The sequence below is a fragment of the Monodelphis domestica genome, chromosome 2, assembly GCF_027887165.1.
Source record: "Monodelphis domestica isolate mMonDom1 chromosome 2, mMonDom1.pri, whole genome shotgun sequence".
NCBI classification, from domain to species: Eukaryota; Metazoa; Chordata; class Mammalia; order Didelphimorphia; family Didelphidae; genus Monodelphis; species Monodelphis domestica.
Window position 1 is genome coordinate 344,295,734 of NC_077228.1, and position 144,179 is coordinate 344,439,912.

At 35.7% G+C, this 144,179-nt stretch overlaps 1 protein-coding gene across 4 annotated transcripts; it reads left to right on the top strand.

The window, feature by feature from the left end:
• Positions 1-30,232: 30,232 nt before the first annotated feature.
• SPACA1 (sperm acrosome associated 1) lies at positions 30,233-95,611 on the top strand. 4 transcript variants are annotated; one of them, XR_008916613.1, is made up of 8 exons: positions 30,233-30,480; positions 30,759-30,839; positions 35,738-35,794; positions 68,942-69,043; positions 71,228-71,334; positions 71,725-71,860; positions 86,631-86,751; positions 88,869-88,937. XR_008916613.1 is itself a non-coding variant. In XM_007484308.3 (8 exons), exons 1-8 carry the CDS (start codon positions 30,384-30,386, stop codon positions 95,533-95,535), a joined length of 858 nt encoding a protein of 285 aa, XP_007484370.1. In that variant the 5' UTR covers positions 30,259-30,383; the 3' UTR covers positions 95,536-95,611. The 4 variants fall into 4 exon arrangements, 3 of the variants coding, with proteins under 3 accessions (XP_016286668.1, XP_056674556.1, XP_007484370.1); XM_007484308.3 differs by lacking the exon at positions 86,631-86,751 and adding an exon at positions 95,379-95,611 and having other exon boundaries at positions 30,259-30,480; positions 88,869-88,989; XM_016431182.2 differs by lacking the exons at positions 86,631-86,751; positions 88,869-88,937 and adding an exon at positions 95,379-95,611 and having other exon boundaries at positions 30,236-30,480.
• The last annotated feature ends 48,568 nt before the right edge of the window (positions 95,612-144,179 follow it).

A 144,179-nucleotide genomic window follows, 5' to 3' on the forward strand; every position in this document is an offset into this window, starting at 1 on the left:
TCAGTGCTTTAAAACAATGTTGGCATTCCGTGTTGATAAGAAAGCTTCAGATGGAAGAAATATGATTCTTTGTAGCAAAGGTACATAAAAAATATCATACTATCGCCACAGCCCTTCCCCTGTAGAGAATTATATTGCTCTCTCTCAAACGCAAAGGGGCAAAATCAGTAATAAAATTATTATTGTTTTTATTCTTAACTATGTGCTAGTACAATCGCTACTTTGATCAGATCCTCATCACTTCTTGGGAGACTGTTGCAAGAATTTCCTAAATGGTCTCTGCTTCTAGTCTCCTCTCTTTCTAACCCACTTCCAGACATCTGCCAAAGTGAACTAAGGTCTAACCAAGCCACTCTTCTGTTTAGAAAAACCTTTAGTCACTCTCTGCTCCTGTAAGATAAAGTACAAAACCCTTCACAATCTGCCTCCAGCCTACCTTTCTAGGCATATTTTTTATTACTTCTCAACCCTATGTTCTAATCAAACTGGCTTGGTTGAGGCAGTGGGAATTGCAGGTGTTTTGCATAGACTTCATTGCTTCCTTTAATGGGGTAAGGAGGCTGACCTTGAGATTCATTTGGCCTGCTTGGAGAGCTAGGACTTGAGCCACTGGTGTGACTTCCTTTTCCCCTGAGTCATAAAAACCCAGCCAAAGAGGAAGTGATGTTTTTTTTTTAAATATATTTTATTTGATCATTTCCAAGCATTATTCGTTAAAGACATAGATCATTTTCTTTTCCTCCCCCTACCCCCCATAGCCGACACGTAAGTCCACTGGGCATTAGATGTTTTCTTGATTTGAACCCATTGCCTTGTTGATAGTATTTGCATTAGAGTGTTCATTTAGAGTCTATCCTCTGTCATGTCCCCTCAACCGCTGTATTCAGGCAGTTGCTTTTCCTCAGTGTTTCAACTCCCATAGTTTATCCTTTGCTTATGAATGGTGTTTTTTTCTCCTGGATCCCTGCAAGTTGTTCAGGGACATTACACCGCCATTAATGGAGATGTCCATTACGTTCGATTATACCACAGTGTATTAGTCTCTGTGTACAATGTTCTCCTGGTTCTGCTCCTCTCGCTCTGCATCACTTCCTGGAGGTTGTTCCAGTCTCCATGGAACTTCTCCACTTTATTATTCCTTTTAGCACAATAGTATTCCAGAAGTGATGTTTTCTGAGGCTTGGTGGTCTTCATACTGCCTATGGGTCATAATTCTGACCTAGTGTTTTTGGTGATGATTATAGAGGTGAAGGGGCATGGGCACTCATTTCCTTTTGTAATTGTATCCCATTTAATCTCTTATTGTAATTTGCCCATGGAAGTTCTGGAGGGTTGTCATTCCAACTCCCATTCTTACAAACAAATCGTGGGGCTCAGAGTAGGGGACTACAACCTTGGGATTTAGAGTACCACCGAAAATTTAAATGAGTTCTCTAATACCAACAACTTGAGCTTACTCTAGTAGTGTATTTGTTTCCCCACTAACGTTGAGAATCATTTTAGCCAGCCAGTCTGAAGTAGCAACTAGGTGGTATAGTGAATAGAGTGTCCAGCTGGAGCAAGGAAGAACCAAATCTGGCCTCAGACACTTATTAACTGTGTGACCCTGGGCAAGTCATGTAACCTTGTTTGTTTCAGTTTCTTCACCTGAAAATGAGCTGGGGAAGGAAATAGCAAATCATCCTAGTATCTTTACTAAGAAAACCCAAAAAAGGGAGTCAGGGAGTCAGATATGACTAAAAACAACCAAACAACAATAAAAGCAGTAGTTTCTAGAAAGGAGCATTTATTAAAGTCAGACACAAAGAACAGTTGGTTCAAAATATTCCCCTACATGTCTGTGACACACTTTTCTATAAGTATATAGAGAATGTGGGGAAATAGATCACATGTGACAAAGGGGTAACTCACAACTCCTTGTTGCTAGAAGACCTGGTTTGTTTGTTTGTTTGTTTGTTTGTTTTCCACTTGTGAAGTATTTCAGAAGCTCCCATTAGGCATAAGTTCCTTAGGTAGCCATGAATCTAAATCCTGTCTGACTTTGGTTTCCAATGCAGACAATTTCTTTAGCTGACCTAGGGATGCTGCTGAGACACCCATAAAAGAGAAGCCACAGACTAAATGCCTTGTCCAGAACATTTATGGTTTTCCAAACTTGTTGTTCAAGTTCTGTCGTCTAAGGCTTAATCAGAAGCTGGCTCTTATGCTTAAAATGTATCTTTTTTTTCACTCTGCCTCTTAGAATTCCAAGGTTGAATCATGGCTTAACTGAGGAAATCTTTACTGAAACGCCCATTGCATTTCCATCTCCATGGACTCATTTATCTGTATTTACTTTTTTCTTGTATTTACTAATACTAATTTCTTATATTTACTAATAATTTACTAATAAACACTGTATTCCTGTAGTAGAGGACAGAGATGGATTTTTATTTTTCCTTTTCTAGGGACTAATATAGTCCTGGCACATAACATAGATAATAAAAGCTTGTTGATTTGAAAGTCTTAAAATATGCATAGCTCTTTGGAATTGTCAAAATACTTTTACACTCATTATCCTATTTTTTATCCTCATAGCTACCCTGTGAGATAAAATGGGCAAGCATTATTATTCCCATTTTGTAGATGAGTTAACTAAATTGCAGAGTAGTTGGATGACTTGCTAAGGGACATAAATCTAAAAAGGTGGAACCAGAACTCAAACCCAGGTTTTTTGCCTTCTTATTCTGAGTTCATAGAATTGTATAAGGCACTTTGTTTTTTTTCTCTCTACATTTTTAAAAAATAATTTATTTAGTCAATTTAGAACATTATTCCTTGGTTACAAGAATCACATTATTTCCCTCTCTCCCCTCCCCCCACCCTTCCCACAGGTGACGCACAATTTCATTGGGTATTATATGTGTCCTTGATCAGAACCTATTTCCATGTTGTTGGCATTTGCCTTAGGATGTTCATTTAGATTCTTCATCTCCAGCCATATCCCCTGGACCCATATAGTCAAGCAGTCATTTTTCTTTGGTATTTTTACTCACACAGTGTTTCCGCTGAATGTGGATAATGTTTTTTCTTATAGATTCCTCCAAGTTGTTCAGGATCGCTGCATTGCCACTAATGGAGAAGTCCATTACATTCTATTGTACCCCAGTGGATCAGTCTCTGTGTACAATGTTCTCCTGGTTCTGCTCCTTCAGCTCTGCATCACTTCCTGGAGGTGGTTCCAGTCTCCATGGAATTCCTCTACTTTATTATTCCTTTTAGCACAATAGTATTCCATCACCAACAGATACCACAATGTGTTCAGCCATTCCCCAATTGAAGGGCATCCCCTCATTTTCCAATTTTTTGCCACCACAAAGAGCGCAGCTATGAATATTCTTGTATAAGGCACTTTAGATGCCAAACCAATCATTTTTTTCCTAGATTGTACCAGATTAAGTATGTGTAACAAAAGGCAATGGAGAAAACCTCTATGGCTAAGAAAAGGATTTGGATAGAAACTTTTTTAAAAAAGCTAAATCTGAGTTTATGTACTGCTTTAAGGTTTTAGAAGTGCTTTAAGTACTTTTCTCCTTATTACCTTACAAGGTAGATACAACAAATTTTATCTTCCTATTATAGACAAACACAGGAAATCTCAGGAAAAGGAAAGACTTGTGTAGAGTCATATAGCTAGTAAATGGGAGAAACAGCATTTGAACACAAATCCTCTGCCTGCCCATACATTGACTTCTTTTCCCCAATACATTCCCCTTCCAGCTCAAAAAGGGATCTGAGGAATTTAGATGCATTAAAAGTATAGTGAGTTTTCAATGATCCTTGCCTGTGGCACAGGGCCACAGTGCTTTTGCTAATCAGGAATTGACTGTAAACACTGTAAACTGCATGTCACATGCTGTTTCAGTGAGGATGTATCATTTTCAAGGCCATTGCTTGGACATTTTTTAATAAAGTGGCTGGAATTGCTGTAGCAACCATCCAACTGAAAGTTGGTTTATATGGAAACTCTTCATGTATTTTTAAAAGGCAAATTCTTATTCGGTACCTCAGTGAGACAGCCTCAATTAAATTTACAATGGAAGAATAATACAAGGATGATAGTGGGCCAATGGTAACTCCATGGATTCAGAGTCAGACATGGAGAGAATAGGTCCTAGGAGCAAATCAGGCCTCACATACTTCCTAGCTCTGTGACCCTGGGCAAGTCACTTAACCATAATTACCTAGTCGTTACTGCTCTTTTGTCTTGGAATCAATATGAAGTATTGATTCTAAGATGGAAGGTAAAGATTTGATAATAAAAATAATAATACAAGATGATGAATTGAGACCAGTGCTGAGGGGGGCCAAGGAAGATTCTAATTCTCTAAATACACATGGATTCTGAGGAAATGGGACATCTTAAATAATCACTTGGCAAACACTGATCATTTTTTGATTGTCAATAACAAAACTTTTTTGAAGGGGGAAACATTTTTCAAATGGCAAATATTCTCTGTGGAGTTAAACGAAGAAGAATGAATAATGGAAGCAATAAGGTTAAAAAAAAGTGTTGGACTTGGAGTCACAGGACTTCAATTTGAATCAGATTCTGATATTTGTTATGTGAGTGACCTTGGATAAGTTACATAATAACCCTGCATCTCTTTCCTCATCTTAAAAAGGTTGGGATGTTGATAAACAAGATGATGTCAGAAAAAAGCTGGAAAGATCTATAGGAACTGATACAGGGTGAAATAAGCAGAACTGGGAGAGCATTACACACAATAACAGCAATATTGGACAATGATTATTTGTAAAAACTTGGCTACTCTCAGCAATGCAGTGAACTGGGGCAATCCTGAAAGACTTGATCAGTATCCACCTGCAGAGAAAGAACTATTGGAGTCATCTTTCACATCAGTGTATTTATGGCTTTGTTTTGGGGGGTTGGTTATATATGAGTTTGCTCTTACAACAGTGACCAACATGGAAGTGTGTTTTGCATGAAAATAAAAATAAAATTAAAAGAAAAAAAAACAAAAAAGGTTGGGGAAGGAAGGAACTGAACAAATGACTTTTAAGGTCTATTCTAGTTCTAGATCCTATCAAAGTAGGAAGTCAGGCAATTCCCTTAACTTTCTTAGGCTTCACTTTCCTTATCTTTATTCAACCTGGGCTTGTCTACCCAGACTACCAAACATGGTGGTTCCCTGAGGGGCCTTTGGAGCATTCTAACATGGAGATCTCTGCATTTTGTATCACATGAATAGGTGTAATTTCTTTTGATTGACTTCATAACTGGAACAAATAATTTTTAAAACTGCACAGAATGAGCCAGTTGTGTTTTATTTTTGTCCTTTTGTTCCTATTCATCAAGGAGATGAAGAACCCATTTCACATGGGATTCATGTGCCATGACCTGAACCCATGACAGAAGAACTTCTTTCACTAAACATGGAGGTAATTGAAAAGGTCTTTAAAAGATGTCTACACAAGCCTGGGATAATCTAAAATCAGGGGATTGGGCTCCATAGTATCTAAAAGTCCTTTTAGTATTAGAGCCTGGATCTATATTATTCATATAACATATATGACTAAGGAACTCTGGATTGAAATTTATTTTATTTAACCTACTGGATTTATTTACTAACAATTCTCTCTATGGGTGGCTACTATAGCCTGGGCTGAATGGATAATGAATATACAAACTAAATGAAAGATCAAGGAAGAATTAAGAGGCTCTTTTCTTTATCTCTTCTGGTAGGAGCCAGATTGTAGAGGGTCTTAAATACCAGGTTGAGAGCTTAGTATTTTATCCTAGAGATAATAGATAGTCACTGCAGATTTTTAGGAGCAGGTTGATTCAGTCAAATTTATGTATTGCTGTTTCCTTTTTTTCTCTGCTTAGGAGCTCATGAGAGGTTGGTGTTGACAGCTATTCTAGCCAATGATAGTATCCCTTTCTTCTGGTTAGTGAGTCTATCAATCACAGAGCAGCTTTTCTTGGGCATTTGTCTCCCCTTGGCTATTTTAGCTGCTGCTTATATTTCCCTATGGTGCAATGAAAAGATCATTGAACTTAGTATCAGAAAACCTGGGTCTTAGATCTGGTTTTGTCACTTACTAGTTATGTCTTTGGGCCAAGTTTTTTATAAAATGTCTCCAGAAATCCATTTAATTATCTGTAAACTAAGGTTGTTTGGCCTAGTTAATCTATATGGTACCTCTCACTCCTAATATTCTGTGATTTTTATTCTTCCTTATTTAGAATTATAGCAGTTTAGAATGAGAAAAGGTTTTAGAGATGATCTAATCCCAAATCACCATTTTATAGATGAAGAAAGAAAGAGAAGCCTGGGTAGAGGAAATGACTTGCCTGGGGTCCAGATAACTTGGTTAAAGTTAGCCGAACTAGCAATCAGAACATTCTGCAGAGGACTTAATCCCATATACTATGTTTATGGGGCAGCCAGGACTGTAAAACCTATGATGTAAGATTGAGAATGAAATTGTTTGAGATCACGAATACCAATGGGTGTAATTGAATAAGGTGAAGTTCAGGCTTAATTTAAAGGAAAAAAATTGGCTTATCCACAGGTGAACTGGGATGCCTCAGGAAGGGAAGGTGTGGACTACTGCTTGTTGAAGGTCTTCAAGTAATAGAAGATGAAGATTTATTCGGTTTGCTTTAGTGAGGATTCTTATTTTGGAACAAATTGGACTATATGGTCTTTGAGATCCCTTTCAACTGTGAGATTTTTTGATTCTCTGAGATTTTTATGCCTCAAAACAGTGCCAAGGGAAAATCATCTTGTATCATAAAAATGGCACCTGAAGATAATACTTGCACTGCCATTTGAGATTTACAAAGAACTCATTATTTTCATTATTTTTTTCTGAGCCTAAATACCATTTTATGACACAGATATTACAATTATTATCTAATTTTGCAGAAGAAATGAGGCTTATAGAAGTTCTATGACTTCTCCTTTTTCTTCAGCTGTTCTATCTGTCCGGGATGCCATCCACTCATCTCTATCCACTGAAGTCCAACCATCATGTAAGGTCCAACTCATATGCCCTTTCTTCCATGGAAACTTTCACTCATCACATTACTTGGGACAGACCTCCTATAATAAAGTCCTATAGCAAATTCATGGCAGTTTCCACATGCTAATTGCTGTTTACATGTCCCTTTTTTGGGTGGTAGTGATGGTGGTGGGGACAGAGACAAGACCTGTGATTCCTTTAGTATAAGGGATTCCCAATAAATACATACTGTTTACCAAGACAGGTCATCACCTACTCTAAACGCAGTTGTCTAGGGTCCTATGAGCACATAACATCAATCAGAGGCAGGACTTAAATCAAGGACTTCTTGATTCTCAGGCCTGCTTTCAATGATCCACTATATCATGCTGTCTTTTTCTTTACACCTTATTAAATTATAACTTCCTTGATGGCAGGTATAGGGAATGAATCCGTGAATTCATTGATAGGAAGGACTCTCAGATGAGGATATTAACTCAATAAATGTGGGTTGGCACCTTTCTTGGAACTTAGAGTATTAAAGAAGTACCTAGCTCACTGAGGTTAATTTACTTACCCAAGACCATATAGCTAATGAGACAGCAGAAGGGACTTGAATCCAGATCTTAGCTTTTGGACCATCCTCCCAATCCATTGTGCTTTGTTTCAGGGACCATATTATGTGTATCTTTATTTTTTCAATTGATAAATATTGCTATTCTCTTCCTCTCCGGCTCATTCTAACTTGCAAAAACAGAAGAAAAAAGTAAACAGGAAAATTATTTTAATAAATAAATGTAGTCAAGAAAAACCCATATTGTTCATGTCTTATTCTATATATTTGTATTCTGTATATTATATATTTATTCTGTATATAGGGAGATATAGATATAGTGTCTTATTCTGTATATTTATTCCATGTATCTTTCTTAGTGTCTAGCTCAGTTCTTTGAACTCAGTGGGAGGCCAGTCTGAACTGACTGAAAGAGAAGATTGAATTATTTTGAAGATTCCCATGCCATACTATTTGAAGATCTTGTTCTCTGTCAGAATAAAGGTACACATCTCGATGCTCTGATACTGCTTTTGTACACTCACCTTACATCTGAGGTTGAAAGGAAGAATTCAGGCACATAATTTCTTTTTTTCTACCCTCAGGTCTCAGTTCTGAACTCCAAGTCCATAACCAGATAATTTGCAGTATGAACAGTCTTTGTGTACTCTTCTAATCTTTTTGGTAGCTTTCACTTGTTAGATTTAGATAAGCACTTTATAATAACTTTTGTGTAGTTAGACAAAGATGTCTAATAGTGTGGCCAGAGATGGTAAGAGGATGACAGAAAGGAATATTTAGGCATATAATTTTTTATAGGGGCAACTTTAAAATCTACCAAGGCAATATAGAGGCTGGGGCATTTTTAATTAAACTAATTAAAACTCTTACCTTCTGTCTTGGAATCAATACTGTGTATTGGTTCCAAGGCAGAAAAGTGGTAAGGGCTAGGCAATGGGGGCTAAGTGACTTGCCCAGAGTCACACAGCTGGGAAGTGTCTGAGGCCAGATTTGAACCCAGGACCTCTCATCTCTAGGCCTAACTCTCAATCCACTGAGCCACCCAGTGGGGCATTTTTTAGAGAGAACCCATCAAGATTTTTTTCTTCTTGCTGGCAGTGCCATCCAGATTGTGAAGTTGAACTTTCCCTCAAGGCTCCCTTATCCTTTACTCCTAGGAAGTATAATCCTGAATGCATAGCTTCAACTGATTGATTTTTCATATCATAGATCTGTGCAGTATGGGGGTGGGAATGTGTGTTGAAACCTTTCATTCCACAGTTGAATGAGTGTAGAGTGAAGGCTTGGCGTAGGTTCACAGACTGGATGGAATACCTGAGATACCTTTTATTGCTCTAATATTGATCTAGGAGAATGCTTAAATCATCACCATGGCAACAATGCCTAGTCAGTGGGGGGAAAGTTAGGTATTATCTATGCAAAGGAGAGAAGTGAGGAAAAATGATCTTTTTTAATGCTGCCTTTCTCCACTCTCTAGATGTGCCCTGATCTCTTCCCAGCAGTTTTCACTTAGGGAACTTTCAGGAGAATATATTTTATTGAGAGAGTTTCACTGACTCTTGAAAGACTCTCTCAACTTGAGCACTATACCATAAAAAGCCTTTTGTTGATTTTAGATTTTCCACAAAGATGAATTCTTTCTTCCAGTTGGAAGCTCATCAGAAAACTATGAACCATGATAATATTTTCAGGCAGAATCCTGCCAATGGTTGCATAGGTTCCATTACACAACAATGGCTTTGGGTATTACGTATCTCTCATAGTCTCAAATTTTTCTCTATTGTAATCGACCTATGATTTCCTTTATGAGGAATGTCTCTCTAATCATACTGATCACTGCCCATTCATGACTACCTGTCCTGTACCCACTCTTGTTCATGCCCTCTTTTTTAAAAAAATTCAAAATTTTTTCCAGGTTATATTTTGATAGATTTTTCAATAATTGTTTTCTGATATTTTGCACCATGTCCTCTTTAAGGGGTTCACTCACCTACTGGGGGAAAACCTCACTTTTTCTTGACAGTGTGAAGATACCAGTGGAGCACCTAGGGTATCCAGTAGTTTTCCCTGGCACTTATCACATGACTAATCTAATAAAAATAATAAGTAGCAAAGTGCTTGAAGATTTGCAAGGCTCTTTTACAAATATGATCTTATTTGATTTGGACAACAACTTTGTGAGTTAAGTGCTATTGTAATCCCCATTTTACAGAAGAGTAAACTGAGGCATATAGTAGCTTAATCACTTGCCTAGGGTCACAGAACTAGTAATAAGCTTAGGTAGCTCTCTAGCTACCACACCACCTCACTGCTTCATTGTTCTTATGTTTCTTTGATAATTTCCTTTTCCATGTTTTTTCTTTGTAATTACTCATTGATTAGATTGATTTGATTATAGCTTGCTTAAGCTTTCCATATGCCTCTCCATTCTCTCTGATATTCAATTCCAATTCTTCACAGACTATAATATTTCATGATTCTCATATATATTTATAGATATCTGTCTCATACTACCTATGTGATAACCTTGGGCAAACCATTCTCCTTTTCTTGGCCTTTGTTTCTTCAGTTGTAAAATGAGAAGATTGGATTATATTGACTCTGAGAGCCCTTATACCTCTTGGTCTATGATCCTATGAGTTCCTGCTATAATTTGTTATTGTTTAATCATGTCAAACTCTTCATGACCCTAAGGGCCATAGCTATCCATGGGATTTTCTTGGCAAGGATACTGAAGTGGTTTGGCATTCCTTTTCCATTAGGTCCAGTGGAAGCTACTAAATGCAAAGATATTACAATGCTTGGCTCTATTCCCATTAGTAGCAGTAGCTATTCCTAATTATGAATGCCTTTTAAAACATTTATAAAAATATTTTATATTCATTGATTTAATAATCCTGTTAAACATGTTCTGTATGAATTTAAATTCATGCATTTGCCCAAGACCCTTGATAAGTTACAAATTCTGTAAGCCCTCTTAAAAAACTACAAAACAGATGTGCTTTACATACTAACAAAGAAGAGTGGGAATTTGGTCATCTTTTAGTTATTTTGGTCATTGGAGATGGCCAAATGACAGTTCAGACTGAAAAGATCTTTACTGGGAGTGGGATTACCTAGGTTCTTGGGCTGAATAATTCTTTTAAGGGTATGACAGGAGACACAGTGTAATGTAGTTATACCTATAGTTCAGAGAATAGGGTTAATATTCTTCCTCTGACTCTCACTTGCTGTGCAGTCATGGGTAAGTTATCTAAATTGCTTATTGTGCCATGGAAGAATTGTCAGCATGTTGGATTTGGAAGCAGAAGCCCTAAACTTAATTCTCTGCCTTGTCCCTTACCATTTGTGTGACTATGGACAAGTAATTGGAGATTTCTGGGCCTCAGATTTCTTTTCTGTAAAAAGAACAGGCTCTACATGACTTCCAAAGTCCTTTCCAGCTATGATCCTATGAACCTTTTCTCAGCCTCAGTTGAACCAACTCTGTGTTAAGGATAGGAATAATTGCAACACTTTCACACATGGTTGTTAAGAAGAAAGTATTTAGTCAGCACTATATAAATGTTGGGCTTTATTTTAGATTTAGGTTAAATTACCAAAGAATTGAAATGACCAAATGAAATGACCCAAAATTGAAAATGGCCAAAGAACTGAAGTACTTATCCAAGTCAGAAAAACTGCTTCAATTTCTTGTTTGGACAAAAGTGACTTTTAGGGAATGAAGTAGGGGAAATTTGGAATTATCTGGACAAAAACTTTTTTCTACCACTCTTTGCCACTATAGACAAAGCTATAGTAATATCATGAAGGTTTTAGCCCAATTTTTAAGGCCTTTTAAGATGTCAAAGTTCTTTTCAGAGAACCCTTTTCTTTTTAGTGGAAGGGATATATTTAAATATAAAAATATATTTAAAGTTCATTTGGTACTAGATGAAAGAACCAGGACAAGCAAAGTGTAGTATATGGTCTTGTCATTGGTCATTACTAATGCTACTAAGTCCACATGCATAATATTAAGAAAGTTTTATATATCTTTTACACTATCATTGGTTCTTTTCCACATGAGGATTAAAGCATCTTTTCCCTTGAGCTGGACCTCCTATGGATACTTGTGAGTTACTGCACATGGAGAGATATTGCTCAGGAGTTGGTAGGTGGCTGATTGGCATATTTCACTGGAACTGTATTTCCCTTAGAGTGGAAACAAAACTTTTCTCCTTGGGGGGCTGATTAAAGGAGGGAAGGAGGAAGGGAAGGAGAGAGTAAGGAAGAAGTTTTGTCTCTTACAATAGGAGGTCTTTTCCATTTTTAAATTTATTGAAAAATAATTATATGCTCTTGATGAGAGGCAATGTGGTGCTCTGACTTGAAAACTGGTGTATCTGGGTTCAAATACCAACTCTTCCTGTGTGACTTTGGACAAATTATTTAACACTTATATCTTAATATTCTCTTTGTAAAACAAAGGGGCCAGATTAGATAATTTCTGAGTTGAAAAACATGTCAGGAGGTAGAGGTGAGAAGGGAGAACTTTCTCGAGGTCGGTAATAGTCAATGAAAAAGTATAGAGTCTGGAGATGAAGTTTCATATACAAGAAACTGTGAGAACATGAGTACTGCTGGAATGTAGAAACTGCAGAAAGCAATGAAGTGTACGAAGATTGGAAACATAGGAACCAGATAGTAAATGTTTTAAAAACTAAGTCAAGGACTTTCTTTTTGATCCTGGAGATTATAATATATCACTGGAGTTTATCGAATAGGGGATGGGGCAGAGGAAAGGAAAGGGTGAGGCATAGTAAATGGGCTTTAGGAAGATAACTTTGTCAGGTGAGTGGAGGATGGAGCTATTATCTGGCACTCTATTCACAATGCCATATTGCTTTTAAAATGTTCAACGTTTAGAAAAATATCCTTAATTTGTCATCATGTAGTTTTTCTCTTTTGGTAAGAAGGTTTGGGGATCAATGAGAGCAAAGTCTCTCAAGAAATAAGTGTGAAATGAAGCTGCTGGGATTGGCTCCATATATAATCTGGTTGTGGTCAGGCTCTAGAAATGAGTATTAAAAGGAAAAGCCTTTGGGAAGTTGACTCATCTCTGATGTGAATAATCCCTGGGAGAATATTTTAGTGCTAAGGCTACTCTTTGAGTTTATTTCCCTTCTAAAGCAAACCAATAACAACCCATACCTAAGTCCATTAATTTATTTGGTCCTCCAAGTACTCATACTTAAAGGAAATAGTTTTCTCAGGAAAACGAACCTGAACTAGAACTCCAAATAACTTTACTAACCATTTTTATATTGGATATGAATAAGACTAACCTACAGTCTTAGTCCAGAACCACAGAATTTAGCCTTCTGTTGGATGCTGGGCATTAATTCATTAACAAATATCTATTAAATGTTTATTATTTGCAAGGCACTAAGGATACAATGATAGGATACAAGAAGTGGAAGATGACAATATACAAATAACTATGATATGTGGAAGAGTACAACAAGTTCAAGACAGATTGTGATAAGCAAAAAAGGAAATGTATAAGAAAAAAAGCACAGGCTCTGGGACATGAGAATATAAGTTCAAATCTTTCCTCTGATGCTTTCTATCTTTTAGACTTTGAATAAGTCATTTATCTTCCCTAGACCTCAGTTTATTTATACACAAAATGAAAGGAGTGGATTGAATGGCTTCTGAAATTATCTCTAGCTCTCGATTTGTGATCCTATGAGAAAGCTAGGAAATATGTTATGAAAATTATGAGGAATGAGGGATCATTTCACCTCTAGGAGTGGGGAAATAAAGGAAGACTTCATAAAGGAGGTTTTATCTTGAGACCTTGAAGTATGGAAGAGACTTCAAAAGATTGAAGGGTCCTAAAAATTAAGGGAGAAATTAATAAAATCAAAAGTGATAGAACTATTGATTTAATAAATAAGACAAGAAGCTGGTACTTTGAAAAAACAAACAAAATAGACAAAGTATTGGTCAATCTAATTAAAAAAAGGAAGGAAGAAAAGCAAATTAACAGCATTAAAGATGAAAAGGGGGACAGCACCTCTGATGAAGAGGAAATTAAGGCAATCATTAGAAATTACTTTGCCCAATTATATGGCAATAAATACACCAATTTAGGAGAAATGGATGAATATATACAAAAATACAAACTGCCTAGACTAACAGAAGAGGAAATAGAATTCTTAAATAATCCCATATCAGAAAATGAAATCCACCAAGCCATCAAAGAACTTCCTAAGAAAAAATCCCCAGGGCCTGATGGATTCACCAGTGAATTCTATCAAACATTCAGAGAACAGTTAATCCCAATACTATACAAACTATTTGACATAATAAGCAAAGAGGGAGTTCTACCAAACTCCTTTTACGACACAAACATGGTACTGATTCCAAAACCAGGCAGGTCAAAAACAGAGAAAGAAAACTATAGACCAATCTCCCTAATGAATATAGATGCAAAAATCTTAAATAGGATACTAGCAAAAAGACTCCAGCAAGTGATCAGAAGGATCATTCACCATGATCAAGTAGGATTTATACCAGGGATGCAGGGCTGGTTCAACATTAGGAAAACCATCCACATAATTGACCACATCAACAAGCAAACCAGCAAGAACCACATGATTATCTCAATAGACGCAGAAAAAGCATTTGATAAAATACAACACCCATTCCTATTAAAAACACTAGAAAGCATAGGAATAGAAGGGTCATTCCTAAAAATAATAAACAGTATATATCTAAAACCATCAGCTAATATCATCTGCAATGGGGATAAACTAGATGCATTCCCAATAAGATCAGGAGTGAAACAAGGATGCCCATTATCACCTCTACTATTTGACATTGTACTAGAAACACTAGCAGTAGCAATTAGAGAAGAAAAAGAAATTGAAGGCATCAAAATAGGCAAGGAGGAGACCAAGTTATCGCTCTTTGCAGATGACATGATGGTCTACTTAAAGAATCCTAGAGATTCAACCAAAAAGCTAATTGAAATAATCAACAACTTTAGCAAAGTTGCAGGATACAAAATAAACCCACATAAATCATCAGCTTTTCTATATATCTCCAACACAGCTCAGCAGCAAGAACTAAAAAGAGAAATCCCATTCAAAATCACCTTAGACAAAATAAAATACCTAGGAATCTATCTTCCAAGACAAACACAGGAACTATATGAACACAACTACAAAACACTCTCCACACAACTAAAACTAGACTTGAGCAATTGGAAAAACATTAACTGCTCATGGATAGGACGAGCCAATATAATAAAAATGACCATCCTACCCAAACTTATTTATCTATTTAGTGCCATGGACCCATTGAACTCCCAAAATACTTCTTCACTGATTTGAAAAAAAACCATAACAAAGTTCATTTGGAAGAACAAAAGATCAAGGATATCCAGGGAAATAATGAAAAAAAAAACATATATGATGGGGGCCTTGCAGTCCCTGACATTAAACTATATTACAAAGCAGCAGTCATCAAAACAATTTGGTACTGGCTAAGAAACAGAAAGGAAGATCAGTGGAATAGACTGGGGGAAAGAGACCTCAGCAAGACAGTATACGATAAACCCAAAGATCCCAGCTTTTGGGACAAAAATCCACTATTCGATAAAAACTGCTGGGAAAATTGGAAGACAGTGTGGGAGAGACTAGGAATAGATCAACACCTCACACCCTACACCAAGATAAATTCAAAATGGGTGGGTGACTTAAACATAAAGAAGGAAACCATAAGTAAATTGGGTAAACACAGAATAGTATACATGTCAGACCTTTGGGAGGGGAAAGGCTTTAAAACCAAGCAAGATATAGAAAGAATCACAAAATGTAAAATAAATAATTTTGACTACATTAAACTAAAAAGCTTTTGTATAAACAAAACCAATGTAACTAAAATCAGAAGGAAAACAACAAATTGGGAAAAAATTTTCATAGAAACCTCTGACAAAGGTTTAATTACCCATATTTATAAAGAGCTAAATCAATTGTAGAAAAAATCAAGCCATTCTCCAATTGATAAATGGGCAAGGGAAATGGATAGGCAGTTCTCAGATAAAGAAATCAAAACTATTAATAAGCACATGAAGAAGTGTTCTAAATCTCTTATAATCAGAGAGATGCAAATCAAAACAACTCTGAGGTATCACCTCACACCTAGCAGATTGGCTCACATGACAGCAAAGGAAAGTAATGAATGCTGGAGGGGATGTGGCAAAATAGGGACACTAATTCATTGCTGGTGGAGTTGTGAACTGATCCAACCATTCTGGAGGGCAATTTGGAACTATGCCCAAAGGGTGACAAAAGAATATCTACCCTTTGACCCAGCCATAGCACTGCTGGGTCTGTACCCCAAAGAGATAATGGACAAAAAGACTTGTACAAAAATATTCATAGCTGCGCTCTTTGTGGTAGCCAAAAACTGGAAAACGAGGGGGTGCCCATCAATTGGGGAATGGCTGAGCAAATTATGGTATATGTTGATGATGGAATACTATTGTGCTAAAAGGAATAATAAAGTGGAGGAGTTCCATGGAGACTGGAACAACCTCCAGGAAGTGATGCAGAGCGAGAGGAGCAGAACCAGGAGAACATTGTACACAGAGACTAATACACTGTGGTATAATTGAACGCAATGGACTTCTCCATTAGTGGCGGTGTAATGTCCCTAAACAATTTGCAGGGATCTAGGAGAAAAAAACACTATTCATAAGCAAAGGATAAACTATGGGAGTTGAAACACTGAGGAAAAGCAACTGCCTGAATACAGCGGTTGAGGGGACATGACAGAGGAGAGACTCTAAATGAACACTCTAATGCAAATATTATCAACATGGCAATGGGTTCAAATCAAGAAAACATGTAATGCCCAGTGGATTTGCACATCGGCTATGGGGGCTGGGGGGGGTAATGGGGAGGAAAAGAAAATGATCTATGTCTTTAATGAATAATGCTTGGAAATGATCAAATAAAATATAACTTAAAAAAAAAGATTGAAGGGGACAGAATCCATCTCCCATATGGGGAATCATTGAACAAGCAAATCCCCCAGGTCAGGAGATGTTAGGGCAAGAACAGGAACAAGAAATGAAGAAGAGTGTCATCTGAATGAAAGGTAGAGAATGGGAAAAACTCTATTAGGGGAAAAGGATGGATAGACAGTTAAGTGGGGCCTTGGACCATTTAAAAAATTTTAAATTTAAAAAAAAATTTAAATTTTTAAAAATTTTAAATTTTCCCAGTTTACATGTTAATTAATTACATTACAGTTTTTAATATATGTTTTCTGACATTTTTCAATTTGTGTTTTCTTCCTCCTTCCCATTCTTCTTCTATCATCAAGGAGGTAGGTAATATGACAGAGGTAGTACATATATTATCATGTAATACAGATTTCCCTTTAAACAAATTTCTTTTTTTTTTTTGTAAACAATGTCAAACTGCTGAAAGTTTTGGGGTAGAGAGATAGTATTAACCAAGTGGTAAATTAAGAAGCTAACTGAAACAAGGATGAATTGGAGAAGGATTAGATTTAGAACTGAAAAGGATCTCAGATGCCATCTAATGCAAGCTGCTTATTTTACAAATGAGAAAAATGAGGCCATAAGGGGTTAAATGATTTGACTATGGTTATAGAGGTGATATATCAAAAGAGAGTTTTGAATCTGAAGAGAACTTGAAAGGAGGAATTGAACTCCAGAGCCAATATTCTTAACACTTTCTCACAAGAAGGAAGTCGAGAGAGGAAGTTATTACAAGAAGAGATAAGGGGCTGAATGAGGCTGGTTATTGTGAGAGTTTAGAGGAGAGGATAAATGTGTGATATTGTGAAAGAAGAATAAACAGGATCTGGCAGTTCCTTGAACATGGGGGAAAGAGGAGAGAGAGAGAGAGAGAGAGAGAGAGAGAGAGAGAGAGAGAGAGAGAGAGAGAGAGAGAGAGAGAGAGAGAGAGAGAGAGAGAGAGAGAGAGAGAGAGAGAGAGAGAGAGAGAGAGAGAGAGAGAGAGAGAAGGGAGAGTAAAAAATGACCCCAGGTTACAACCCTGAGTGAAGAGAATAGAATAAATTTGCTTGAGGGTGAATAGAATACATAAGAAAGGGGAAGAGAAAGATAAATCTTACTATTCAACAAGATTGTAGTTGATTATGGTGGCCACATAGTAAATAGTAGGCTGGTCTCAGAGTCAGGAAAACCTAGGTTCAAGTCCTGCTTTTGACATATAATAGCTGTGTGGTTTTGGGCTACTCTCTTAAACTCTGTGTTCCAGATACTTCTCTAAGACCTTAAGTTAAATAACAGATATCAAGTTGCCTCAATGGAGCAAGTTTCTAAGTAAGGAATTCTCCATACCAGTAAAATCAAAAGTCTGAATGGAAAGGAACTAAGATGATTATAGATCTCTTGATTTTACAGAGGATAACCATAAGCTTCCTCTTCCCCATTCCCTACTTCCTTGATTCCACATTTTCTCTTCCCATTCAGTAATTTACAAGGGCATCTCCTAGTGACTATTTCCAGTCCACTCCTCAAGAAACCAGTGGCACTTAGAAGAAAGTTTCTCCATCTATCTGTTCAAAGAGCAGGTGATGGTCCAGGGGATAAAACACAACCCTGGAATCAGGAAGATGAATATTAAAATCTGACCTCAAATACTAATTAGCTTCATTAGGTTCAAAAAGAGGAAAAAAATATTCCCAAGGTAGTTCAAGAGTTGTGTGTCTAGGAGAGGATGGGGTATTATGTGGTGTGAATCATTTTTCAGGGCTGCTCATCCACCTTTAGTGTTTACTTTTCAACCAAATCTCACTTGTGACTTCAAGAAACTGTATGTAGCATGCTCAGAGGTCACTCCCTGGTAAAATCTTATGGGATGAGAGACTAAACCAGATTGAAAATAACCAACAAGCTTCGAACCCATTGGTGAGTTAGAGGGCCTTTTATCCCAAGCATTAGAAGATTTTCCCCTGGGGGAATGGATGAGTGTGAACAATTGGTTCCAATGGTCAAGAAGGTGGTTAAAGTAGGTAGTGTGGAGCCCTTAAAGCTTGGTCAAACATGAAAGATGCCAAGGTCATCCACTGCATCCTGGGCCATCACCAATCATCCTGACTTTTGTCTTATTACTGGACTTCCATGACTAGAAGAGAGAGTAAAACTGATAACCTTGTGCAACTCTACCTCAATTAAATCCAATTTATTCAGACACAAATCAAGATATCATCAGGTGATATCATTGGTCTTAGAAAATGAAGGGGAGCAACAGCTGCCTAGGAAAGGGGAAGGATATTGTGTAGAAATTTTACATAGAGAATCTAAAGAAAAAGGCAAGTTGGAGTTTATTACATCATAGATTTAGGCCCCAAAGGCTTCATGGCGATCATTTAGTAAAACTCTACCCCCTCATCTTTCAAGTGAAGAAACTGAGAACCAAGAAAGTCAATTGAATTGTTCTTCTTTGTAAAGGTATTAAAGGGCAGTACTGAAATCTGAATCCAGACCTTTGGATCCCAAATCAATTGCTCTTTCCACTATACTTCACTGAGGTGGTTTTAAAGAATGTACTTTTGCCTTGGAACTTAAAGGATGGATTAAAAATTCATACAGCAACTTTACTCTCTCAGGGAATTAAAAGTTTTGGCAACAAAACTGGGATGGGGTGAAGGAGTAAGGTTTAACTATGAAAAGAAACAGGGAATAATTTTAAAAGCCTTTCTTTTATATGAGTACTGGCCAACCAATTAAGGATAACTCACATTCTTATGGTAAGGTTTTAAAAAGCATACATTTTAATTCATTTAATTAGGTGATAATCAATGGTCAAGGGAGAGAATATTTATTAAGCACTTAGCAGAGTGTCTGGAAGATACATAGTAGGTGTTTAATAAATACTTGTTTCCTTTCCCCTTCCCTTTATAAGAAAGATACAGTGTGATACAGGCAATTTTTGGAGACAATTGACCTGGGTTCAGATTTCAACTTTTCTCCTAACTACCTGTGTATGCTTGGGCAAGTCACATAAACTCTCTAGACCTGAGTTTCCTTATCTGTAAAATAAAGAGGAAGTCATGACAAAAAAAAAGTTATCCACTACTCCAGGGGGAATTGATAGTCTAAATGCTGATTGAAGCATACCACTTTTCACCTTATCTCCTTCATGAGTTTTTTTCTTTTCTTGTATAAGTGAAATGTGACTCCTTTCACAACATGATGAACATTGAAATATGTATTATGTGATAGAACATGTATAATTGGTATTTTATTTCCTGACATTTTAGGGACTAAGAAAGAGGAGGGAGGAAGAGAAGATGAAACACAAAATGTCAGAAAACAGTTATTAAAATTGTATCTACATGTTAAAAAGTTAAATTTTAAATGCTAAAAATGAAGGAGTAAATGATCCCTAAGATTTTTTCCTTCTCTATAATCTATAATCCTCACAGTGTGAAGTAGTGCTATTAATGACCCCCCCCTTTTTTTTTAACAATCAGAGAGATTAAGTGACTTGCTCAGTCTCACATTTAGTGATTCTGTGAAATAGGATTTGGTCCCAGTCCAGGTCTTCCTGATTCCATGACATGAAATCTATTCACTAGGACACATTGCATCTTGAAGCCATGCTCTTGTGACCAAGCTAACTTTAATATACAAAGTGCCTGCACCCTTTGGAAAGGATATGTCCTCATTATAAGCCTCATGATTCCCAGAAATGAAGAAGTCCTTCAAAACTGTGCTACACTCATAAAAATACTTATTCACAATATAGGATTTGTTCTTAACACACACAAAAAAAATGATTAGAGTATTTCTCTAAAACTCTTCTTTTTAAAATGCTTTTTTCATTTCTCTGGCCATATCAGGGAGAAACGTTTTCTTTGCTGATAATTTCTCTTTGGTACTTTTTGGTTTCTCTTTGTTCTCAATCAAGAAAAACTACTATTCTCTATTTTGATGGAGAGCCTATCCTAGACAGCAGAGGGGTAGAGGTGGGGGTTGGAATTGAAGCTTGGACCAGGAAGCAACTGACTCCATGATACATTGATAAGGTAGATGGTGAATATTTGAATCCCAAAATCCAAATCTCTGTCAAGATTTCCTTACACTGGAGCAAAGAAGTGTATCTGTGGCAGCAAGCAAGGGGTTCATGATGATTGTCTAAGGGTTCTGCCAAAGAGTACCTAGAAGCAACTTTTTGTTGTTAAGTCATTTTTTAGTATCTGACTTATCCCCATTTGGGGTTTTCTTGGCAAAGATACTAGAGTGGTTTGCCATTTTCTCCCCCAGCTCATTTTACAGATTAAGAGACTGAGTCAAACAGAGATAAGTCACTTGCCCAGGGCCACACAGCTAATAAATACCTGAGGCCAAATTTGAGTTCAAAAGATGTCTTTCTGACTCCAGTTCCAGCTCTAGCTCCACTGTAGGTGGATAACACACTGGTTCTGGAGTCAGGAAATACTAAGTTCAAAAGTAGCCCCAGATACTTTCTAGCTGTTATAAATCACTTAATCTTTGTTTGCTTCAGTTTTCTCACCTGTAATATAGGGATAATAATAGCATCTATTTCCAGGGTTTTTGTGATGATGAAATGAGATAATATTTGTAAAGTACATCGTTTAGTGACTGACAAAGTAGGAATTTAATAAATGTATGTTTCCTTCCCCCTCTTAAAGAATAAATACATATAAAGAATATTATGGATAGTATATTAGAGTACCCTGGGGGTTCAAAACATATTTTGTTGTTGCTGTTTCATTGATTCATGGAACGAAAAAAAAAATAAAAGTGTTGGGAACCATTAATCTAAAGGAGCACTATTTTCAGGTTTTACCAGGATTTCAGTCCTCTAATGACATTCTTGTGGACAAGATGGGAGAAGGGTGTCAGACTACAGCACTGTTAAGTGAATTTGGGAATGGATGAACTGCTAGACTCAAAGAAATATGATTAGTTCTCTAGTGTCAATCCAGAGGCATTTCTCCCTCAGAATGCCACCTGCCTCCTAGGATTGATGTATCAAAAGGGATAATATTTGTAAAAACACTTTTTGAACCTTAGAGTACTATATAAATGCTAGCTTAATTATTATTATTATTTTTTTTTATGGAGTACAGATCCAACTATATCATATCCCTACTCAGTATAATGCCAATGACTCCCTATTACTTCCAGAATCAAAATACAAAATGCTCTGTTTGTCATCTAAAGCCTTTTACAACCTGGAACTTTCCTACATTCCAGTCTTCTAATGCTATATAATCCATGCTATATCCCTGACAATCCAGTGGTATTGGCCTATGGTTTTTCATCACCTAAGTCCTTGAATTTTAACTGGCTGTTCCCCAAGCTCATGTAACAGTGATATACTGACCTCTTATATGGGGACAGGTCCATTATATAAATATCTTGCTCCTCCCCACCCAAACCCACAGGATTCTCCAATACCCTTGAGGTAGGGGTTGTAGGAGTCTCACTTTTCTGCCATGGTGTTCCCCAGATTTAGGAGCTCTTATTGCCTCTAAATACACTAATCAGATTAGTTTTTCCCAAATAATATTTACTTCAAAGACATTGCAAGAACATTAAAAATTTTTCTCTAGTATCTGGAATATAATAATTATTATCTCAGGCTCTGGGGAGGGGAAAGGAATTATGGTTACAGGTTAATTTAGTTTTATATAGAATTAATCTTACTTAAATTCAAGCCTAAAGGGGATCCCTATCTCCACACTCACTTGAAAAAGCATCCTAGGACCCTCTTTTTTCAGTACTTCTGCTGTGCTGATTGTAACATCTAGTCTGTAATCCTAGACTCAAAGATTTCCTGTGGTTCAGGGTCCTGGGTTCAGGATTCTACTCCTTATTCTGAGAATTAAAAAAAGGCAGACCAGACCAAAATATCAGACCTCTTTGTCATGTCAGGGCTGCATGGCTTAGAGTGAGGGAAGTATGCTGGGAAGTGGGAGTGGGGGGAATTGTCCTTCTGTTTAAATTCCCTTTCCATATAGTGTCACATGCTGTGAGTGAAAGAGTCGACTGGTAGCCTTGAGTTCCATAGTGTTTAGTCAGGCAGAATTAAAGATCCAGACTGTTCTGGCTTTGCAGTTAATAGAAAAAGGCTGCTCCTAGCCAATATACACATGATCCAATCTTCTTTCCCAGGAGAAAATCTCAGGTGTCTCCTATGTGAGTATTACCACTTTAAGTGACATGGGAATGTGTCACACTCCCATTATACAAGGAATGTGCTCCCTCCTAATCTTTGTTTCTTGGCTTCCATTATTATCTATGAGACTTAGTCTAAATTCTTTCTACAGAAGTTTCTTTTATTCTCTTTCCCATTGCCTTCTAACTGAAATTACCACCTATTTGCACTGCATATATCTTATTTATACAGTTATTTGCCTGTTGTCTCTCCCATTAGACTGTAAGCTCCATGAGGGCAGGAACCATGTTTTTGCCTTTATATCTCCAGCATTTCACACAATACATGGCACATTAATAAGTGCTAGTTGACTGAGTGCTCTAAACATAGTAGGCACTCAATAAATTCTTCTTTGACTTGATGCTTCTTTGCTAGACATTTTTATCTTATTTCAGATATGTCTTGTAGTTTGTCTTTGAGATTCTTAATTTCCATTTTGATTCCCACTAGATCGTGTTAATTTATTAGGTCAAAAATGTTTCTCTAAGCTAAATTAAACATATTAGAGTTTGTATGACTAAAGTTTTTCTGTCAGAGGAAAGTAATATCTTCAACAAGATATGAAAGTGTTCTAAATTGACATTTGAGTTCAACAACTGTACCCATGACAATATAACAACTATTTATTTGAATATTGTATTTGAAGGTGCAGGTGGTCACTTTAGTTATTTCTTTGCAATTTTTTAATACTACTGGCATGAGTTTTTTCTGGTCTATTATCCATGTTCTTGGCACAAAGGACTTCCCTTGTTCATGAAATAATGAAATATCTATAAATTTTGGGAATCTGAATTGAGCCATGATAATTTTAATTCAAAGATATTTTATTTTCCCAACTACATGTAACAACATTTTTCAACTTATATTTTCCAAAATTATAAGATCCAAATTTTCTCCTATCTCCCTTCCCTCTTCTTCCCAGAGAGAGTAAGCAATTTGATCTTGGTTATAAATGTATTATTGTGCAGAATATACTTCCATATTGGTCATTGTTATAAGAGAATTCTCATATAAAACCAACCCCCTAAATAAAATCATAAATAAACTAATGTGAAAAATCACATGCTTTGATATGTATCCAACTCCAACAATTCTTCCTCTGGAAGCAGATAGCATTTGCAACAATTCATGTAGATCGTTCATCTTTTTCTGAAATCGTACTGCTCATCATTTCTCTTTCTTTCTTTAGTGACTTGCTTAGGACTTTTAACTCAAGTATACTTGACTCCAATATCATTTGCTAGCCATTATGACATGCTGTCTCTTGCCTTTTAAAATATTTATTTAATGAAAGATTGAAAATTGTTGTTCAGTCATTGCAATTGTTTCCAACTCTGCGGCTCCATTTGAGCTTTTCTTTGTTCCTTCTCCATTTTAAAGATAAGGTAACTGAGACAAACAAGGTTAAGTAACTTGCCCAGTATCTGAGGTCAAATATGAACTCAAGAAGATAAATCTGACTCCAGGCCCTGATGCTCAGTCATGGCAAGGGTCAGGCAATTGGGGCTAAGGGACTTGCCCAGGGTCACACAGCTATAGTTGGGAAGTATCTGAGGCCAGATTTCAACCTAAGACTTTCTATCTTAGATCTGAGTCTCTATGCACTGAGTCATCTAGCTCTTTCTAGTATACTGCTTAATTGAATTACCCTAGGGAATTTAACTTCTTTGTGTTTTAAATCATTCCCTAGGAATTATCTTTTTTGTTATAATTTTTATACATAATATAATATCATATGTTACATAATAATATAATGCACGACTTGTTTATATATGTAATTATGATACACATATAGGTAATTATGACACATGCTTAGACAAGAGAAACAAATTCTCACTTAGATATATCCAAAAATATGTCTTATTCCTCCCCCCTTCCTTCCCTCCTAATGGTAGATAATATGATATAGGTTGTACATATATTATCATACAATACATGTTTCCTTGTATTATAATAATTGTAATATATGTAATATATTATATATTATATTTGTATAATAATTGTAATATAAGAAACATATTGCTTGCAGTAGAGAAAAACTTACAAAGGAAAGAAAATGAAGATTTTTTTTAATTCTGTATTTCTTTTGTTTCTTTTATGGCAGTGGATATCCTTTTTCTTCAGGAGTCCCTTATACTACAGTTTGTTCAGCCATTCTCTAATTGATGGATATCCCTTCAGTTTCCAGTTCTTTCCCACTACAAAAAGTGTTGCTACAAATATTTCAGAATATATAGTTTCTTTTCCTTTTTCCTTGACTGAGTCAAAAGGTATATACAATTTTATACATCCAGATTGCTCTCCAAAATGGTTGGATAAATTCACAATTCCACTGATAATGTATCAGTGACCCTATTTGTCCACATTCTCTCCAACATTTGTCACTTTGCCAATCTGATAGGTGTGAGATATCTCAGAGTTGTTTTGATTTGCATTTCTCTAATCAAGAATGATTTAGAGCATTATTTCACATAGTTATATGTAACTTTGATGTCCTTATCCAAGAACTGTCTATTCATATCTTAATGATTTTTCATTTGGGAAATGGTTCGTATTCTTTTATATTGGAAAAAGTTCTTCATATATTTTATGTATGAGACACCTCCATCCAAGAAACTGCCTATTAAAGTTTCCCTAACTTATTACTTTTCTTCTAATCTTGGCTATATTAGTTTTATTTGTAAAAAAAAAAACTTTTCAGTTTAATGTATTAATAATTATCCATTTTATATTTCACAATATGCTTTCTCTGTCTTGTTTATCCACAAATTCTTCTCCTATTCACAAATCTGATAGATAACATGTTCTCTGTTCTTCTAATTTGTTTATAGTATCTACCTCTATGCTTTCATGTGTCTATATTGTTCATATCTTGGAAAATGATGTAAGATATTGGTCCATATCTAGTTTCTGCCAAACTGCTTTCTAGTTTTCTCCAATATTTTACCAAATAGTGAATTCTTATTCCAAAAACTTAGAATTTTACCTTTGTTGAAAACAAAGTTACTATAATTTTTTATGACTTTGTTGTATTTCTACTGTTCTACTGATCTACTCTTCTATTTCTTAACCAGTACCATATAGTTTTGATAATTACTGTTTCTAATGTAGTTTGAAATCTGGTATTGCCAGACCTCCTTCCTTACCCTTTTTTTTCAGTATATCCTTTGATATTCTTGACCTTTTGTTTTTTCAAATAAATTTATTTCATCTAGTTCTAGAAAATAATCAGTAATTATTTTATTATCTTATGGGGCAATGGTAGAGTGGATAGAGCACTGGGTATGGAGACAGGAAGACATCTTTTAAATTTGGCCTCAGACACTAGTTATGTGACTCCACACAAGTCACTTAACCCTATATGCCTCAGTTTCTTCATATGCAAAATGAATTAGAGAATGAAATGGCAAAACACACAAGTATCTTTGCAAAGAAAATCTCTAATGTGATCATCAAGAGAAAGTCAAAACTGAAACTACTGAACAACAAGCTATTTTCTTAGAGGCAACTTGGTATAGTAGAAAGTCAAAGAACCAGAGTTCAGATCCCAGTTTTGCTATTTAAAAATTTTATTTGAATTAACTTTTCCTTAGTTTTCTCACCCTTAAAAAAGGCTGCTGAACTAGAATGCTTCAAAGGTTCCTCCTAGTACTTAACTTATGATTCTGTAAACAACTAAATTATTTGCAATCTTTTGATGGAGGGAATTAGCTCCTTTGTGAAGTAAAACTGCTATACAATTAAAATGCTAATGATGAAAAATAGCCAGCTTCACCAAAGGAAGATGGAATAATTCAACCCTAATATACTTTTCAGAGCCTGAACTTTTTGTTTCTCAACAGTAAACCTTTATTTTACCCATAAATTTCCATTACAATCACTATACACTATACAAATACTATACAAATATGTTTTACATTTTTTACAGATGTTACAAAACCTGTTTTCTAATATTTCCTTAGGCACTCCACTTTAAACTTTTTAGCCTCATTTTCAACCTTTGCAAAATAAGAGAGCTCAATTAGATGACCTCAAAGGTCCCTTCTAGCTTTACTAACATCCTACAATTGTCTCTGAAAAAAAAAAAGGTAGATGCTTTGACCTATCACATACCTCAAAGAGATTAGAAAGAAGGAGAAATAGGTACAAAATATTTATAGTAACTCATTTTGTTATAGTAAAAACCTGGAAATAAAGGAGATGTACAATAATTGGGTAATCGCTGAAAAAACTTTGGTATATAAAAGTGACAGAATGTCATTGTGTTATAAGAAACGACCAAAAGGAAGATTTCTGAGAAATGTAGGAATATTTACATTATCTAATGAAACGAAGTGAACCTAACTTGGAAAACAATATATGAAGCAACAATAATTAATAAAGACAAATAGCTTAAGAACTTTGATCAATGCAATGATCCACCATGATTCCAAATGATGAAAGATGATGTATTCTACCCAGATCCAAACACATAGGTTAAATGGTACCTGGAAGAAAAATAAGACATGCTTTTGGATGGGTCAAAGTGGGAATTTGTTTTATGTATATTCTTTAAAAGGGTTCTCTGTATCTAAACAAATATTAGCAAGTTCAAGTAATGACTAGAAACAATTAAGATTAAATCTAAGAGATGTCAGTGTAAAATTCTGCAATTAAAAAAAATTTAACAAGTAAATTACATGAAATAAACAAGAACTGTCTTGATAGCTTTTGTTGTTGACATGAACTACATAAACTCAGATAAAATAAGTTGGAACCATCTTTGGATGAATTCATAGAAGAATACTAACCAGTTAATAATCAGGAGTCATATGATCTACAAGCAAGAAGGGACTTCTGAGGTCAACTAATCCAATCTGTAGCCACATAATGCTTTCTATAACCTGTATGACAAGTGGCAAGCTAGGCTCTATTTGAAACCTTTAGTGAGAAGAAACCCACTGCTTCTTAGATAGTCTAATCGCCTTTTGATAATTCCAGCTCTTGGTCTTTCATAATTCCAAGACTAGATTTTCCTGTCTGTGACTTTTGCCCATTATTATTCCTGATTTTGTCCTGTTGGTACAAACAGAACAAATTTAATCCTTCCATATGACATCCTTGAGAACTACTAAAACTGGCATTTATATATAACACTTTAATGTTTGCAAAGGGATTTATAAGTAACATCTCATTTGATCCTCACAACAACCCTGAAAAGTATGTGTTATTATCATAATTTTACAAATGAGGAAACTGAGACAGACAAGGGGGAAATGAATTTCCCAGGGCTACATAGTAATTATCCAATGTTGGATTTGAACTCAAAGTCCAGAGCTCTATCCATTATGCCACATCTTAGGGAGTGAGTGGGAAGGGGTAGAATAAGATGACTATCTTCACTATTTTCAAGAATTGCTATTTGGGGGAGAGCATACATTTATCTTAGTTGCTCTAGGATCTTTGATTTTTAGAAAATATTTTGAAAGCTAATTTTAAGTAATTGACTTTCTTTTTTAATCCTTTGTGTTTTATTCACTTAAAAATATTCTTAGGAGTTCATAATTTTTATCAGGCTGCCAAAAGGCTCTGTGACATTAACAAAAGATGAAGAAGCTCCAAATTTAGAAGGAAAATCCATGGTTGGACATGATATGGTGCAATAGAAAGAGGACTAGATTTAAAGTTGGAAGACGGGTTTAAATATCATATCTTCCACTTAATTCCTATGAGCAGCTTCATGGGCTTGTTTCCTCATCTGAAAAATGAAGGGGTTGGACAAGATTAACTCCCAGGTCCAGTCCCGCCCCCCCTCTCTGTCTCTCTCTCTCTCTCTCCAAAGATTTTGACTATCCAAAAGGAAGAGATTTATGACAACTTAAAAGAAAAAAAAATATCAATTCATTTAAACATTTTTTCCATTTGTTATAGTTTTACCAACTCTTTGTGGTGAATCAAAGTGTTTTCATAGTAGAATCAGAATTTTAGAACTGGCTTCTTCTTGAAGATCATCACTCCCCACCCCCCTAGATGAACCATTGAATACAAGGGGAGTATATAAGTTATCTTTCATCACTTACCTAGTGTTTGTTCTCTGGAGTAACACAACCTAAGGACCTTCTGACTTTTATTTGCATCTGATCTGATTCACTTTGGATAGAATAAAGGCAACTTTGATGACAGAATTTGGTTTTGAGAGAGGAAGGCGCCCAATGTGTAGTGGTAATTCTTAGATTTGAATATAGGTTCTGCTACTTAAAATATATATTACTTTAAGACATTTTGACCTCTGAAAATCTGTTTCTTCATCTGTAGCAAAATGAATTTGATTATGTCTATAGTATCTTATATTCCTAACTCTTCTGAAGAATCCTTTAAAGAATTATTTTTTGGTAAGGTGTGTGTCTATGTTGGGGAAGGTGAGAGAAGTTAAGCAATTCCTTCTAGTACAAGAGATATTCTTATGCCTTTTAAATATGCACATATGAGGGAGACAGGAGTTCTTTATTTGTTAACCATTTAATCCTTTTTTTGGTTTATGATACACAGGGTATTGGAAGATAGAGGGGACAAGGTTATAAAAGTCTGGGTAAGAGGTGTGGAAAGGGAGGGCGTTTATTGAATTTATATTACCTCTACTTTTATTTATCACCAATTCTTTTTAATCAATTTTTACATGACAAGTTCTCTCCTCTCACCATTCTGTTTTTCTTCTTGTGGACACACTCGAGCTTTTCAGTCTTGAAGAATGCTGTGCTGGTCAAAAAACAACTGGAATATTGTTTCCAAATATTATGCAGTATACGTGGCACAATAGAAAGACCTTTATGTACAAATAGCCATTTCCCCACTTACTACCTGTGTGACAAGTAAGTCATTTAGCCTCCACTGACTCAGTTTCTTCTTCTATTAAAAGATCCCTTTCAGTTCTAAATCTATGATCTGTGATGCAAGCTATAGAGGGAAGCAGAGCTGAAGGTGTTTCAGATGTGAAAATACTAAATGAGAAGGGGCAGCTGGGTAAACTCAGTGGATTGAGAGGCAAGTCTAGAGATGGGAAGTTCTGGGTTCAAATATGATCTCAGACACTTCCAACTATATGACGTTGGGCAAGTCACTTAACCCCCATTGCCTAGCCCTTACCACTCTTCTGCCTGTGATACCAATACATAGTATTGATTCGAAGGCAGAAGATAAGGGTTTAAAAAGAAAAGAAAATATTTAAAGGAAAAGTAAAGGAGTCCAAGGGCTGGAAAATGAAATGAAATTTAAGCCCTGAATAGGGCTTGTACCTCAGGCAAGCTCCCTAGCACCATGGACAGAGCAGGATTCTGCTAAGTCAATTCTATTTTCTCTTTCCTGCCACCCCCACGCTCTCTAGACCTCCAGTGCATGAGGGAGAAGGGCTGCTGGGCTGCACCGGAACACCGAGTAACCGGGCAATAGTGAAAGCTCAGTGACGGTTCAATGGTTGCCTCGGGGACTGGGGGCCTTCTGGGCTCCACGGGTGCAGCAGTCTTCAGTGAGCCCGCATTCCGGAGAATACCGCGCTCTAGGCTTGGAGGCTGTCAGGGGCCATGGACTCCAGCTCTAGCTTCTCCGCGAGGCTGGAGTTGCTGCTAGGGGCGTTGCTCCTGCTGCTGGAGGGCAGAGAGCTGGTGGGGGGAAATAATGGTACTGAGCCCTAGACCCCTGTTTCAGTTGTTTCGGAGGGCGGTGAGAAGCTGCAGCTGGGGCTAGACGTGGGCGGGAGTGAGGAAGGTAGAAAGAAGGCCAGAAATTGCAGGCTAGGGCTGCAGAGATAGAGGGAGGGAACTTGCTCAGAGCCAGGCTGAGGCCCCCTTGTTCGACTTCCCGCGCTTAGGTGGGAGGTGGGGATATAAAGGGGGAGGGGCGGGGTGGCAGCCCTGGGAAGAAGGCCTGGGGAAGTGCGAGTTCCCTTCCCTCCCCAGGCCTTCCCCGAGAAGCTAATTTCCTGGATTTCTCGCCTGTCAATCGTCAGTCCTCACGCTCCAATTCTTCCCCAAATGAAGGTGAGCTGGTTGATGAAGTTTTTGTATGTGCTAAGTGTGTTTATATGGAATCTGTCAGCATGAAGTGAGGAGACCTGGAGGTATTACGTTATTACTGTGACGTCACAAGCGCACTGGTCTCAGGTGCCCACTGGGATCTCCCCTGAAAAAAAAAGGGCAAGAACCAGTTTTACCTCCTTGGCTTACAGCGAAAAGAAACAAGAAAAAAAAAATCACTGTCAGGAATGGTGACACCGTCTTTTCTAAGGAAAATATGTGACAGAAACACAACTTGACAATTTTCCTTATATTTCTTAATCCCCTCAAAGATCCCCCCCTTTCTTTGATTTTGAGTCAGCTTCCTCAGTTCTATCGTGTACTACCTTTTCTTAGTCCTGACTTTTAAGAATTTTGTTTATGATACCACTTCCCAGACACTGCCACTCCACTCTCCCCTATAGAAAGCATGATTTTTAGCATTGCTAAGCAATGTAAGGGTCCCTAGATTGTGATACATATATATATGTGTGTATATATATATATATATATATATATATATATATATATATATATATCTGTGTTTGACTCTAAACACAGCATCCCAAAAGTCTTAGTGCAATGTTCTACTTAAAGTTAATATTAAATATTAATATTTAATATTAAATATCTTAAAACTGTACTCATACTTTTGGAAAAGTAGGTATATGGATATTGATTGATATGAATATATGTGTAAAGACATATACTCACTTGATTATATCTTTAAATCCATATTTTTGGAATAGCAGACATATAGAAATAGAAATACAGGTATACATATGTCCATATTTATATTTATATATATATATCTTCATCTCTCTATGTTGTTACAAAAGTTTTAATGTAGTTTTTTTTTTTGAGCCCTTACTTTTGGCTTTAGAATCAATACTGTATATTGGTTCCAAGGCAGAAGAGTGGTAAGGGTTAGGCAATGGAGATTGAGTGACTTGCCCAGGGTCACATAGTAAAGCAGTATCTGAAATCAGATTTGAACCTAGGACCTCCCATCTAATCCTAGCTCTCAATCTCCTGAGCCACTTAACTACCTTAATGTGGTTTTAAGCCATTGAAACCTAAAACTAAGACTTTTGGAATACTGTGTTTATATTCATACATATATGTATATATTCACATATATATGTATACACATGTACGTGTCACTTTGGTTCTTTGAATAAACCACACAATTGTGCCAGGTTAACACCAGACAAGGGATTTGACTTGTGACTCTCAAATAAATCCAAAGAAGCCATTGTAATTTCCTGGTACATAAGTTTGTTATATTTTGCTGGCTTATTAAACAGTAAACCTTGACAAGATGTTACTTGTGGTATATTGATCAAGTTGCTTACATGCTTTTGAGCAAAAGCTTATATACAGGCTTTTTTAAAAGCTCTTATTAGCTGAATGATTTCCCTTTGTCTATGACTGATCATGAGATTACCTTGTATCTAGGTGGTAATCTCATGATTTTCAGATGATCCATTATCTATCTCCATCTATCCATCTTTCTGTCTACCTGGAGGAATTTGATTAATAGCCTTTTTCTATTTCCTTGATGATAGTGTTCCTTAGTAGCAGAAAAAAAAAACCCAACTGAGGTTTGTAGCTCCATATATAGCATGATATTACAGAATGATAGAAAGATATTTGTCTGTGGAGGTATAGAAAAAAGTGATTTAGTAATTCTAAACTGAGGTCTAAGGAGCTAGGTTCAAAACCTGACTCTGCTACTTTCTCTCTATCAGCCCTTTGACAAGTCATCTTCCCTTTCCAGGCCTCCAGTGTTCTAATGTTCAAAATGTAAGGATTGAATTAGAAGAACCCTAAGGGTCCTTCCAAATGCAAGACACCTACTAAACCAGAAAATTCTGCCAAAATGAAAGACCCCCATTTACTGAAGAAAGCTCCTCCTCAGCCTATTTTGTCATCCCTTCCTGAAACCACTGCCAAAACTCTTGTAAGAGATTTATATTCGATTTGGAAAAATAATTAAAAAGGGGAAGAATGAACATTCCAGTAGAAAGCATGAGTTTACACATTGAATTTGAATTCACATTTATTTTAAAAGTAAACTGGCCATGAGTTACAGCAGATTCTGATTAATATCTCAGAGATTTAAAAAATGTTTTACCTGTTACTTTTCATTATTGAGAACTTATTTTGAAGCTGATTGATGACATTTCAAACCCAAGGCTAGATGGTATTTGACTTGAGAATCCTAGCATTTTTGGATAAGAATTGCACTTATTAAAAAAAACATTCTCTTTTATCTTATGAGGTGGAAGATTTGTATATAAAGATTTCCCTCTATGAAATATATATATATACATATATAATTTATATAAGAAGCATATAGATAAACTATTCACAAATTTTGCTTTATTGAACTTTCTTGATTTAAAATATTGACTTAGTATCTGAAAGTATTAAAGGATCAAATGTCTGAAAATGCCTTTTAAAGTGAGTCCTGGCCATCAATTTCTTATTGCTTTGCTACTTAAATTGTGGGAGAGGCAGGTCTTATATGATGTTGGAACAGTAATTTTGGAAAGAAAAAATGTTCCTACTAATACAAATCTCATCCTTAAAAAATCATTCTGGGAACTAGATTTTCTTTGAATGTAGAATGGAAAATCCCACATACTTCATTCATGGTAACAAGTTGGAGGAGTGACAGACTTCATATATTTTCACATGACCACTATTTCTAGCATAATGAAGGAGAAATGGTAACAAATCAATAAATATTTGCTGATTGGTTTAAATTTATTTTTGTAAAAAACGGTTCATAAAGAAATGATAGTTGTGTACAGAGGTTGAATTTTAATTTGTTTCTAGCTGTAGCAGTGCAAAATATCCACCATAATCTCAGTAATGAAATATCTGCTTTTAGTGGGAAAAGTACTACCTTAAGAATTAAAAAAAAAAAAACTAGATTCAAAACCAACTTAGCACCCTAACGAGGTGATCTTGTAAACTCAGTCTACCTTTCTAGGCCTCCATTTCCTCACCTGGAAAAGATTGCATTTACCTTTTTATCATTCCTTCTGATCTAAAAATCTATGATCCATTCAATGATTCTACTTGTTATTGACCCTAAGAATAGTCAAATCTCTTACAAATATTTTCAGAGTTTGTAAAAGTACAATAGTTCTAGTCTAAGCAAGAATATACATGAAACTTGCCTTCCTTAATATATTCAATTATTATATTAATCAAAAAAGGAGAAAATTTTGTATAGTTTTGATAGGCATTGGTTAATAGAGCATGATGATTTTTGTCTTGGAAAACTGTACTATGATATTATTAACAGATGTTAGTAGGCTGATAATACATACATCCTCTTTTTCGGTTTTAATTAGTTGAGATTTGACTCCCAGTTGGAGATATGAAGTTCATAGTTACTCTCTCAGTCTTTTCCCCCGAACTTCAACTTCAACTGAAGAAGAGCTTGAAATTTAGAGATATTCAATTACAGAGTCAGCATGGTATAGTGGAAAAGTGCTGGTCAGAGGACCTGATTTTTAATCCTGTCTCTGCCACTGACTTAAATTGAGTGACCTTTTGGAAAGTCACAACCTTTGTGGACCTCAGACTTCTTGTCTGTAAAATGAAGGGATTGGACTTGATGACATCCTGCTATAAATATTTGATTTTATATTTTAAAAGAATATTTGTTATCTTAACTCAAATATTTTCTTTTCTTTTTTTTAAACACTTATCTTCTGTCCTAGTATTAATACTGCATGTTGATTCCAGGCAGAAGAATAAGAAGGGCTAGGCAATAGCAGATTAAGTGATTTGCCTAGGGTCCCACAGCTAGGAAGTATTTGAGATGAGTTGAACTCAGAACCTCCCATCTCTATGCCTGATTTTTTATCCACTGAGTGACCTAGCTGCCCCTTCAAATGTTTTTATGCAACAGAGAAGAATCTGTTCCATCTGATACCAAGACCAACATCTAGAATTGACATAGAGATCTAAAAATGTATAGAAGGGATCTATAGTTTTTATAATTTTAATAAATCATCTGGCTGGAAAATAAACTGCTCAGAGCCTTGTACTGTAAATAGGCAGATTTTCCCTCTGATCACTAGTATCATATACCCGATATTAGTTTAACATTGGACTAAGTGGTAAAGAAAACACATTGTTTCAAAAAAGTTATATGGTCTTTGGAATAACAGCCCTGTATATGGTTTCTCACCTTAAATATTCAATTTATTTTTGTTAAAAAAGTTATCTTTAACATTCAGTTTGAAATAATTTTTGTTCCAATTTTTCTTCTTACCTCTTACTCTTCCACCTATTGAGAAGGCAAGCAAAATAACAATTTTACATGTGAAGCCATGTAAAACATATTTCCATATTAGCCATGATGCCAAAAAAAGAAAGGGAGCAAGAAACATGAAGAAAATTAAAAAAAATCAATCTGTATTCAGTTTATTTGTTTTTTCTCTGGAGATGGATAGCACTTTTTATCATGGGTCACTTGGAATTGTCTTGCATCATTGTCTTAATCAGAGTAGCTATGTTTCACAGTTGATCATTGTTACAATATTCCTTGTTCTGTTTACATTTTCCTGGTTGTGTGCACTTTACTTTGCATTGATTCATGTAAGTCTTTTTATGTTTTTCTGAATCTATCCTCCTATTCATTTCTTATAACACAATAGGAATACTTGTTTTTTTTTTTAGTACTTGGGTTCTGTTTGTATAATTAGCAATAGAACAGTTTCATTTTTTATTCCTGTACCACATACAAAATTAAGAAACATATTTACCAATAATAAGATGTTTCTTTGTCTCTTTTTTCTACTATGGCTCTACTTAGGGAAAATTTAATTGTAAAACATGTCTTTATGCTTTATGTTTAGATGAAAAATACACAGTAGTCAAGAAGGTAGAATATGGAATGTGCACAGTTACATGTGGTAAGTAGTTGAGTAGATGAAAATGTACCATCACTTTTTTTAGGGGGTATTGTGGGGGAGGAAATGCTAATTGTAGTAATTTGGCACTTACAGCCATTTCCTTTTACTCACCTCCTATTAATTTCAATTTCCAATGGCTATAATTAAGGAAAGGAATTGAACTGATTGTCCTAAAAAGTTTGGAACAGGTCCTTTTCATTTTTTAAAAAGATTAGTTTTAATGCAGCTTTCTTTATTAATTGGAACAGGAACTCCCTTCGCCTAAGTAACAATTTTCTTCATTTATGAACATCTGTGAGGTATTGAGAAAATAAAGAAATCTTCCAATGCAAATAAAGAATGTCTCCCCACATGCAATACTGGCAAATCGATTCTCTCACCCAATAGGCAGATCTGTAGCAGTGTCTCCTTCATCCTTCATTTTTGCAAGCTGTAAGCCATGTATCATATATTAGAGAAAAGAGTTATGGACTGAGGGAAAGATAATGTTTCAGGCCTATGACTGACTCTGAACATTTGTCCTTTTTCCAAATAGCTATCGGCCTTATTGTAGAGATAAAATCTCTGGCTTAGGGCTAGGAATAAGGCCTCAGATGGTATGGATCACAATGCTTTGAAAGTACTGTATATTCACAAATAAAATTAACTGTATTCTGAATAGAATCTGCCCTCCTGAGAGCAGGTTAATTGCTGTGGATTTGGCAGCAGATAAAAGATACAGAAAAAAGCTGATAGGAGAGAAAAAGGGGAGGGGTGGCACTGAGCAATGTCATAAGAAAATATGAAGAATGCCTGCTGAGCTGGTATCAAGTGAGAATTTTAGGTCACATATTTAGGGTCATCAGAATTCCTAAACTCATAAAAGGCAATTATAACAATTGATTTCTATCCTTTCGTGTGTATAGTTAACTTTTCAGAATCTAGATTTTTTTAATCAGAGAGTTTCTGAGAGCCAGTTTTTTCACCCTTTCTTGATAGGAATCAAAAAGCAAGAGGCATCCCTGTAGTAAACCTGTAAATCTCCAACTGCAATTTGTTTCTTGCTGCCTCCTTAAGATATTCACAGCAGGTGGAGGAAGATTTCCAATTTGTGGCAATATCATTACATGTTTGATGTTTGTCACTTGAGAACTCATTTGATGAGCTGTATGTCATTTCTGAAAAATATAAATGCTTATATGATATGCACATATTATATGATGTTATCCTGGTTCTACTCACTTTATTTTATATATGTTCATGTACATATTTTGGACCAAACCTGTAATTTCATTGGTCTTTAGAATACCTGGACAAGAACCCCCGCCCCCAATGAATATTAGCAACTCTTTGATATCTTTGAGCCTTAAATAGTTAGCTGGGACACTGAGAACTTAGTTTACTTGCAGACAGTGACACAACCCATATATATCAAAGACAGGATTAGAACCTAGGTTTTCTTGACTAAGAGGCTGACTCTCTACCCATTATACCTCATTGGCTCTCATGATGTATATTTAGAGAAAAGTAATTGCTTCCAGTGCAAATCATTCTTTCTTGGGCCATTCATTCTATTTTTGTTCATAAAACCAGATTCAGATCCCAGTTTTGCTAGTGACAACTGGTGAAACCTTGAATACGTCAATTTATATCTCTGGACCTCAATTTCTTTATCTTATGGGTTTTGATGATTTTTCATCTACCTTCTCACTTCTAAAACTCATGAACTTTTATGAGCTTCATGACTTGGTTTTCAGTGGTTTTAATTCTTCCTGGCATTCTATTCTTCCTTGGTTCCCCTACCAGAATATTGACCTTTGGGATATCTTGACACCAACTTGTGCCAAAAATTCATCCAGTGACCCATCACCTGTGTCCCTGGTGCTAGTCATAAAAATAAGTTATAAGCTTTGATAAAGTTATGATACAGAATGCTGAATTAGATCACCATCTAGGACCTACACTTTTAACCAAAGATCCATGATGTACTGGATTATTTGTGATACACCAACATTTTTTTTTTGGTCCAAACTGGACCTCCATGTTGCCTATATCTTGGGTTTTATATGGTAGAGGAATGAATGGAAAGCTACATTCCATATGTAGGATGTATAGTTTAAGTATAACATGGGGCCATTTGACCTTCAGAAATGTTCTAACCATCTTTCAACATTCCATGAATTCTATTGCTACATCTATAACCCTATAAACTAGGGCTTTTTGTGTGTGTGCATAATGGGCTCATTTGGAAGCCTGTTAAAGCTTATGGGTCTCATTTTTTTTTAAATTTTAAACATTATTTTATTTGGTCATTTCCAAACATTATTCACTGGAAACAAAGATCATTTTCTTTTCCTCCCGGCCCCCCCTCCCACCACCTTTCCCTCTCCCATAGCCGACGCACGATTCCACTGGTTATTACATGTGTTCTTGACTCGAACCCATTTCCCTGTTGTTGGATTTGCATTCGAGTTTTCATTTAGAGTCTCTCCTCAGTCATATCCCCTCAACCCCTGTAGTCAAGCAGTTGCTTTTCATTGGTGTTTTTACTCCCATAGTTTATCCTCTGCTTGTGGAGAGTATTTTTTAGATCCCTGCAGATTGTTCAGGGACATTGCATTGACACTAATGGAGAAGTCCATTACCTTCGATTGTACCACAGTGCATCAGTCTCTGTGTACAATGTTTTCCTGGTTCTGCTCCTTTTGCTCTGCATCACTTCCTGGAGGTTGTTCCAGTCTCCATGGAATTCCTCTACTTTATTATTCCTTTTAGCACAATAGTATTCCATCACCAACATATACCACAATTTGTTCAGCCATTCCCCAATTGATGGGCATCTCCTCGTTTTCCAATTTTTGGCCACTACAAAGAGTGCAGCTATGAATATTCTTGTACAAGTCTTTTTCCTTATTATCTCTTTGGGGTACAGACCCAGCAGTGCTATGGCTGGATCAAAGGGCAGACGGTCTTCTATCACCCTTTGGGCATAGTTCCAAATTGCCCTCCAGAATGGCTGGATCAATTTACAACTCCACCAGTAATGAATTAGTGTCCCCACTTTGCCACATCCCCTCCAGCGTTCATTACTTTCCATAGCTGTCATGTTAGCCAATCTGCTAGGTGTGAGGTGATACCTCAGAGTTGTTTTGATTTGCATCTCTCTGATTAAAAAAGATGTAGAGCACTTTTTCATGTGCTTATTAATAGTTTTGATTTCTTTGGCTGAGAACTGCCTGTTCATGTCCCTTGCCCATTTATCAATTGGAGAATGGCTTGATTTTTTGTACAATTGATTTAGTTCTTTGTAAATTTGAGTAACTAAACCTTTGTCAGAGGTTTTTATGAAGATTGTTTCTCAATTTGTTGCTACTCTTCTGATTTTGGTTACATGGGTTTTGTTTGTACAAAACCTTTTTAATTTGAGGTATTCCAGATTATTTATTTTGCATTTTGTAACTCTTTCTAAGTCTTGCTTGGTTTTGAAGTCTTTCCCTTCCCAAAGGTCTGACATGTATGCTATTCTGTGTTCACCTAATTTTCTTATAGTTTCCTTCTTTATGTTCAAGTCATTCGCCCATTTTGAATTTATCTTGGTGTAGGGTGTGAGGTGTTGATCTAAACCTAATCTTTCCCACACTGTCCTCCAATTTTCCCAGCAGTTTTTTATCAAATAGTGGATTTTTGTCCCAAAAGCTGGGATCTTTGGGTTTGTCATATACTGTCTTGCTGAGGTCGCTTGCCCCCAGTCTATTCCACTGATCCTCCTTTCTATCTCTTAGCCAGTACCAGATTGTTTTGGTGACCACTGCTTTATAATATAGTCTGAGATCTGGGACTGCAAGGCCCCATTCCTTTGTATTTATTTTTCATTATTTCCCTGGATATCCTTGATCTTTTGTTCTTCCAAATGAACTTTGTTATGGTTTTTTCTAAATCAGTAAAAAAATTTTTTTGGAAGTTCCATGGATATGGCACTAAATAGATAGATGAGTTTGGGTAAGATGGTCATTTTTATTATATTGGCTTGTCCTACCCATGAGCAGTTAATGTTCTTCCAATTGTTCAAGTCTAGTTTTAGTTGTGTGGAAAGTGTTTTGTAGTTGTGTTCATATAGTTCCTCTGTTTGTCTCGCGAGATAGATTCCTAAGTATTTTATTTTGTCTAAGGTAATTTTGAATGGGGTTTCTCTTTCTAGTTCTTGCTGCTGAGCTGTGTTGGAGATATATCGAAAAGCTGATGATTTATGTGGGTTTATTTTGTATCCTGCAACTTTGCTAAAGTTGTTGATTATTTCAATTAGCTTTTTGGTTGAATCTCTAGGATTCTTTAAGTAGACCATCATGTCATCTGCAAAGAGCTATAATTTGGTCTCCTCCTTGCCTATTTTAATGCCTTCAATTAATTTCTTTTTCTTCTCTAATCGCTACTGCTAGTGTTTCTAATACAGTGTCAAATAGTAGAGGTGATAATGGGCATCCTTGTTTCACTCCTGATCTTAATGGGAATGGATTTAGTTTATCCCCATTGCAGATAATATTAGTTGATGGTTTTAGATATATGCTGTTTATTATTTTTAGGAAAGACCCTTATTATGCTTATTATGTCAAATAGTTTGTATAGTATTGGAGTTAGCTGTTCTTTGAATGTTTGATAGAATTCACTGGTGAATCCATCAGGCCCTGAGGATTTTTTCTTAGGAAGTTCTTTGATGGCCTGTTGGATTTCTTTTTCTGATATGGGATTATTTAAGAAATCTATTTCTTCTTCTGTTAGTCTAGGCAATTTATATTTTTGTAAATATTCATCCATATCACCTAGGTTGGTATATTTATTGCCATATAGTTGGGCAAAGTAGTTTTTAATGATTGCCTTAATTTCCTCTTCATTGGAGGTGAGATCGCCCTTTTCATCCTTGATGCTGTTATTTGTCTTTCTTCTTTCCTTTTTTAAATTAGATTGACCAGTACTTTGTCTAGTTTGTCTGTTTTTTCAAAGTACCAACTTCTAGTCTTGTTTATTAGCTCAATAGTTCTGTCACTTTTGATTTTATTAATTTCTCCCTTAATTTTTAGGATCTCTAGTTTGGTTTTCTTCTGGAGGTTTTTAATTTGTTTGTTCTTAAGTTTTTTGATTTGCATTTCCAATTCCTTGATCTCTGTCCTCCCTAATTTGTTAATATATGCACTCAGGGATATGAATTTTCCTCTAAGTACTGCCTTGGCTGCATCCCATAAGGTTTGAAAGGATGTCTTGCCATTGTCATTTTCCTCAATGAAATTATTAATTGTTTCTATGATTTCTTCTCTAACTAACTGATTTTGGAGTATCATATTATTTAATTTCCAATTAATTTTTGATTTGGCTCTCCATGTACCCTTACTGATCAATATTTTTATTGCCTTGTGATCTGAAAAGGCTGCATTTATTATTTCTGCTTTTCTGCATTTGAGTGCCATGTTTCTGTGACCTAGTGTATGATCTATTTTTGTGAATGTGCCATGTGGTGCTGAAAAGAAGGTGTATTCCTTTTTGTCCCTATTTATTTTTCTCCATATGCCTATTAACTCTAATTTTTCTAAGATTTCATTCACCTCTTTTACCTCTTTCTTGTTTATTTTTTGGTTTGATTTATCTAAATTTGATAGTGGTTGGTTCAAGTCTCCCACTAATATGGTTTTACTGTCTATTTCCTCCTTCAATTCTCCTAGTTTCTCTATTAAAAATTTGGATGCTATACCATTTGGTGCATACATGTTGATTAGTGATATTTCCTCATTGTCTATACTCCCTTTTAACAGAATATATTTACCTTTCCTATCCCTTTTGATCAGGTCTATTTTTGCTTTGGCTTTATCAGATATCATGATTGCAACTCCTGCCTTCTTTCTATCAGTTGAGGCCCAAAAGGTCTTACTCCAACCTTTAATTCTAACCTTGTGAGTGTCAACCTGCCTCATATGTGTTTCTTGAAGACAACAAATGGTAGGGTTTTGGGTTCTAATCCAATCTGCTATTTGTCTACGTTTTATGGGTGAGTTCATCCCATTCACGTTCAAAGTTATGATTGTCATTTGTGGATTTGCTGGCATTTTGATATCTTCCTTCTTTAGCTATCTCCTTTTGAACCAGTGATTTACTTTGGGTCAGTCCCCCTAGTCCCCTCCCTTGATATGCTTCCCTTTCTAGCCCCTCCCTTTTTATGCTCCCTTCCCTTCCCCCCTCTCCTTCCCTCCCTTTTTATACTCCCTCTCCCCTCCCCCTACTTAATTTTCCTTTCTTTCTTGCCCTATTGGCTAAGATAGAATTCAGGATCCCACTGGATCTAGATGTTCTTCCCTCTCAGATTTGATTTCACTGAGAATAAGGATTAAGTAATTCCACTTCACGCTCTCTTCCTCTCCTTCTCATATGAGAGTTCTTCCCCTCCCCTTCCCATGTGTATCTTTATATGGGAAAGATTATTCTATTAAGTCCCCCCCTATTTCCTGAAGTAAATCTTAGTGTTATAGATGGTTCCCCCCTCCCTTTTCCTTTCTTTGCCCCCACTTTCCCCAAATCTTCTTAATGCCCCAATCTTTCCCTATGCATGTTTCTTCTAACTACTCTCATGATGCATACAATTTTTGAGAGTTACAGAAAACATTTTCCCCACATATTAATATATATAATTTGATATAAATGTAGTCCTTATAGAAGAGAGTTTGACTTAAAGAAAAAGATAAGATTTATCTCCTTTTCCCTTTCTTTCATATTTATGTTTTCATGTTTCTCTTGCTTTCTGTGCTTGGATATCAAATTTTCCACTAAGTTCTGGTCTTTTCTTAGCAAATGCTTGGAGATCTTCTATTTTGTTGAATGCCCATACTTTCCCCTGGAAGTATATAGTCAGTTTTGCTGGGTAGTTGATTCTTGGTTGGAGACCCAGCTCTCTTGCCTTTCTAAATATCGTGTTCCATGCTTTGCAGTCTCTTAGTGTGTTAGCCTCTAAGTCATGTGTGATCCTTATGGGAGCCCCCTTATATCTGAAGCTCCTCTTCTTGGCTTCTTGTAGGATTTTCTCCTTTTCTTGGAAGCTCTTGAATTTGGCAATTACATTCCTAGGGGTTGTTTTTTGGGGATTTAGCATAGAGGGTGTTCTATGAACCCTTTCTATTTCTATTTTGCCCCCTTGCTCCAAAACGTGTGGGCAATTTTCTTTTATAATCTCTTGTAGAATAACATCGAGTTTATTGTTTATCTCTGGTTTTTCTGGGAGACCAATAATTCGGAGGTTGTCTCTTCTTCCTCTGTTTTCCAAGTCTGTGACCTTTTCAGTGTGCTATTTTATGTTTTCTTCTAATTCATTAATTTTTTGGCTTTGCTTTATTGATTCTTGCTGTTTTATGATCTCACTTTCTTCGAGTTGCTTAATTTTGGTCGTTAGGGACTGGTTTTGCTTTTCAGCTTTGTCTACCCTTCTATTGGATGCTTCCAGCTCTTTTTCCAATTGAGCAGTCTTATCTGTCAGACTGCTGATCTCTTTCTCCCATTTTTCTTTCCAGGTTTCCATCTTTTGGGTAAGTTCCAGTTTGAGATCTTCCAGAGCTTGTTGATAGTTTCCATTTTGGGAGGCATGTTCTGATTTTTTTCGGATTTCATCCTCATTCTCTTCTTTTCCTTGGGTACTTCCACCATAAAAGTTTTCAATAGTCACCTTTTTCCCTTTCTTCCTGGAGGCTTGATTTTGGGCCATGTGAGCCATCCATTTGGTGGTTTTATTCCCCTTTCCTTTTTGGTCTGGGGTCTGGGTGATATGGGTGGGTTTTCTGTGAATTTAGGTTGCCTCAGACTAGTTCTTCCCAGCCTCCGAGGTTTCTTAGAGCGCAGGGCCCCTGATCATTAGCCCAGGTGTTCAACTCCGCCCAGATAATCAGCGCGTGGTCTGCCCCTAGTGTTTAGCTCTGCCCAGATGCTCAGTGCAACCGCCCTGAGTACGGCTCCCTGGGCCCCCTGTGCTCAGCGCAGGATTCTCCCGTGAAACCACCCTGAGACGTTTTTTTCCTGGCAGTCCCCAGAACCGAAGGACCCTGGAGTGCCCCCCCAGACAGAGATGTTCCCCTCTCACTCGTTGTCCCAGTGAGCTCTCCGGTAGCTCACTCTGGTTTGGTGGGGGAGGTGTGGGGTGGGGGAAGGGTGGCTCAGTTCACGTTTCTGTGCAAGCTTTTCCTTCTTATTATTATAGTGTGGAAATGTTCAAACCCCATGTACCTTCACCTCTGTGGGGTACTGGGGAGTACTGGTGAGTCCTTCTGTTCCTCCAAAGGTGATTTTTATGCTCCTTTGATGTAGTCTATTTCGTTCGGTGCTGGGGAGAGGAAGCGTGTGGCATCTAGATTGCAGCCATGATTACCTGGAAGTCCTTATTGGTCTCATTTTAAATGTCTCTAATTGCATTAAAAATACATAGGATTACAGAGGAAACCAAATATATTGAGAAGGTAATCAAAATATTTTTCAAAGTAAGTTCACAGACTCCAGATAAAGAACTTTTCCCCAGACAGATGTTTGGCACTATATTATCTCTTTCCAAGGATCTAACTGGTGCTTACAGATTGTTGGAAATCTCTGAGATCTTGCAAAGCTAAGAAAGGTCATTTTTTTTAAACCTTTACCTTCCGCCTTAGAATCAATGCTATGTAGGTTCCAAGGTAGAAGACTTGTTAGGGCTATGCAATGGGAGGTTAAGTGACTTGCCCAGGGTCACACAGTAGGAAAGGTCTGAGGCCAGATTTGAAACTTGGACCTCCATTCTCTAGATCTGGCTATCAATGCATTGAGCTACCCAGCTGTCCCCAGGAAAAGGTCATTTTGATGGAGGAGATAGAATCCATGTTGATATATGTAATAAAGGTCAGAAAGGGATGCAGATGGATCCAGGGAAATTTAGTATCCTATGAACTCAAGGGATTGGGAGTCGGAGAACATTTATTCTGCTTTCTTCAATTTCTTGATAGCACATATCACAAATTTTATCAACATTGTGTACTTTCTTTAGTTTTCAGTGACTGGCAAGTTAGCACCCATTTCAAAAGTCAATTCATTTCCATTTCCATTCTGATTTACTCCAAACTCCAAATAAATTCAGGTATGTAAGGGGCAGAAATAATGAGAACAGTAACAACAACAACAGCAAACATTTAGTGCTTTAATGTTTGCAATGTCCTATATCCACATTACCTCATTTTATCTTTATAAAAATCCTTGGAATTAAGTTCTTTTATTTCAGATGAGAAAATGGAGGTAGACAGAGGTTATATGATATGTGATTCAGGGTCCCTCAGATATTAAGTATTTGAGGCTAGATTTGAACAACATTCTTATCCACTGGGTTACCTATTTTCCATAAGGTGGTAGAGGACATACACATTTCCTTCACCTGGAATGCCATGTCTCTTCTTCCTAACTTATTGAATATCTTACATTTTTAGGGCTCAAATTAAATGCCACTTATTCCATGAAATCAGGTAAACCTTCCTTAAAAATCTCCAATTGAAGTGATCTCTTACTCTTCATTCATTCATAGAACTTCATTTGTATTTCCTATGGCCAGGATCACTTTCTCTTTTATAGTATTATGGTATCATGTACTTGCAGAAATAGCTTATTTGCTCTCTGATGTTAAAAGCTACTTGAGCACTGGAACCATAGATTTTCCATCTTGAAATTATCCTAGCATCAGGGCCTTTTATGGGGAGGCATTCAACAAATGCTTGTGCTTCTATTGAGCAGGATATTCAAAATATACAATGTTGCAATGAAGATTAAAAACAAATCAAACCTGTACCAGGGTCACATAGATAGGCAGTGTCTGAGGCCACATTTGAACCCAGCACCTCCTACCTCTAGGTCTGATTCTCTATCTACTGGGCCATGCAGCTGTCTCTACCCTCAAAATTTATATTCTACTGAGGGGTCACAATATATACATATATAAATAAATATATGTAATAGATAATATATGTTAAATAAAAAAATCTACATGATAAAATATATGATAGATAAAAATATTTGATATATATATATGTATATATATAATTTCTGCTGGAATTAAAGACTAATGACTGGGAGAACAGAAAAAGCAACCTGGAGGAGAGATGATGCCTGAACTGTGATTGGAAAGAAAATAAGGATAAAGTAAGCTAAGCTAAGGCTGAGGTAAAGAGATAGAATATTTGGGACATGGGGTAACAAGCCATCAAAGGCATAGAGGTTAGAATGTCATATTGACCAGAAGGAGCAGCCAATAGCACAGTATGGAACTGGAATTGGAACATACTATATAGGATGAACAAAGGATAGTAATGTGAAATAGGGAAATAGAGGTTGGAGCCAAATTTTAAAGGGCTCTGAGTGTCAGGCAAAGGGAGTCATACTTTATTTTACAGGCTACAGGGAGCCACTGAAACTTCTTGAAAAGAGGAAAGGCAAGGTGAGACTTGTGATTTGAGAATACCAATTTGGGGCAGCTGGGTAGCCCAATAAATAAGAGTGTCAGACCTGGAGACAGGAGATTCTGGGTTCAAACTTGGCCTCATACACTTTCTAGCTGCATGACCCCAGGAAAGTCACAAACCCAAATGTCTAGCCTTTACCACTCAGCCCTTTGTAATACATCTATCTTTGCTTCAATGAGGGAATCCACATGATCCTAAGACAGAAGATTAGCATTTCCTAAGGGAAAAAAAAGAATACAAATACAAAAAGAGCTATATATGGTGGGTAGGTTGTGCCTGAAGTCAGGAAGACTCCTTTGCCCAGGTTCAAATCTGACCTTAGATACTAACCAGCTGTGTGACTCTGGGCAAGTCACTTAACCCTTTTCCCTTTATTTTCATCATCTGTGAAATAAGCTAGAGAAGGAAATGACAAACCATTCCAGTGTGTTAGTTAAGAAAACCTTAAATGAGGTCACAGAGAATGAGTCATGACTGAAATAATTGAATAAACACAAAACTATATGGAATATAAGATTGTAGAAATTAAGAGACAGATGGAAGTGAGGTCATTTACAAGGCTATTTCAGTGGTCCAGGTAAGAGATGAGGAAGCCCTGGCCTAGGTTGGTGGTCTTGGGGATGGAGATAAGGGTAGAGATATAAATGGTGTCATGGATATAGAAATGATCAGTACAATATTTGAGGCAGGACAGTACCTCGCTGGAAGAGGGCTGGTTTTTAATCCAGAACACCTGGGTTTAAATCTGATCTCTGTCATTTATTATCTATCAGCTCTTCAGGACTTAATTTCCCTACATGTAAAATGAGGAATTTGGGTTAGATGACTTCAAAGGATCATTCCATCTTTCAATTTATAATTCTATATTGTCTGTACAAATCTGTCCCTAGCTCTACTCCTCCTATGCCAAACACTTTGCTCCATGACAGTTTGAATGACTTGTTGTTGAATTAAAGATATGATTTCAATTTTTATTTGTGTTTGAAAACACACTAAGGTAAACAGTAGAAATTGTGGGCTGGTGTCATGTCTGAAGAAGTATCTTCTGATGATGAAAAATTTGCAGATCTTTTTAGGAGGGCCTATCTAAGTGCAAGACTCCTGGCCTAAGACTTGCAGGCTTGGGTTTGGGGTGCCGCTCTACCACAAACCTTAGACAAGTCACATTACTCCCTGAGCCTCATTTTCTTTATTTTTAAAATTAAAGTGTTAAATTAGATGGTTTCTGAGGTTTCCTTCAGCTTCAACTCAATGATGCTATTATCTCCCATAGCTTGTAATTTTGAAGAGTTTGAACTAAGTGATCCATAAGGCCCCTTCAAATTCTAACATTTATGTTTCTATGGTTCTGTCTCATAGGGTCATAGATCTAGAGCTGCCATGGACCTTAGAAGTCATCTAATTCAACCCCTTCATTTTAAAGATGAGGAAACTGAGACTCAGGGTGTTTGAGACTTGAGAATTGCCCAAGATCATACAGGTAGTAAGCTTTGGACTTGGAATCTCATAGTAGGGATGCTTTGCATTTGTTACACTTTATTCTTTCTGTATGGATGTGACTTACTGAAGATGATGTCCATTGAACTTAATTGTAATCTAAGAGCAAAAGACTCCTTCCTTGCTATTTGGGTAGTAGTTTAGATAGAATGATCAGAGGAATCATTCATAGTGGAACTGACAATGAAACCCAGAGCATTTCAGGACCTCTGGGTCACTGAATAAATGCAGGGTCTAATGGGTCTTATTTTAGGTCCAATTGTCAGAATGTGAATCATAGAGCATTGGAATCAACAGGTCAGTGTATTCTTAATAAACTGGTAATATCTGCCAATGCTTACCTTCCAAACTGTAGGCAAAGAACATTATAGCAGACCAATCATCGCTTGATGTGGTCACTCATTTATCTTCCATCAGATGTGGGAGCTCTGTGTTCAGGCTCAGTTGACTGCCAATTGTGGTTGGTCTAGCCTTACTCCAAAGGGGGAATCGACATCAAAGGTGCTGCCCTCTCTATGCTGCTAACTCAATGCCCTTTCCATTAAAATCCAAGCTAAGATGTTATGCAAATTCAATGCCCTTCACCCAGACTACATGGCACATGGTTGGAACTTTTGGTATTCACACAATCAAAAAGGAACAGAAATCAAATATACATAGATTGGGGAACCATTGTCTCTATGGGTAAGTCCCTGGGCCTAAGAGCATTTGCTGCCCTGTTCACAGATAGCAGTTCCAATTCCAAAAGTACGAAGTTATAATAGAAAGATAGAAGCCCAGAGTTGAAAAGCTTAGAGGTAATTTAGAGTAACAACCCATGTCCAAAGGAGAAATCTAATATTCCAAGCCCTGCTTAAGTACCTCCATGAGAGAAACTCATTGCCCTCTTGAAAACCTCTTATACTTTTGGAGAGCTATAATTTTTAAGGAAATGTTTTCTTTATGTGTAACTGAAATTTACCTTTCCAAACTTCCACATGATAACACTTCAGATATTTGGAGATAATTACCATGGACTCATTGAATTTTCTCCTGTCTAAGTCTCTTCTATTGATCCTTAGATGGCATGGTATTGAGTCCCCTGACCATACCAGTTGGTCTCTTCTGCACTCACTGCTGTCCCTTTCTAACATATTATTTATGCCTCCTCATGTTGACATTTTTAAATTTTATAAGAGTAAAATAGTAATAGAGAGGAAGTTAAGTGGCTCAGTGGATATAGATTCAGGCCTGGAGATAGGAAGTCTTAGGTTCAAATTTGACCTTAGGTTCATTTTAGCTGTATGACCCTGGGCAAGTCACTTAACCCTAATTGCCTAGCCCTAACCACTCTTCTGCCTTGGAACTGATACTTAGTATTGACTCTATGACAATAGGTAAGGACACATCTAGTATTCCACCTCCTGCCCAAGTACTTCCAGGGAGAGAACATTCATTTTCTATATTTCTATTTTTCTATTAAAAATAGTAATAGAACAAGACCCATAGAGTTTATTTTGAATTTGTTATCTAATTATAATTGGTCTCTCAGTAACACTCAGGGATCCTTTTATTTTTTTTCAGACTCCTTATGACACACTGCACAATGACGACTCAATACTTTTTCTTCTCTTCTCTAGATTTCTCCATCACCCCCTTCCCTCTCGCTATGAACAGAAGAGCTTGCTTCTACTTTACTAAGAAAATAGAGAATTATCTTTTGTGATCTTTAAGTTATTATTGTTATTCTCAATAACTTGCACATTAGTATCTTCCTTTCTCTTTCATTTTGTTTCAGCCTCAGATACAGAGATGATATTTCTCTTTGACAAGATCATGTCTATTTTCCACTTGATCTCTTCTAAAAACTTGCTTCATTGATTATTCTCTTACTCTCTCTGACTCTCTCTCTGTCTTTGTCTGTCTGTCTGTCTGTCTCTTTCTCTCTTCATTCGCTGACTCCTTCTCTCCACCCTCTGCCTCCCCCAAACCACACAAACATGTCACCATCTCCCCTGTTCTTAAAAAAATTTTAAACAGATCCTGACATCCCCTTAAGATATCATCCTATATCCCCTTTCTTTCATAGCCAAATTCCTAGAAAGGGTCATTCTACTGTATCTTTATTGCCCCTTATTTTCAAATCTCTCACTTTTCAATACAAAAACCTAATTTCCAACCCCACCTCTTAGGAAAAACCGTTCTCTCCAAAGTAACCAACAATCACTTAACTACAAAATCCAATAGCCTTTTCTCAAACCATATTCTACTTTACTCTGTTTTTAGCTCTTAATACCTTTAGTTCTTTTATCTTTCTGGATACTTTTGATGTAGACATGGTGAAATTAGGGTCTCATTCAAAGAATTTGAGAGCTCAGACTGACTCCATGTTGAAGGGACAAACTTTATTATAAGATAATATAGCAATAGTGAAAAGATAGCTTGTGAGATAAAAGGAAAGAAGGTAGGTAGGTAAATAAAGGTGGTAAGGGTTTTCAGGAATGCCTTTTATCTTGATTAATTACTAAGGAAAGGATCATTTGTTTGGGTGATTGTTGCTGTCCTTTCCAAGGAACTGATGTCATTTGATCCATGGTCCACTTTGGTCTGTGTGGTTTTACCCATGGTTAACTGATTGCCCACTGAGGGAGAGCAAACCACAAGGGAAGTGGCATGCTATTGATAAAAACTCTATGGTAACTTGGTCAATTTTGCTCTTTCTATAAGGACTCAAAAGAAGGCAATGATTGTGAAAATTGAGCATTGTTTGAACCTGTTCCTGTGTGACTGGGAAACTGACTGACTGCTCAAAGACCCCCAACTAGGGACTTATGTTCTCTCTAATGATTGATGTGAGTAGTTTCTCATAATTGCAAATCTAAGCAATGACTTATCTGAAACGTGGACCTATACTAATCAACTAGTTATTGTTTCTGTGTTCTTTTGATTGTATACAGATACTTGGCAGGGTTTAATGGGACACTTCAGTCCTCATCAATTTCTTCTTTCTTAGATTCCATGACACTGCTCCCTTTTATTTCTCTTCTTGATTCTCCTCTTACCACTCCGAGAATACCCCTTTAGACTTCTTTGCTAGATCATCATCTTCTGCTTGTTAAATACAAACATGTGCTGAGGATCTGTCCTAGACTCTCTTTTTTTCTCTTCATCATCATATTGATGATATTACTTGCTCCATAGGCTGAATTGTGATCTCTATTTAGATGACTCCTAAATTTGTATATTTAGCCATTCCTGAAGTCCAGTACTATATAATCACTCTCTGTTTAACATCTATATTGGATATTCCATTAAGATCCAAAATTTAACATGCTCCACATATTTCACCTCAACACTATCCTTCTTCCAAATCTCTGCTTCTTCTGAGAACACCAACATCCTTTTGGTAGCTCAGATTCATAATCTTCAAAAATTTTCTCTCTCTTGACTCCTCTCATATTCAGTTGCTGAATATTGCTGAATCTATCTCCACATTATCTCGCATCAATTTCTTTTTCTCCAGTTACTCTTCTCCTTGTAGAACTTTAAGGTTTTCAAAAACAATTTACACATATTATCTTTTTCTTAACATCAACCCTGTCAAGTGAGTACTATTATCATCCCCATTTACTGATGAGAAAATTGGGATTGAGACAGAACTGGGTGAGTATTATCACTTCTAACCTAGTTGATTGCAATATTTTCCCAATTTGGTCTCCTTGCTTCTAGAATCTTTCCCTCTCTAAAGCATGATCTGAACAGCTGCTAAATTGATATTCCTAAAATACAGAAGGGACTATGTCATTCACATGCTTAAAATGCTAGTGTCTTTATTATTTCTAGCATATAATACAAAATGCTCTCCCTAGTTTTAAAAATTCTCTATTACTTGGCTCCAATGTATTAAAATTATTTTTCCCTAATTACATGTAAAAACAGTTTCCAACATTTAAAAAAGAATTTAGGGTTCTAATTCTTTCCTTCCCCCCACTACCATGCTGAGATGGTAAGCAATCTGATACAGATTTTACATGTGCAATCATGTAAAACATCTTTCCAAGTTAATTCTTTTGTGCAAGGAAACTCAAACAGAAAAATTTAGAAAGTGAAAAAAGTATGTTTTGGTCTGAATTTAGACTTCATCAGTTATTTCTCTGGAAGGAAATGATATTTTTTAAAACCCTCACCTTCCATCTTGGAATCAATACTGTGTATTGGTTCCAAGGCAGAAGAGAGTGGTAAGGGCTAGGGAAAGGGGGTTAAGTGACTTGCCCAGGGTCACAAAACTGGGAAGTGACTGAGGCCAGATTTGAATCTAGGACCTCCCATCTCTAGGTCTGGCTCTTAAACCACTGAACTACCCAGCTGCCCCAGAAATGGTATTTTTTCATCATAAGTCTTTGAGATTGTTTTGGATTATTGTTTTGCTGAGAATAGCTATTTTTTCCCCTCACAATTGTTCATTGTAGAGTATTCCTATCACTGTGTATACAATGTTTTCCTGGTTCTGCTTATTTCACTCTGCTTCAGTTTGTGTCTTTCCAGGTTTTTCTGACATCCTCTTGCCTGTCCTTTATTATATATAGCACAGTATTATTTCATTACCATCACATACTATAACTTACTCAGTCATTCCTCAACTGATGGGCATCTTTTCACTTTCCAATTCTTTGACTCCAAGAAGAACTACTTTAAACAATTTTTTTTTTACATATTGGTCTTCCCCCAACGCCTTTTTTTAAAAAAATCTCTTCAGGGTACAAATCTAGTAATGTTATTGCTCTGTCAAAGGGTATGTACTGTTTGATAGCCCTTTAGGAATTGATCCAATTTGCTCTCCAGAATAGTTGAATCAGTTCACAACCCCTCCAGCAGAGCATCAGTGTCTCAATTTTCCCACATTTCCTCCAAGTTTTACCATTTTCCTTTTATGCCATATTAGCCAATCTGAGAGGTATGGGCTGGTACTTCAAAGTTGTTTTAATTTGCAGTTCTTTAATAATAGTGATATAGAACCTTTTGCATGATAATAGAGAGCTTTAATTACTTTGTCTAAGAATTGCCTGTTCATATCCTTTGACCATTTATCAATTGGACAATGACCTGTATTCTCATACATTTGACTTATTTCTCTATGTATTTCAGAAAAGAGGCCTTTATTAGAGAAACTTGTTCTAAAAATGTTTGTATCATCATGATTACTGTTTGTTACTCTCCATCCTATTTATCCCTTTTTAGTTTCTGTCCATCACATCCTCCAATTTACCCCTTTTCTATCAGTCAATCTGCATCAATTCCTGGAGGTCATTCCAGTTCACTTGGAATTCCTCCACTTGATTATTCCTTTGAACACAATAGTATTCCATCACTAACATATACCACAATTTGTTCATCTATTCTCCAATTGAAGGGTATCCCCTCATTTTCCAATTTTTTGCCACCACAAAGAGAGTGGCTATTAATATTATTGTACAAGTCTTTTTCGTTATTATCTCTATGGGGTATAACCCCAGCAGTGCTATGACTGGATCAGAGGGCAGACAAATTTTTAGCACCCTTTGGGCATAGTTCCAAATTGTCCTCCAGAATGGCTGGATCAATTCACAACTCCACCAGCAATGCATTAATGTTCTAATTTTGCCACATTCATCCTCCCTCACCCCTCGCCAACATTCATTACTTTCCTTTGCTGTCATGTTAGTCAATCTGCTAGGTGTGAGGTAGCACTTCAGAGTTCTTTTGGTGTACATTTCTCTGATCATAAGAGATTTAGATGACTTTTTCATGTGCTTATTAATAGTTTTGATTTATCTGAAAATTGCCTATTCATGTCCCTTGCCCATTTATCAACTGGGGAATGGCTTGATTTTTTGTTCAATTGATTTAGCTCTATAAATTTGAGTAATTAGACTTTTGTGAAAGGTTTTGTTATGAAGATTTTCCCCTAATTTGTTATTTCCCTTCTTATTTTGATTGCATTGGTTTTGTTTGTACAAAATTTTTTAAATTTAATGTAATCAAAATTATTTATTTTACCTTTTATAATTTTTTCTAACTCTTGCTTGGTCTTAAAATCTTTACTTTCCCAAAGATCTAACAACTATACTATTCTTTGTTCACCTAATTTACTTATAGTTTCCTTCTTTATATTCAAGTCATTCACCCATGCTGAGTTTATCTTGGTGTAGGGTGTGAGATGTTGATCCAAAGCCAATCTCTCCCATATTGTCTTCCAATTTTCCCAGCAATTTTTGTCAAATAGTGGATTTTTGTCCCCAAAGCTGGGATCTTTGGGTTTATCATAGACAGTCTTGCTGAGGTCACTTACCCCAAGTCTATCCCACTGATTCTCCTTTCTGTCTCTTAGCCAGTACCATATTGTTTTGATGACCCCTGCTTTATAGTATAGTTTGAGATGTGGGACTGAAAGGCTACCTTCCTTCACATTTTTTTTCATTATTTCCCTAGATATTCTTGACCTTTTGTTCTTCCAAATGAACTTTTTATGTTTTTTTCTAATTCAGTAAAAAAGTTTCTTGGTAGTTCAATAGGTACGGCACTATAAATAATTTTGGGTAGGATTGTAATTTTTATTATGTTAGCTTATCCTATCCATGAGCAATTAATGTTTTTCCAATTTAGATCTAGTTTTAATTGTGTGGAGAGTGTTTTGTAGTATATTCATATAGTTCCTGTGTCTGTCTTGGCAGATAGATTCCTAAGTATGTTATATTGTTTAGGGTGATTTTAAATGGAATTTCTCCCTCTAATTCTTGTTGTTGAGATATGTTGGAAATATAAAGAAATGCTGATGACTTATGTGGGTTTGTTTTTTCCACTAGCTTTTTAGTTGATTCTCTAGGATTCTTTAAGTAGACCATCATATCATCCACAAAGAGTGATAACTTAGGCTCTTCGTTGCCTATTTTAATACCTTCAATTTCTTTTTCTTCTCTAATTGCTATTGCTAGTGTTTCTAGTACAATGTTAAATAATAGAGGTGAGAATTGGCATCCTTGTTTCACTCCTGATCTTATGAGGAATTCTTCTCATTTATCCCCATTGCAAACGATGTTTCCTGATGGTTTTAGATATATGCTGTTTATTTTTTTTAATGAAAGGCCCTTCTATTCTAATACTTTCTAGTGTTTTCAATAGGAATGAGTATTGTATTTTGTCAAAAGCTTTTTCTGCATCTATTGAGATAATCATGTGATTTTTGTTGGTTTGCTTGTTGATGTGGTCAATTATGTGGATGGTTTTCCTAATATTGGACCATCCTTGCATTCCTGATATAAATCCAACCTGATCATAATGAATAACCCTCGTGATCACTTGATGGAGTCTTTTGACTAAAATTCTATTTAACATTTTTGCATCTTTTATCATTACGGAGTTTGGTCTATAATTTTCTTTCTCTGTTTTTGATCTGCCTAGCTTTCAAATCAGTACCATATTTATGTCATAAAATGAATTTGGTAGAACTCCTTCTTTGCTTATTCTGTCAAATACTTTGTATAATATTGGGATTAGTTGTTCTTTGAATGTTTGATAGAATTCATTTGTGAATCCATCAGGCCCTGGGGATTTTTTCTTAGGGAGTTCTTTGATGTTTTGTTCAATTTCTTTTTCTGATATGGGATTATTTAAGTATTCTATTTCTTCTATTAATTTAGGCAATTTATATTTTCATAAATATTCATCCATATCACTTAGACTGCCATATTTATTGCCATATAATTGGGCAAAATAATTTTTAATGATTGCCTTAATTTCCTCTTCATTAGAGGTGAAAGCTCCCTTTTCATCTCTGATACTATTAATTTGGTTTTCTTCTTTCCTTTTTTTAATAGATTGACCAGTAATTTGTCTATTTTATTTGTTTTTTTGAAATACCAACTTCTAGTCTTATTTATTAATTCAATAGTTCTTTCACTTTTGATTTTATTAATTTCTCCTTTAATTTTTAGGATCCCTAATTTATTTTTCATCTGAGGACTTTTAATTTGTTCACTTTCTAGTTTTTTAATTTGCATGTCCAATTCGTTGACTTCTGCCCTCCCTAATTTGTTAATATATGAAGTCAAGGATATAAATTTCTCTCCAAGTACTGCTTTGGCTGCATCCCATAGATTTTGAAAGGATGTCTCATCATTGTCATTTTCTTCAATGAAATTATTGTTTCTATGATTTGTTCTTGAACCAATTTTGGAGAATCATATTATTAATTTCCTATTAATTTTTGATTTGGCTCTCCATGTGCTCTTCCTAATTATTATTTTATTGCATGATTATCTGAAAGGTTGCATTTATTATTTTTGCTTTTTTGCAGCAGTTTGCCATGTTTTTATGCCCTAGTACATGGTCAATCTTTGTGAATGTACCATGTGCTGCTGAAAAGAGAGTGTATTCCTTTTTGTCCCTATTTATTTTTCTCCATATAGCTATTAACTCTAATTTTTCTAAGATTTCATTCACATCTCTTACCCATTTCTTATTTATTTTTTTGATTTAGTTTAACTAGATTTGATAGAAGAAAGTTCAGGTTTCCCACTAATATAGTTTTACTATCTATTTCCTCCTTCAACTCCACTAGTTTCTCCTCTAGAAATGTGGATGCTATGCCATTTGGTGCATACATGTTGAGTACTGATATTTCCTCATTGTCTATAATGCCTTTTATCAGGCTGTAATTACATTCCCAATCTCTTTTAATCAGATCTATTTTTACTTTGGCTTTGTCAGATATCATCATTGATACTCTTGCCTTCTTTTTCTCAGTTGAGGCCCAATAGATTTTGCTCCAACTTTTAATTCTAACCCTGTGAGTGGCTACTCATCTCATGTGTGTTTCTTGTAGACAACATATGGTAGGCTTTTGGTTTCTAATCCACTCTTCTATTTGCTTTCGTTTTATGGGTGAGTTCATCCCATTCATGTTCAAAGTTATGATTGCCACTTGTGTATTTCCCAACATTTTGATATACTCTCCTAGTTCTGCCCTTTCTTCTTTCACTATATTTTTTAAGCCAGTGGTTTGCTTTTTATCAGTCCTCCTAATCCTCACCCTTATTATGCTTCCCATTCTACCCCATCCCTGTTTGTTCCCTTCTTATGTTTTTAAGGTCTGTTAAGTTCCCTTCCCCCTCTCTTTCCCTCCATTTTTTTATTCCCCACCCCACTCCCCACCTTGGTTTTCCCTTCTCACTTTCCCTGTAGGGTAAAATAGAATTTGATACCCCAATGGATTTAGATGCTCTTCCATCTCAGAATTGATTTCATTGAGAGTAATGTTTATGTATTACCTATTAGCACTCTCTTCCTCTCTTTCTTATAATACTATTCTTCCCCTCCCCTTCCCATGTGCCTCTTTGTGTGATATAGATGATCCTATTTATCTTATTCCTTCAAGTTTCTCTTGGTGCCATCTTCTATTCCCCACTCCCTTTTTCTTTTTTTGTATATAATCTTATACCACTTATTACCCCATCTCTACCTGTGAATTATTCTTCTAACTACTACAATAGTGAATATATTTTTAAGAGTTACAAATAACATTTTTCCATCTATTAATATAAACAATTTGATCTTATTGAAGCCCTTAAAGAAGAAAATTAAAATAAAAAACATTTTTTCCATTTCCCCCTCGCTTTATTATTTACCTTTTATGTTTCTCTTGAATTTTGTGTTTGGATATCAAACTTTCCACTTAGTCCTGGTATTTTTTTTACAAATACTTGGAAATCTTCTATTATTTTTAATTTACTGAATGCCCATACTTTCGAAGTATATAGTCATTTTTTATGGGTAGGTGACCCGTGGTTGAAGACCCAATTCTTTTGCCTTTCTGAATATTATATTCCAAACCTTGTGGTCCTTTAGTGTGGAAGCTGCCAGATCTTGTGTAATCCTGATTGGTGCTCCTTGATATCGAAATTGTCTCTTTCTGGCTTCTTGTAAAATTTTCCCCTTTGCTTGGAAGCTCTTGAATTTGGCAATTACATTCCTGGGGGTTGTCTTTTGAGGATTTAAAATAGAGGGTGTTCTATGAACTCTTTCAATATCAATTTTCCCCCTTGTTGAAGAACATCAGGACAATTTTATTGCATAATTTCTTGTAGTATGGTGTCAAGATTTGCTTATTTCTGGGTTTTCAGGTAGACCAATAATTCTCAGATTATCTCTTTGAGACTGGTTTTCCTGATCTTTCCTCTTGTCAGTGAGATATTTTAAGTTTTCTTCTATGTTGTCAGTCTTTTGACTTTGCTTTATTAATTCTTGCTTTTTTGAGAGATCATTGACTTCTAATTGTCCAATTCTGGTCTTTAAAGATAGATTTTTCCACTATTATCTTTTGATGTTCCCTTTTGATTTGGTCTAGCCTGCTTTTAATGGGTCCCAGCTGTCTAATTTTGGTCTCTAATTTATTTATCATTTCACTTGATTTCTGGGCTTCTTTCTCCAGTTGGGAGTTCCTGTCTTTTAAACTGTTATATCCTTTTTGAACTATTTCCCACTTTTCTTGCCAATATTCTTCCATCTTTTTCATAAAGCTCTGATTTAAATTCTTCAAGAGCTTGTGGCTACTTTCCATTTTTTTGGGAAGGTTTTGATGCATTTATTTGCTCATCCTCTTCTGCTATTTCCTCTGTAGTTTGGATTTTTCCTCCATAAAAATTACATAGGATCACAGCCTTCTTTTTCTTCTTGGTATTGGGAAGTTGTTTTACCTAGGCATTTTTGCCATCTCTATGGTGGTTTTTCCTTCCCCTTCTAGTCAGAAGTCTTAGTGAGGAAGGCACACTCTCTGTATATGGAACTAAGGAGTGAGGTTTTTGCCTGAGGCCACCTCTCCAGTCTCTGGAACTTCTACTGTTTGCAGCCCTTTTCTATGCTATCTCCTTGCCCAAGGTCTGCACTCTTCAGCCTGTTGGGGTCTCAAGTCTAGCTCCTCTCAGGGGTAGATCTTTGGTGGTCTTAGTCAGCTGCCAAGGACCTAGAGGTGCCCCTCGCTCCTTCACTGATTCTAGAGCCTGCTGGCTCTGCATTTAGTGCTCTGGCTCCTTAGGTGGGGGGGGAGAGGGTAGATCAGCTCACATTTTGGTGGAAGCTATTTCACCCTCTTATTGTGTAGACATGCCCAAATACCACATACCTTCAATGCTGCGCCCTACTATGGAGTCCCTTTGTTCATATGAATTTGGGTTATTTTGGCTTTTAAGGTAGTCTATATCAGTAGGTGATGAGGAGAGGTAGATTCCTGTGTCTAAAATGCAGCCATATTTACCCAGAAGTCCTCTTGATAATTTCTTGAAAGATGATGTTTCAACTTGTTTTTTGATCACGGCTTTCAGGTAGTCCAACAATTCTTAGATTTATTAAATAAATCTTCTGTATTTGTTTTCTAGGTCAATTGTTTTTCTAATGAGATATTTCACATTTTATTCTATTTTTCATTCTTTTGATTTTGTTTGATTGTTCCTTGATGTTTTATGGAGTTATAAGCTTCCACTTACCTAATTTTCATTTTTAAGGCATGATTTTTTTCTTTTTTTAAAAGTGTCTTTATTTAAAAAATTTTTTCCCCTCATTTTATTTGGAATATTTTTCCATGTTACATGATTCATGATCTCCCCCTCCATTCTTTCCTCCCCCCTCCTGAATTTGACAAGCAGTTCCACTGGGTTATACATGTATCATTGCTCAAAACCCATTTCCGTGTTATTCATATCTGTAGTTGCGTGATCCTTTAACATCAAAATCCCAATCATATCCCTATCACATTATGTGATAGATCACATATTTTTTCTAATGCATTTCCATTTCTTTCTCTGGACAGCATTCTTTTTCACAAGTTCCTCTGAATTGTCCTCAATTGTTGTATTTGCTGCTAGTAGAAAAAGTCCATTACATTTGATTGTGCCATAATGTATCAGTCTCTATCTATAATGTTCTCCTGGTTCTGCTCCTTTAACTCTTCATCAATTCCTGGAGATGATTTCAGTTTATATAGAATTCCTCCAGCTCATCATTCCTTTGAGCACAATAGTATTCCATCACCAATAGGTACCACAATTTGTTCAGCCATTCCCCAATCAAGGGATACCCCCTCATTTTCCAATGTTTTGCTACCACAAAGAGTGTGGCTATAAATATTTTTGCTCAAGTTTTTTTCCTTATTATCTCTTTGGGGTACAAACTCAGCAGTGGTATGGCTGGGTCAAAGGGTAGACATTCTTTTGAAGCTCTTTGCCCATATTTCCAAATTGCTCTTCTGAATGATTAGACCAATTCACAACTCCACCAACAGGGTATCAGTGTCCCAATTTTTCCACATCCTCTCCTACATTTGTCATTTTCTTTTTCTGCCATATTGCCCAATCTGCCATGTGTTAGGTGGTACCTCAGAGTTTTTTTTTTTTTTTGAGATTTGCATTTCTCTAATAAGGAGGGATTCAGTACACTTTGGATTCTAATCCACTCTGCTATATGCTTGCGTTTTATGGGTGAGTTCATTCCATTCACATTCAGAGTTATGATTACTAGCTGTGTATTTCCCAGCATATTGATTTCTGCTCCTGTTCCTGCCTTTTCTTTCACTATTTCCTTCTACACCAATGTTTGCTTTTAAACAGTCCCCCTTGTTCCCACCCTTATTTTACTTCCCTTTCTACCCACCTCCCTTCTTATCCCCCACCTTGTTTTCCCTGTAGTCTTTCTAAAATTAACCCCCCGCCCCCTCCCTCTCTTGTACTACTTCCCTCCCCACCAGACCGTTTGTTACCCTTCTACTCCCCTATTGGGCACAAATCTATTCTCTGCCCCCAATGGATTGGATTGTTTTTCCCTCTTTGAGTCAATTTCAAAGCACTTAAAAGTTGAGTATTTCCTGTCTCCGACCAGCATATTGATGTTCTCCCCCCTCCCACCATGAGCTTCTTTATGACGTATAAATTTACCCCCATTTCTTTCTTTTCCCATTTCTTTTAATATTAACCTATTTTTAAGTTCTAGTTATATATATATATATATATATATATATATATGTGTGTGTGTGTGTGTGTGTGTGTGTATGCATGCTCATGTGTATGTACTTTTGATGCATATATCTATATACCTATTTATGTCATGTCCTTTCATCCTATACAGTTTGTCACTATTCCCTCTAAGTGTACTTCTTTTTGCTGCCCAGGTAATAACAACAGTTTTTAAGAGTTACCAATGACCTCTTTTCTTATAGGGATGCATATCTTTTTAACTTATTGAGTCTCTTAAAATTTTTTTGTTTTGTTTTTCTTTCTTCCCCTCTTTTTTAATTACCTTTTGATGATTCTCTTGAGTTCTGTGCTTGTACATCAAATTTTCTGTTCAGGTCTGGTCTTTTCTTTACGAATTCTTGAAATTCTTCTATTTTGTTGAATGACCATACTTTCCCCTGTAAGAGTATAGTCAATTTTGCTGGGTAGTTGATTCTTGGTTGTAGACCTAGTTCCCTTGCTTTCTGGAATATCCTATTCCATGCCTTTCTTTTTTTCAGTGTGGATGCAGCCAGATCCTGAGTTATCCTCACTGTGGTTCCTTGGTATCTGAATGACTTCTTCTTGGCAGCTTGTAATATCTTTTCTTTGGTCTGATAGTTCTTGAATTTGGCTATAACATTCCTGGGTGTTGTCAGTTGGGGATTAAGTACAGGAGGTGATCTGTGGATTCTATCAATCTCCACTTTTCCCTCTTGTTCTAGGATATCAGGGCAGTTTTCTTTAATAATTTCCTGTAAAATAATGTCCAGGCTTTTTCTTTTGTCATGGTCTTCTGGTAGGCCAATGATTCTTAAATTGTCTCTCCTTGAATGATTTTCTAAATTCTCTGTTTTGTGAATGAGATACTTCATATTTTACTCAATTTTTTCATTCTTTTGGTTTTGTTTTATAGTGTCCTGCTGCCTTGTGAGGTCACTTGATTCTAGTTGTTGTATTCTGGTTCTTAAAGACTGGATTTCATCCTTAGTTTTTTGGCATCCTTTTCCTTTTGGTCTGATTTTCTTTGGAGGTCATCTTTCATCTTCTTTACCTCATCTTTCATCTGCTTTGCCTCATCTTTCATCTCCTTTGCCTAATTTTCCAGCTGGTTGATTTTGGCTTTCAGGACACTATTTTCTTGTTTTAGTTCAAGTGCCTCTGTTTCCAGATGACTTATCTTAGTTTTTAAGTTCTTTTCCCAATTGTCTTCAGCCTCTCTTAATTGTGTTTTGAATTGCATTTTGAGTTCTTCCAAAGCCTGTATCCAATTCGCTGGGATTTCTGATTTTTCCTTTGCTGATCCCTCCCCCTGTTTCATTTGCTCTTTGCTCATTACCTGTGCAGAATGTGTCTATTGTAATTTCTTTCTTCTTTTTCTGTTGTTTGCTCGGGTGTACCCCTTTTTTGCTCCCCATATTTGTCTGTGCTCTTGCTCCTCTCATTTTTTTTTGTTTTGTTTTGGGGCTGTCAGTCTCCCCTCTTGGAGCTTTGTCAGATCTCTTGGTACAGTCTCTAGGGGAGGAATGTTAGCTTCCCTGTCCTCTGGAGGCTTTTGATCAATTAAGTTCAACTGGGTTGGGCTGTATGTGCTCTGAGATGGAAGACTCCTGGAAGGCTTGGCCGCCCAGGCTCTCTTCAGTTCTCTCCAGCTGCTTCTCCTCTGTCTGCAAGGTTCCCCAGTGCCTTTGCCTGCCTCCTTGAGCTCTGAGGAGTCCTGATGGGATTATGTTCAACTGGATTGGTCTGGATATGCCCCGAGGCAATGGTGAGACTGGAGTCTGATGGAGGGACCCAGCCACAGCCCCGGCCTATCCCTGGCTACCTCCCCTCTGTCCATGCTGGACCCTCGGTGCCCAGCGCCCCACTGCTCAAAGGTAGGCCCTCCAAACCAGCATCTTTGCCTGCTCACAGTTCCCGCTGTACTGGGGGCTGAGCCTTCTGGGTTGGGGGGGAGCGGTCCTGGGATCTTCCCTCTGCCTTCCTCTTAGACCCAAGTATTCTCAGGTTCCGGCTTTTGGGGGGCATACCTTTTGATTTGAGTCCAGAAGGAGGGTTCCCCACCTCTGTCCTGTTGCTCAGCTTGAATTTCGGTGTCCTAGGAGCATTCAGTCTGTAATCGGTAAGAAAGGGTCTTCCAAAGTCTGAACTTTTGTGGCTTGTTAAGCAGCCATACTGACTCCACCTCTTTAGTATACTTTTTAATGTGCTTATAGATAGTTTTGATTTCATTGTCTCAAAACTTACTATTCATGTCCCTTGACCATTTGTTGATTGGGGAATGGCTTGTTTTTTTTTTTTTTTGTAAATTTATCTTAGTTCCTTATATATTTGGGAAATTAAGCCTTTGTCAGAGAGTTTAGTAATACAAATGATCTCTCAGTTTGTTGCTTTCCTTCTAATTTTGGTTGCATTAGTTTTGTTTGTACAAACCTTTTAAATTTGATATAATCAAAATCATTCATTTTTTATTTTGCAATATTCTCTATCTCTTGCTTGGTCTTAAATTCCTTCCTTTCCCACAGATCTGACAGGTATACTATTCTATGTTCATCTAATGTATTTATGATTTCACTCTTTATATTTGTCATATACCCATTTTGAATTTATCTTGGCATAGGGTGGAAGATGTTGATCTAAACCTAATTTTTCCCATACTGCTTTCCCGTTTTCCCAGCAGCTTTTGTCAAATAGTGCATTCTTGTCCCCAAAGCTGAGGTCTTTGGGTTTATTGAACATTAGCTTATTGAGGTTATTTATCCCATGTCTATTCTATTTATGTACCCATCTGTCTCTTAGCCAGTACCACATTGTTTTGATGACCACTGCTTTACAGTAAATTTTAAGATCTGGTGCTGCTAGATCTCCATCCTTCACATTTTTTTTCATTATTTCCATTGATATTCTTGAGCTTTTGTATTTCCAGATGAACTTTGTTTTAATTTTTTTGTAATTCTATAAAATTTCTTCGTAGTTTGATAGGTATAGCATTGAATAAATAGATTAATTGGGGCAGTATTGCCATATGATATCAGATCATCCTACCCAGGAGAAATTAATGTTTTCCAATTGTTTAGATCTAGTTTTAATTGTGTGAAAAGTGTTTTGTAGTTGTGTTCATATAATTCCTGTCTTTGTCTTGGCAGATAGATTCCTAAATATTTTATTTCATCTAGAGTAATTTTATATTTCATCTAGAGTAATTTTAAATGGAGTTTTCTCTTTCTAACTCCTACTAAGACATGATTTTCTTTCTCTTTTTTTTAGGAGAAAACTATTTTTAGTCAGATGTCCTAAAGACCACTCCTATCATTTGATAACAAAGGAAAGCTTCATGTTTAACTCATTTCATAGCTATGTTTTTGTAAAATGCATATTTCCTATTCTTTATTTTTTTTCAAAATTTTATTTAATTAGTTAATTTAAAATATTTTTCCATGGTTACAAGAATCATGTTCTTTCCTTCCTTCACCCCCCTCCCATAGCTGACACACAATTCCACTGGGTTTTACATGTGTCCTTGATCAAATCCTATTTCCATATTACTGACATTTGCAGTAGGGTGACATTTAGAGTCTACTTTCCCAGTCATAGACCCATCAACCAATGTGATTAAGCGGTTGTTTTTCTTCTGTGTTTCTTTTCTCACAGTTCTTCCTCTGGATGTGGATAGTGTTCTTTCTCATATGTCCCTCCAAATAGTTCTGAATTATTGCATTGCTACTAGTAGAGAAGTTCATTACATTTGATTTTACCACAGTGTATCAGTCTCTATGTACAATGTTCTCCTGGTTCTGTTCCTTTCACTCTGCATCAGTTCCTAGAGGTCATTCCAGTTCACATGTAATTCTTCTAGTTTATTATTCCTTTGAGCACAATAGTATTCCATCACCAGCATATATCACAATTTGTTCAGCCATTCCCCAATTGGAGGGCATGCTCTTATTTTCCAGTTTTTTGTAAGACATGGTTTTCTTGAGTAAGCTTTTGTAACTCCCTTTCCATCTGGCCAATTCTGCTTTTTAAAAACTTCATTTCCTCACTGAATTTTTGTACCACATTATCCATAGGGCCAATTCTGTTTTTTCAGAAGTTCTTCTCTTCCCTGCATTTTTTATATATCTTTTTCTATTTGGCCAATTCTGCTGTTTAAGAAGCTCTTTTTTCCCTTGAATTTTTGTATCTTTTTTTTTTTACCAATTGACCTATTCTGTTTTCTAAAGTAGTAATTTCTTCAGCATTTTTTTTTGTTCTTCCTTTACCAATCTGTGAACTCTTTTTCATGATTTTCCTGTACCATCCTTATTTCTTTTCCCAAATTTTTTTCTATATCTCTCATTTGATTTTAAAAATCCTTTTTGCATTCTTTCACTAATCCTTTTTGGGCTTGAGAGCAATTCCTTTTTTTTTTCTTTTATTTTAATGGAGGCTTTGGATATAGCAGTATTGATTTTGTTGTCTTCTTCTGAGTTTATGTTTTGGCCTTTCTTGTCACCAAAATAACTTTTTCTGTTGAGTATCATTTTTTTGCTGTTTGTTCATTTTCCAGCTATTTTCTTTTCTTTTAATTACTACAAACTTGTAAAGTTGGGTTCTATAACTGTGGTGAAGGGAATACTATTCCAAGATTCAGGTTCTTTGAGCAGGTGCCTTCAGAAGTAGCTGTGGAGATCTATCTACTATCAGTTTTTACAAAATGGTATGACCTAAGAAGAATTCTGTTTAATACTCTCCTAGTCTATGCTCTGGTCTGTGAGTACAAGCATTCTTTTACTCCTTGGAACTGTGACCAGGGTCCTCTGCTTTCCTCTGTCCACAAGCATTCGTGTATGCTAGTGCTTTTCCTCACCCTGAGGCTCAGACCCAGGATTGTGATCTGGATCTATGTGTTGGCAATGTGATAAGAGTTTTACATCTAGGGTCAGCAAAGGGACCCCAATAATCTCCTTCTGAACAGTTATCTAACCCCCTTTACTGTCTTTGGTTCAGAGCTCTGTAAACCTTTGCTGCCGATTCAGGCACCGCTAAGACCTGTTGCCACAGTTAGGCCTATCTTGGTGTGCTACTTTGCATTCCACCTTCATCCTTGTACAATAAATCTCGTGTGCTGGCCTTCTAAGTTGTTTGGTGATGAAAAAATATTTCAACCTGTGTTTTTGTGGGTTGTGCTGCTCCAGAATTTGTTTTGAGATATTATATCATAGTTTTTTGGAGGGTGTTTTGGTAGAGATCAAGTATATCTGCCTACCTTCTCCACTATCTTGGTTCTGTCTTGTCTTACCTCCTTTAACATTTTTTATTTTGTATGAAAATAATTTTATTTTATATGAATAATAAATATTTCATATTTATTTCATATTTCCAGTCCAATAAAACAAGTAGTGCACTAGCTGTTCTCTATTCAGAGCAATCTCTTGCCTATGTATTATTGCATATTGTTACTAGTGCTTAGAATGGTTACTCTCTTCCTCATTGTCTATTGGAATTGCTAATTTCCTTTAGAAATCAGTTCAAATACTATTCCTTATTGCCAGTCTTTTTTTTTTCAGTATCCTCAGTTATTAGTAATAAACAATAGAATTTATATAATGCTTGCAGGTTTGCAAAATAACTTTACAAGTATTATATCATTTTATCCTCATAATAACTCTGGGAAGTAGATGCTAGTATTTTTCATACTTTGTAGTCAAGAGCTGAAGAAAACAGAGGTTAAGTGATTTCCCTAGGGTTGCCCTCTCTTGAACTTATATTGTATGTGCTTTGTATTTACTTATTTGTGTACTGTACATCATATATCACATCCCACCTCCCAAGAATGTAAGCTCTTTGAAGGCAAATACTTAATTTATTTTTCTCTTCAGTGTCTAACAGTGTATTGAATATATCAAAAACAATGAATTCTTATGGTATTGAATATGTACTTTTATCATTCTACATTTTATTCCTGAATGTCATCAGACCAAGTTTCACTGATATCATCAGGTCATTTTACTTTGAGTTAAAGCATCTAATACATTTTGTTAAGTATTCACAATTTTGGCATTGGTATATAGATAACCGAGACTGAAAATATTATTTCCATCCCTCTTCACTATTCATGTGTTCTGTAAATTTCTGAGCATTTCTAGTATTATTTCTCTTATGTCATAACTGATTCTCTCTATTGCTTAGAAGCTGTGTCTAGGCACTCCCTCACAAGATCATTCAGAATAGAGAGAAAATCCATTACAATTTTCTCTTATTGGATGTACTCTATCCCTGGTCAAGTATATGTTATTTCTATATCTTGTGCCACAATCCAAAAGGTCAAATTCTATCCTCTGACATAATTGCCATGGCCAGATAGTCATTCCCTATATTCACCTTTCTCTTTTAAAATTCTTACTTTCAATCAGGAAAAGTGATATTTCAGATTCTTGCCTATGTCTTTTAAAAACCTAAATATTCTACCCCAAGTTTCTTTGGGCCAGTTTTATTTTTTCCTGTTAATTAGCAGAAGTTAGGAATGTCCCATGGGTTTTTGATAATTCTAGAAAGGCTCTTTCTCTTTGAAAATGTATTCTCACCTATCTACCCCATCACCAGTATTCTCCCTGAGTTAGTTATAAACAACTCCTGACTGCTCCAAGTGTTTTCTATATTTGAAACTATAGTTTACATGGTAGCTTGTCATGATATCATTATTTCCCTCTCTAAAGGTTCACAAACCATCCATTTATGGATTTCTGATAAGAGCTAATATCAAGATCACCTAATATAGTGATGGCCACATGAAAAAAAAAGTGGAAATATATTAATTCTACTCATTTGACTTTGAAGCAATATTTCAGTAATATTAAATAATATTAATCTTCTTTCAATTGAGAATTCTCATCTCCCTAGAATGACTAGTGTTTTTCCTGTCAATCAACAGTCAATAAATATTTATTAAGCACCTATTATGTTCTGGGCACATCATAACTTCACTCAGCTCTGGGGATACAAGTTTTAAAAAAAAGATCCTTATCCTAAAAGAGTTTTCAATCTAATGGAGAAAGAACATAAAAAAGACACTCAAAAGTAGGGGTAAGAGTTGAGAGAGTGGGGAGAAGGTACCCTATTCAGGAGTATGATGGAGAAACACAAAGAAGTCCAAAGGCAGTGCAAATGGTAGGGAGAAGACAGTGATCACTTCTTTCCTTGACTAGAGTTTTTGGAGGTTATGGTTCTGTCCTCTAGTTAGAGGATTCAACCAGAAAGGCAGAGAGCAGTAATGAGATGTCAGTACAAGGCTAATGCAGTCTTGCAGGAAAATGTGATTTCCCTCTATTAAGTTTCCTGGAGCATCAGGACATGATGGAGAAATCCAAAAAGTCCTAAAACAAGGCAGTTGGTTCTATTTGAAGTTACAAATTAGTTCTCTTTTGGTTTTTCCATCATCTGTAAATGCCTAAATACTCAGTATCAATTAAGTATATACAGCCTGGCAAAAATAAATAATATGCCTATTTAAAGGATATTTATAAATTTTATCTTGAGTTGGTTCTCTCTAGAAAATAATTTCAATCTTTCAAATGAAGACATGCTATAATCATACCTTTCTACTTCTCATCAAAAATATTAGCCCACTTTCTTCTGTGGTCTAGGAGTCCTCTAACTGCCACCTTCAATCTTTCTCTTCTTATCTTTTACATTATTAACTTTGAGGATTAGGACTTCCTTTAATGCTAAAAGGCCAAATGGGAAGATGATAAGCTTTCAGTATAATTTTCTTCATCCTGCAACTATATTATAAGGTCATCAGCATATTGCATTCTGAATGATGAAAGGCTAAGTTGAATAAACCTGTATGCTCCCTTTTTGAAATGTTGAGTTGATTTAGGAAAGTCAAAGAGTTTGGAAAATATTAAAGGATTCACATATTTAACAGTCAAAACATGTCTTTAAGGAATATATTATATCTCCCAGAATATTGTGCTTTCCAGTATGCAAATTAAGTCATTTGCTACATGTGAAAGGTGTTTATAGATTAATTCAATATTGGTAGCCTAAAGCAGGAGTTACAAGCTTTGTGAATAAACATAAATATCAGAAGACCAGAAAATTACACTTTGAAAAGAATAGATGTAAAAGAAAGAAACTCTAAGATTATTCTTAACATTGTGCTGGTGATTCATGTGTTTGTTTTCCTTCTACCAAAGGCATTGGAATTAGAGAAGTTTTACTAACAAATGGATGTCCTGGAGGAGAATCAAAGTGTATTGTTCGAGTGGAAGAATGCAGAGGACCAATAGACTGTGGATGTAAGTAAGATTCAGTATTTGAGCAAAGCCAAGTAAAAGCATTTATTCTAGGAAAACAGAATGGAAATTTTCTACAAGAGGGGTGAAATAAGCATTTAACTGCAGTCTAATTCCTTGGATAAAAGAATGTTTTGTATTGCTACATATATATATGTATATATTTGTATACACACACATAAACATATATATTATATCACACTCTCAATCTTTCTTTCCATTTTGTTCTTGTTCAGACATGTCTGACTCTTTGTGAACTCATTGACCATAGTATGCCAGGCTATTCTATCCTGCACTATCTCCCAAATCTGTCCAAGATCATGTTTGTTGCCTCCATGACACTACTTATCCATCGCATCCTCTGTCATCTACTTCTTCTTTTGCCCTCAATCTTTCCCAACATCAATCTTTTCCAATGAGTTCTGTCTTCTCATTATATGGTCAAAGTATTTAAGCTTTGACTTCAGTATTTGTCCTTACAAAGAAGAGTCTGAATTGATTTCTTTAAGTATTGACCAATTTGATCTCCTTGCTGTCCAAGAAATTCTTAAAAATCTTCTCCAGCACCACAATTCAAAAGTGTCAAAATGTCAATTCTGTAGCACTCAGCTTTCCCTATAGTCTAACTCTCACAGTCATACCTTACTACTAGAAAAACCATAGCTTTGACTATAGAAACCTTTGTTGGCAAAGTGATGCTTTCTAGTGGTGTTGTCCAGATTTGCCATAGTTTTCCTGCCATCTTTCAATTTCTTGGCTTCTGTTATTATCTGCAGTGATCTTTCAGCACAAGAATATAAAATCTGACACTACTCTCCATATACATACACACACACACACACGTGTGTGTGTGTGTGTGTGTGTGTGTGTGTGTACACATACACACACAGGTGTGGGCAGCTAGGTTGCACAGTGGAGAGAGTAGGGGGCTAGAGTCAGGGAGACGCATCTCCTAAGTTCAAATCTGGCCTTAGACACTTATTATCTGTGCAGCTCTGGGCAAATCACTTAACCCTGCTTGCCCCACTTTCTTCATCTGTCAAATGAGCTGGAAAAGGAAATGGCAAACCACTCTAGTACCTGCCAAGAAAATCTCAAATGGAGTGATGAAGAGTCGAAAAAAACTGAAAATGACTGAACAACAACAAATATATTTGTATGTGTGTATACATTTACATATATGTACACACATATTCATACTCATACACAACCCTTCATTCAGATTCACATAGTCTTATTTCTTTTCTTTTAATATACAAACTTTAAGTTTGCTAAAATTATAATTAAAACAGAAAATCTGAAAAAAATTATCTAGTGGAATAGAAGTTAAATCAGTGATATTTAAGATGTCATTTTTAACTTAGACTAGCTCATAAATTAAGTTAGCTCATTTTTTTGCATTGTTTCCGGAGCTCAGATGTGCTTGTAATATTAAAGATTTTCTGAATAATATAATATTGAATTGTCATCTCCTTATCCTTAAAGTCCAAGGTACACCAATTCTATTGTCAGAATGCAATAACTTCATTTTTTAAAAACTACTCTGTTTCAGAAAGGAGTCTTCTTATAAAATGGCTTTTTAGGTCAGTCTCCCTTATACTGAGGAGGTCTTGATATTTCAGTAGGGAAGACATGAAGCCTTGATGGCTTAACTTTATACTGAAACCTGTTCTGTACCATATTGTTCTTCCTCCCTATTTCAGTGTATAGTAGTGATCTTCAGCCAGTCATTTTGGGATCTAATAATATACATTAAGCCAATTGCTGTCACTATACCTTAGTATCCAAAATTTGCTATAATTTTCAGAGTAGAATCAATAATGACTCTTTCCTCACCAATATTAGACACATTGCAATGGGCATATGACTCTTTCATCTCTAGCCACTGATGATCTCAGAACTTTAGGGAATGAAATGGGAAATAGGAAATGAAAATATGTTCCAATTGAAGGTTGGGTTCCTCTGTTTTACATCTATCTATCTATCTATCTATCTATCTATCTATCTATCTATCTATCTATCTATCTGTCTGTCTATCTGTCTATCTATCAAACTATAACTTTTGCTATAGAAATACAGACATGTATATGTAATTTTTTCAAAATTTCTTGAATATTTTATATAGCAATTTATGATCACAGAAACTTTAGGATATTTTATGTATTAACTAAAATTTTCTTCCCTTAGGGAATAGACCAATTTCAGAAAACATTTCTACTGCGAAACTTTCTTGTATTTATATACCACCAGTGAAACGATTCAAGTATATATGGAAACTGCTCGTTCCAGGCCAGGTGAGTAATAGATCCTATAATTTGGCACTTCATAGTAGAACAGTTCATTTGGTACCAGGTCTAATGACTGCAGAACAACTTTCTCTACAAAAGCTGTTTTTTAAAAAAGAGAATAACAAATGCAATTTTATAATAATCACATGTTTTCTTTGTTGCCGTTTTGAAAAATAGACAAATAAGCCAGAGTCTGTGATAGTTCACTCCCTTAGCTATTATCAAAATACAATAACTTCATTTTTTTAAAAAGTACACTATTTCAAAAAGAAACCTTATTAAATATTATTTGAGTAGAATAACCAAAGAAAATGGTCATTCTCAAGTTGACTAAAATTGTTCTCTCTTCCAAGCATACATAAAAATGTTCCATTTTTCTGACTTTTTTTTTAATAGCAAGCACTCATTCTTCCCAATGACTCAGCTATCTTTGAAGTACACCGGGAAAATCACCCAGTAGCATTCCAGTGTGACACATCAGAAAAAAATGAAGTAATTGCCACTGTAAAGTATACTGTATATACCACAGGTGGTAAGTTTTAAGCAGTCTTTGGTTTATATCTTCTGCCTGAATTTTTCTTAGAGCAGCTGACTCAATAATTCTTATGTTTTAAAATGGATTCCAATGGATGTTACTTCATGAATTGGTAAGTTTCTTATGTGTATCAGGTCTGCTTAGTTGTGGATTCTCTGAAGGATATCTCTGAAGGATATTCCAAGGTGTATTTTAGATCAAAATCCACTCAAGGTCACAGCTCACAAGCTCTCACCAATGTTTCTTTTATAAAATGAACCAGAAAATTTCCCAAAGAAAATGCCACTTAATTCATTTGCATAGCAAAAATAAAAGATGAGGAAAATTCCATCTTTCTTATGTCACAAACATAAGGAGGTGCTACAGCAAAGATTAAAAAACTACAGGTAGAAGAGGCAACATGTATAGAAATACACATGACAAGGATGCCCTTGGGAGAGGGCATATACAAGGTTAGAGGGTACACCTAACCAGGATGACTCTAACCTCTAGGTCTAAGTACTCTTTTGAATCTCTTTTTGCTGCAATTGTTATTGCTTGCTTCTCCACTGAACTACTGATGTCATCTGCTGGTCTGATGATGTCAGTGGGCTGTTGTGAACTGTTGAGATTCTTTGATGTACTGCCATCTCCCCATGTGGTTTCTCAACTGTTCTGGGTCTCTTCTGTTGCCTCCTGCTGGGGTCTGCTTAATTTCAGGGTTATGTAGCCGACTTTTTCCTTCCATGGAAAGAGGACCCTGAACTTTTTGACTGTAATCCTAGCTGTTATCTCATCTGTTTGTAATGTAGACCAGAGGTGGAGTCCACACAGAGATCCTTCAGTGGTATCTGTTCTATTTGAACCAGATCGCCACCCAGAAAAAGAGGAGGCATTAAGGAATGTAGATATCAGGTATTAAGTCTGCTTTTTAAATTGGCTTTATTCTACCTAATTTCTTACTCTTTACATTTTGTTTCTTTTTTGAGTACGTTTAACTGTTCCACTCCTTTTTTTCTGCCTCATTTGCCACATCATGATTTCAGTTTCTTCCAACTTCTGTCACACCTATGTTCCATGCAAATAACTGCTAGAGCTTCATTTAGCAAAACTCAGTTTAAAGATGAGAATGGTGAACACAGTCACCTGTAACCTCTATGTCATCTTCAATTCTTTCCTTACATTTACTCTGCATAACCCGTCACTACCTTCACAACACTCCTCCTATACATACACTTTCAATGTCAAAACAACTAACCTGTTGTAAGTGTTTTTACCTCCTATCTGGAGTATTGTAATAACCTTCTGGCTGGCCTCCTTGCCTTACATCTCTTACTGCTGCAGTCCACCCACCATACCACTCAACTCTGAAAATGATTTTCCTAAAAACCAAGTCAAACCATAATTACTTCCTACTCAGTAAAATCCAGTAGCCCCATATCACCTCTAGGATCAAATATAAAAAATGTAGAAATGTATATAAAAATGTAGAAGTGAAATCAATGAGACTTGGTAAATGAATTAAAAATAGAAGGTGAAGCAGAAGAAAAGTTACATCTGACTATACTCGTAAACTTAAATGACTAGAAGGATGGTGACAACAGAAATTAGGAAGTTTGGAGAAGGGATGAGTTGAGGGGAGATATCAGTTGGTTCTGCACATGTCGAATTTGATAATGCCTACTAGACAACAAGTGAATATATCCAGTAGACTGTTGATGGAAACTAGGTATTGCTGCACATATTTGAAAATCATCTATATAGAAATGAAAATTAGACCTATATAATTTGATAGAGAATAGAGAAAGAAATAAGAGGAAGATATAGGTTAGTGCCTTGGGCTATCCATACTGTTAGTGAATGTGGTACATGGGTGAAGATACACCAAAGGAGATTGAGAAGGAATATTTTCACAAGAAGATAATGAAAAGCAGGTATTGTAATGAAAACTGAGGGAGTAGAGAATTTTTAGGAGAAGGGAGAGCTCAACAGTGGTAATGCTATAGAGAAGTCAAGAAGAGTGGGGACTAATAACAGATCATTCATTTTAACTTCATTTATTAAATGCTTAATATATTGAGAGAATTGTACTTGGCATTGGAAATAAAAAAATAACAAAATGAAATGTTTTTTGGTCTTCAGAAACTTAGATTCTATTGGAGGAACATTACAGGCATGCAAGAAAGTAGAAGATAATTTGGGGAGGAAGACAGCTAATTAATATCTGAGTTGGGAAGGAGGAGTGAGGGAAAACTTTGCAAGGTGTATTTCCTTTGAGAAAAGTATATCACTGTCCCCTCTCCTTATACTTCTATTCAGAGTACAAAATTCCAATAGTCTAAAAGTAATATAACTTTAAATGAACTCTCCATCCTTTCTTCCCAGTGAAGTTTTCCATAAGAAACTTCATGATGCCTTCTTTGTTATGGGGGGAAATGGCTCTTTTCCCTGTAGACTTATCTGGAAGGAAAAAAAAAAGAAGAAAAAACCCCACAGCCACAAGCTATATGATTAAAATGACTAGGAACTGTTCTTGGGCTCTCTTGCTACTAACTTCCTTGTCCTTGTAACCTTTATTTTACTGACTATGTGTGTGTGTGTGTGTATTCCAAATGATTGGTTTTTTTTTTATTTTTTTGCCTTTGTTATTTCCTGATTCTACTTTGAAAATCCCCTTATGATTTTATGCCCTTAAGGCATCAGATACTATGGATGCTGCATCATTATTATCTTTCATATAGAATGTATAGGGTTGGTTTATTTTTTTCATTTTCCTCTTCCTTTGCACTGTGGGAGTTGCTATGGTCCAATTTTTTTTAAACCATGCTGACATTTTCAGGTTTCTTCTAATAACCTTTGGTTTTCATTTCATGAGCTTGTCTTTTTTTTTTATGTCTCCTCCACCTCCCTCCACCCCAATGCTTTAAAGAACTGGTATCTTTTTATGTGGTTTATACATGTTTATAGTTAGAGCAATGAACCAGTAATCAGAAAATCTGGATTTTGTTCCTTGTTCTTTATCTTGCTCTCTCCACAATATTTTAGTGTTTTTTAAATTAAATTTTCATTCTTTTAATAAACAGAAATCTGTCTTTTTTTCCATATCACCCCTCTACTGCAGTGGCAAAAATTTTCTTTTAATAAATACATATCTACTTATTTGATAAAAGGATTTATATTGTATATATATAGTTTAACAAAAACAAATTCCTATATTTACTCCTCTTTAAATTATAGATTTTTAAAAAGGAAGCTCCTGAAAGAGCCATATCAACTCTCCCTTTCCCTTCCTTAAAGAATGCTTGCTAGGGCAGTGAGGGGCTCAATGGATTTAGAGCCAGGCCTAGAGATGGGAGTTCCTGAGTTCAAATTTGGACTCAGACACTTCCTAGCTGTGTGACTCTGGGAAAGTCACTAAACCCAAATTGCTTAGCCCTAACCATGTGTCTGTCTTGGATAATACTTAGTAATGATTCCAAGATGGAAGGTAAGAGTTTGTTTGTTTTTTAAAAATAATGCTTCCTGCTAGGACCTTTTACCCATTAGCATTTTTAAATTTGCTCTTTGACCTAGTGATGTATTTTTTGACTGACTGCTTAAGTGATATAATCTTAGTGAATAATAAAGTTGAACAGTTTTATCTATAGGTTCAATAAATCAATATAACAAGTATAGGAAGACAATAGGGGAGGTGTGGCTAGTCAGAAGTTCATCTGAAAAAGATATTTGGGGGGGTGTTTCTGAGGCCAATAATGAAATTGGCATTCATTGCAAGTTTTTTGTGTGATATAGTAGCCAAGAAAATGTATATAATTGGCTGATATATGAGGTGGAAGGGGAAGGAAACAAGTATTTATTAAGTGCCTACAGTATGTCAGGTACTCTGCTAAGCAATTTTTACAAATATCTAATTTCATCCTTATAATTCTGAGAAGTAGGTGTTATTTTACAGTTGAAGAAATTGAGGCCAAGTGGTCAAGTGACTTGACCAGGATCACACAGCTAATAAGGGTCTAAAACCAGATTTGAACTCATGTTTTCCTGACTGCTGGCTTAGCACTATCTCCATTATGCCACCTTGCTACCTCTAATTTATAAGAAGATAAGTGTCAAGGAATAAGGAAATAATAAATGCCTTTGTACTTTGCCCTAGTCAGATTTTATAAGAAATATTGTATTGGGTACTAATCATAAAGACATTTATAAGTAGGAGAACATGTAGAGGAGGACAACCAAAATAGAGAATCACTTAAGATCATACCAATGAGGATTGATGGAAGGAACCTGGGAATGCTTTGGCTAAAGAAGACTTAGCTAGGAATTCTTATCACATAGTCCATAAATTTAATAAAAAATTTTATAACTTTATTTCATTTTTATTATTTTTGTAACATTATTTTGTATATTTAAAATATCATTCGAGGAGAGGGTCATCTTGAAAAAATGGTTAAGAATTTTTGACATAAACTATAAAGGTGCAAAAAAATCAAGAAAAGTTGCATTTTGAGTAATGGAAAAAACAATAAAAGTCCTTAAGGAGAAATAACAGACTTCCTCTAGGGGTGGCTACTCTCAAGAGCCTATTGTTATGTTTCTGGCATGAGCATTTACACCTCTGAATTAGACAAATGCTACAAATTGGACCAGCTAGGTGGCATGGTGGACAAGGTACTAGAACTGGAAAGATGAAGACACCTCTTCATGAGTTCAAATCTGGCCTCAGACATTATCTGTGTGACCCTAGGCAATTCACTTACCCCTGCTTGCCACAGTTTCCTCATCTGTAAAATAAGCTGGAAAAGAAAACTACAAACTACACCAGTATCTTTGCCAAGAAAACCCTAAATGGGGTCATGAAGAGTCAGACATGACTGAACACCAAACAACTGAACTAATCAGGACATGATTTAATGTTTTGTTAATTGTATAAATTTAAGAACGTGATGGAGAAAATGTTAATGCAGATTTAACTTAAAAGTGTCTTCTCATTTGTCTATTTCCCCATCAGAGATGTGCTTGTTAAATATTTACCAGACTATTACTACCTATCTTGGTAGATGGGGGGAGGGGAGCTTGTTGGACAGAATATTATTTATATTTTCAGACAGTTTCTCTATCAGATATTTTTGCTTAATTTGTTTTTCTTTGTTACAAAGTAGGATCCAGGAGAGAGACAGCTGATGTTTAGGGTTGACTCAGAGAGGGGGGAGGGAGTTTGAAGATTTTCTCCCTTCACTCCTTAGCTATGGCTGCTCTCCCAGATTTTCTCTTGTCCCTCTTGTCCCCCCTCCATTACCAGAGACAAATATTTCTTTTTAAGAAGATGTCTCTCCTCCTTGGAGCTGTTCACTCACAATTGATTCAAAGCTTGGGGAAAAGATAACTACCTTAATGTCAATTAACTCAATCAGAATAATACAAAGGAATAACTGACAAGGAGAAGAATGGGAACAGATAGTGGGGAAAAGAGGTGTCCCTGTCTATCTAAACCCTTCCCCCCTCAAGTTTATGGAGGGAACTCAGACTTTGGCAGCCCAAGACCCCTGAGAAATAGTCAGGTGCACTGACCCTGGGTTTGGCCCCTTGGCCACACTTCAGACCCAGGGCAACAGGAGCTGAGGTAAAGTCTGACAAATTCAAAATGCCTTTCTCAGGTTTCTCCTCAGTGAGTCTTTTCAATTAGAAAATGTTGGGGGGAAGGATTTCAAGTCACAAGTAGGAAAAGGTGGGTAACCCTCAGGAGAAAATCTTATCCATCCCTCCCTCTTCAGCTTCTCCAGACTTAGAGACCAACTGCTCTTCAGAGGGAACTTTCTGCTCCTCAAGATTCCAGCCTCCTGGGGCACCTCCCCTGTTGAGGAAAAAGATTCATACCCTCTTCAGCCTGGCACTTTTTCTTTAGTGCCAGCCTCTGTCACAGGTTCAATGTGGGATTTGTGGATGTTATGAACAAGAAATAGTTAGAACACAGAAAAAAGGAATCAATAAAAATCTATCCATCTATCTATCTTCTATGCATATATGTATCGATCTATCTGTCTGTCTGTCTATCCATCCATCCATCCATCTCTCTCTCTCTCTCTCTCTCTCTCTCTCTCTCTCTCTCTCTCTCTCTCATTACTAAGGTAGGGAGAAGGGAATATGATGAGATGACTGTCTTCAAGTAGAAGAGACTGCTTTGGGAGATAATAGGTTTTACTTCATTCATAGAGACAGGAATCCTAGGCATCACATCTTTTAGATCACCAGTCTTTCTGCCAATCCTGTCTTCAAAGCCATCCTCTGAAGAAGCAACTCTGGGACAGAAGGGACCAGCTAGGCTTAGCAGCTGCCATCAAACCTTCAGGACAGATAAGTTAGCCTAGTTGAAGCAGCAAGATACCTGGAGAAAGAGACAGGAGGCAACATGTGCCAGGCAAGTCAAACTGCTACCAACATCATCATTATCATCTGGATCCTGATCTCCCCTCATATTCTGGCAGAGAAAACCCAAAACATTGAACCCCAGAGCCTCAAGAATAGCAATGCTTTCAGCTCAGTGTCAGTAGCCATCATCCTGGAAAGCAACCACTGAGGATATGCCACCTGGAAACTATTCTTAAAGCAGGTATAGAATATCTTCTAAAGACTTCCAAAAAGAAAATTCTTATTACCAAAGCCTTTGGGATTGTCAAGTGGTTCAACATTAGAAACTGATACTTTGTAAGTGGAAATGACATCAAAGGAGAGGCATTAACATCTACTTAGCCACTGTACCCTAAGGAACCTGGAACTTTTCCATCTAACTTGCAGCCTAAACCTTCCATATTTGTTGTCTTCACTATTAGAATGTGAGTTTCTTAAGAACAGGGATTTTGGGGCCTTTCTACATTCCTCACCATTTAGCAGTCAGGAAGTTGTTTTTAATGTTGTTCCTTTCCAACACTGATATTCTGTGGTTTTTTAACTAGTAACTGAGGGAGTTTGAGACATTAAAAAGAAACAATAATTTCATCTGGTTTTGTCCTATAGCCATCAAAGGCTCATATTTGGTCCTGTGAGAATTCTCATTAACAAATTGACTCTTCCCAATGGTAATCCATGATGGTGTTTCAAAACAATTGTTCTCATATTCCAGTTTGACATGTTATTTATTTGTGCCTTTAGAGAGTCAGTAGGGCCACATGATAAAATGCAGTTAACAGCCATGTAATTTCTGAATGTATTTAAAAGAATTGACCATAGGAGTCAGGAGAACCAGGTTCAAGTCCTGGTTCTCCCTCTGTTTCCTATATTACTTCAACTATTTGGGCAACAATTTTTTTTTCTGTTAGGTGAAAAGGCTGGAGCAGATTACCTTTATAGTGTCTTCCTACTCTTAGAAACCTATGAAGTTATATATGAGTCCATGACTTAATAAAAGACATAGAGTGGATAGGGCAATGCTTTTGTGTTCCCAAGGCAAGATTTGAGTATTGCATCATTTGCCTTTGAAAACTGAATCTTTCTTATTTTACATTCTACCAGTGGCTTTGAATAATCATTGCAACATAAATTTTGACTTATTGCAAAGAAATACCTGTATACTTTTAAGGGTGATTATTTTCTGTGTTTAAAAAAACTGTACATTTTAGTAGGGGAATTTATCTTCTTAGATTTCAGAAATAGGATGTCCTGGGTTCAAATCTTACCTCTGACATTCTTATTGTGTGACCCTGGGCTAATCACTTGATCTCTCAGTGCCAAAGTAACTCTCTAAGATTATGAACTGTCAGTTTGTATTGGTAAAAAAAAAAAGAGTTGCTTCTTTGGGATTCCCTCAATTAATGATCTATACATTTTTTATTATGTACCCCATTTGAAAAAAATGAATGCTCAGCCTCAATATATGTATATTAATCCATTTTAAAATTATTTATGTATATATGTGTATATACACATAGACATATATGTATATATATATATATATGTTATACAAATAAATTCGTTCTGTACAACTTCCCCTCAAAATGGAGGGGTTATAGAGCTATTATTCACTGGCTCCTGAATGAATGACTGCTATTGAAAGGAGGATGTTAAATGTACACCACCATGTGTAGGGGATGTTGGAGGAATAGGTATTATAAGGTAATTGTGGTTTTGTTGAAGACAAGCCCCATGATTGATTATTGAACAAAGGGTTGGAATTGACCCATCTTCCTGCTCTCTCCATTGATTGATCACACATCACTTGGAAATCGTGCCCAGGCTGCTCCCCTACAGCAATTACACATGTACACCCACATTTCTTATATAGATTTAATATGTATTTACTTAAATACATATATTCATTATTTATATGAATGTGATTTCATTGATCTGGGCCATACACACATTCATACATATGTATGTATATTTAGAGTGTTCCCAAAGTCTTCAAGTTTATGCATATATACACAAAAAGACAAATAAAGAAAATATTAAGAAGGATTTTTTGTTACTTCTCCACTGTGTAGTAAATCCTAGATGGGTACAAACATTGCCAATTTATGATTCTGAAAGGATTATCCTTTGTATGTGACTCCTTAATTTTAAATTTGTACTTGACACAAAGACAAAAATAAACAAGCTTAATTCTGAAGATTTAGCCTTTGGAAGACTTAAATGACTTCAACGCTCTCTTTTCATTCATTATACTAAAAATGTAATTTCAGAAAAGGGAGTTCCTTCTTTAAAATGTGTCTATAATTTAGAACATGATGCATTTGGTTGCAGAAGGGGAAGCACAATTGGTCTGTGTTATTTATTTTCTATGATTGCATCTATCTACTCTTTCACCTTTGGCAGATATATGGTATGACTTTAATTCCTTAAAGCCTTCTTTATCACAAAGGAATATTGAGATTATAACTTTCCTATTTCAAATTTTTGGAAATTTGATTTTATTATATTGTAGTTTATTTTTATTCATTTTTACTATTCTTCGTATTAATATTCAAGTAGCATTATGGGGATGCCCAAATATAGCTCTAAGAAGTTGCTTCAAGAAGTATTTTGTAATGGCATTGAGACTATAATAACCCTCTATTGACCGACAGGTAGACCAGGAAATAGAGATGGCCTAATATATTGGAAAGGGAGCAGATTTTGTAATCTAAATTTCAAGTCTCAACTTGGTGCTAAATACCAATGTGACCCTGGATAAATCATTTATTCTCCTTGGGTCTCATTTTCCTTACATGTAAAATGAAAGGGCTATGCGCCCACTAAAGCCTCTTCTATTTCTGAATCTATAATACCATAAACTAAATTGGTTTTTAGGAATGATTGAAATCAGTATATTTACCCACAAGCCATCTGTTGTACTTTTGTAAAATATATGTAAGGATCTGGATGGCCAATGAGTTATATGCATACAATCCAATGAGCTTTTATTGATCTATATTCCAGGCTCTGGGGACACAAGGACGAAAGCAAAAAACATCTTGTGCTCTCTAGCACCATTTTTTTTCCACCAGCTATTCTGTGATGAATCCACTATAATCATGCTTCCCAAGCTCCTTGAAGGATGCACATGTCACCAGAAACCAGTCATCGTGAAGATTGCCTTAGCTTTGGTTCTTACATCTCTTTAGTGCCTTTGCCCCTTTGATAGGAGGATTGGAGGGCAGAACCAAAACCCCCTCCCAAAGAATTCCTTTAAAGAGGGCTCAGAAGCCCAGCCAACTCATCATTTCCCACAAACTTTGTTTTTAAATCCTCTATTGTCATGCCCCTCTGTTACCCTCTCCATACCTTCCCCCTTTCAGTTTTTTTTTAATGTGTCCTCTTTCCCCATTAGATTGTAAGCTCATTGAGGATAGGGATTGTCTTTCTCTTTTTAAAATATCCTTAGGGTTTAGTGCCTGGCACATAGTAGGTACATAATAAATGTGTATTTTTTTGTATTATATTGTACTTTCATTTTACAGGACATGTAAGTAGAGGCTGACCACAATCATATAAACACAAATGAAATTTAGAGGATGGACAGACTGGAAAGTGTCAATAGATCATATATATTTTTTTAATTCAGTATTAGGTACCATATTTTTTCTAATGCATGTGACCACAGGGAAACTACTTAAACTCCTCAAATGCCAGTTTCCTTATCTCTACAATGGGGATAATTGTAATTTTATCATTTATCTCTCAGGATTGTTTGAGGGAAATTGCTTTACAAAGCTCTCTCTTTTTTTAAGCTGTGTTACTCTGGTCAAGTCACTTACCCCCCATTGCCTAACCCTTATCACTCTTCTTCCTTGGAACCAATACACAGTATTGATTCCAAGATGGAAGATAAGGGCTTTTAAAAAAAACTCTCTTTTTTCATTTTATTGATGCATTTTGCTTTAAAATTATAAACATTTATAGATTATCTCCTATCCATGTGAGGTCTTACAAATAAAACTAGTAATACAGTAATTTCATCTGAAAGTGTGTGCAACATTCAACAAACTACATACTTTTTTAATATTTGCTTTTAAGTAAACAGAAATATGGTTTCTCTCTCTCATGCCCACTTCCCCTTTGGGAAAAAGAGAAAAGGAAAAATAAATTCTTTATAAAAAATATGCAGAGTCAAACAAAAAATTCCTTTATTGGCCATAGACATACATAATATTTATGTATGTGTATACATATGTATACAATACATAATATACTCATTATATATCCATATATCCATATTTAAATATATTATGTATATATACTTTTATACCACAACTCATTTATCCATTCCTCAAATGATTGACATCCTCCCAGCTTCCAGCCTTTCCCTACCACAAAAAGAGCTGCCACAAACACCACATTTAGGACTTTTCCTTTTTTCCTGTCTCTTTTGGGTATAGGCCAAGCAGTGACCCTAAATAAATGTGAGTTATTACAGAAAATTTCTTTCAAATAATAACATTCCCTAGTGGCAATGAATGTTACCAATGATTAAACGTTGGTTTTCAGTGAACTAAAAATAAAAAACAAAGCCCACCCGATTTGGTGTTGACTCTCCCTCTAAGCCCACTTGATTATTGTTTGACCCTTACCTTTGCCTCTTATATGTCTTTGTCTCATTCTCTGGTTACCTACAGTGCAATCCTCAGTCCCTGGGGTATCTTCAGTAAGCTAACCTAGATAGATGATGTAGTTCAATGTGATGCATCCTCTGGCAGCCATGAGACTAAACAAATTCATTCTTCTCATGATAAAGTACTTACAACATTTTTAAGAAGCAGTAACACATCCATGCCAAAAGAATCACTTTTTAAGAAAATGATAGACACAAAACCAAAGTGAACATTTTAATGGTGTATTTATCAAAAAGATATTTTGGCTGGAAGTCTACACACAATATAGTAGAACACATTAACTTGATACAGAAGGTGAGTTCAATGCCATTATCAAAATATATCTGTAAACATATTTATATTTTTGATATCTCCTACATACACACATGTATACAGACACCATCAGAGGCAGCATGTCTAGTAGGTAGAGCACTCAATTTGGAGTCTCAGAGACATGAATTAAAATCCTGTTTCAAATACTTATATGTGACCCTGGACAAGTCTCTTAGCTTCTTTAGAGGTTTAGGTTCCTCATTTGTAAAGGAAGTGATCAGTCTCAATGACTTGTAAAGTTCCTCGTAGTTTTAAATACAGACATTACCAAAATTCTTAGAGCAGTTTAACCTATTAAAGTTTAAAACTACACTAAGATTTTTGAGACACCTTTATAGGATTCTATGATCCAGCATGTTTGAAAAAAAAATCTAAGGCTTTCAGTTGGTTGGTAAACTCAGTATTGATGAACAGTATGATGTGGTAGCCAAAAAGCTAATGCTATCTTGAGCTACATTAAAAGAAATGTTGCTTTTGGAGATAAGGTGACAGTCTCTTTGTATTCTACCCTGATTGTATCATTTCTAGAGTACTGTGTTCAGTTATGAGTGACATCATTTTAGTATATTGACAAGTTAGAGTATCTAGAGAAGAACATCTAGGATGGAGGAGAGAGCCTTGAGTGCCTGTAATGTGAGAATAAGTTGAAGGAATTGGATATATTTAGCCTAAATAGGAGAGGAACTATGGTGCGGGGGCATGATTGATGTTTTCAAGAATTTGAAGAGCTGTCATGTGGAAGAAATATTAGATTTATTCTGTTTAGTCTCAGAGGACAAAACCAGGAACAGTGGGTAGATGTTGCAAAGGCTTAATTTTGGGGGAATGGAATTCTTAACAAAGTTATACTCAGAAGAAGGAACTACTTTATGAAATGATGATTCTACTCTCTTTGTAGGTCTTAAAGAGAGGCTGCAAAGTCTCTCTCTCTCTCTCTCTCTCTCTCTCTCTCTCTCTCTCTCTCTCTCTCTCTCTCTCTCTCTCTCTCTCTCTCTCTCTCTCTCCCTCGTGTTAGAATAGGAATTATTTTCCTATGGGCTGTTTTTTTTTAGGTTTATTTTTAATGGAATTTATTTCTAGGTATTTTGCCATCTCCCTTCTCTGTATCACAGAAGGTATCACTTGACAAAAAGATAAATATATGTAAATATGTCTTTTGTCCTTTTAGTTAGCAATTCTTTTTTCTGAGGGGGAAATTCATGAGTTGTTTTTCAAATATTAATTCTGTAACTGTATATAATGTTCTCTTGGCTCTACTAATTTCATTTCATTCTTTGTTATTTCATGTAGGTCTTTCCAAAGTTTTTTTCTTTAAATTAACTTGCTCATTGTTTCTTACAGTGTAGTAGTATTCCATTACAGTCATATACCACAATTTGTTCAGCCACTCCCCAGTTGATGGATATCCCTCAGCTTCTAGTTCTTTTGTCACCACAAAGAGAGCTGATATAAAATTTTTGGAACTTACAGGTTCTTTTCCTTTTCCCCTGATTTCCTTGGGAAACAGATCCAGCAATGGTTTTGTTGGCTTGAAGGGTATATACACGGTTTTAAAATTCTCTATTCCTGAGATATTTTCAATAAGTTAACCTAGATAGACAATGTAGTTCAACTTAGTGCATCCTCTGGCAGCTATGAGACAAGACAATTTCCTTCTCATGACAAAGTACTTTCAACAATTTCAACTTGCTGTCCAAAATGTTCGGATCAGTTCACAGTTCTACCAGCAGTGTATTCATGTCCCCATTTTCCCATATTCCTTCCAACATTTGTTGTTTTACCCTTTTACCCTTTTACCATTTTAGCCAATCTGCTAGGTGTGAGATATTACAGAAGTGGTTTGATTTGCATTTCTCTCATCAGTAGTGATTTAGAGCATGTTTCATATACTTATATATGATTTTGATTATCCAAACATTGATTGTTCATATCTTTTGCCCATTTATCAATTAGGCGATGGTTCTTGTTCTGGTGAAATTTGACAAAGTTCTTTATATATTTTAGGTGAAACTTTTTATTTGAGAAACTGTCTATTCGATTTTCTCCATTTTTTTGCTTTCTTTCTAATCTTGGCTACACGTGTTTTATTTGTACAAAACTTTTAACTTAATGTAATCAAAATTGTCCATTATCCATCTCACAAGACTGTCCATCTCTCTTTACTCATAAATTCCTCTCTTATTCATAAATCTGATAGGTATTATGTTCCGTGTTCTAATAAGCTAATTTGCTTATGACATTTCCTTTTATGTCTGGGTCATGTATTCATTTTGATCTTATCTTGGTGAATGGTGTGAGATATTGGTCTATACCTAATTCTGCCAAACTACTTTCCCGATTGTCCCAGTAATTTTTACTGAATAGTGAGTTCCAATCCCCAACACTTGGATCTATATTTTTGTCAAAATCAAAATTTTTGATATGTCTGTTCAATTCCACTGATTTACATTTCTATTTTTTAACCAGATAATTTTGATAAGCTCTTGGCTATCGATTCTACTTCTTTTTATGTAATTAATTTTTATTGGTAAATATTGACACTAGCATTAGAAATGTCAGTAGAAAAATAAAATTTCAGTTGTTTTCTCTCATACAACAATTTGATCTTATTGAGTGTAGCAATTAGTGAAATAAATTTAATATAAAAAAGTAAGTTGATCTCAATAACAACCATCATAGAGTATGTGAACAGAATGTGAACAGTTAATGACAGCAGTGGTTTACATTCAGCAACATAATTCTTTGGTGTTTCTTTTTTTAATGAGGCTTTATAACATAACAAGGCTACAACGCAACCACAGCACTTTAGAAACAAAGTTGTACTGAAGAATTTTCAAAAGTTTGACAGATGAATAAATTTAAACACATACAAGGAAAATTTATAAGTTCAACTTATCTCACTGGTTCCACATTTCATAAAAGTTTAAGTTTTCATTGCTTAAAAAAAAGAAAGGAGAAAATTAGAAGGCTATGCTGATGATCCTGGAATAAAGATATATTTTGTCCTATGATCTCCTTTATTCTGAAATTAATTCTTTATACATTTAGAACCATTTCCATAAAAACTATTTTCTATTACAAAATACCACAAAAAGACAGGAAATATGGTCTTTTGCAACTGAAGAGGGGGGAAAAAAACCTAAGGAAGATGCACAAAATTTCTTTTCTACTTAAATAACTTCCTATCTGATAGAATAAAAGAAGTTCCATTGTTTGTCTTTACATAAAGATAAAATACCTGAAAATTTAATTTGTTACACACATTTCCCATAAAATTTATATACAGCATTCATGAACTATTTAGAAGAGAGCATTGTTGATGTCACTTCTAACTAAAAAAAAATTGTTGTTCTGTTCTTCTTTTGAGAATGAGTCTAGTTTCTTTTTAATTTCAGACATACTAGATTTAATTCAAATCAACAAGTATTAAGTATCTATTATATGCCAAGTGTTGAGAATACAAAGGCACAAATGCAAATAGGCCTTACCCTCAAGAAGCTTATAGTGTTGAAGATGGTAAGTGGTGGTTCATATTTTTTTCTTTTTTATTCAGTTAAAATGAGTGTGTGACCTCTGTTTGGAACGTCTCATTTAAATAAGCTTTATTCTCTCATGTTATTACCATAAAATATTTAATAAAGGAAAGATTGTGTTCCATGGAATCAAAATATTCAGCAGAACATTATTTATATATGAATCTAAGTCCAGAAAATAAATGCTGTTATGAAAAGTAAAACACAAACAATCAAGTAGAGGATATTGGAATCAAGAAGTAATCTGCTCACTAAATAGTATAGGTCCTGCCTTTTGTGGGATCTTTCAGGGTCTCTCCACTTAAAGAGGTTTATCAAAAACATAACAAGAGGTTGATAGAGGTTTGCAAATATGACCAAAGGGATGAAAAACAAGTCCTATGCTATATGTTTCAGGAAAGATTATTCAACCTTGAATAGAGAGATATGAGGGGCAATTAGTTGAAAATCTTCAAATTAAGTCATTGTTTTATTTTAGCTGCCAAAAATATAGTACCAAGGCAAAGAATTTTCCTCTGATGGCTATATATAATAAAAACAGATATGTGTGATTAGTGGTGAAGGACAATGTTAGCTTATCCTTTATTCTGATTCAAATAATTTTGCTTGCTAAACAAGACAGTATCTTGGGAATATTCAATCCTAGATGCAACAGTCTTATTTCCTTATCTTGAGGCTAGGGAAATAGAATGAGATCCAGAAAAGGCTTAATTATTTTACCCATCAGTATAAGAGTTAGAGGAAACCCCAGGTATCTCAACCTTCAATCCAATGTTCTTTCCATTATGTTATGATACCTTCTTTAAAGTTGTATCTGAAGTGTTTAAAGCCTTTCCCTTCTTGGGAAACATATCATATGTCTGCCCAAAAATGTATTTTTCAGGTAGTTATTTGCCTGTTTAGCTAACACAGTGATGGTGAACCTTTTAGAGAACAAGTGCCCAAACTGCAACCCTCACATCACATGTGAGCCACCCCCTTACACCAGACAGAGTAAGGAGGGAATGCTACCATTGGACTGCTGGGCAGAGGGCTAATTGATGGGAGAAATGTCCTCAGGTGCAAGTGGAGAAGGGACAGGGAGCAGCTCCCTCTGGAACATGTACCATAGGTTCACTGACACAGATCTAATATATCTAAGATCTAAGAGCAGATTATTTTCAAGGTATCATTTTAACGACAGATGAGAAAAATCAGTTATGGTCATGAAATTGCTCTTGTAATTTTCTTCTTTCCTCCCCTTCCTTCCTACTCTAGACCTCCTTTTTACTCATATCAACAGAGATTAGTGCTGCTTTGATATACAGTGTAGTGAGCACACAATTGTGGTTGGTTGGTTTTACAGGTTTTGCTTTAGAGAACCCAAATATATTAAATTCAAGGGTATTATTTTTTAAAGCATTTTCTTCAGCATATACAAATGATACTACCACTTTTAATAAGACATGAAATTTTAAATATTTTCCCCAATAATAAGAGTAGGCTTTTCCCTGGATCATCTATGATCATATGGATTGTAACATTTTTACAAAATGGTTCATGATAATTAAGGCTATAGTCTGTGACCATGGCATAGAATATCTGCTCCGCATAGGTTTTATGGGCCTAAATGAAGATTTGATGGTAAGTTCTTTGAGGGAAGAGGCTTTAATACCCTATTTTGATATTTCTAGCACATAATACAATACCTAATATTTAGAAAGTGATTAATGGGTATTGTTAAATATAATTCACAAAGTAGATCACAGCTCCTAAATAATGATCAGAAAATAGAGGTTTTTCAAGATGAGTTAGGACAAAAATCATCTCAACCTCCTCTAAAAATGGATTTTTGTAGAATTCTAAAAAGTAAAAATAAAAGACAGGACATGTTTCTTTGTATAATTCTATCTTGTTCATGTTCTGATTTCTGATGCCTCTTTTTTCAGTTCAAACATAAAGCAAGTTTACATATAGTTTATTGTCTCCTGATACATCCCTATGTCTTTTAAAATAACATTATCCAAGAATTTATTTTCTACTTAAATTTCAATATGATTTTTTCTTTGTTAATAGTAATTCCAGTAACTGAATATATGTTTGTATATTTTTTCTCTTTAGAATTACAGACAAGAAAAATAAGTCGACCAAACACTGATATAATACTGGTCTTTGTCCTGATCACTGGTGTCATTATTTGTATTGGTGTGATCTTTGCATTAGTCTTCATAGTTATTCACTGGTAGGTGAAGAGCTGGATTTTTGCTTTCTTTAATCATGATTCTTTCAACTAGGTACTTGTTATTGTAGTAAATTCATTTTTTGAAATGAGAATATTTATAATAGCACTATTTGGGTGGCAGCTGGGTAGCTCAGTGGATTGAGAGCCCAGCCCAGAGACCGGAGTTCTGGGTTCAAATTTGACCTAAGACACTTCCTAGCTGTTTGACACTGAGCAAGTTACTTAACCCCCATTGTATAGCCCTTACTGCTCTTCTGCCTTGGAACCAATACATAGTATTGATTCCAAGATGGAAGGTAAGGGTTTTTTTTAAAGTCTTATTTTTTTTTTGTAAGAGAAAGAAAGAGAAAGAGAGCGAGAGCGAAAGAGAGAGAGAGAGAGAGAGAGAGAGAGAGAGAGAGAGTGCGAGAGAGAGAGAGAGAGAGAGAGAGAGAGAGAGAGAGAGAGAGAGAGAGAGAGAGAGAGAAGAGAGAGAGAATGTGTATTTGACAAATTTTTATTAGTGGCTATAATATTCAAAGAGGCATTTGAGGCCCTAGGGTAGATAAAAGGATAAATAAGAAAAGCTTTATGCTTTTGAGGAGCTTATAAATTAGTAGACTCCCCAAAGAGCAGACTAGAAAAGTGGTCTGATTTACTTGAATAAATGTAAAATCTTGCATTTGAGTTAAAATAATCAGCCAAACAAATATATGGTGGCATAGATAGGACTAGACAGCTTGGGAATAAAACTTAGTAATGCAGGTTGATTGTAGAATAATAGCTTATATTTATATCACACGTAAAGTATGCATGAACTGCTAAGTAGCCAGCCAATAGACAGATTACTGGCCCTGGAGTCAAGAGGATCTGAGTTCAAAACTGGCCTCTGACATTTACTTACTACATGACCCTGGACAAGTCACTTAAATATGTTTGCCTCAGTTTCTCATCTCTAAAATGTGCTGGAGAAGGAAATGGTAAACCCCTCCAGTATCTTTGCCAAGAAAACCCCAAATGGGGTGATGAAGAGTTGTACATGACTGAGACAACTGAAAAAAAAAATAAGGTTTGCAAAATGGTTTACATATATTATTTCATCTGAATCCCCAAACAATCCTGTGAGCCAGGTACTATGATCATTCCCATTTTACAGATGAAGAAACTGAGTTTTAGAGAAGTTGACTTTCCTTATCTTACCCCAAAGGTAAGTGTCTAAGACATGTATCAAAATTATATAATCTTCACTTCAAGCCCCCGAATCTATCATATACTATGATATACTACTCCTTAAACATAATAGAAGTGATTGGTCTATGACCTTTCTGACTTTCTGTGTCATCCAAAAAAAGCTAATGCTATCCTTCTAAGACTGCATTAATGGAACTATTGCATCCAAAATCAAGGATGTGAAAGTCCCATTTTAGTTTTTGCTACTCAGAGTCCCATGTCCCATGTGCCACAAACTCTGTGCCTCAGTCTTTGGACTCCAAAGCCACATGAGGGTACACCGTAGATGAAACTGCACAAAGACAATAGTCATACTTGATCACCGAGAGACTACTACTAGACTAGACTCAGAGTATACTTGGCACATGGTTTTCAGTTACAAAGGATACATTTAAGGAGGGACATCAATACACTGCAGTATATCAAAGGATGCTGACCAGAAAGTTTCAAACTCTGCCATTTGAGGAAAACCAAAAGGAACTGAGGACATCTAGATGGGAAAAGAGAAGATTTCTAGGAAAGGGGGTCACAAGTTTTCTTTAGATAGCTGAAGGACTGTCATGGAGAAGAAAGACAATTTTACATTTCTGTGTAGAAGCTTACAATGGCAGAACTATCTTCCAGTGGCTAGAGACTTCAAGGACACTCAATCTAAGGAGAAACTTCTTACAATTTGAGCCATAAGATCATACATTTAGTTGCAGAGCTAGAAGAGATGTAAGAGGCTAACTCTACTTTCTTTTAATGGTTGAGAAAATGGTCCCCAAGAGGTTGTTACTAGCCTGAGGTCATACAGCTAGTAATTATCTAAAGCAAGGTTTGAGCCCAGTTCTACCTCACTCAAAGTTCAGCTTTCCATCCTCTATACAATACTGGCTGTGGAATAGAATGGAAAAATGGATTCCTTATAATTGGAACTAGTCAAATAAAAATTAGATGATTTTCTGTCAAAAATATTATATATTGAGCAAATATTTTTCTCTATTGGATAGTGTTTTAGACTGGAATCATAAAAGCTCCAAATTAGAAAAAACAAACAAACAACATTTTTATTCTACCTAGTGTAGTCACTATCCAGGAATCCCCTCACAACATGCCTGTTAGCCTCAACTTGATAACTTCCTGTGATGAAAAATCCACTATTCACTATATCTCCTAAGGTAGTCCATTTCCAACGCACTAAAGCTTGTCAATGAACCTTCTAAAATATGTGCTCTTCAAATGAACATATCACTCTCAATGTCATCTGAGAAGAGCAAAGTATAGCAGGTCACACTCTTAACTCTCTGATTTTGGACACTGAGCTTTTATTAATACCCAATTAACTTTTTCTATGTCATATCAGACTGCTGACACACATATATCTCAAAGTCCAGTTATATATGTATGCATTTATATTTATGCATAGATATAGATATCTTATAATCCATGGAGATTACTAGGTCTTTTTGACTATGGAAACCCTGAGCCTTTCTCTGTCTAGCACTTATATGGATGCTTTTTAAAATATAAGCTGTTTAAATTTATTTAAATGATACTTTCTGTAAAACAAAAATTTATTTCTGATAATTTATTTAAATACTTTAAATTATTGAATAATATCATTTAAATTTAGTAGTTCTTTAAGTTTATTATTTAAAATTTTAATTGTATTAGGTTTGTCCCAAATTTATAGCTTCTTTTAAAAAAATCCTTACCTTCTCTCTTAGAATTGAAACTAAGTATTGGTTCTAAGGCAGAAGAGTTGGTAAGGGCTTGGCAATTGGGATTAAGTAAATGACTTGCCCTGGGTCACATAACTAGAAAGTGTCTGAGACCAGATTTACTCTGAGGTCCTCCTGACTCCAGGTCTGACTCTTTATCTCTCTTTTTCTGAGATAGTTAGCTGCCCTTTATTATAGCCTGTTAAGAGTTTTTCATATTTCTATTTTGTTATCAGATATGTTAACTTTCTCTTTCTGATTTATGTCATTACTAAATGTATACCACCCCACACATCTCTGTATTCCCACAAATCATGGATAATTTACACCATTAACTAAGCACTTACAGGTTCTACAGTCCCTCCTCTCAAGGAGTTCATAATCTAGAAGGGATATAATATGTGAAAAATTACAATGTAATCTTAGAAGGAAGGCACTGGAGTTGAGGGGGGAGGAGAGAGGGTAGAAATCAGGAAAGGTCTCTTAGGCAGAGTCTTGAAGGCAGCCAAAAGGTAGAGATGAGGAGGAGAGCATCCAAGCCAGGATGAGGACCAGAGAAAAGCCACAGTCAGGAGATAGTGTGGAGGCCAGTGCTGTTGGATGATAGAATAGAAGAGGACAATAAAGTTTAAGAAGACTAGAAGGTAGGAAGAGGCTATGTTATGAAGGGTCTTAAAAGTCAAAGAGAAGATTTTATATTTGATTCTTGAGTTAATATGGAGCCACTGGAGTTTATCAGATAAAGAAAGTGACCTAGACAGATCTGCACTTTAGGAAAAACACTGATAGCTGAGTGGAAGATGGTGTAGAATGGAGACATACTTGAAGTTGGGAGACCAACAAGAAGGCTATCGAACTAATCCAGTTTGAGGTGATAAGGACCTGAACCAGTTGTGTGAGTGAGGAAAAATAGATGTGTATGAGAGATGTTGTGAAAGTAGAAATAAGACTTAGCCACAGAGTAGACATGTGGTATGAATGTAAATCAAGAGGACTTGAGGATAACACCTAGGTTGAGAGCCTGGGTGACTGGGAGGGTCTGGAATGAAAAAGAATGAATTATGTTCTGGACATGCTGAATTAGAAATGTCTATGTGACTGACAATCCAATTTGAGATGTTCAAGAAGTTGTTGATGTGAGATTGGTTATTTGCTCAGTTACAGTTAATATATGCCAGAAGTAAAACTTAAATCTAAGGCTTCCTGACTTTGAGTCAGTGACTCAACCTCCTTGAGTGTCAATTACATCATCTATAAAATGAAAGGTTTGCATTGGAGGTCCCTTCTGTCTCTATATCTTATCCTAAGATCTGTGATTCTATATTCTCTATAACTATGCTACATTTCTCCCACATGGATGTAATCTTAAAATCCACCCCTCTTTTTGTCTATAATTGGCTTCAGCTAGTTCTGGACTTCATCATTTCTGATATTCTTTTTTTAAACCCTTACTTTCCATCTTAGAATCAATACTGTGTATTGGTTCTAACAGAAGAGCAATAAAGGTTAGGCAATGGGGGTTAAGTGACTTGCCCAGGGTCACACAGCTAGGAAGTGTCTGAGGCCAGATTTGAATCTAGGACCTGCCATCTCTAAGCCTGGATCTCAATCCACTGAGCAACCCAGCTACTCACTCTCATATTCTTTATAGGACCATCCATTCATTTGTGGGTATCTTCAATTATCTGCTATTTCAAGAGGAGGTTTTGTTGTTGTCATTAAATGTTTTCATTTGTGCCCAACTCATTATGACTCCATTTGGGGCTTTCTTGGCAAAGATATTAATTTGCCATTCCCTTCTCCACTCATTTAACAGATGAATAAACTGAGGCAATCAGGATTAAATGTTTTGCCCAGGATCAGAAAGCCAGTAAGTGTCTGAGGCTGGATTTAAACTTAAGTCTTCCGGATACCAATTCATAATGGACTTTTGCTGGTTCTGGGCTTTGTGATTTCTGACACACTTCTTTATAGGGGCATCTATTCATTTGCATTTTTCTTTAATTATCTGATTATATCAAGAGAAGATACTTATCTTCTGTTTCTTTTTTTTAAAAGAGTTCATTAAAGAATGTCCCCTGTACATCTATATCCACAAATAGATATATTTTGCTTTTTCTTCTCATCTGAAGCTTATGTTTATTGTCATGATTTTTTTCTCAAGAACATTCCATTTATATTAAGATTACTTTTCCTGTAGAATTTAAAATAATTGTTTCCTATCTATCTTTTCTTTTAACTTTTTGACTTTCACATCTCTAAAGCCAGGTTATGTACCAAATGATTCTTAGCTCTCACCTTCTATTTAGCAGGAATTTTTTAATGGATTGGGTCCTTCCTCTCACATTTTACATTATTTCTATTTTAGTAGCTAGTTATTTCTTATTGGTCAGAATTAGGTTCATCTTATTAGGTAATCTTATTTATTGCTCCTCCAAATTCTGAAGGATAAGATTTTCAGTAAGGCAAATCAAGACTTGACTGGCTATTCTGCTTCCCATAGAATCCCAGAAATACTAGATGTTATTAGTACAACTAGTACAATAGCATGATTCCATGCCATATTTCTGGAATTCCCTCTCTTTCTAATTGGATGGTCCATTATACTCCTATCATAATACTATTTTTCTTTCTTCTTACATTAACTGTCACTCAAATGCTCTCCACTTTTATGTCTCTGCTTTGTGGATATACTCACTGATGATCTCTTCTGGACATATAATACTGCTTCTTTCCTTTTGACTGATCTACCCGTTTATTGGAATATGTCAGTCATGAGGAATATTCCAACCCTCAGTGAAGTCAAATTTCTCGTCTTCACTTTAAACCTTTTGCTTACTTTTTCTGTTACCTGTACCATCCTGGTTTGTGAATGGACACTCAAGATCAAGAGTATTATTACTGCCTCCATCATATATTGTGCCTTGTGAATTAATAGGGCACTCTAGTGATATTCAGTTCTCTTTATTATACCTACCACTTGTTCTCTGTGATATCCGATTAAACAGACAGACAGACAGACAGACAGACAGACAGACAGAAGGATGGATAGATAGATAGATAGATAGATAGATAGATAGATAGATAGATAGATAGATAGATAGATATGTGGATATTTTTCTCTCTGTCCCATTTCAAACAGTGTAAAACAATGGAGAAAGGATGGATTTAGAAATGGAGAATGTATGTTCAAATTCCTGCTCTTACATTTACTTCCTATGTGAAGTGGCTTGTCATAACCACTCTGGCACTGTTTCTTTAAATTCAAAACAATTGTGTTGGACCTTTTAGATTCATTCTATTTTGAAATCCATAATCTTTCCATTTTTTATTCAGTAACTATATAGGCATAAATATACATCCACACATCACACCACACACACATATTGAATGAAAGAGCTCATTGTATATATAGGAGAAAGTGTAAATTCAAAACCATTTAGGCTTAGATTTAATTCATACTTTTTTTAATTTTAGGGGTGCTGTAAAAACACTTTGGGGAACAAAAGACTCTCTTTCAGAAATACGTTCTGAAGAAAGTTCAGTTAAATTGCAAGAATCAACTTGTCTGGAAACATTGCCAACAGATACCTTTGCGACTGAAGAAGATATCTTAGCTGAATGGAATGAGTAACACAAAAGCTATGAGACAAAAGAGGAGTATAATATGTAAAATTCATTATTCTATAAATAAAATATATACTAAAGTATTCACATGTTTGGGAAAGTGGATCCTTGTAGCATGAAGGTATTGCCTGGCTTCCTTTAGTACAACTTGGCAGGAAGATGAATAACATTTAATCATGAAACTATCTTATTAATGCCACTGCTCAGATTATGACATTTAGTTAGATGGGTTTCATTTATTTGCCACTGAAAAATTCTTCTATGCCTTCATGCCTTTATATTTAGTTTTTTTAAGGGAAAAAGAGGAAGAAAAAGTGGAGGAAATAAGTATTTATATACATAGTGCCTATTATGTAGCAGGAATTGTGCCAAACATTAACCATATTATCTCATTTGATCCTTACAACAACCTTGGAAAGTAGATATTTATAGTCAAGGAAACTGAGATAGAGGTTAAGTGACTTTCCCAGGGTCACACAACTAACAAGTATGTGAGGTTTGATGAAAATTCAGGACTTTCTGACTCCAAGCCCACCTCTATATTCTTAAGTGACTTGCCCATTATCACACAACTAATAAGCAATCCTTCAAACATCTGTCATGGATTAGGCACTGTAGTGGAGGAAACAAATACAAAAATGAACAACATCCTCTTGCTCTCAAACAACATACAATCTAATTTAAGAGAAAACATGTACATAAATTATATATACACATTTAACTGTATGTATTAATATATGCATAACTGTATAATACACACAAAATCATATAACACATACAAAACCAAAGTATAAGGTAACTTTGGTGGGACAGCAACAGTAGCAGAAGGTCCCTGAAAGAGATGATCGAATAATTGTCAGATGTAGGATGTTAATCAGATCATTAGGACCCAAAATGTAACTATTCACTGTGTCATACTGCTTGTTTCTAACCTTCTGTACTTGCAAAATTATGCCATTTATCACTGGTTATATGCATTTTTATATTGAACTTAACTGATGCTAAAGTATAAACAGTCAGAAATTATGGAAACAGAGAATTTAAATTACTATGTAAGAGGAACTTTAAGGTTTTTCTTATAACCCCAAAACAAGGTGTCAAGGAGAGTAAGGGAGATGTTAAGGATATTTTCTTCATAAAGTACGAACATTTCTTTGATTGAGAAAGAGAACAACATATCTGATCCTAACAAATAGCCCTACCCATGGGAGGTTAAATCACTGAGCCTTAAAGAGTTGGAGAGAGTCAAGGTTCAGAGCATTTGCTTGATGAGGCCCCTTACAAGAGTGGTGGGTTGAGGAAGAGAAGCGATTTCTTTCTCCTCTCTCTTTCCCTCAACTGTGAAGCCAGTCATTGGATTTACTATTCTAGAGGGAGGCACCTTCTGCACATTTGCTAAGACTTTGTAAAGCACTTGAAGATTTTATGATGCTCAGGGTCCCGGAGAGATAGAAAGATGTAGTCATGGAACAATATTAACTTGAGAGAGGAAGCAACTTCAAGGAACACAACACTTGGAAGCAGAGAAGAGAGCTGACTTTGAATTCAAGAAAAAGCAAAGAACTGAGATTTGGGCCACAGAGAGGACTGAATGCAGGGATAAAGGATTTCACTGCTGTTCAGTTTTGTATTTGAAAATTGTTCAACACATCTTTTCCCTACACGTAAGTCTTTTATATTCTACATTTGCACTTCTTTTCCCTAGAGGCATTGTGTATTTTGGTGGGAGATTGGGCTCCTGGTTTAATTGAAGAGAGAACATATTATTTTAGTTTGATATATTATTAAATACATTTGCCAAGAACTATTTTTTCATGCCTATTAGTATGAAAAACATCAGTGGGACTTGTAAATTATAGCTTTTGGAGTGAGTACCCACAGGGTATTAAGTTATCACTTGGCCTCTTTGGATCCAAAACATTAATGAAAAAGCATATTGGTGAAGTAATTCATAGAAGAGAAGTAACTTGCCTATGGTAACAAAGCTAGTAAGACAGAACTGGAATTTGACCTATATTTTTCTGACTGAGTCCAGGGCACTATCCACTATGTCCTTAAATCCTCAATTTTTGAAATAGAACAATCTATCATTTGCAATATGAAATATATATATATATATATATATATTTTATAAGCTTTTATGTAGCTTTAGATTAGTGCTCAAAAGGTACTTATTTATAATATTATCCCACTGAGACCATCATCCAGCATACCTTTGATAAGTGCTACATATAGATGACTATCTGGGAAAGATTTTAATATTAGGAGAACATGCTGGATTATATTCATGAAATTATTCAGACTTTTCAATGATATCAAGCTTTTAGATGGTCCCCAAACCCACATCTTGAAAATATTTTTCCATTAATGTTATTTGGTGATAAATGATGGAAAATTATAGTCGTGAAAGAATAAAAGTGACAAATAAGTCAAAGGGCTAAAGAAAGGTTCAAATTGGGTGAAAGTAGGCTGCAACAAATTGCCAATGATGATGTGTGCAAGAACTGTACAGAAGACATCATCAAAAGCATGTGAATAGAATAGGAAGAGGACTGATCAAGGAGAGAGAGAAGGGAACATCAGATGGACAGTCTTAAGAAGTTTGCCTGTAATCAAGAAAAACTGAAGGAATGGGAGGAAAGTCTCTAGTTCATTAGGTAGTTTCTCTACAAAGCATTATAATTCTAAAGGGGAAGTAAGTCTGAAAAGTAATAGAAAGCTTTCAAGAATAAAACTAAATATATAAATGCAAAATTTATATATTTATTTTTATAAAAAAAGATATTTTAAAATATCATTGATAAAGCATAGGAAATTCACTTACAAAATGAGATTAAAATTATAGACAGGTGTATGTATTGAAGTGGTAGGGAGGTATCATAGCGCTACAATAGGAGAAATACAGCCTAAGAATGAAGTACCATCTCTGATACTTACTGACTGTGTGATTTTGTAAGTCATTTGATGTCTTAGTACCTCGGGAAAGATGAATAAAAATTATTAATCTGCAGAGCAGATGCTGATCTACATTGCCAGGAGGTCTTTATAACAATGAAAACATGGATCTGGTCAAAAATAAAGAAGTAAACTAAAACCCTAGGCATGTATAGAAAATACAGATTGGATAGGTGACTGAGAGGGAATATGAAATAGTTAAATGGTGAGCCAAGGATAATGTCAAGAATGCTAAATCTACAAATTACCTTTGATTGCCAATGAATGATAAAGGAAAAAAATACTTTAAAAAAGATATATTGGAGGAAGGAAGCAATATAAGGGAGGGAGAAGTTGGGGGAGTTTTTAAAAAAGACTTCAAAGAAAATAAGGGGGGAATAAGAATGGAGGGGGGTAGAAAGGAATAAGGGTGGGAACTAGGGGGACTGATTAAAAACAAAGATTGGAAGGAAATAGTGAAAGAAGAAAAGGCAGGACTAGGAGTAGAAATCAAAATGCTGGGAAATACCCAGCTGGTAATCATAACTCTGAATGTGAATGGAATGAACTCACCCATAAAACACAAGTGAATAGCAGAGTGGATTAGAATCCAAAACCCTACCATAAGCTGTCTACAAGAAATACACATGAGGAAGGTAGATATGCATAGGGTGAAAGTAAGAGGATGGAGCCAAATCTATTGGGCATCAACTGATAAAAAGAAGGCAGGAGTCGCAATCATGATATCTGCCAAAGCCAAAGTAAAAATAAATATAGGGAAAGTAATTACATCCTGATAAAAGGCAGTATTGACAACGAGGAAATATCCATACTCAACTAGTATGCATCAAATGGCATAGCATCCAAATTTCTAATTCAAATTACTAGTGGAGCTCAAGGATGGAATAGATAGAAAAACTAAACTAGTGGGAGACCTGAACCTTCCTGTATCAGAACTAGATAAATCAAACCAAAAAATAAATAAGAAAGAGGTAAGAGAAGTGATTGAAATCTTAGGAAAAATTGAGTTAGTAGATATGTGAAGAAAAATAAATAGGGACAAAAAGGAATACACCTTCTTTTCAGCAGCACATGGTACATTCACAAAAATTGACCATGTATTAGGGCATAAAACATTGCAAACAAGTGCAAAAGAGCAAAAATAATAAATGCAACTTTCTCAGATCACAATGCAATGAAAATTATAATTAGTAAGGGTATATGGAGAGGTAAATAAAAAATTAATTGGAAATTAAACAATGCAGTTCTCTAAAACTGGTTAGTCAAAGAACAAATCATAGAAACAATAATTTCATTGAAGAAAATGACAATTATGAGACATCCTTTCAAAACCTATGGGATGTAGCCAAAGCAGTACTCAGGGGGAAATTTATATCCTTGAGTTCTAGGGAGGGCAGAGGTCAATGAATTGGGCATGCAAATTAAAAAACTAGAAAATGAACAAATTAAAAATCCTCAGATGAAGACTAAATTAGATATCCTAAAAACCAAAGGAGAAATTAATAAAATTGAAAGTCAAAGAACTATTGACTTAATAAATAAGACTAGAAGCTGGTATTTGAAAAAAAAACAAATAAAATAGACAAAATACTGGTCAGTCTAACTAAAAAAAGGAAAGAAGAAAACCAAGTTGACAGTATCCAAGATGAAAAGGGAGACCTCACCTATAATGAAGAGGAAATTAAGGCAATCATTAAAAACTATTATGCCCAATTATATGGCAATAAATATGGTAACCTAGGTGATATGGATGAATACTTACAAAAATATAAATTGTCTAGACTAACAGAGGAAGAAATAGATTACCTAAAACCCCATATCAGAAAAAGAAATTGAACAAAACATCAAAGAACTCCCTAAGAAAAAATCCCCAGGGCCTGATGGATTCACAAATGAATTCTATCAAACATTCAAAGAACAACTAATCCCAATATTATACAAAGTATTTGACAGAATAAGCAAAGAAGGAGTTCTACCAAATTCATTTTATGAAACAAATATGGTACTGATTCTAAAACCAGGCAGGTCAAAAACAGAGAAAGAAAACTATAGGCCAATCTCCCTAATGAATATAGATGCCGAAATCTTAAATAGGATACTAGCAAAAAGACTCCAGCAATTCATCACAAGGGTTATTCACTATGACCAGGCAGGGTTCATACCAGGAATGCAAGGATGGTTCAATATTAGGAAAACCATCCACATAATGACCATATTAACAAGCAAACCGACAATAATCACATGATTATCTCAATAGATGCAGAAAAAACCTTTGATAAAATACAACACCCATTCCTATTGAAAACATTAGAAAGTATAGGAATAGAAGGGCCTTTCTTAAAAATAATAAACAATATATATCTAAAACCATCAGCTAATATCATCTGCAATGGGGATAAACTAGATGCATTCCCAATAAGATCAGGAGTGAAACAAGGATGCCCATTGTCACCTCTATTATTTAACATTGTACTAGAAACACTAGTAGTAGAAATTAGAGATGAAAAAGAAATTAAAGGTATTAAAATTATCAGTGAGGAGACCAAGCTATCACTCTTTGTGAATGATATGATGGTCTACTTAAAGAATCCTAGAGAATCAACCATAAAGCTAGTCAAAATAACCAACAACTTCAGCAAAGTTGCAGGATACAAAATAAACCCATATAAGTCATCAGCATTTCTATATATCTCCAACCCATTTCAGCAGCAAGAATTAGAAAGAGCAATTCCATTTAAAATCACCCTAGGCAATATAAAATACTTAGGAATCTATCTACCAAGACAAAGACAGGAAATATATGAACACAACTACAAAACACTCTCCACACAATTAAAACTAGATCTAAACAATTGGAAAAACATTGATTGCTCATGGGTAGGACAAGCTAACAAAATAAAAATAACAATCCTGCCCAAATTAATTTACTTATTTAGTACCATATCCACTGAACTACCAAACAACTTTTTTACTGAATTAGAAAAAAAAACATAAAGTTCACTTGGAAGAACAAAAGATCAAGGATATCCAGGGGGAATCATGAAAAAAAAATGCAAAGGAAGGAGGACTTGCAGTCCTAGATCTCAAACTATACTATAAAGCAGTGGTCATCAAAACAATTTGGTACTGGCTAAAAGACAGAAAGGAGGATCAGTGGAATAGACTTGGGGTAAATTATCTCAGCAAGACAGTCTATGATAAGCCCAAAGATCCCAGTTTGTGGGACCAAAACCCACTATTTGATAAAAAATGCTGGGAAAATTGGAAGACAGTATGGGAGAGATTAGGTTTGAATCAAAATCTCACACTCTACACCAAGATAAACTCAGAATGGGTGAATGACCTGAATATAAAGAAGGAAACTATAAGCATATTAGGTGAATATAGAATAGTATACTTGTCAGATCTTTTGGAAAGGAAAGACTTTAAAACCAAACAAGAGTTAGAAAAAAATCACAAAATGTAAAATCAATAATTTTGATTACGTCAAATTAAAAAGGTTTTGTACAAACAAAATGAATGCATCCAAAATTAGAAGGGAAACCACAAATTGGGAAATAATCTTCATTACAAAAACCTCTAACAAAAGTCTAATTACTCAAATTTTCAAAGAGCTAAAACAATTGTATAAATAATCAAGCCATTCTCCAATTGATAAATGGGCAAGGGACAGGAAGGACAAATAGGCAATTTTCAGTTAAAGAAATCAAAAATGTTAAAAAGCACATGAAAAAGTGTTCTAAATCTCTTATAATCAGAGAAATGCAAATCAAAACAAATCTGGGGTATCACCTAACACCTAGCAGATTGACTAACATGACAGCAAAGGAAAGTAATGAATGCTGGAGGGGGTGTGGCAAAATTGGGACATTAATGCATTGCTGGTGGAGTTGTGAATTGATCCAACCATTCTGGAGGGCAATTTGGAACTATGCCCAAAGGGTGATAAAAGACTGTCTGCCCTTTGATCCAGCCATAGCACTGCTGGGTTTGTACCCCAAAGAGATAATAAGGAAAAAGACATGTACAAAAATATTCATAGCTGAGCTCTTTGTGGTGGCAAAAAAATTGGAAAATGAGGGGATGCCCTTCAATTGGGGAATGGCTAAACAAATTGTGGTATATTTTGGTGATGGAATCCTATTGTGCTCAAAGGAGGAGGAATTCCATGGAGACTGGAACAACCTCCAGGAATTAATGCAGAGTGAGAGGAGCAGAACCAGGAGAACATTGTACACAGAGACTGATACACTGTGGTATAATCCAATGTAATGGACTTCTCCATTAGTGGCAATGCAGTGATCCTGAAAAACTTGGAGAAATCTATGAGAAAAACCACTATCCACATTCAGAGGAAACACTGTGGGAGTAAAAACACCAAAGAAAAACAACTGTTTGAATACATGAGTCGAAGGAATATGGTTGGAGATGTAGGCTCTAAATGAACATCCTAGTGCAAACAACAGCATGGAAATAGGTTCTGATCAAGGACACAAGTAATACCCAATGAAATTGCACATCATTTGAAAGAAGGGTGGGTGGTGGGGAGGGAGGGAAATAAAGTGATCATTGTAACAAAAAAATTTTTTTTAATTAAAGTTTAAAAAAAAAGATATATTGGGAGTAAGATGAAGGCAAAAAAAGAAGCACTAATTACTTGATGGTTTACTGGTAAATGTTGAACAACTGGCTCTTTAGAAAAAATATTCATGGTATATTTTAAAGTTTAATCTGCATTATTAACATTGTCTCCATCCCTTTTTTATGAATAGACTCAATAAAACAATAAACCAAGCTCTGATTTGAGCATTTGCCATTTTCTGTATATTCACAATGAAAAGTCTAATTGGATTTTTTGAGCCAAAATGAGCTGGTTGTAGTATAACCCTTATACTACTTAATGGTTGGGAGTGATAACATGATGAAAGTATTTAATTCTTCTGCTTTTTCTAGCATAGACAAAGATCTTCTCACAGAAATGATAAGAAAAAAATGGTCAACAGAGTTGGAGAAAGAAGACCATATAAAAAGCACTTTATTTTTTTTTCAATGAGTCATTATTATCAGGTCCAAATAAATTACAGCTTTACAGTTCTAAAAGAACTGCCATTTTTTTTAAACCCTAACCTTCCGTCTTGGAGTCAATACTGTCAATACTTTGTATTGGCTCCAAGGCAGAAGAGTGATAAGGGCTAGGCAATGGGGGTCAAGTGACTTGCCCAGGGTCACACAGCTGGGAAGTGTCTGAGGCCAGATAAGAACTGCCATTTTTGAGGGCTTATGTGTTCTCTTTTCAGAGATCACTACCAGCAACCTTTGAAAAGTTGCAGATTAAGATGGTGATAGGAAAGGTCCTAACAAAACCTAGTTGTCCCACAAATGTTTGAATGATGCTTCAAGAAAGTCTATGAAAGTGTGATGCAAAAGAAAACTAAAAATAAAAAGCTATCAGGACCTTGAGTGAGAATACATGGATTCATGCAGAGGATTAAGCCTAACCCTAAATTACCACATCAAGAATAGGAGAGCAGAGCTATCCAGATTTAAGAGAGAATAATATTAAACTGGGTCTGTCAATGCTGTCCAAAATGTGAGAGTGAATAAAGTGTGACCCAACACAAAATCCCTCTTCCAGAAATTGAGACTGTAGATAAAAGTGATCAGATGAAAACAGTAATCACATTTTAAACACCATGGTTTGAGAAAAGTCCAAGAAAATTCTAGAAACAAAGAGTAGCAGTATAACATTTTCAAATAGATTCCCAGAAAAAAAATGACTTGGTCAGTCACAGAGATAAAAAAAATGTCCTGAATGAATAAATGAAGAGAGAAAAAATGAATTTAAAATGTAAATAAAAAATCAGTAGAAAAAAATTAGAAAAAATAAATAGCGAACACTAGAAGGTAGAAAACATTTGTATAGTAGTGGACATCATGAAAAATAGAGTAGATCTAGAGTAGAGTACCTAACTTCATGAGACAATAAAATTAAAATAAAATATGTATTTGGAAAACTGACTAAAAAAATAACAAGGAGGAATAATTTAAGAATCATAAGAATACCTGAAAAATACGCATGACATTTTTTAAAACCTGAACTCTATATTTCAATAATATAAAAGAAAATTTCCAGATCAATAGGAACAAGAAGGAAAGTGAAAACCTTTAAAAATATAACTACTGTCTCCTGAAAGAAACCTAAATGGAAAATTCCTTGGAGTTGCATAATCAGAATTCAGAGCTTCTAAGTAAAGGAAAAAACAAATATTTTCAGGAGCCAAAAGAATTCAAGTACCAAGAAATCATAGCATCATGCAAAACAATGCATATTTATGCTATATTTAAGAAGAGAGAATGTTGGTCTGTTCTAAAGGCTTACAACCAGGAATAACTTGCCCTGAAAAATTGAGTATAACCCTACACAGCAAAAAAAAAAAAAAGGATATTTAACGAAATAGAGAACTTTCAAGCAACACTGATGAAAAAGTCTAGAATTTGGCAGAATCTCAGAAATGTAAACCAGGAGACAAAAGAAACCCAGAAAAGTATATATATTTGAATGACGGGAAGTGGCTAAATTATGATGAAGTGCTGACATTTTAATAGAAGGAAAGAAACAAGTGCCCCTTCCAAATCCCATTAGCTTCTAGTGTTACAAAGGAAGTAAAGAAAAAAATATAATTTCTAAGAACCTTTCTATTTTTAAGAACAAGAAGGAACATATTAATAGATAAATGAGGAAAATAGAAAAAACTTGCTATTTACCAGAAATGTGGTGCATAAGGAGAAGAAAGTAGAGATATCATGGGCCTCATCTAGAATAGGCAAAAGAGAATTAAAAAAACAAGAAGTTTGCTGGAAAGATGTATTAAATTTATCAGGAAAGCAAGCAGAGACAGGAAAGGTAGTTTAAGACAGATTGTAGAGATGCAGAAGGAATAGTTTCAAAGAAGGAAATTTTTAACTTTGGATTATAGATTATATGTAAAAAAGGAGAGAAAGAAAATGTAAGAATGAATTGCCAGGTTAAAGAATAAATAAAGAAAAGAAATATATAAGTATATAAGAACAAAAATTATTCCCTAATAGACATGGTCAATAGACATTAGTGATTCTCAAAAGAAGAAATGCAAATTGACAAAAACTGTTTGAAAGGGTCTCTAGATCATGAAAGTAAGATAAATTCAAATTATAACAACTCTGATGTTCCACTTTATACACATCAGATTGTGGTAATATTGGGGTGTATGGGGTGCTCAGGGAGGAGTAGTATCTCTGGTATGGAGGGTTTGTCGTGCCCTCCTAGGGCAGCTATCCAGCCTCTGACCCTCACCTGACACCCAGCTCTCACTTGTGGCTCTCAGTAGCTGCTAGCATGCAGCAGCGGCCACACCCCTGGCAAGGGCTTTGACAGGCCAGCTAAACCTTGTGAGGGTAGCCATCGGGTTGTAGACCCCTGGTGAACCAGGGCCTTGCTCACCCAGCATGTGAAGACTGCTTCGGCAGAACAGGCAGAAGAAACCAATAAGAAGGTTCAACGACTGAGAGGGCGACACAGCAAAGCACTGTGGAGTGCTTAGGGCGTGTTGGCACACAAAAGACAACATGGCCATCCAATGCAGCTGAGGAAGTCTCCAGGTGTAACGACTTTTCGTGCCACTGGACCCAGGCTTCCAACGCTGAGAGAGTGGGACTGTCTCTGTGCATCGACTTTTCCACTTAAATCTCCTTCATGCACAAGTGTCTTTGTGCACACTCATCTACATCACAGATGAAAGTGCACAAAGACAATTGTCATCCTTGGTTATCAAGAGACTACTATATGTGGTAATAAAAAAGGGAAAAATCCAATTTTGGAGGTGCGATAGGGATTCAGTCATAGTGATATATGACATATATGCATATGGAATAGTACAATAATTCTAGACATCCTCATCAAGAGATACACTATCACCCTCTTGGCCTTTGACTACTAAGACAACATTATAAATAGGTCAAGAGCTTGCACCTGAAAATCTTGGGAATAGCAGTGTCCCTCAAACCAACAAATCTCATTCCGGAGAATCCCTCAAAAGTATCATTCCAGGAGGCAGCTGGTATAGAGAAGATAATAGCCATCCCCAGAAATGTTTAACTAACTGCCCCAAATAGGGAAGTTAAGCCAGCCTAGCCGAAGAAGCAAAACATCCTGGGGAAAAAATAGGAGGTAACATATGCCAAGTAAGTCAAACCATCACCACTCTCTTACCACCATTCACATCAAACTGTGATGGAGAAAGGCCAGGACCCTGAAAACAAGACCCTTTGGAATAACAATATTTCTAAGCCAGTGTCCATAAACATCATTCTGGGAAGCAGCTCCCATGGAAATGAAATGGTAATTAAGTATGTTTCTCACCTCTTGGAAGAAAGATAATGCACTATAAGTAAAAAATATAAAATATTTTCAGACACAACCAGTATCATCCAGATTTATTTTGCTTAACTATATGTATTTGAAAGTTGTTTTCTTTAAATTCAGGATATGCTTAGAGTTGGGGTAAAAGGGAATGATAATAAAACTAAAAAGAGAAAAAATTAAATAATACTGATGAAACATTTAATAAAATAATAACCTTTAATAAAACACAAATAAGAGAGAAGAAGGAAATTCAGAAGGGGTTGATGGCAAGAGTGCCAATTGTTAGGATAGGATTTGGGATAAGGGAAACACAAGAGGAAAAAACTTATAAAAATCTATTGTTTTGGAAGGGAAAAGAATAAGGGCTTAGGGATTTACTTATGCTTATTCTTATTTTAAAAACTAACTAACTATGCTAATAGGTTACTAAGCTAAAACTTAACCAAATTCCCAAATCTTACTCAGCAGGTGTTAAAAAAAAAAACAATTAGAGCCAGGGTCTGTTGTTGTTAGATGTTCAAGCAAGTCTTGATGTCCAAGTGAGTCTGAATGCTGCCGGCAGATAGATACAGGAACCCTTCCTCAGTTCAAAACAGGGAAATCCTCTTTAGACCTTCCTCTTGACTTCCTCAGGAGACCAGAAGAAAAAATCCATTGGGCAAAGATGGAGTCTTCCCAGATCCTCCTGCTCAGGCTCCCATGTGACCCTTGGTTACATGCCACTGTCAATCATACCTAGGTTTGCACTTTTCAATTCTTGCACAGTTTTGCAAATTGCAAACCTTCCCATCCATTATCATAATTCCTCCCTATTGCGTGAATCAAATGTGATTTTTGAATTTGTGCACAATCTAAAATATTTACCAGTTACCTAAACTAAGAAATCTGCCCCAAATAACAAACAACCTACACTCAACTATCTCACTCTAACTTATACTAACCTATTCTAGGGAATTGTAACAAGGGAAAAAGGAAAAGGAAAACAAAGTAAATAATGAACAAGTACAAAAGTCAAACAGAAGCCAAATCAGAACAGCAAATAACATCAAAGAGATGAAATAACTTCCATGCAAATATCAAACTTAAAATACTCTTATCAGCTAAACAGAACAATGTACTAATAAAATTATACATAGAGAAAAATTTTTGAAAATTACTGTATACACAACATTGCATAAGTTTTACAATGAAAATTAAAACAAACAAACTCACTTATGCAAATACATATAACAGTGAGCTATGTATATAATTTGCATATATACATATAGTACATACATGCAATATATACATGTATGCTATACACATGCACATATATACACTCATGTACATTTCATATTTACACATAGTTTATATATCTACATACACTATAATACAATTAATTTGCAATCCTATTATATACCCTATTTACATACTTTTACATATTTATTTACAATTTTGTTTGATATGTGATGTTATATGTTGTTTGTGTTGTGTAATGTATGATGCAGTGCAAGTCAGTATCTAATTTTCTTGTCTTACTTAATTTTACCTAACTTCAAAATACTTCTCCTAACTAAATTTCTATACCTAAACTAAATCTAAGTATGTAACTACATTTTGTTAGTAAATAACATATCTACAGCTAATCATAACACTGTTAGTACCCTAACTATACATTGTTTCACTCATTTAAGTAGTGATTCAATGTCACCTAACCAATGTTTTGTGTTTATGTTTTATTATGTTGTTACTTTTGCTATGTTGTGTTGTTTTGCTATTTGAATATCAATGTTACTGTTATATAAGTTATGTTACTGTTGTATGCCACATACTTACCCCTACTTCCTTCCTCTTGAATATCCTGCCATTCCATAGTAGGAAATATATTTGTGTTTGTATGTAAATAAATGCTATGTTATTATATACTATATTACCCAAAATATAAAATCATTAGTCCATTTATCCTGTAATCCTCTCCGTTGCAAATTTCACAAAGCCTTTTAAATTTATAAGTTCTCAGTCTTTCATCAATGTCCATTAATGCCCGAATTCTCCTCATAGTCTGCATTGTCCTCTTCTATCCTCTTCCACAGGAATGGACCTCTCCTTACTGATCTTTTTGACTGCAGACTCAATTTGACTGATGATTCTATCTTTCTGCAATCTCTTTATTTCCTTCTTATTCAATGATTTGTTCATTTTCATTAGTTCTACCATGTGCTAATTTTATATGTGAACAATGATACCATGATTCTCTACCCAAAACTTTTTACTGAAGATGGAGAAACTAACACAGTAGTGTTAGGAACTAACCAACTTTCTTGTGTTGCTGATGTTTTAGCAAAATTTTTTACATATACCATATCTCCTGGTTTATAACTATGAAGAGAATAACCCAAAGGACCAGTTTGAATTAATACTCCCATTTCATGTAATTCTTTTAGTCTTTGTTGTAAAGCACTCAAGTAAGAAGCAAGTTGGCAATCTCCTCCTACGAGAGCTGTATAGACTCTCTCATAAGTTTTTTCTTGTAGTGGAGCATGTCCAAAGAGCATTTCATAGGATAATATATGCAAATCTGCTCCTGGCCTTGTACATAAGTAAAACAAAGCTATGGGAAGAATTTCGGCCATTTGAGATGAGTTTCAGCACAGAGTTTCCCCACCATAGTCTTTATTTCCTTATTCATGCACTCAACTTGGCCTGAACTTGGGGGATGATACAGCATATGATATTTTGGTTATTCCTAGATTTTCATAGACTCTTTTCAGGATGTCAGGATGTCAATCTTTTATCAGAGTTTATTGTTAGTGGTACTCCAAATGTAGTTATAATTTCCTTAATCAACACTTTCACCACAAAGCTAGCTGTATTTGTATTTGATGGAAAAACTTCAGGCCATTTAGTTAATCTATTAACAATTACCAAGCAAAACTTGTATCTTCCAGCTTTTGGCATGTTGATATAATCAATCTGCAGACTCTCAAATTGTAACAGTTAAATTAGTTTCTCTACTAAACGTATTATATTTTTAGAGGTTTATTGAAGATTATTAGAATTAAGAAATAAAGAAATACAAAATAAGAAAAGCATGTGCAACCTACTCACTACATCTTGCCTGCCTGGTAGAGAGATGTGTGTGCTTAGAAGGGGAAGCAGAGAGTCCAAATAGGTGGTACAGTCAGTTTAAATACCCATTTTGTTCTTGACCCAGGTGGCGATCTCAGGTGAGATTATAGGGCAGTGTTGAAAGTGCCAAGGACTTCTGGGGATTGAAGTCTGGGGTTCAAATCTCCATTTTTACAAAATGGACAATATGCTAAAGGTCTACCACCTAAACCTTTCTGTTTGAATGTTCCTTGATTGAATTTTTGGCAAACAGAACAGCTTGAGCAGATCTTATTTGCTACAGTACTTATTCCAGGAGCAACCCATTGCGTTTTTATGGTGTCAATTACATCTTGACTAGCAAAATGACCTTTTGTGTGAATGGCTTGACACAAATAGGTATGCAGGTCTTTTGGTAACTGCGGCTTTCCTGTGTCTGTTAACCATATACCATATTCTTTTCTAGCTCCAAACTTCTCTTTCCATTTTCGTATTTCTGAGTCTACATAAGCTTTTTCTAGATCATCAGATTCTATAGTTGATAAGTTCATAATATATACTAGAGCATTTCAGGTCACAAATTTTGCCATTATGTCAGCTCTATGATTTCCTTTAGAAAAAGAATCTCTTCTATTACTATGACTTCCACAATGGATTACCACTAGCTATTTAGTCTTCTGGATAGCATCCAACAACTCAGTTATTATTTCTGCATAAGCAATTGGGTTTTCCTAGTGTAGTAATAAAACCTCGTTGTTTCCAGATCTTTCCTGTAGCATGACAAACAGAAAAAAGCATAATGAGAGTCTGTGTAAATGTTTGCACTTTTACCAGCCACCAGAAGAAAAAATCCATTGGGCAAAGATGGAGTCTTCCCAGATCCTCCTGCTCAGGCTCCCATGTGACCCTTGGTTACAAGCCACTGTCAATCATACCTAGGTTTGCACTTTTCAGTTTTTGCACAGTTTTGCAAATTGCAAAACTTTCCATCCTTTATCACACAATGTAGGCACTCTCATGTTAAATTTGATATATATTTCAAATAAGCTGCATATGGTAGATTCACAGTTTCATATTCAATCCTATTTTTCTGCCTTTGGGGTATGAAAAATGTTTGGTTGGTAATAACTATCAAGTTAATATTTTTTTAAAGAAAAGTTGTGGGAAAAGGAAGAGATGACATAGGTCTGACTATGGACAAATATCCTGATTTTTAAAAATTTTATTTAGAATCTTTTCCCCATGCTTACATGATTCATGATTCCTCTACACACTTTCTCCTTCCCCCTCCCAAAACTGACAAGTAGTTCCACTGGGTTATACATGTATCATTGTTCAAAACCTATTTCCATGTTATTCATATTTACAGTAGAGTGATTTTTTAACATCAAAACCCTAATCACATCCCTATCACACTACATGGTCGATCATATATTTTCCTAATGTATTTCTGGTTCCACAGTTCTTTCTCTGAATGTGGGTAGTGTTCTTTCTCCTAAGTTCCTCTGGATTGTCCTGGATCATTGCATTGCTGCTGGAAGAAAAGTCCATTCCATTCGATTGTACCATAATGTTACAGTCTCTGTGTACAATGTTCTCCTTTTGCACCGCATAAATTCCTGGAGGTCATTCCAGTTCACATGGAATTCCTCCATTTCTTTATTCCTTTCAGCACAATAATATTCCATCACAAACTGATAACACAGTTTGTTCAGCCATTCCCCAATTGATGGAAACCCCCTCATTTTCCAATTTTTTGCCACCACACAGAGCTTGGCTATGAATATTTTTGTACAAGTCTTTTTCCTTTACAAACCCAGCAGTGGTATGGTTCAATCAAAGGGCAGGCATTCATTTAAAGCCTTTTGTGCATAGTTCCAAATTGGCCTCCAGAATAGTTGGACCAATTCGCAACTCAACCAGCAGTGTATTAGTGTCCTGATTCTGATTTTTTTAAGGGGTGGAATAAATGTTTAAAATTGGAAACGAGTCATCTCGACTTTGATTCCTGGAAAAATTCTGTAACATATTATTAAGAGACGCCTTGTGAACATTAGAAAAAAGTGGAGGTCACTAAGACTTAGTATATGAACTAGTACCTTCATAAAAAACAGAATTTTCCAGGCTATTAGCTGTATTTTCTTTTTGTTGGCAGGGAGACAGCATAGCAAACTAAACAGTGGACTAGCCTTGGATTCGGTAAGAGCTAAAGTATGCCTCTGATCTATACCAGCTATGTAACCAGGAACAAATTACTGAGTTTTCTATGCCCCAGATAACTTTCTAAGCAGTGATGAAGCATCATCATCCTACCTTTTAGTGGAGAGATGAGAGATGCTAAATGTAAAATGAGACTTACAGATGAATTATTTATCAGCACCAGTGGGAAAAGTTCCCAATACCTAGAGTTACCTAGGCTGAAAGAAAACAGGACAAAAACAGATTTGTGATTTGAGGAATGCTTAAAGTTCTTCTATTCAAATTAATTCTAAAGCAACTCTATGGTCATTTGTGTGAAATTTATCTGAGTATCAAGAATAAAAAAAATATTTCCATGTCTGTGGAAAAGACATTGTAAAAAACAGCATTTCAATAACATACTTTACCACAGCTAATAATGACCTAGATAATAGTTCAGAAATGTAAATGCTTCACATTAGATTTTTTTTTAGAGGATTGCATTGATAGTTTAGAAGAATTGTTACTATTGTACATTTGAGAGTAATTTGGGCAAATTATGGTAAAAAGAAAATATAAAGTTTATTAAAAAATGAGGTGACACAAATGTGTGTGGAATCAGGAGCGATATGTTGAAGTTGATTTAAGATTTCCAAGAAACACAAGAACAAAATATATCATAAAAATGTATGAAATATGTAACTAAGACTATAAGTTGCAGAGGTGCTATCTACAATGGTTGAGAAAGTTCCTCATCAGAAACTCCCTATTCTGATGAAATAATGAGTGTAGTTCCACTACACTCATATGCACATATACATACGTATGTATATGTTTGCATAAGGAACTACACACACACACACACACACACACACACACACACACATACATTTGTATAAAGGTAGGATTGAAACTATTCCACCTCATTTTAGCCCTGATGTATTTATTAGTTGAAAATAGGTCTCAATCAAACAAATCAATTAAACCCTAGACTAAAAAGGAAAAGGCTTTGAAAATCATTGTATGAAGTTACCTGAAAACCTGTTACAACTGACTAAGGCATTTCATAATACTCTTTGGATCCTAAATAAAAGCATCAAGTTATCTGTAGTTCCATCTAGTGTCAAACCAAGAGGAAGAACATTCTAGCAACCACTTGAGGAACTTCCATGGGAAAGTATGGGAAGTAAAAGTCTTGGCTTTGGCTGTGGATTGAGTTTCCATCCCCCTCCTCCAATCCATTTTGGCCAGAGGAAGACCCTTGAACTTTGAAGTTTCCTGAGCATTTTGAACTTCTTATTGTCACAGTGGTGCCACTAGATCAACTGGTCAGGCAATATTTGTATTGGAAGCCAAGTATCCTTGGCTACACTTGCATCTCTAAAAGGAACTAGGCAAAGAAACTATACTATGTCCAAGGCAAACCATTCAGGCACTTCATAAAAGGGAGAAGAAGGATTTTAAGCATCCAAGACCTGTGAATTACCACTTTGCCACATGTGTTTTTAAAGTCTGATGTTACTTTCCCCTGGAATCTGCATGTACTTGCAAGAGAATGCATCACAAAGTGTTGGGGGGAGGGGGGAGAGGATCTTTTGTATCTCTTTACCATATCACACAGAACAGGAAATCATAGATGGGTTGCTATCTTCTTTGTTGAAGAAATATTTAAGTCTAAGACAATTTATCCACTTTAGTATGGGAGTGTGTAACAATTATCTGAAAGTTAAATGGGCTGACTCTTAAGCTAATGGATTCTCACTAATCAAGGGTTTTCAAGACATTGGATGACCACTTTTGGAAACTGTTGTAGGATGGATTCTTTTTGTGTGTGTACTGGAGCCTATGGACCTGGAGGTTCTTTTCATTTCTGAGATTCTGTGATTCTGTGATACTGCCAGGATATGTGAGCAGCAGTCCTGGGATCCCATGTAGCATACCCCTCTCCCCAATGGATCTCTTTCACTTCTCTCTGTTGAATTTGTTTTGTCAATGTTTTGGAATACTCAGGAGAACAGGATACCTTTCTCTAGGGACAGGGTTTTACTTCTTTTTTGGCAGTGAAAACAGAGATGTTCAGTCTTGCAAAAACAATAAGATCTTGATAGAGCAATAAAATAATTCAGTAAACTATGAAATTCTGAAATTACCCAAGTTAATAAATGCTCAACTGAATACTTGACACAGCAATTCCAAAGTTTAAAATGCTATGTAATGATTTTCAGGATATAAGGGGAACACCAACATGATGTAGTGGATGGGGATTTGGCCTCAGAATTAGAACACTCAGGTTCAAATACTATCTCAGACATGTATAGGCTGACTCATAGCAACTCTAAGTTGCAGAACAGATGTCAATCTGATTTAAAAGGGTTTTTTTCATAGATGAATGAAATCACCGGTTCTGTTGAAAATTCTCTGGAGATATGGCAAATAGTTGAAATACACACACACACATGATATCTGAGTTGCATGGTTTTTTAATCTCCAAAGAGGCCTTAAATATCATCTAATTCAATACTTTAAAAATGAGTTTTCTTAATTTTTCCCATTCACAGTCATTTTTGAAAATACCTACCCCTGCCCTACCCATTTGAATCAAGTTCTCTCTCAATGGAAAATATTTTAAAAACTTAATACAATGGTTGTGTCTAACATGATTACAATATTCTTCCCTGTGACCTCTCTTCCAAGAAAAGAGAGTTTTGTATTCTTATCTGTTCTCTGGTAACATTATTGTTTTATTGGTTTTTCAATTAGAGTTTGGTTTCCTTTCATTTACATTGTTGATGTGATTGTGTATATTCTTCTTTTGACTTCATTTTGCTCTTCATCAATTCAAATAAATTTCTGAGAAATCTCATCTGGAAACACCCATTCAATGCAAACACTGTGGATGACTGTTAAGGTCAAAGTGCTTTAAATTTTTTTTCAAAACAAAAGGTTTCATTGCATTTGTATCTTATTAATTTCTAAAACAGGTTAATATTACATTTTAAATCATCAACATGTCTTGCCATAAAAAAAATCCCATGCAACTTTCTGAAGGATTTGGGATAAAAACAATTAATGTTCTTCTCTCTCTCTTTCTCTCTCTCCTCCCTTTAACTTCTGCTTTAGAATTGATACCAAGTGTATATTCCAAGACAGAAGAGCAAAAAGGACTAGGCAGTTGGGGTTATGATGTACCCAAGGTCACATAGCTAGGAAGTGTCTGAGGTCAAATTTGAACCCAGGACTCCCATCTCTAGGCCTGGCACTCAGTTCACTGCATTTCCTAGATTCCCCCTCAATGTTCTCTTAAGATATACTATGCAAATGCAAAAGAAGAGAGAGAAGACAAATGCAAGCATACATTGTACTATCAAAGAACAGACCCAATCTCTTGGTATATCCTTTCAAAAATTTAATGAGTGCTATTGTTCAGGACATCCCCAAAGGGAGCAGTGGGAGGTGATCTGTAGGAGTGAAAACCATGTCACAGAGCTGTTTCTGGGCTTGATGGAGCAGTCATTGCAGTTTAGTAAACCATTGTGAATGCTGATATCTGTTCCACTCACCAAATCTCCAGGTTGTCCTTTGCAGATTCCACACTTCAAGCAATGAATTTGAAAATAAAGACTAAGCATTTCAATAATTGTGGTGTCTCCTTTTCCCAGAGGAAGTTCACAATAAAGTGTAACTTCTTTCCTCTCATAGATCTTTCAGGAGATATGCCAGGAGGGGTAGGAAAACATGGGGATATCTGCCCAAGGAAAAGATTGTCTTCCTTCTTTCATCAGGAGAGGCAGCCTTATAATTGATGCTTTGATTCATTGAGAGGGATTTTTCTTTCACATCTTCTAATGCATGTGATGGCACAGGTGACCAAGGCTGATTTTAGCATGCATCTTGGGATAATTGTAAGTTGAGCCTTCAGAGTAGTGTACCAAGCTCTGTTGGTGACAACTGGTGAACCTGGTAAATTCTTTTTGGTACACAGGTCACCGGATGCGCAGTGATCACCTGTGATGCACTACTCCTCATTCTCTCTGTTTATTTTGCTCTGCATCAATTCAAACAAACCTACTCATACCTTGTAGCATCCCTCACAATAATCAAGTCTTACTGCTCAATAGCTCTAATATATTTGCTCCAAACTGTACACACTCTGAATGGGATCTAGAAACACTCATCCAGTGTAGGTGCCATAGATGGCTGACAAGGACAAAGCGCTTGTTTTTAAAAGGTTTGTAATGAAATATGGTTTGTTTTCATCTTTGTTTGGTGGCCTCCCCTTTTTTTATCCTTTTAAAGCAATCATTTATCTAATTCCCATAACTTTTTTAGTCATCACCTTTTCGGCAAATACCAGTTTTATTACCTGTTCTTTGTTACCATGAAAGTGTTGCTATGAATATGCTGATGTGTATTGGACATTTGTTTTTGTCTTTAACCTCATTGGGATAAATGCCAAGGAGAAGGTTCAATGGGTCTAAAAGGATACTCCTTCATATGGAGAGACTGAGGCCCTGAGAGATCACATAACTTAAATAGTAGCAGAACTATGACAATAATCCAAACCTCCTCACTCCCAGTCATTCTTGTAGGTTAACTTCAATGTTTGAATAGATGAATGAATTCTTAAAGAAGCTACTACTTCAATCAGTCAACAAATACAAGGTGTGCACCTAACATGTGCAAATTCCTATGCTGTACACTAGAAAGAGTGCCTTGCATTGATATAGAATTTTTTTAAAAATCCATATGAACTAGACATAGAAGGATGAAGATTTTTATTTCAAAGTAAGATTAGACAAAAAGATATATGTATATATAAAACTATATATTTCTTATTTCTGTTTATCTGTTCTTTCTCTGGAGGTGGACATATACAAATCATTTTTCAAATAATATTTCTATTGCTATGAAAGGGAAGAAGAGAGTTAACTCTTTAAATGTTTTTTATCTTAATGTAACAAAAAACAAACAAATTTATATTTAAAAAGTAAAATTAGAGTATTTCTATGTCATTTTAAAGCATCTGATCTTCCTTCCTTGCATTTAAAATGTTTAGTTCTCCTTTTGGGAGATAGAACACATACATACAAGGATAATTAACAATACAAGACATGATAGTACTTAATTTGTGTCATCTTCTATGAGTCACTCAAACTTTATGGACCTCTGGTATTTTTCTCTTTTTTTCCCTCCCACTATAAAAACAGTGAGTCAGACTAGATGATCTCTAAGGCAACTTCCTGTACTAAATCTTATGATTATCTTTATCAATGAGTAAAATAGGCAACTATGAATCCCTATTCCACACTAGTTGTGTGACCTTGGTCAAGTCACTTATTCAGTTTGATTCCCTGTGTGAGAGTTCAGATGACTGTGGACTGGGATTTGGACTTTAAATTGTACTTTAAAGAATAAGCAGGATTTTGTTTGGTGAAAGAAGTGGAAAGGGCATTATAGGAAGAAATGATGTGAGCAAAGCTGTGAAGATAGTTAACATTAATATTTGATCCACCTTAGTATGACATTTTTTTCCCAATAATGTAAACAGGTTTATGCCAAGCAACTTCAGCTCTATGCCTTGGATTTCCTTATGATCAATAGTAATTTGAGAGAGAAGGGGCAATGTTGTGGGGTAGGAGGGGCTGGGAACAATGAATGGTTATCTATGGATATGGCTTTCAAATACCCTTAAGATCAGCTAGGTAGCTATGTGGTGCATTGAAATGAGTGCTTACAAATCTCTTGTGAATGTGTGCATGCGTGTGTGTGTGTGTGTGTGTGTGTGTGTGTGTGTGTGTGTGTTCACAGAAGCAGATTCATGACATTATCAGTGCAGGTTCTTTCCCACTGTCGGGATTTTTTATTGTATAATTCTTGTTCCTGTGTTTCCATAAATTCTTCATGGCCACTCAATAGATTAGAGATTTAACAGAACAGTTAAGATAGGTCATCTACCAAAGATTGCGGAATGACTAAGCAAATCGTGGCACATGATTATAATATAATGAAGTGATCCTGTAAGAAGTTATGACTATAATGAGTATAAAGAAATAGAAAGATTTATATGATCTGATGCATAGTGAAGTAAACAGAACCAAAAAAACCCAATATTCATATTGTTACAGTGCTGTTAGAATGTAAACAAAATAACCACTAAATATTTGAGAGTAAATGTAGCAAAATTACCAAGAACAAGCATGACCCCAAAGAAGAGATATGAGAAGACAAATTTCCTTTGCAGAGGCTAGTGTGTGGAACTGCATTTATTTTCAGATTTACTTGATGTAAAGATTGGTTTTGCTGATTTTTTCCCTCTTATTTGTGATATGTGATTCTTTTCTGGGAGGGAGTGAGGAGAGCATTCAGGAAGACATTTAGGTTATGCAAAAACAAAAGATAAAATTCATTTTGGAAACAGAAATGAACAACAACAACAACAACAAAAAACCAACAACAAATCCTCACATGGAACTGAACTATTCATTACTATATTTAAAATCTAAATCTTTCTCTCTGACTTCCCTGCTTCACTCCCATTACATATCACAGTTGCCAACAAAGGATTTTCAATGTCTCTGATTTGGTGGAGGTGGAGGTGGATGGGAATGCAGATATACTAGAGAGGAAAGGAGCAGTATTTTGAATTGTTCATATGTTTGGCTTCAAGTCCTTTGTAGTTTGCATGTTTGAGGAATCTAGACATAAATCAAATTCTGATGTTCATAGGAAAAGTCTTCAGTGGGAACTTGAGCCATAAAGTGACCTTTTAGAGAAGCACATAAGAGTGAACCTAGTCTGGATAAATTCAGAGCTGTACTTTTAAAAAATGGTTACCTATGTGTGTTCATATTTGAAATATATCAGGAATACTATATATAAAGATGATGGGGTATTATCATGGTATTAAAAATGAGGAACCAGATGATTTTTACAAAGGTATATTCAAAGTGATGGAGTGAAGAAAAAGAATAAGAATTTATACTGTAACATCAATATTATAAAAGTGAACAACTTCAAAGATATAAGCTTATGAAGGATGGAATGAGTAGAACTAGGAGATCAGTTTATACAATAACAATAATTTTGTAAAGACAAAAACTTTGAAAACTACAAGAACTTTGATCAATACGAGGATCATTCATGATTCCAAAGGATAAATGGTGAAATAAATATGCTATCAATTACAGAGATTACATTAGGGTGCAAAATAAGGCATATATTTTTTATATACAGCCAATGAAAGAATTTGTTTTGCTTGACTAAACATATTTGTTACAAAAAATTGTTTTTCTTTTTTTTTTCAATAAGGTAGAAGGAGAGAAAAAACAATTTTGTTAATTTTTTAAAAAAGAGAAGTGGAATTGTTATAGATATAAAATGTTACCTGCATTCTCAGAGGAAGTCATTGCACTAATTGTAATTTTTTATTTTAATTTTTTACATGTCCATATAATTTTAATAATAATTTTCTGACATATTGTGTCTATATTCTTTCCCTCCCTCCTCTTGCTCCCCTTCCCCCCCCCAAAAAAAACCAGCAGGTAAATATGGTATAGTTTGTACATGTGTCATTGTACAGTACATATTTCCAGGTTAATCATATTGTTAAAGGAGGCATATATTACTTACATCAGAGAAAAAATCACGAGAGAAATAAAGTGAAGAATGGTATACTTCAATCTGTATACAGACTTTGTCATTCTTTATATGGAGGTGGATAATCTTTCTTAGCATTAGTCCCTTGGAGTTGTCCTGGATCTTAATACTTAAGTCATTCACAGTTGATCATCATTCAATGTTGATGTTACTGTGTACAATGTACTCCTGGTTCTGCTCACTTCACTTTGCATCACATCATTCAAGTCTCTCTGGAGTTTTTTTGTGATCATCTTGTTTGTCATTTCTTGTGGCATAATCACATTCCATTACACTATTAGTATTTCTTAACTGTTTTACTATTATAAGAATTTTTACTATTACTGGAATTCCCATATTTATTTATTATTACTCTCACATAGTAAAGATAATCTGTTAATGCATATGATGGAAAAATGGAAAAAAACAAAACATAACTAAACTGAAAGTGGAATACATATTCATAAATGCATTTGTATATATACATACCTTACTGTATATATGTATATATCTCAGGAATTCATTCTGCTGTTGCTGTTATCTCTAATATTAGGCTTTATATAGTTTAGAATACTATAAACTCATTTTTTTGATCTTTGTATTGTTGTTTTCAAAAAAAGGACCACTTTCATCACCACTTTTCTTGCATGGGAATGGGATTTAAATGAGTCAGTTGCACAAAGTTGTCAGCCTCACTTTCTCTTCCAGAGTCACTGAAATCCTGTGGGAAGACAAAAGTTAGGATGACTAATGATGGCCTGGAATAAAGTGGATGATCTTGGTATCTTCAATGTCCAACCAAGCTTTAGGCACTCCATGTAGAAAGTGGACTCATCCTTTTATATGATCAGCATGGTGTTTGGGGAACATAAAATGAATTGGCAGTCATAGGTCCATAGGATATAAATAGATCTGAAAAAGGTCTTAGAAGTCATTCAGTTGAAAGGTGTCAAATATGCAGTTCTAGTTCTGTCTTCATGCAGTCCTCTGGATTCCCAAGAGTGACTCAAATCAGATTAAAATATAATTGGAAAATATTTAACAAAATAAATACAAATTTAGCAATATACACATGGCATTGATATGTGGTCAATAGGTAACCTGCAAGGGTATTTATATACAGTAGAGTGGCCTTCATTTCTATTTGAATTTGATACCAATTATTTTATAAGTGATGGAATTGAGATTCAGAGATGCTATGACTTGCCAAACATCATATAGGTGGTAGCAAAGTTATGATTTAACTCTCAGTCTTCTGATTCAAGAGTAAGTGTTCCTGCTCCTGCATCAACTTTGCTCCCTCAGAGTTGAAAGTGCATTGACACAGTAGATTTCGGTTTTCCAAAACTTTGGACTTGAATGGAATGAAGTAATGAATAATGTTCCTCTTGTTGAAATTCCTGACAATGTCATTCTGTTAATAGCACCTCAGAGAGGATTTTCTTCCCAAAGTCATTAAAATCTAATCTAAATGTCCTTACTTTCCATTTTTTTCATTTTTTATTGATGCAATTTTTCTATTTTAGTTTCAATGTTAGCAATATTTTAAATATACTTCTACAGTCTCTTTTTTCGTTGTTTTTTGGAGGACAGTCTTTTTGAAATTCATAAGCCATCAGTATGTTATCCACCATCTGTCTCAAGAAATGCCGAGCCCATTTACATGGTTATTTAGGCTTGAAGCTCTCTGCTGTTGTATTTATGTGAGATCTAGTCATTTGTATGACGGAAAACAGTTTGTCTTTGACAGTTTTACTGGTTCTTGTTGAAAATGAAACTTGGCTGCTATAAAGCAAGACTTTTGTCATCATATTTCATTAGTTTAAAAGAAAAAAATACAAAGAAAAATCTTTGAAATCTAACTTTTTCTCAAAAACCACCAGAAATCTTCAGTTAAAGGCTTTTGGGGGGCTTTTTCCTCGAGAGAAATAAAGCTTAAAAGAGCCAAATAAAGAAACACACACACACATATCATATTAGAGGAAGTATGTGGCTCATTTGCTTACATTTTTCTTTCTACCTGCCTATGTATTGTACCCTTAGGTACCTCCTTGTTTCCTTAGGATACTGTAGAATTGGGTGTCAAACTTAAGTAGAAACAATAAACCACTAAACCATAAAGAAGGAATTATAAGGCCACATATTGACATGGCCACATGTTAACATTATCTATGTTCTGTTGTATTTTGGTCTATTTCATTAAATATTTCCAATTATATTTTGATATCTTGGCCACACTTGAAAGTATTATGGACTACAATGTGGGCCTACATCCAGTGTTGATTGACAGCTCTGGTATAGAAAAGAAAGCAGTGGACTAGAAGTTAATAGACTTGGGTAATGTTGGACAGGTCATTTCATTTTTGCCCCACAATTTCCTCATCTATCCAATTAGAAAGTTAAATTATAGCAAGGGTTTCCATTTAGTGGACAACAATAGTCCAAGGAGGATCACACTAAAAGATTTTTAATGTAGTGTTGGACAGTAAATAGTATAATGGATATTATAAATAGTATATTAAATTTCCCTGTGGATTCACAACACTTTATTTGTTATTGAAAGAGATTCAAAGAACATAGGGAACCACTGAGTTAAAAAACATTTGAAGAACATAGGAAAACACTAAACTAAATCCTTCCCCATCAAGTCACATAATTTTTGGCTCTATAGTGAATTGTAAACCAAAAGTAAAGGTGAATTTCTATTCTAAATAGCAATAGCCAGAACAAAGGATGGGACTGCTTCACTATTTAATTCCATGTCAGATGATATTTATAAGTCATTTAACCCAATGGGATACTCTTAGTTATTTATCTAAGAGTTAAGATGGATTTATTCTTTCATGATCTCTTCCTGGGATTTCCTTTTCACTCCAATGCATTTTAGCTATACATGCTATTTGTAGAGGAAAATGGAAGGTGGGGGAAGTCACAGTCAAGTTCTATATAATAAGCTCTGATTTCCTTTTCTTTTTAGGTACAGAAAGACATTTCTTCAGATACAAATGAAATGAAATTTGCTCATGGACATACTGGTTGGGGATATGCCTGGTATAAATTTTGTGTGTGAGTGTGTGTGTGTGTGTGTGTGTGTGTGTGTGTGTGTGTGTGTATGTGTGTGTGTGTGTAGGTTTCACAGAAATATTCTATATGGAGTAGACAGTACCTGGCAGATAACCAATTTCATGTCTGGAAGAGCAAACACTATTAGGAATGAGAGGTAATGAGAAGAGTACAGCAGTATAGTATAACAATACACTCAGATACCCTCTAGGGAAAGACAGCATGGAGAATGACATTGCTGTGACTAAAAAAGCTTCCTGTAACTTTTGGCTGTGCTTAGAAAAAGGAGCAGGAGTTGCATTCATTAACTATAATAGTGGGAAAATTGTCTCTAATAACAATGTTTTGATGGAGAGAAGTGAATAAAGTTGATCTGAAGTTATGAGTGAGCCAAGAAGGTGCTAAGAGTCTCTAGGGGTGATGGTCAAGCAGAGAAAGAAGTGGAGATTTGTAGGAAGAGGTGCAGATGAGAGGGAGCAGATGCAGAGTTGTGGGGAATGTTGAAGGTGAAGGGAAGCCAAAGCAGAGTGGGAGAAACAGAGTCTGAACAGCAGGAAAGGAAAATTATCTTGGCAGTAATGTTTGGCAGAGAGCTGGAGAAGGGAATTGATGAGAGAGAGGCCAATGAGAGGGAGTTTGTGTAAATCAAGGCAGGATATGATGAGTGTCTTGGCAGGAGAGAGAAATAAAAAAGAACAGATTTTAGAAAAATAAGGTGCAGGGTTTTAATGGTTGGATGTGCAGAGATACAAGGAGAGAAAAAGAAAATACCACGTATCATTAATCTTTTTACCTATCAATTCTTTTGCCTTTCCTACAGGCTTGCTTTCTCCTGTCATGATCATTTTAAAACCTTCCCTTGACCTGATGTTTTATTTCTCTATTTATATTCACTGATAAAATACTCACTACCTCTATTTTCTCACCATCAACTCCCTCCTTTATCCCTTATTGTTTTACTTATATTGTCTTAAAGAACTCACTCTCTGGGAGGTTACCCAAGACCACCTCCTAATCCATAAACCTAGGAGCTTTTTCTGAGTGCCCATTCCTTTTGACTTCTTTGTTACATTCAATGTTGTTGACTCTGAAATTTTTTCTTCTTTCAAGTTCCATGACATTGTGCTGTCCCCATTCTTCCCCTACCTCCCTGTTGGTTTCTTTTCTGCCTTTGGTGTTTTCAATTACCCTTCTGGGCTCTTATGTAGTTGTATAATGTCCAGTCCTGGCTGATGGGAGTCCAACACAAGACACAATATGAGACAGAATGGAGTTATACAACAAAACTTTATTTGGAGGAAAGGAGGGAGCAAAGGGAGATGGAAATCCAATGGCAGTAGGAGTGACAATAGAAGGTTGGGGAAAAGGAAAGGGGAGTGACAGGGGAGCCCCAAACCTGCAGAAGGCTATGGGTATCCACCTAGGTAGAAAAGGGGGCAATCTATTATTGGATGGTGTTCTGGGATGAGGTAACCTGTGTTACCTCGATTGTTCAAATTGTGCTTTTTTGAGTTCCATTGATTGAATGACCCTAAGGGGGTTGAGAATCTCAGTCTCTGGGGGTGGGAAGTTCTCAGACCTGATGATAAGTGATGTGGAAGATCATTTGTCTAGGTCTCACAGGGAAATCCTGATGTTCTGCCAGATTTTACTGGGGCTTTGTCTCACAGTCTGGACTGGTGCTGTGGTGATGGTGGCAGCAAGGCACTAGTCTTGCTAGGGAAGGGGTAAGGGGAAAATGGGTTTTGGTCCCAGGGTCTATCATGTAATATTGAATTCTCCCTATTCATTAGGCAACATGATATGAATAAAGTTGAAGTTTGAGTCAGAAGATCTGGGTTCAAATGGAAAAGGACCTCCTTGTACAAAAATATTTATAATTGCTTGTTTTGTGCTGGCAAAGAAATGGAATCTAATGAGTTATCTATCAATTGAGGAATGGCTGAACAAGTTGTGGTATATGATAGTGTATAAATGGAGATTTTGAACCTTTGACTTCATTCCTCAGAAGTCCTTAGTATTTCCCCAAATTCCCTATAATCTCTTCTACATTGGCAAGATCATCATTATTGGTATTTAAGTGGATGTATGGTCCTCTCACACCCTCTCTTGGACCTGTGATCGGGCTGAAGTCAGGCATCTCTTTTGCTTTAGTTGTTATTAATAAAACTTGATAAAATATAATATTTAGTTATGGATTATTAATTTTAAAACCCACATTTTGGCTTACCATGAAGGGATTACAAATTCTCAAAAAAAATTTTGAGCAGATAGCCTTACAGTAAAGATAGTAAGTTTTCCAAGTCACTGCCCACCACGAGGGTCCAGTGGCAGGATGTGCCTGAGCTGCCCTGCCCTGCCACCTGCCTTTGCCTGCTGTTTCTCCTGTCCATCTGCTTGGCCAGCATTCCTCACTACTCTCCACCCAGCCATAAAAGCCTGCCAATCCCAGCCATTTTTTCCCACATATAAAAATCTTTCCACCCCAATCCCTTACCACACTGCACGTGTGTGTTTCGAGCCTGCCATAGCCATTTTTCATCATGGAGAAAAGAACTCCACACCTTCTAATTTTCAAGCAATTTTTTTTTAAAGCTGATCCAGGACTCCTAATTTAGAAGGCTTTTACTAAGGTTTTTCACAGGGAGGGCAGTTAGTTCCAAATCAGTAGATTTAAAGTCAGTTTTGGGGAATAAACCTGTTTTTCCCCCCTTCTTTCTTTGGATCCAAAACTCCAAGGGGAAGTATTTTTTTCTCTCATATGCAAATATGCTATTGTTTTCCCTGGAAATTTTGCTTCTTTCTGTTTACTCTGTAAAGAAATTCCATTCAGCATCTTTCAGGAAAAATGCTATTGCAAAGCATGCTTGAAACTCTGAAACTACTGTTTGATTTGGTAGAGCTAAAAAGTGCAGTTTGGATCTGCTTAATTCTTTTCCTGGGAGTTTTTATTTTCATTGGAAATTTCCCACTTTATTTCCCTCTCCTCAAGAATATGCCACAAGCTAGACTGCTAATACTACAAACCAACCTGAAATATTTTGACAAAGTTCTATGTCTTAAATGCTCTCAACATGCAGAGTGAAGATTCCGCCCTATGCTTCTATGAAGAAATTCAGACCTCTGACAAATGAAATCTAAATGGATAATAAATATGGGTGGGGGGTGTTTGAGAACCTTACTGATATTTGGAGGTGAATTTAAAACCTTTTCAGACTCCATTGTTTTATTTGCTAACCATCTTCAGTCTGTTCCCCTCCTATAATAGTGAACAAGTCTATTGGGATTGGTGAAAAGGATTTTGACTGCACTGCGTGCCTGCACCTTCTCATTGGTTATACTATTATATTTACTGATTGTTTTAAGGTTTAAATTTTTTAAACTTATCTGTTTTAATCAATATCTTTCTGTTATACTGAATCATTTTAAGCTATATTTTGCCTATGTTGATCTTTAATTTGTATCTTTACTTTTGTTGAAGAACAAAAATATCATTGTAAGCCCATGAACATCTTGCCCAAACCATTTTCACTAGATCCATCAAAGATGACATGTTGCTTTTGTGTATTATCACATAGATGATGATGGATGGACTTAATCAAAAGCTACATAAAACCTTTAGAGAATTTAATAAGCCAATAATTTAATTATAATTTTAAGGGGTCTTCAGAAATAATTTTACATAACTAGTGGTTTCTGAATGGCTATTTTATATTTATATTATAAAAATGTTGTATTAAAGGTAGAGAAACAAAGAAATATTCCTACCAAGGTGTTTCTTTGTAGCAAGAAGCTGAAAAAAGAGCTTTTGCAAAACTCTTCATTTTAATTTACTTCCACTAGAACAATCTATATTTCTTGATGATGTTCTAGACCCAAATAAGTATTGCTTTGTTTAAAAATATGTTTGTCAAGGTTGAAAGATTTGCTACATCTGTAAAAATTGTGACAAATATTCATCAATTCATAGTTTTTTTTATGTCATACCTCAACTTATGTGAAATATTATAGTGAGTTTGTTTGCTATTGTAATTACCTGGGCTGTTATGAATTTTGGGGACTATGGTACTTCCTTGAATGTGCATTATCTACTGTGCTACAGTATTATTCTGAAAATAATTTGTATTCACACATGGTTGACACAGTGTCACATATTTTTGATTCTTAAAACTTTTTTATTATTGTTTTTCCTTGCATGTGCAATATAGTATCTGAGTTTTATTTTTTCTCTCCTTTTTGTATTTGAAGCACATTAACAGTATTGAGAAGATTTTTTCTTAATTTTTTATTTTGCAGTAATATGTTTTAAATACATTTGTTCTAATATTAAAGCATGCCCAAAAGCTTTGGACTATGGCAATCTGCCACTAGTTATTTAACTATTATGAGACCTTTGCTCAGTGACTATTTCTAATCAAAGAAGAAATGGACCACAAAGGAGCACAGAACTTGACTTGCAAAGTGCCAAGGGAGCACAAAAAGGTGAAAGAAACTAAACCAATCCTGTGGTGATTGATGATTTTCTATACAAAAAGCACAATGACTTGATCATGTGTGAAACTTGAGGTTGTGGCTGTTTAACATGTATTAAATGCAGGACTTCCTTGAGCCACATTCTATCAAGCACTTCCTTTTTGCTGCCATCTAGACTCCCATTTGCTGCTGACATCTATTCCCTTTTCTATCTTTCATGGTGTGGCAAACTTTCTATAGTCTTTACTGATTGAGCAAATGCATAATTGCTTAAATCATTTATATTGGGCCAAGGACCTGTTATAGATTTGTTTTTCCTTTACATAGATTTTTTAGAAATAAGAATTACATTTTGCATTTCATCCACAAGTTATTTTTCTCTTTTATTTGGATTTTTTAATGTTTTTGATTGTTTTTTGCAAATTGATTCATATACCTCATAACTCAGTCATGAATCCCCAAGTGATCCCTGTGTTTGTTATTATTCACCTGGGGAGGGGGGCAGGTTATTGTTGTGAACTTTGATTTAAATTTGAGCAATTTTAGGATGAGAAACTTGCTACCTTCCAGAATCCAGAATGTGCCATGATGATAAATTCCTACAGAGATCATATGCCACGCCAGAATATTCAGAGTGAACTTTGGATATGAATTGAACTATGGGGGGAGGGTATTTGAAATGCCTTTGTTTTGAATGTATACTTTTATACCAAAGGGGACTGCCCCCAAATTGCCTTTTTGTCAACCTAGTAATTATTGGTTTTGGTCTCTTTTTTTTCCCTTTCCTTTTATCTACAAATTATTGCAATTTTTAACTTAATTATGTTTCCATGATCCTATTTGGGAAACTGGTTTCCCAAATAGGATCATGGGGGTGTATGTATAAATGGAGATTCTGAACCTTTGACTTCATTCCCCAGAAGTCCTTAGTATTTTCCCAAATTCCCTATAATCTCTCCTACATCCTCACATTGGTGAGATCACCAATTATTGGTATTTAAGTGGATGCATACTCCTCCCACACCCTCTCTGTTATAGGGCTGAAGTCAGGCAACTCTTTTGCTTTAGTTATTATTCATAAAACTTGATAAAATAAAATATTTAGTAATTGATTATTAACTTTAAAGCTCACAATAGTGATTGAATACTATTGTGCTATAAGAAATGATGAATAGGATGATTTCAGAAAGAGCTGGAAAGATCTACATAAACTGATGCAGAGTGAAATAAGCAGACCCAGGAAAACATTGAACACAGAAACAGCAATGTTGTGGAATGATCAACTCTGACAGAGTTAGCTATTCTCAGCAATACAATTTCAGGACAATTCTGAGGAACTTATGACAAAGAATTCTTTCTACCTCCATAGATAGAACTGTTGGAGTAGTAATGCAGATGAAAGCATACATTTTTTTCACTTGTTTATTTGAATATATGTTTTGGGGTTTTGATTTTATAAGATTAGGCAATCTCAAAAATGAAAAACATGGAAATAGATTTTGTGTGATAATATATGTGTAACCCAGTATATAATTCATAAAACTAATATGAATTGCTTACTAGCTTGGGGAAAGTAAGGAGGGAAGGAGAGAAATTTGGATCATATGACTTCAGAAAAGTTTTGTGGAAATTTTATATTACAAGTAATTGGTAAAAAATTAAATTAAAAAATAAAAAGTAATAATAAATTAAAAAGATCAGGGTTCAGTTAATAGCTTTACTACAAATTATTTGTGATTTCAGGCAAGTCATTTAAGATCATATATCTAGAACTGAGGGGGACCTCACAGACCATCTAGCCCAATCTTTCACTTTTCAGATAAGTTCAATGAGATCCAAAGAAATGAACTGTCCTTATCCTCCCTCAACCTGAGGGAAGTTGGAAGAGATGAACTCTCAGATCACTTCAACCTATTTCCTTTTTGAGAACATTTTCTAAATTGAGAACATTTTCTAAATGTAGAGATAATGTATATCCCACAATCTAAGATCTTATTGTCTCTGAACATACCTCCCTTCAGATATCCCTGTATCTTTTAATTGTGCTACCATTACCTCAGGTATAAAACTTCAGTCATCTTTTACTATTCCCTCTTTTCTCCATGTTGCTCCTTATATCCCATCTTTATTAATATCTGCTGGTATTTATTCTTCTTTTATATTGTTTCTCATATATATTCTGCCCATTGAGACAGCAACTGGTACAGTGAAAAAAGAACACTGACCCTGGAATTATGAAGGTTTTAGTACATAATCCAATCTCGGACACTTACAAGCTGTGAGACCCTAGGCAAGTCACTTAACCTCTATTTGTCTTAGTTTCCTCAATTGTAAAATGGGGTTAATAACAGCACCTAACTCACAGAATAGTGATGAGAATGAAATGAGATGATATTTGTAAAGCATTGAATACAGTGGGATAATATCTAAAAAAATAAAATTAAGAAGTGAGAAAGAGGAATGCACTAGGAGAATGGGGAAGGGAGAGGAAGAGTGAGGTTATCTCACAAATCATCTCACAGAAAAGAGGCATGAAAGACCTTTTACAGTGAAAGGAAAGATGGGAGAGGTATGGTGAATAATGCTTGAACCTTACTCTCATCAGAATTGACTCAAAGAACAAGTACTTATTTGGTTATACTCATTTAGGTACAGAAATTTATCTTACCCTACAAGAAAACAGGTGGGGAAGGGGATAAAAGAAGGGGGCCATTGATAGGATGGCAGATTAGAGGAGGTGATGGTCAGAAGCAAAATATTTTTGAGGAGGGATAGGGTGAAAGGAGAGAGAGAGAGAAAGAAAAGCAGGGGGAAATAGGGTGTAGGGAAATATATGGTTAGTAATCATGGCTATGAAAAAGTTTTTACAGCGTGTTTTTCTGATAAAAGCCTTATTTCTAAAATATATAGAGAACTGAGTCAAATATATAAGAATATAAGTCATTTCCCAATTGATAAATGGTCAAAGTATATGAATAGGCAGTTTTCAGATAAAGAAATCAAAGTTATTTACAGCCATATGAAAACATGCTTTTAGTCACTATTAATTAGAGAAATACTAACAAACATCTTAGATATCCCCTGATACCTAATGAAACTGATTAATATGACATAAAATAAAAGTGACAAATATTGGAGAGCTTGTGGGAAAATTGGGACACTAAAACCTTGTTGATGGAGTTGTGAACTGACCCACTTTTGATAGGAACTGTATCTATTTTATATCGGTTAGGATGGTTCCTAGTAAGGAGACCAGGAAGCCATTCTTGGGATTTGTTTTGCCTGAAGGACTCGGGTATAGAAAAATCCAAATTATGAGGAATTGAAGTTCCTGAGGCTTGGTACAATTCCCAACAGACATCTCGTCAATTGTTGTAAGGGTTAGCTCTTTGCTACAAACCAGGAGCAGGAAATCCTACAAACCAGGAAGTCCTATGAGGCAGAAGCAGGAAGTCCTTGAGAGCAAAAAGGATCCCAGAACATTGGGGGAGTGACAGGCTGTTACTTTCCTTAACAGTCAGAAGATCCAGGAGGGTTATTCTGGGGTGGACCTAGCTATTCCCTCTCCTGTGGCTTTTCTTGAGATTCTGCCTATCCTTGTTGTTGCTGCTGAAGAGTGATTTTCAACAGAGCTCCTGCTGGTGATTTTCTACTGAGACTTCTCCAGACCCATCATCAAGAGGATTCCACTTTGTGAGACTACTTTGGCCCTTGCCCTTGCTCCTACCAGCCCCTCCCTTAATCTTAAATAATTATTAAGGAAGTAATTAGGTTAGTATAGAAAGTTGGTAGTGGGGGTTAGTACATTGACTTTGTGGGTTAAGATTAGATTTTCCAAATCCCCTTCCCTTGATTCCCTTAGCTTATAATAATAATAATAGTATAATATATTATAATTATAAAATAATAAAATATATAATATATTAATATAGTATAAAATATATAATTATAAAATTATATAATAAAATAATTATAAAATTATATAATAATAATAAATAGTTAATTAGTTATAATTACATGCATTTTACCTATTATTTTAATTATAGTTTTTTCACAATCCAACACCAGTGCCTTGATGAATGAAGAAGTAGAAGAGAGCAGAGTCCAATCTTTGGAAATTGTGTCCTTTTAATCTTATCATGAATAAATTTATTTTTATTGAATTTTATGGTACATGAGTATTTCATTAATTCTAATACTGAACATGAATCACTGAGCTATCTTGAGTTAGACATGGCCTAGAACACTTAGTATAATCAGCAGGACAGGATTAGAATGATTTTATACTTAATTGCATGGTTGAAGTGTGGAAGTGATGTGGAAGAAAGGGTCCCTCAGGTGCCTGGATGACCAGAAATGGAAGTTAAAGAATAGAATTCCTAGCAATAGTATCATAGTATTCTAGGGTGTTGATGCTTGTTGCCAAAATGTCATAATAACATTTATGAATATAAAACTAAGAGATGTAAGTACTCTACTCAGTATGTTTGCAGTATTTTTTAAAAAGTCATATGAGAATATGGATGAATTGTTGTCTATAGTATTGAAGAGAATACTCACACTAGTGAAAACATAAATCCTTTTGAATGTTTGAGTCTAAAGCTTAGACAATTCAAATATAAGAAGAAAAAAGAGAGGACCACGTATGAATAAATGGGTGATGAGGATGTGAGAGCTCTCAAAAAACATTAAATAGGTAACTTAACATTTAGCTATAAAAATTTGAGTCATAAGTACAAGGAAAAGCAGCATAAAACTAAAGAATGCCAAATATGAAAGAGATCTTTTAGAACATTTTATTGAACTCCATCATATTATGGATATAAAATGAAACTGAGGAGAATGAGTAAAGAGACTAAAGTATAACTAAGAGATAATTGATGTCAATAATAAGTGATGATGATGATGATGATGATAGAGATCCTGACTTAGGGTGTTAGGGTAACTTGGGTTCAAGGTCCACCTATGCCTCATATTGGCCAAATTTCTTAACCTCGTAGGACCTCCCAGGAAATTCTCTAATGTTATAAGTGACAGGGTAGATAATGATTCATGTTGGTAAAGGGAGTTTCTTCCCAGGGAATTCTTCACACCAATGAAATCACACGTGTAGTCTAAAAAAAATTAATCTAAACAATAATAGATGAAATTTATGTAAGCTATAACATTTACAAAATGCTTTACATATATTATCTCATTGAATTTTCATAACAACCCTGTGAAGAAGGGTTATTCTTATCTCCTTTTATAGATGAAAATTCTGCCACTGAATGAAGATAGTAAAAACTCAGTTTATAGGAAGAATAATAACTGACATTCATCTTGCACTTTAAGGTTCACAGAACATCTTATATTCTTTATTTCACAGTTACAGATATTCTCATGCACTTTATCAGTGAAGAATCTGAGGCTCAGAATGGCTATATAACTTCTCTGTGGTTACTAGCCAGTAATTGTCAAAGTTGGGATTTGAACTCAGATCATCTTGACTCCCAAACTAGCACTCTTTCTACTTTATAGCTTCAAAACTGGATATATTCTTTTTTGACATATCCATTACTTCTCTTGGTTAAGAATGAAGCTGCTTTCTTGAGGAATATACTTCATAAAGAGGTTTATTTTCCTCACTATCTCTCACCACCTATATTGCAGACATTGATGGCTCCTGCCAATTTCACCTTTACGACAAATCTTGAAAATTTCTCCATCTTGACACTGCCACTATTCTGGTGCCGGCTGTCTTCACCTCACACATAGACTACTTCAAAAGCCTGCTGGTGGGTCTGTCTGTCTCAAGTCTCTCCCCACTCCAATCTAAATGTAGACTTGATCATTTCAACCACTGCCCCATTTCCATTGGAAAAATAGACTTAACTTGCTTCCTATTGCCTCCAGGAACAAATTTTAAAAATGCTCTGTTTGGCATTCAACACCCTTCATTACTTAGCCCTATCCTACTCTTCAATTCAGTAACACTGGTCCCTTGTTCCATGAACTGTTCCATGAACAAGACACTCCATTTATCTGCTTGGGGTATATTGTCTCACTGTCCCTTATGCTGAAACATTCTTCCTTTTCCACTTAGCCTACTGACCTTCCTGGCTTCTTTTATGTCCCAACTAATGTCCCTCTCCCTATAGTAAATCTCCCCTAATGAATCTTCAAGAGTGTTTTCTCTCTTTTAATTATTTTCTATTTATCCTATATATAGCTTACTTTGCATATATTTGTTTGCATGTAGTTTCCTTCAATAGACTGTAAGCTCCTTGAGGACAGAGGCAATCTTGCTTCTTTTTGCATCCCTTGAGTTTAACTCAGTGCTTGGCAGATAGTAGGCATTTGGGGCAGCTAGGTAGCTCAGTGGATTGAGCCAGGCCTAGAGATTGGAGGTCCTGGGTTAAAATCTGGTTTCAGATATTTTCTAGCTTTGTAACCCTGGGCAAGTCACTTAACCCCCATTATCTAGCCCTTAACCATTCTTTTGTCTTGGAATCAATACACAGTACTGACTCTGAGATGGAAGGTATGGGTTACAAAAAAAAGACAGTAGGCATTTGAAAATGTTTATTGATTCATTGATTGATTACTGAGAAGGCTACTTTCTGGCAAAATAAGAGATATTAATGACTTTATTTTAAAACTCTTAAGTAAAACACCCTGCTGGGGCTCCAGGTAGAACCGGGTACCCTGCTGTGGTCCCAGAGGGAATAAAAGAACCTGCTCAGTCCCAGATAGAATTGAACACCCCACTGGTACCCATATGGAATTGAGCACCCCACTGGTACCCATATGGAATTGAGCACCCCACTGGAGTCACATAAGGAACTGAGCACCCTGCTGGGACTCTAGAAGGAATTGCATACCCCTTCTTTTTCCAAAGCAGTGAAGTTGAACAGTTTTTTATAGTGTTCCTTTCTGAATCTAGCAGGACTAGTCATTGGAGGAAAGGAGTGAAGAACCTGGACTTGGAGAATGATCTTGATTCATGTAAGCGATAGGGAGAGATTTATTTCAAGGCTCACTCAGTTTCCCTATTGAGGAATTTTAAGCTTTCTCTGGGGTTTCTTCCTTTATTGTCTGGAGAGAACTACAAGACTTGAAATCCTTAAAACACTTAATAAATATTTGTTGAATTGAATTAAAATTGAAGAGTCCTTAGTTCAGTAATTTTGTTGATTTTCTAATTTTTTTCTATCAATTTTTCTAATTTCTATCAATAGCTCCACTCCTATTCTTCTAGTCATTTTCTTCTGTAAAAGGGTCAAATAACAAATGTTGTTACTGTTCAGTTGTTTCAGTCATGTCCACTTCTATGAGACCACATAAGGAGTTTTCTTGGCAAAGATACTGGAGTCTTGATTTTAACATCTAACAGTTTTCCATTTTATACAGATCATTTTATAGATGAGGAAACTGAGGCAAACAAGTCTAAGGGTGCCTACTGTCACACAGGTAAATATCTGAAGCCAAATTTAAACTTGGGAAGATGAGTCTTCCTAATTCAAGATCCAAAATTTTATCCACTACACCACATACTTGCCCATAGTCTCTGTCAGTTTGTCAAAGGGGTCCTTTTCACAAACAAAGTTACAAACCCTTGCTGTAATAAGGAGAATATGAAATATTTGGACATCAAATTTTCTGTTTAAGTCTAGTCTTTTATTCACAAATGCTTGGAAATCTATTTTATTAAATGACCATATTTTCCCCTAAAAAATATAGTCAGTTTTAATGGATAGTGAGTCTTGGTTGTAAAACCAGTTTCCTTGCTTTCTGGAATATCATATTCCAAGCTTCCTGTTCTTCAATGTGGAAGCTGCTAGATTATGACTGGGGCTCCATGATATTTTTTTGGATTGTTTCTTTCTGGCTGTTTGCAGTATTTTCTCGTTGACATGGTAGTTCTTGAATTTGGGTATAACATTCCTGGGATTTTTCATTTGGGAATTTATTTATTGTAGGAGGTGATATAGGGATTCTTTCAATTTCTATTTGACCCTCTTGTTCAAGAATATAAGGGCAGTTTTCATGGATAATGGCTTTTAATATGATGCCTAGGCTTTTCTTTTCTTCTTTTTTTTTGGTCATGCTTTCAGATAGTCCAATAATTCTTAAATAATCTCCCCTGGATCTATTTTACAGGTCAGTTGTCTTTTCAATGAGAAATTTTATATTTTCTTCCATTTTTCATATTTTTCGTTTTGTTTTATTGTTTCTTGATTTCTTGTGATGTAATCAGTTTCTATTTGCCCAGTCTCATTTTTAAAGACTGAATTTCTTCCATGACCTTTTGATTCTCATTTTCCATTTGGTCCATTCTACCTTTCATGAAACTCTTTTTTTTTTAATTGGAATTTTGTACCTCTTTTTCCACTTGGTCAATTTTGATTTTTTAAGCTATTTTCTTTTTGTATTACATTATTTCTTTTTCCCATTTTTCTTCTACCTATCTTATTTGATTTTTAATTCCTTTTTGAGTTCTTCCAGATCTTCAGACAAATTTCCATTTTTCTTTGAAGTTTTGCTTGTATCTCACTGCCTCTTATTGACTCTGTGTTCTGCTCTTTGTTGACACAGAAATTTTCTATAGTTAGTCTTTCTTTTGCTGATTGCTCATTTTCCCTGGCATTTGTTTTTTTTTATGTTGTTGTTGTGTTTTTTGGTTTTTTTTTTGCGTGTTATCTGGGAATTCTGAAAGATTCTAGTTCTATCTTCTCTGCTATTGGCTAGCAGGGTTCTGCACTGTGATCTATTTGTGGTACTAGGTCTTCACCACACCTTAGGCTGGAAAGGGCCAAGTATTATATACTTCTAATCCTCACTGAGGCTTCTTGCCAGGGGCTGGGACTTCAAAGGTTGGGTCTAGGTTATGGGATTCTCTGTTGTTGGTGGAGGCAGGGTCACTGAAGGTGATCTATGCCTAGTTGTGAAGCCTGATGCAGTAGGTGAGGAGGTGATTGGTCAGCACTCCTCTGTGTGTGTTTTGTTTCTAGTTCTCCCTTATCCCATGAAAATCTACTCTCTCTGCCTCTCTTTCAAACTGGGTTCAGTGGGAGAGCTCCCTCACTCTATCTTGTTGTTGGTTTTTTACTCCTGTCATCCTGAGGCACTTTTTAAAGATTGGTTTGGAATGATTTTCAAAGTGGTTTCTTGCTGCTACTAAGCCACCATCTTGGCTCCACCCACCCCAGAAAATATAAAATAACAAAATAACATCCAGGTCCAACCAAAGTGCTACCTATGTAGTAGAACTCAATCAACATTTGTTGAATTGAATTGAGAGTTTGTTGGTGCAAAGTAAATACCTGAGAGACCTGGTTTTTGGTTATGACTCCATCAAGAACCTGTTCTGTGGACACAGCTGGTGGCTCAGTGGATTGAGAACCAGGCCTATTGATGGGAGGTACTAGGTTCAAATCTGGCCTCAGACACTTCCCAGCTGTGTGACCCTGGGCAAGTCACTTAACCCCCATTGCCTAGCCCTTACCACTCTTCTGCCTTGAAGCCAATACACAGTATTGACTCCAAGACGGAAGGTAAGGGTTTAAAAAAAAAAGAAATACAAAGCAGATCATAAGTGCATAAGAGAAATATAAATTACATTAAATACAAAGAGGGAAAGGTTGTTTCTGATGGAGATGAGTAGAGAAACTTTTATGGGGGAATTTGAGTTCAATTTTAAAGGATGACTATCCTTAGGCAGGTAGAGAAGGATGGAGGAGATAATAAACAATGCTTGTGACACTCTAAAAGAAAATCTCTGTGTTTTTGAGTTTAGCCTTTTTATGTCTGGTTGCCTCTGCTTTAGATACACTTCCCTTCTCCCAAACAAAACAACATCACACATACTTCATCTTGTCTTCTTTGGTAATGTCCATGCTTGTAGGCATATAGAGTTGTCATGTGCCATGGGTATACAACTATGGCCTTCTCCCTATCTGTGATATCAGAAATGCAAGACTAACTAGATGTGCCTGAGCATAATCCCATCCCTCCCTATAAAATCCATTTCCCTGCTATTCCACTGAGCTACTTCTCCTGGAGTATCCTGGGGACATTTCTGTCCCCTTTAGGTTTGGAAGTAGCAGGTGTTGTAATAGTTGTCTCCTTCCCCAATTTCCCCAGGGCATCCCCTTAAACCAGATCCATCTCTTTTTGAGTTAAAATATTCTGTAATACAGGCTAACTCCCTCGAGCTTTCAGTAGCCAATCTGGCTCTTTTGTGAAACCTCCTTTCAGTCTCAAGACTATTGCAAGGGCCTGGGACAATGTCCAAAGCAGCAGAGAGGTCAAGTAGGATGAAGACTGTGGAAATACTATTGAATTTGGCAATCAGCATGTAATTGGTGGCTTTTGAGAAAATAGTTTCCTTGAAGTAGTGTCAGAGGAAGCCAGACTAGAATGGATTTGGGAGAAAAGAGGTAATAAAGAAGTAGAAATAATAGGTGGAGGGTTTTTTTTTTAAATCAATAAGTGTGGCAGGGAATGAGAGGTAAGAGATGGAATGATAGATGGAAAGGGTAAAGTAGTCAATGAAAGTATGGTACTTCAGAGGTTTAAAAGAGTTAATATTGCTTCCAAGGATATCTAATGTGCTTAGAGATTATAGAATCCCAGATTTCAGACTGGCCCATGTAGATGGCTAACTAGAGACCATCATGTCCAGATCCCCCATTTTATAGATGAGGAAAGAGAATCCAAGAGAGATTAAAGGACTTCCCTAAGTTTAGAAAGGAAATAAATGGTAGAGATAGGATTGGAATCCAAGATCTCTGATTCCAAATACAGTTCTTTTTGCATTTCATGCTACTAACTACAGACATGACTACTGAGAAATGTTTCAAAATTAATATTTAAGGAACTACTGTGTGTAATGGTACATGCTGGGGATATAAATTAAAAAACAAAGACCAGTCCTAGTCGTCAAGGAGCTTATACTCTACTGGTTCCTAATATAATAATAGCATCAGCAGCTTCCAGAATACTTGATAATTACAAAAAACACAATATTCAAGCAACTTGGACCAAGGCTACCTACCTAATATGTGGCAGAGTTGAGACATGATTCCATGTCTCCAAGACTTAGACCTATTCTTGATTTCTGCCTCTCACATTTACTACTTGAGTAATCTTGAGTGAGCTACCCTGGGAAACTTGATCAATGTCCTTATTGGTTGTTCTGGACAACTGCTTAAACTTAATATTTTTGAATATCAGTTTTCTCATCTTTAAAATGGTGGTTGGACTAGTTCAATGTGTGATCTATGGCTACTAGTCTTCAAGCTTTGTCCTTCTTATTATCAGAACCTAATCAGTAAACGTACTCTTTTTTATTTTAGATTAAATTTATTTTTGAATCAACAAAAATCTTTCTTCTCTCTCCCCTATATGCCCCTGGCTCACCATGATTCAAAACGAAAGAAAAACAAAACCCCAGTTTTAAGCATGCACAGGCAAGCAAAACAAATTCCCTCCTTGGCTTTGGCCAAAAAAACAAAAATAGTCTCAATCTGTAATTGGAGTCCATCACCTCTCTGTCCAGAGGTGGGTAGAAGATAGAATGTCCAAATATATTTTTATAATATACTAACATGAGTGTAAATAGTTAGCAACCTGGAAACTAGGGGACAATGATTATTCTAGGCAGGCCTAGCTTTTGGATTATTTTTATCCTTGTGAAAGCCAGCACAGCTTTTCCTCCCACGATTCACAATGGCCATAAAGCAGTAGTGTTCTGCAAAGGAATTAGCCTCTCTCTCAGCAACATCTTGTGAAGGCAATTAGCATTTGGTACAATTGATTCATCAATAAGTAAAAGCTCAGAATCATCCCAGGAAGAAACAGGTCTAACCCTCACTCTCCTGCCTTATTCACCAGTCCCAAAGCAACTTTTTGTTATGGGAGATTGCATACTGGGACCTGAGGTTCCAATCAGAGAACTAGATTTTGGTATTTCTTCTCTGTTTCCTTTTGAAGGTTTTATTGTTGTTCAGTCATGTCTGATTCTTTGTGACTCTATTTGGGATCTTCTTGGCAGAGAGACTGGAGTGGTTTGTCATTTCCTTCTCTAGCTCATTTTACAGATAAGGAAACTGAGCAAACAAGGTGAAGTGACATCCAGGGTCACACAGCTAGTAAGTGTCTGAGATCAGATTGTAATTCAGACCTTCCTGATTCCAGGAAGGATTCCCCATGCTCTCTATCCCCTGTATAATCTAGATAAAAGATCACAAATGGAAATATCAAGATGATGCTCATGAATAGGACAACAGTGATTTTGTGGACATGATCAATTTGCCTTCATTATTGAACTAATGAATAAGAATTCATTGTTTGCTTTTGTGAATACAAAGTGATATATGGATATAATGATAACAGTAGGAAGAAAGAAATGCTATCTACTTTTCTGCTTCTGTGCTCTTTCTGTGGCTTGTGATTTATTGTCTGGGCTCAAATAGTCAAAGATAAAACAAAACAAAACAAAATAAAAAAGTGAACTAAGTAGTATTTTTCCAGACCCATCTGAGGATCTTTAAAGACTACCAAATATTTCTCCTGACTCATCACAAAGTTAGTTCTGAGATTCTGTTTAATGTTATTTAAAGTGGGGAAAAAAACAATGGGGATAAGAATATAGAGAACAAAAGGCATGACTAAATCTGGAAGCTTGGATTTTTAGCCTTGAGCTAGAAGTGACCTTAGAGGTCATCTAATCATAGGGTCATGGACTAAAGTGGGAAGGGATCTCAAAAGCCATCTTCTTCAGCTTCCTTGTTACATTAACAAGGATATTGAGACCCAGAAAGATAGAAGTGATTTGTCCAAAGTTACATAGATATTAAAGACAGAGGCGGAATTTGAACCTAGGTCCCATAGTATTCTCCCCAATATATCACATTATAAGCTTTGAAATTAACTAGTAGTATTGAGATTTTGGACAAGTTTTCATACTTTGTTGGTCCAGACGTTTCTCATTAATATAACAAGATGGTTAGAATAGATCCAAGAATCTCAAAGGTTGTACTAAAAAAGAAATATTTTGCAATCCATGTTTTGGATAATTTTGGATAACTTTTTGTGCAATCCAGTAGGATAAAGAAGAAAGAGTTCAGGGTTCAAATCCAGAGAATCTGTATTAAAATCCAAGTTCTGCCATTTAATCTGTCATCTTGAGCAAAACATTTAATTTTGGAGAGTATTTGTAAGTTTACCCATTGGTAAAGATGAGGTGTTTGGAGCAGATGACTTAAAGTCCCTTCTAGTTTTAAATTTATGATGTGAATATGAATCTCTTCTATAAAACCTCTACTTCTACTTGAAGATCTCCAGAACTCATCAAAACAGTTCTTTCTGTTTTTGAAAAGCTGTGTCTACTAGAAATATTGAACCAAAATCTGCCTCTTAGTAGTTTCTGGACCAGAGTCTTTGATGCATAAAAGCTTGTACGCATTTGAAATGAAGGTCTCCCTTATAGTGATCTTGATTCCTTGGCTTTAAGGGCAATATGACCTCATTTTCCTAGGTAGAAGGGCTACTATCTCTGTGGAGATTGAATTGTGGACTTCTCTAATCATCTCTCTAATTAGTCTAAGCTTTTCCCTAAAGGTAGTAGAGGATCCTTCTCACTGTGAAAATGATTTCCTGTAGAGATCGTCTAGTTAGCATTTAGAATCCTATATCCTGGAATTACCTAAATTCTGGGCTAAAAGCAAAGGCTATAGGGGGCTGTGTGGCTGATCCACATCTCTCTCCTCACTCTTGACAATAATAAAGGAGATATATGACACAATAATTATGGCTTTAACTAGCATTTGCAGAAACAGTGGTATCTAGTATAGCCAGAATTTGTCACAAGGGGTATCTAGAATTCTTAATAGAAATTTCTAGGAAACCCAATAGCTTTTGTGCAGCAGAGATCTAAGGAGAGATGAGAAGGTCTCCTCTACTTCCTAGGACCCAAAAATGTATAGAGGGAGAAGCAATCCAAACCCATTTCTCATTTGTTTTCTCGTGGGATCCTGTGCACTTATACCAATTTCCTTCAACACAACATTTTTTAGAGATAGGTAGAACATGTGTCCCATTTCACAGCTCCTACAGGCGAATGGCCTATTCACAGAGAGTTCGGAGTCCTTAGGCCACCAGGCCCACCCGGCAGGCTTAAGTCTGCCAAGTCCTCTGGTCTCATGTGATCAAGTGCAACAAATTGATTAAATGCTTATTATACACCATTTGCTGAGCTAGGTAGAAGAGATTAAAAAAAAAGATGAAAAACAACAATATGGTCATGATAGGAACAATATTTCCTGGCACGCCATTCTGTAGGCTTGATTAACTTTTTCTATTGCTCTATGCATACAAGTTAGGCTACTTTTTTTTTTTCCTTAAAAGGCACTGAAATCATTCTGGAGACCTGTTTAAGGGTCCAAGGAACTAAGGCTTGAGTCAGTGATGCTTAAGGGCAAAAAAGAAGCACCGTCAATACCCTTCAGGCTTCCTGAATGTCCCAATGCCATCACCACACACTGAGCACCACATTCTGCTGACCAGAGTGCTGACATTTCCCTATAGAATCATTGTCCCATTGCTCTATCCTAACTGAGTATCCTTTCTAGACTATAGCTAAATGAGCCTTCTTTTGTTACCTCTTAGGCAGGCTATAAGTAGCTTGTTTCATTCCAGCTTTGAGCCTCAGTTATCAAACTAGTCTGAGTAGGGCCTCACCTAAAACAGACACCCCTCAAATTGTTTCTACTAGCGTGTGTGTGTGTGTGTGTGTGTGTATGTGTGTGTGTGTGTGTGTGTGTGTGTGTGTGTGTGTGTGTGTGGTGTAGGACATATGTACAAACATAGGCTAAGGCTTCAACAATAATGTTGGTAATCTGTAGGTCAAAGGTTTTACCCCAGAAAGCCAAAAGTAAGTGGGGAGTTCCAAAGTGATGAACCTGGGTCTAGTCCTAGATTTCCCCTTAAAGTGTTCCTCCTTTCTTCCATTGTACTGAGCCCTCTCGAGTGATGCCCTGGGGGTATTCTGACTTTATTCATTATTTAGGAAGGTGTCTCTGAAAAACTTTTGACATGGATTGTGAGATTTGGGAGACACTGGCACAGGACCATCCAGCTTGCATTCCAGAAGGTGCTATGTTGTATGAGTAAAGCAGAATTGCAGTGACTAAAGAACCAAAACAAAACACGAGATGTGCAAATTAGTCATCTCTGTCCCAAATATTCACAGGGGCTATTTGTGCTCAACTGATGGTTAAGCCTTCTGATATCCTATTGGTCTGATCAGTCACACTGTACATTGACCCTGATGTAATGATGTCATTTAGGTCCTCTTCAAGTATGAAGAACAACAACTAAACCAAATGATGTCCTCTTTATACTGGGCCTCTCCTGAATATACTATTCCCTTCTATTGCCTTCTCCCCCAGTTTTCACCCTTTTACCATCCTGGTCATGATCCATTACCTGTTTTTGAAATGAAATAAATAGTTAATTAAGAACCCTCACCTCCTGTTTTAGATAATTCTGAGACAGAAGAATAGTAAGAGTGAGGCAAATGGCTTGCCCAGAGTCACACGGATATAAGTATCTGAGGTCAAATTTGAACCCAGATCCTACTGATTCTAGATCTGGTTTTCTATCCACTAAACCTCCTATCTGCCCCTATTAGATGCTTTTGGTCCTTCCCAACATACCATACTCAGATGGAAAACAATACTATAATTATAATTTGACTTGGAAAAACTATAGTGGGATGAGCCCCTAGTTCTGAATTGTCTCCCAATTCAGGCTGAAATCTTTCCCCTCTGTATATATTCAGCAACATTGGTCTAATTTTTCCCCACTCACAATATTTCATCTCCTAGCTCCTCATCTTTGTGCCTTAGATAAAGATAGATATAAATATGTACTTTATGCTTACATATCATATCATATATAAAATTATATATAAATGTATCTATACCTAGCTATTTGCATGTTATCTCTCCCATTTTAATGAGGGGAAGAACAGTGTTTTTTCTTTCTTTGTTTGTATTCCCAGTAGTTAGTCTAAATCCAGTACCTATATTAGCCCTTACTGTTTACTGAGTGACTGAAATCTTCTTGGCTGCCCCTCTCCTCTACCATATCACACTGACTCATTTTGAGTTTTCAGTCCCCCCAAAATCCCCAGTCTTGTTCACATGATCTCTTTGACTAGGCATCCTGCCTCTAAAAATATGAGTTCATCCTTCTTTTAGTTCCAATATTTACCAAAAACAACTCTGACATGACCACCGAAGGAAGCCAAGATAGACTTGAGATGTGATCTCTTGTCTTCAGTGCTGGAGAAGGGAAGGAGCTAATTAATTATGGACTCAAATAAACAACTCACTAATTAGATGTTAATGACCGTTCTGTCTCCTTTAGCCTTCACACCCCCTCACTCCTGAGCTCACTTGCTTTTTCCCTCATTGCCCCCACTCTTCTTTCCCCCTTCTGATAGGGCTGTCACATCACCTCCCTATAGCTCAGAGGTTCTTAGACTTTTTTTTTTTTTGTTAAGTTCCCCTCTAATAATCTGATGAAGTTTTTCAGAATCACGTTTCAAATGCCTACAATAAAACAAAGGAAACCAATCCTATTGAATATAGTTACCAAAATGCTATTTTAGGGAAAAAATTGAATGATCCCAGATTACAAACTTGTCTTAGATAGAAACAATAGTTAGTTAAATCATTGAAAGGCAGCAACACGCCCTAGGTAACAATATTTTTAAAGTTTATTTGAAATACATTTATTATAGAATCTTTCTGTGGAATGCCATGCCTTGCAAATAGTAGGAGCTTAATAAATGTTTGAATGAATGCCAC

Bases quoted from the DNA above. Each gene is read 5' to 3' on its own strand.
- SPACA1 (XM_007484308.3), top strand. From the start codon at position 30,384: ATGGACTCCAGCTCTAGCTTCTCCGCGAGGCTGGAGTTGCTGCTAGGG. The intron at 69,044-71,227 runs GTAAGTAAGATT...TTCTTCCCTTAG, and splicing joins AGGACCAATAGACTGTGGAT to GGAATAGACCAATTTCAGAA. The intron at 71,861-88,868 runs GTAAGTTTTAAG...TTTTCTCTTTAG, and splicing joins TACTGTATATACCACAGGTG to AATTACAGACAAGAAAAATA.